Source organism: Mya arenaria, chromosome 16 (genome assembly GCF_026914265.1).
Source record: "Mya arenaria isolate MELC-2E11 chromosome 16, ASM2691426v1".
Lineage (NCBI taxonomy): Eukaryota > Metazoa > Mollusca > Bivalvia > Myida > Myidae > Mya > Mya arenaria.
Window position 1 is genome coordinate 12,306,528 of NC_069137.1, and position 114,949 is coordinate 12,421,476.

The 114,949-nt window shown below is 35.0% G+C and overlaps 3 protein-coding genes across 4 annotated transcripts; all 3 read left to right on the forward strand.

Moving 5' to 3' along the window:
- The first annotated feature begins 10,451 nt into the window (after nt 1-10,451).
- On the forward strand, nt 10,452-20,404 carry LOC128221405 (ficolin-1-like). Its single transcript, XM_052930017.1, has 4 exons — nt 10,452-10,496; nt 11,492-11,588; nt 11,930-12,094; nt 20,139-20,404. Exons 1-4 carry the CDS (start codon nt 10,470-10,472, stop codon nt 20,402-20,404), a joined length of 555 nt encoding a protein of 184 aa, XP_052785977.1. The 5' UTR covers nt 10,452-10,469.
- A 6,444-nt stretch (nt 20,405-26,848) lies between these two features.
- Nucleotides 26,849-43,560, forward strand: LOC128221406 (ficolin-2-like). Its single transcript, XM_052930018.1, has 8 exons — nt 26,849-26,906; nt 30,713-30,789; nt 33,306-33,366; nt 34,364-34,461; nt 37,666-37,704; nt 40,081-40,150; nt 42,771-42,935; nt 43,295-43,560. Exons 1-8 carry the CDS (start codon nt 26,849-26,851, stop codon nt 43,558-43,560), a joined length of 834 nt encoding a protein of 277 aa, XP_052785978.1.
- Nucleotides 43,561-52,548: 8,988 nt separating this feature from the next.
- On the forward strand, nt 52,549-113,359 carry LOC128222482 (trithorax group protein osa-like). Of its 2 annotated transcripts, XM_052931503.1 has the most exons (15): nt 52,551-52,816; nt 62,534-62,670; nt 66,169-66,289; nt 74,921-74,998; nt 93,779-93,994; nt 94,621-94,769; nt 95,377-95,881; nt 98,713-98,808; nt 100,010-100,171; nt 101,339-101,386; nt 102,258-103,028; nt 106,761-106,874; nt 107,697-107,814; nt 109,259-109,368; nt 110,196-113,359. In XM_052931503.1, the coding sequence occupies exons 1-15, from the start codon at nt 52,783-52,785 to the stop codon at nt 110,219-110,221; spliced, it is 2,685 nt and encodes an 894-aa protein (XP_052787463.1). In that variant the 5' UTR covers nt 52,551-52,782; the 3' UTR covers nt 110,222-113,359. The 2 variants fall into 2 exon arrangements, with proteins under 2 accessions (XP_052787464.1, XP_052787463.1); XM_052931504.1 differs by lacking the exons at nt 93,779-93,994; nt 94,621-94,769; nt 95,377-95,881; ... (6 more) ...; nt 109,259-109,368; nt 110,196-113,359 and adding an exon at nt 86,961-89,160 and having other exon boundaries at nt 52,549-52,816.
- The last annotated feature ends 1,590 nt before the right edge of the window (nt 113,360-114,949 follow it).

Consider the following 114,949-nt stretch of genomic DNA (forward strand, 5'->3'; position numbering starts at 1 on the left):
GTACGACCGTTATGGATTAACTGCAATCAGTTGAAATAATGTTTGCTTAGTTGACAACGATCGTTTAGTCCCGTAGGTAGGTAGGCTAATTGTACAACATGCATTGCGAGTCTCCCCTCTGACTAAAGTAGGTTTGCCAACCGTCGTTGTTTCCTACAATAGGACATCATTAGGGCTTTTATTTGTTCATCCGGCAATAAAAGTCTGCAGATGAACTTATTCAGGTTTGTTAGTGCACAGCCGTTATTATATAACTGTAATTTTCAACTGGAGGCGATTGGTGTCCACAGTTTGATATTAGCAGGTTTTTGAAATGACCAATCCCGTCGTTAAAAGACCATAATTTGACGTTAGGATCTTTGCTTATGTGTGTGGAGGAAAACTTTTTTTTCAAATTTATCACATTTAAGAATTGAATATTTATTTCTAAAATATGTTAAGTTATGAAAGAACTACCCTCTAAAAAGTGGTAATGAGTATCACGTCTGTTCTTCAAACAAAACAAAAGAGGTACGGTCGTACTATTGGTGTCGTTTCGTGTTCGTCGATTTTCCAAAAAACTTAAAACTTGTCCCTTATGTAAAAAAACCGACATGCCATGTTCGTAAATGAAACTTGGAACGTTGGTTACATCAGATGAAAATAGTTTGGCTTCCAAATTTAACTTTTTCAGATAATTCGTCACCGTCTAGTTTCTAGAAGATTTTATTGTTTTCAGGTATGTTACGTTGACCGATCTGTAAATGACATAGGAGAGACTAGTTATATCCTAGGATGTTCACCTGAAAATGTAAGTACTGTTCGACATTTGAGGGACGTGCTTTCCTCACTAATGAAAACTCTTTGTATATCCAAAATCGCAAAAGTTTGATATTTCTTTTCAATAAACAAGAAATGTAAGTCAATTAAATTGCCTGCTGTCTAGTTATTGGCAAGACAATTATATTGTAAACAATAAATTAACTTTACTATCTACATGGAATTAACTTGCCGTAATAACCTGTTGTTTAACAAATAACTTGTTCGAAGTATTGCGTATTTCAGTAAAAGAAGATGTATTATGAGCACATTTTACCGCAATTTCTAATCATAATTTCAATCATAGTGATATTTTCCGAAACCTCATTAAGTATTATCATATATCGTTAAGTTAATTCCATTCAATTGCGTGCTGACTCGGGGTATATTGACCAGACAATTTTCTTTAAGAGAAGAATATTATATAAATTTTAACAACAGAGACTATGGAGCTTTGCTTAATCATGCCACAAGGGATTTTAAAAATTAAGCCAATTACCGGTATTCATTATCATCTGAAGTTATTTTAAACAAAGGTAAAACAAGTGTCCCTAACACGTGTCCGTAACACGTGTCTCTATTACGTGTCTCTAACACGTGTCTCTAACACTAAAATGTGAATATTCAGAAACAATCAAGAGTGTTTCAGATCAAATTAATTCCAGATTTGCACCAACATTACCTCAACTTCCCAGTCCAGCAGATGTACAAATTGTTGTGGATCAAATTTATGTAACCATCAGGCGTGTGGAGAACCGGGTAAGACCTTATCACAGATGGTAATGATGGTATCGATGGGTAAGATTTTAGGTCACATGGTAGCAATGGATAAGATTGTTATACACATGGTACCGATGGGAAAGATTTTAAGTCATAGGCACCGATGTGTCAAAATTTACTACGTATGGTACCAATAGGTATCATTTTAATACAAGGTACCGATGGGTAATATTTTTAAGTCGAATGGTACCGATGGGTCAGATTTTAGTTCACATGGTACCGATGTTTTTGGTGAACTGGGTAAGTTTCAGACCGCGTGACCAAGGCTCGTAGTGAACTAGGGTTCGATAGTAGCCCATGTAATACAAATCATATGATATTGAAGTACCAGTGGGTATTACTTAAGCTTCTTGTGATTCAGAAGAAGCTCTTTTGTTATGAACCGGGAAAGTTTAAGCTCATGTGATTCAGAATATTCAGGGTACACTTGAACATGATATACATTTATGATGTTGTTCACAGCACAGTTGAGTATATATATGTGATTCAGTAGTCGGTGTTTAGAACGGGTTCTTTTTAGCTCGTGTAAAAAAGTAGTTGTTGAGTAACAATATAATAAGGCTGATAAGCAAATGGATTTTATGAATAATTAAATCCAACGCAAAGCAGTATTTTAGTGAACCGGGTAATCGCTATGAAGTATGTTTGCCACCTGGCATGTATTCTATACAAGATACAAGATACAAGATACAAGATACAAAACACAAAAATCTTTATTTAAGTCGGGCATGTGTTAACAAGAAACATAAGCTAAATGAGCTATTTTCCGACATGAATACCAGACATACATAACATATCAAATAAAAATAGCAATGAGCTTGTGACCTCGAAATAAAAGTATATATGTTAAAATGAAAACATATTTGAGCATGCATACAAGTACAAATAGAAAAATTGGGTTAGAGCATAGAGAAAAGTGATAACATCAACAAGTTTTCCAGGCTGTACGACCAGTCCACACGCGCACGATTCCACAAGTTGATATACCACTGTAAAATGGTTAGTTGTTTCAATAATATAACTTAAAGGGTAATCATATACATTAAAATAGCAACATTGTTAGAAGCAAAGTATACAAGGGAATAACAGCTTTGTACATTGATGTGTAGTTTGTAAAAAGTTAGTCTTGCTTGATAGTAAAATTCTTTGGAAAGAATTGTTTAGAAGAAGTATGATATTTATCATGCTATTTTATTATTGCACCTATCGCTGTGAAAGAATGTCAATTGAAAAAGTAGTCGTAACACCTAAACAAAATACTTGCCGAAAGAAAAACAAAAGTAGTTGTATGTGTTCGACAGATGTTATATAAATTTAAAACAATCATAATTAGATATCAGCCCATGTAATTTATTTAAATAAGTTGTTAAAAAAAGTCCGCTGAAATCCTTTCTGGTATTTGAATGCCATATCTTGTCCAGAGGTTGTAGCCACCCAAATGAAAACAAAACTCCTTTTCCGATAGAATATTCAGTGAAACACCTTATAGTTCCCAATGTATTCTATGTATTTAAGCGTAAAAGAATTATATTCACATTGAACAATTACAAAAGTGACCTATCCAGGTGCGGATCAGCCTTCTAAATTCCAGGTAGTTTTGGGAGCTCCTTAGTTCCTTAGGGAGGCTTTTCCATACCTGACAGGCCTCAAATCGGAAAAAGTTTTTCCCATATTTAGTTGTTCTTACTGATGGAACGTCTACACAGTTTTTTGTATCTCGGATTAAAATTGCATGTCTCAATGTTACAAGGGTTTGAATATAATATTTTCAGACTATCCTGTCGACAGGGGCCCTATTTGCTACAGCTGCCATGATCCAGTACCAGCCGGCAGATGTCACAATATTGAATTTTGTAGAAGTGGAGAAGTAAATACTATATTATAGTTTATTTGTTTCCGGTACAGATGTATAAACTGCTTTCAAAATTTACAAATACTCATAACAAATATGATTGACCTACAAAACGATACATGTTATTCTTTAGTAAAACGATAATTTATATGACATACTTTGCAGGAATGTAGCGTCACTGGGAAACAATTATTCGGAACCATGGTTTTCACGTCCAAGTGCCAAAAGACCTTTGTAAGTGTGTTTATTTTGAATTCGTATGCAAATACGTAAATTATTCAAAATGGAAGTAAGTTCTCCTTTCTGCTGAACTAGGTAGTGCCTGGAAGTTCAATGGTTCTACTACTTGATTTCTTTGTACACTAAAACGGCGTCATATATTCTCGCCAGAAAAGACCGAAGGAGTCGTAACGGTTGCCTTTTAAAAGTAACCCTAGATTGACGTATGTTTATTTAAGGAATGAATTGCGGGGTTGATGTCATTATCGGGGTATGGACGCAATGTGTGTGGAGTCCGAAGGACTCCACGCGTACTTTGACCAACCCAATTGCGTTCATATCACCGATAATTACATCAACCCCGCAATTCATTCCTTATATTTACACCAAAAGTTCATTATTTCATTCAAGAATTGTTAAAAAAATTCTTCATTTCATTTAAGAAAACCTTTCAGTAATCCGTTCTTACCCATTCTGTAAATAGAACGACCCGACTATAACCGGAAACATTTTTTTCAAATGACGTCACAATAACGCGGGAAAAGATCAATCACTTGAAATCACTTTAAAACGTAAAATTAAAACACTTCTGGTACCAATATATTTAAAATATAATAAACTAACACTTTTAAAAATGTTTATCTATATTTTACGGGACCTGCAGACACAATAAAACCAATAACAAGATCAATAGCTTTCATGTATATTGTTATGCAATGAATTACGATCCGAACATATCCGAAGATGTTGCGTTCATCGATTGATGAACGCAATTGCAGAAAGGCAGTTCATTTAAGGAATGGAACGTGAGGTGTAAATATACAGATGTTAAGGAAGTAACTTGCTCGGCTTGTAAAATCCTTCTTTGAGAACAAGTTTTCTGTTCTGGTGACAATTCAAGGAAATATCCCCAATACATATTTTAGGTTTCCTTGTGTTATTGGTTATCACTGCAGTTTTGTGGGTGCCGTGTGGTGGCAATAAAAAGTCGCCCCGAACTCACTTTTATCTTTTATGTTGTTATAATTCCGAGCCTTACAATAACCAAGTACAGTAATATTTAATCTAAATCACCCTAAATATTATAATCATTAAGGCCAGGGATTGTCCCTGCTGTTTTATTGTATTATCAATAAAGAGTGTTGATGCATGGGTAGTATCTGAAAGTGGTATTAGTTAATAAGCTATCATAATTGTTGTCACATTACACATGTTCGTTTGGAGTATTTATCTTTCGGGTAATTTCAATTACAATCTGCTACTATAAAATATGCATTCAATTTTTTACATTTTTTCGATATAAGACTTACCAATAATCGTTCATTAAAGGCTTGTGAACCTCACAATTCCGATGGTGTACTGGTCGGAAAGCGAGACGAACTCAATGAGCGATCCTACGATGACCAAGGCTGCGACTCGTGCTGTAACGCCGACCTTTGCAATCAGCAATGCTTCACACATTGTTAGTTTAAGATGTTAAAACGTTGTTTGCCAACGATTGTTTAGACAATTATAAAAGCTTAGGCTAAGTCACTCTCATTGGTACTATTGATTCGCGAGTGTGTGGTTTTGCGTTTTGTGAAAACCGAAGAAAACGAAAACACACTTGTCCGGCTTAGTGACCACCAATCAAACTAAAATGCACCTGAAATCAAACACGTAAATGTTACATTAAAATTCCAAAAAAGGGACTAGACATCACATGGTCCCAAAATCGGCAAATACAGTTTGTTTTTTCTCCTGAAAACAAGCTTACACCTGTCAATGTCAGCTAGTATGAGGCCGATACATATTGTATATGATCAGAACAATAAATTGAACACTCATGTCGATGTCTCTGATAAGTTGTAGCTTGTTTTTCACGTGGTAGACAAATCCAGTAAATTTCGCATTGAAAACTAGATAAAAACTGCTAAAGATGCATATGTTTTTAGATATGATTGTTGTTGTTGTTTGTTTTTTTCAAAAATATAGTAAAATGCCGAATTTATTAGTATCAAACTTTAACCATTTAAGTGTATAATGACTGTGTTTATGTACAAAGACTGGCATATTAACGATTGTATTACAATTAATAAAACCAATACAGTTTTACAGTTGTCTTGAGACAAAATGATAAATTTGCAAGGAGCTTCTAAAATGCGATGCTTTGTGATATTAGGAAATTTGCAAAACAGATTTGAAGCCTATCTTGGATTTTAAATGTGTCAGTGTACACATACTTATCACACATAGAAATTGACAGGATTGACAATGTCAATTTTGAAAATAAGTAATTGCGAACATAACATGTACTTAAACATTTGTTTTGCTTGAAGGTTATCTATAAACACATGTCAAAATAAGATATATACCACGATTTAAGCGCCATTTTCCAGATATGTATAACACTATGGAACTTTCTAATACACAAAACAATGGTAATTAAAACTATTTAATTATAGAATCAAATGAGCAATATGAACTGGATTTGTTTGCCGTCATAACTGTTGTACCAATTCAACGTCCATAATTAGGGTGCTACACAAAAGCTATAAAATAAGGCAAATTCGGTAAACTCGTTCCTCAGCTTATTGTTTCGCTTGAAATATTTTCAACCTCCTACTTAAGGTTTTACGTTCATATTGTAATAACAAATTTAAAATAAGAGAAGTGCAATATTTTATTTAAAAGTTATGGAATTAAAAAGTCAACAACGGCGCCTGTGTGCATTCTATCAATAATGTCACACCTGCATCGTTATGTACCTCGGGCAATTACAAATCTAGTGTGCCTTTATAAACAGAGGGCACTGCAGTGCCATACATTATTTAGAGATTAATATGTGGCCGCGCGGGGTCAATGAGTGATAATAGCCCCGGCATGTTGATAAAGCCCGAGGGCCATTATCGATATACCGGGGCTATTATCACTTATTGGTCCCGCGCGGCCATAAATTGAACTGTTTAATACACATGTTTTGACTCAATTATTCAGTAGTCTGTCGATATGCCGATATCTTGCTGGTAAATTTTCTTTTGGGTAATTTTCGTGACGTTTATCAAAATGGCAACAACTTCTCTACTTTTAATTTAACTGAGTTTCAAACGGATAAATGAGAAAGAACGTGTTTGTTGTGAATAACTCAGATGATATCGATATAGGAAATTTCAGATTTAAACAGTTAATGAGGTGTAGAGTTAAATGGAAATTTTATCCAGAACTTTTAATCTTTTGAGATTCTTGCACTTGAACTGTTGGAATCAGGAATTCTAGACATGCTAGACTAGGTTGTGACATTTTTTGAACAACTAAGGTGAGCTTAATTCACATAATCGTACTATTCATATTGTGTTACTACTGTTACCAGTTTCATGTTTGAATGCATGTATAGTACACTGATGTACTTTTACCTGTTAAAATAAAATACAGTACTTGGTAAACAGAACTAGGTACATTTGTCCTTGTTCAGTACTGTTTAGTCTTTTTGGCCAAGACCGTTGCTTCATCTCGAGAACAAGGGCAATATTTCTGGAAACTTATGAAGCGTAACTACACATTCTTGAAATTAAAACTACAGTTAGTCAGGAAATAAACAAAATAACTTAAAACTATTACATAATTAATTTAGATATTTCGAGAAACTGTGACCACAACTTTTAAGAAATGGAATAAATCGTTGATTTCAATGCTGTTTGAAACTACTTTATAGGTTTCTTTGTAAGACTTATTATACAATGGGACTGGAAAAGCAAATTGCCAAAAAATACATGTAGCACACATTTATTTCACAGGAAGTGAAGATAAAAGAACATTTTTCAACACAAACAAGGAAAATAAAAACAATATAATAATAACAGTGGATGAATGGAATAAAAGCCCACATGTACATGAATGTACAGTCAGAATAATTTTGTTCACTCATTGCAGTGCCTACAAGTTGAGGAGGCAGTTCCAGTTAAGCATGCATATTGTATGGTCCCTAATTTCTCAAATTAAGGCTGATAGGCCCATTAAAGGAGCAGCCATTAACAAGTGACTGAGTGTAGTTCATAAATGTTTGCAGGGTCAGTGTTCCACCTTGGCTTTGTTTAATGGGAAGGTCTAAAACTTGTTCAGCTTCATCATGTGTTGGTTTTCTTACAGGAATCTCATATGTTTTGATGGAGGATAGCGCTTGCTCAATTTCCTGGGATGCTGCTACAAGTTCCTGATTGTCATCATCCTCAAATTCCTCCATGCTAGTAACTGGTTCTGGTTCTGGATTGGTCACTGGTTCTTTTCATTAACATATGTGAAGAATATTAGACATGTTGTGCTGTTTTTCTATATTATATGTATGGTTATGATTTAGAGACATCAGATTGTTGTGTCCAGTCAGCTGTGCCACCTCAGTGGGGAAACAACTAGCATCCAGCAAATTTGTAATGCATGTTTTTCTTGCAGAGTGATTACCATGCCTAGCCTGAAATCCAGCCTGTTCACTCATGGTCTTGGCCAGTTGTCCCAATCTATTTTTTCCCAGGTTCTGGTTGATAAACCAGAGATCATTTGATTTTGTTCCCTTTCCAAATTTGGATTCAGGGCTACATAAAACCTTGATTCTGGGGGCGGACATCTCAGGTGGTCTCATTTCCTTGTAAAGCTGATACAACCTTACAGGACAGTTTGGGTCTCCTGCAAATAATTTTAAAACACATTTAGAGTAATCAATCGCATATTGAATTTTTTTTTACAAAATCAACATTTGAATTCATATTTTAATTGGATTTTAGTTTTAAACGTTTTGCTAATAACTGCAATAAATGAACATCATCTGTTAACAATAGAAAAAATAACCTTTTTATAACAATACTATTTTTACTTGGTTACCTGGCTGTTCAAAGAGCTTAGGCACATATTGCCTGTGGTCACCAGCAACTCCGTTTCTTGTTTGTGTCGCCCACTCCGTGAAGGCCAAGTAACTCACACCATCGGAGGTCTGGCTTAATTCCAAGTCCCCCACAACATGGTCAAGTGCTCCTGTCTTCCTCGCAATCCAAGGTACATGGTGTTGTTAAGCCAAATGGTATTTGTGAGGGAAATTGGGGAGGCTGTAATTAATTCGAAATTTATACCATTTGAAACAATTACACAGTTAAAATGTGCTTGATTATTATGTTGTATAATGTACTCTACTGTTTAACAATGTACTGCACTGTAAACTCACTCTAAATGCATATAGATTTCATTTTTCTACCTTAATTATAGTAATAAATGTTTATAAAATATATATTAGGTTAAAGAAATATAAAATAACAGACATGAAATCCATGAATTTCGTCATACATTAACCTTTACCCATTATTCATTATTATTACCACGCAATATATATTATAAAGGTAGGCTTTTTGAATACCGGGGACCGGCTTATATCGATCTCATTATACTTTAGTTGTCTCCCTTGTCTTTGTTGCTTAGTGATATGTAAAGAATCAATTAACTGTCAAAATTACCGGCCCCAAGAAGTTCCTTTTGGTAGAGTTGAATCTCTGAGGAAGTGAATCGATCGTCTCTCTGTTTTTTGTTGCCAAGTCCCTTTTCTTTCAAGTCCACGCATTTCGCTTTCAGCATGTCCCGTGTGAGTTTGAATTCATATCCGCCCATGACATCGCCTTTGTACTCTGCAAAACGAGTTGATCATGATTAAAATAATCAAAGTCTGTGCATAAAATTACAGGCAACTATAACATACATAACTATTAAGGTGTTTATATATTAACTTTAGTTGTTTTGGATAAGAATAACAAACAGAAAAATGCCTACCATTCTCGGACAGGTGTCTCTTTACACTTGATAAGATGCCACGCAGGGTAGATGGCCCGAAGTTGGTTGCAGCGGGGCCATTCGCCTCTGCCGAACGCTTGGTATTCTTGACACTTGACACTGAGCAGGAATCTGGATAGAAGAATATCTAGCTCCTTTGGTGGAATGTTTTTTGATCTGGAGGGTCTCGCCGTCATTCCTCAGCAAATCGTTCACCTTTTCACGTCACTCCCTGTTTCTGTTACCGTAGCCTTGTTTTTCTTTGCTTCAATGAATGTCGGGCTTGTGCCTCTGTGAAAAGTTCATGTTTTTCGATGGCAGAATCCAGTTAAAGTAGCCTGTTGGCTAAATTTTCGAGCGTACGTTCACCCATGTCTACTCTGGCAGCCATCTTCAACAACGTGAAATTGCGTCATGTTGCACGTGCGGACAATCGCAGGGCCATTATCGGTCACGTGACTGATAATAACCCCGGGGATATTATCAATTTTGATGATTATGGTCCCGCCGCGCCGATAATGACTATTCTGACAACGTTAAAATGTTACAATATATAGTAAAATGTGTATTAAGGAAATGCGATGATCCAACTCCTCAATTCGGAGGTCAGAACTGTAATGGAAACGCGACCGACACTGCATTGAGCACAGAAAATGTGTGCACATGTACGACATTTAACTTTTGTCTAAACTAAATTGATGACAGCATCTGCATTTCAGTCATAACACCAACAAGATAGTCAAGTAACATAATACGGATACACTCAATAAATTACATAAAATAAGTTTTATAATATTTGGGCCTACTCTTTTTAAACATATACATCTTCCTTATATCGAAGGTCGGATCATGAATTTTGACAGCTTATCATCTCTATATGTTTTTGTTGTTCCTGTTATTATTAAATTGTGTCCGTATATGAATTGCAGCGTATGCCGATTGCTCTGAGGTACACAAAGCTCACCCAGATTTCCCTTCTTCAATCTATACCATCACATTGTGGAACACAAGTAGTCGAGCGGAGGTGGTCTGTGATATGGATACGGACGGGGGTGGATGGACGGTAATGTATATGATTTCATGTCTAGCTAGGAAATTGTGTTTTCAAGTGAAATGAGTTTGAATAATATTTCTTTCAAACAGTTGAAAGCGTTTGACTCCAATTACATGGCAATACATTAGCCTGTGCCTGTTCAAAAATCCCAGTTGGAGGCCTCCGTAAACAATAATGTTAGTTATTTTTCAAATATAATTTAAAGGACAATACTATTCTAATAAGGAACTTTTTAATTTGTTTTGCAGTCATTTTATACGTGAAACTTGTTGGTGTATGTAACAAGTGCCTTCGTAGGACATAACACTATACATTATAATCATATATAATAAAATATTTAAAATATATATCACTATACGCTGCTCTATGGTTGATATATATAACCGATTATCTTGCCTTATTGATTAAGTATGTGCATGGCAAAAACATCGATTAAGACTTGTTTTGAGTATTATTTTGAGTAAACTGACATTGCGTAAAGTCCTTGGTCCCATGTGCCTAGCATAAACGATTCTTTTAGGTATGAGTAATACCCCGAACGTGCCTCATCCCTTGGATTTAACTTTATTATGCCCTAAAAATCTACCTTTCTGTAGCAATCGAGGATCATACATTGTATATAGGGTCATGCAGAAGTGTCTTACACATTTTATCGAATGACTCTGAACAACAATTGAGCTGAAATTCAAATATCTGAGATAAGACAAATCTCAATTTAGAAGTATTTTCTCCAACTTATACAAGATATAGTTAGCAAGCCGAAAGTTCGAGTTCATTACTTAATACATCGAGAAAGAAGTAGAAATATCGAGTTCTGAAGTCGAATTTCCAGTATTTGTGTCGAAATTTCGACAAACCTTCATCGATAATTTTAACTGCCATTTATGCGCTCCCGAATTATATAGATTTATATGTTTAACTTCGTTGTGGCGTGGATTGATATTTAGATTCTGACATTTTATATTTATTCAGTTCAATGTTTCATATACCCAATATTTTTTCAGGTTTTTCAGCACCGCGTCAATGGAAGTGTCGATTTCTACCGGAACTTCTCTTCTTATGAGAACGGGTTTGGATCCCTGCATGGGGAGTTCTGGCTTGGTAAGATGTTAGTGGATGATTATAAGACCGAGCACAATATCAAAGCCTGAATGATTGCCCGTTATTAATTTCAGTATGTCTTAAAATAGTAAATGAGGGTACATATTCGTTTCTGACGGCAGACCATATACGGTTTACGGAAATATGTTACACAGACTAATGGTACATACATAACGAACGAATCCTATTATCAACCCCCAGATAGATTCCACATGTCGGCTATAAATTCGGTAATTGTATATACATCATCCGGTATTAAAACTTATATTGTAGTACTAAGGTTATATCCCTTGAATTTGTCATTAATCAATTTACGTATATGAAAGTGTTTCACATATAAGGGCTGTCCCTGATGCATGAGATGACGTCGCATACCACAAACGAGTTACGAATCGACATACAAAGAGCTAATGGAAGCCTCGGATATGTAGTTTACCCAAAGTTCAGAATAGAAGCTGCCCCAACATACATTTTGCGCATTGGAAACAAAACAGACTACGGCGGAAGTAAGTCATTTGAAGTGTTTATTGTCAGATTGATACACAGACAAAACACACCAATACATTCAATCTTATGTCAGCGACACGAACTCTCATAGTACAATTAGATGGTGATTTATTGTGATTGAAATCGTTGGTAGTTACTCCCAAACATAATATTTAAAATATGGGAATATGATCATTCTGGCACAAAAATGACATTTTAAGATATTGTAACATTTATAATGCCAAGTATTTCTGGAACAAAAATCCAAATTTCATGTCAAAATTTTCAAAACTTAAAAAATATAGTACTTTTCGTAACACAGGTGTAAATATAAAAATGAACAAAATGTTTGGTCAAATGTGTTTATTAAAGCGACAGTCCGCAAAAGTAACCGTATTTCAAAAGTTTTTAATAAGTTCCACATTGTTTCAGACCGACTGAACCGCAATTATTTTTTAAAAAATCGCTTTAATAACTTAGATTTAACAAATTGAAAATTGCCGAAAGTTGCTATTTTTAGACGGCAAAAGAGAAAGTAGGTCTACGGTTTTTCCGACTACTCTTGGGGGCGATACTATATCCCGGTCCCGGTCTCATCCGGTCCCGGTCTCCTCCGGTCTCTGTTTTATAGTAGCTATCGGGCGTGATCAAAAAGGTGTTAATGACCGCGGGGGGTAATAGGATTACAAAAGATTACAGTTGATTAAAACATTAGATATTTGATGATAATTATGTCACTATTTATTTCAAATTTTATATCAATAAAACATAAAATAAATTTAGGCAAAGATAAAAACATGAAATATGCACATGTACTGAAATTAATGTCATGAATAACAAACACATTGAGTGTGTGTTTTTTTCATATTAAATTCAGTTATAAGTATACTATTGATAATAGTAATACAAAAAATAACAATGCTTGACTACATGTAAATCAAATTTGTATGAGACCGGATGAGACCGGATTTTACGAGGAGAGACCGGGAAATAGTATCGCCCTGCGCATGCGCAAGAACTTTGGAATCCCACTGTTTTTTCTATTTATATAACCGTTAACTCTCGGGGGCCGATAGTTAAGGAGAGATATTGAAAATGACACGAAAAACTCATTTCTAGGTCGATTTGAACCAAAAGATTTTTGGATTCGTCAGTCAGGAATGCTTATCAACACATAGATGAATTTTATTTTTTTTTCATGGCTAATTTGCCCGATTTGCGGACTGTCGCTTTAAGTATGAAATATCCATGTCAGATTAGTACCATATCAAGAGTTATTTGTATGTAACATATAAGTTTTAGCATAAAAAAATAAGAACTCATCGTTTGATTACAAAACGTTAATGAAAAGTTTATAACAGCATTTGGTTGCTATGGTTACTATTGATAATGCCATTTTCACTCATTCTCTGCATGTTTCTCACAAAATAATGTTATTCATAAACTTTTGTTTTAAGTTATTGACATTTTAAGCAATTGCAAACATAATATCTGTAAGTCAAATCTTAAAAAAGCACAATGGATATGGAACATTTTGTAATCGAGGGCTTAAACACAATTTGAACTAAATGTTCGCTAAATCGGTTCTTATTTTGAATAAAGAATACATGTCGAAGTATTAAAATATAAAACTATCTTTACTAGTATCACATAAACTACAAAAAGAAAATAACAAGTACATATCGCTATTGTCCATAATGATAAAGAAACTTACAACAAAGGTCAAACAACATTCGGTTGCTTGGGTTACTTATGAAAATGTTTTTACTAATCATTTTTAAAGTCTGTATAAAAAAAAATATCTTAGTAAAATTGTTTTTTTAAGTTATTGACATCTTCATGATATTTTCAAAATTTAAATCTGAAGTGTCACGGCAAATTTCACAAAGTTAAAAAAATAGGAAACAATTTGAAACACAGGGCTATTTTTTTTTTGAACAAAAGTGTTCTTATTTTGAATTCAATATCCATGTCAACATATTTAAATATTTAACTTATCTTTACTAGTGTGACATACACTTCAAAATACAAACAGGTCAAAGCAAAAAACGGTTGCCATGGTTACTAATGAAAATGCTATTTTGCTATTCTTAATTGTGTTAGTGTTTAGATGTAGAGGATATTACTCAAGTTGTTCAAAGTTTATTTCTTCAATACAAAGTTGATAAAACAAGTGTTTTCTTTCCAATTAATATAAACGGGACTTGGCATGTCTATAACAATCTAAGTTAACAATTTCAATAAGTTGTTTTGCATTTCCTCTCGTGTGATATAATATTCATATCAAACCTACTAGTGTGAGTATTTACAGTGCTAAACACATTAATCGTTTCTACAAAGCGTTTACATTTTCAACACCATTCAGTATGATGATTTCATGTTACAATTTAAAACACTATCTTAAATGCCATTTATGACATAATAATACTTCCAGACTGGTTTACATGAAGTTGACAAATAGATATATGGAGCACTACATTTAACCAGTCCACTTTAAAATAACACAGAAGGCTAGTTTACAGCCTTTCGGTGTGTCATTTTTGTCAATATCAACTTTGACTTTACACAGAGTTGGGTTAGGGCATACTGCAGATCTTTATGACTAAAATCTAAAGAATGGACCAATAGCATCGTGAAGGTACCATTGACGTGCGGCACGGTGCATGCTTTAGTTCAGGCAAAACATCACATTCTGGACTCATCCTCATAAGATTAACTTCAATTTCTGAGGAATTTAAACTATTTGCATACTAAAACTCCTGGTTTATGTTTTTAAAACACAGAAATGTTGATATTTGGTAATATTCTTAAGAGTTTTGAAATGTGTATCTAGGAATGATTTCCGATTGTAAAATGTGACTGGCTGCCGAGGGTCATTAACCAGTTGTGGAATGTTGTGGCCGGACTTCGAAGAGGCGGATACAGTGTGGGCTATTTCCTGAAGATTCTCGGCATTATAGCATCGCTACGTGTAAAGCGTTACACTCTCATGCAGTCCTGAAAATTGTTGGAAGATCTGTTTAGTGTAAATAAATCTTATTTTAATTCACAAAAAATAAAAGTAAGCAAATGATTTTAACTAAGTAATAAAATGTTCAAGACATATAAAACTTATAAAATCGGAGTGTTTACATATATGGTTATTTAGTTACTGCCAACTACGCTTAAACTTCATCCAGTTATGCATCCGATTAAATTAGAGAACCAATCGCACGTATCAATAATTTCTAAGGACAGCTCAATGCATTTGTCTTTAAAAAACAGACAAACGATTATTAACAGAATAGAATACTTATATGTCATTACATGCCACATGGCACACCAAAGAACAGTGTGGTTCTTGTTTGGCCGACGGCACTATAAAAATAAACCTGGAAAATTTGATACATTCTTTTATAAAATGTAAGCTATTTGCGGTTCATGAAGAAAGTAATGTCATAATGAAGGACACATTTCATAAGCCATAATTGAATCTAAATATCAAACCGTAAACAATTATCAAATGTGAATAGGAAACAGAATATGATAGTAAGAATGTGTTTCATGGTGTAATCTATGTTAAGTTTCATCATCTTTTATATTCACTATTTATTCTCATAATCTCTTCTCAGCAATAAGGTCAAAGTTTGCATAGGCTGTTAGAACCTATCATCCATATTATATAGATAATTTAAATGGTTAAACCTTTTGAAGCACTAAAAACATCAGCATTTTTTTTCAACGACACCATAGTGCTGAAAGTAGTGGTGGGCCATGTTTACGCCACTGTCACTTCCTTAGCCCGGGAGTTCGGCCTCGTCCACCAGATAAAATGTCTGCATTCCTGTATAAATAAATGTTAACTTTTGTTAAAGGGACTATACACCAGAAAAAGTGTTTTTCTGTAACGAATCTCATGACAATTATTTAATAAAATGTTCAATAAAATGTTTTAGTCTTTGATATCATAATTGTGAAAAAAATATTTAAAACAAAATCGAGTCGGAGACCGGGTTCTATCCGGTATCGCCAAATTTGCAGTCCAGTGTTGTATCCACAGTGCTACAAAGGCATACCCTAAACCTTTGGAATACTTAAGCTATATACCTTAGTTGGTAATATCACGTGATAAAATCGACTGGTCAATCACGCATAAAAATGAATTATACTAGGTATACATACCTAGTAATCTTTTTTAATGGAAAAATATGAAAAGACTGCGAAAAAATTTTTTTTTTAAACAATGAGGTACTTGAGTTAGTTATTTTCAATGCACTGTACACATCGATACCAAGTTTATGTCAGTTTGACAGTTTTCTTCTTTTTGGTCGCTATTTTATCATACGGTGTATAGCCCCCTTAAATGATTTTACAAATAATCATAACTTTTTACTGAAATAGTAAGCAAGAAGATAATGTAGACAACCCAAAATGACACTACTAGATAGCTGTAGAACTATTACAGATCTATATTTTCAATTAAAATTCATTTTTAAAATCAAAGCTTTTGAAAGGATTTCGAATTATGTCCAAGGTATAAGTTTTTGAACAACAATGCAAAGCTGACAACATTAAAAACATCCAAGCTAAAAATTTAAACCCTGACTTGGAAATATAATTTTTACATATACATATGGTAAAAGATCTGTCTTATTCTGTTACTCCATGTTTAATTCAGAGTGACATATAACCATTAACATATACCTGAATCTTATGCACACATGCCAAACACTTGACACTTCCGTTGGGTGACGCGAACTATATCGGCCCAACTTGTTGCGCATGATGTGGATAGTGAACTTGCTGGTCAAAATCCCATGAGTGATGGTAGTGGACATCTTAGCTACATGGTACAGCACCTTCAAAGACAATAATGATAGTATTTAAAAAAATCAAATAATATTGTATTTTATGAAAACAGGTGATCCGAACCGTTATTCAGTCACATTCAAATGATAATAATATACAATGTATCAGTGTACTCGGATTACATATTTTTGATCGATATATTGACATATAAATCTTATCTTGGTTTTGGCATGGATCTAACCTTGTGACAGAATTCCATTGCTAAAAACATCTTTGCTTGCAAGTGTTTACTCCTTGTACAGCTCTTTGTTTTTTGGCAGTGCTTAGATGAGCCTCGTACATGTTACATGTTCATTTTTATCTTCATTACTTAGCTGAGCAGACTTTCCCTATTTTACAACAAAGTCTTGGCATTTAAAACAAAGGTCTGTCTCTGGCTTTGCCAAGGCTATGTGAGGGCAAAATTCATTCCAAATGTTTCAAAATAATTATTGTCTATAGCTAGTCTCAACAGTACTTTCCTGATATATTTCATGAGTTTCAGAAATGTTAGCATCATAATGCAATACAAGAAGAGTCTGATTTGGGCAATTAGGAAGTCGACCTGGCAATGCCAAAGCATTGTTCGTTGCATTATTTTCAATAAAGGTTTTCAACCTGCTTCGGTCTGTAAAGCTAAGGGCGTTAGCTGGAACCTTGTGCTTATTCCCATGAATTCTGGGCTTTATCCCCTCTGAATCCAGGGATTTACCATTCTTTGCAAACTGCAGTGATATGTTGCATATTCAAAGATAAATGTGGTTTTACAGATTAACAGTGTCCCATAAAATAATACATCTGCGATGGTTTCACACAAGTCTTTTGTGATTTCTTATTTGACAATTTGTTCCCAGTGGTAGCTCTACGGGCAAGCAGTATACTCTTTATAGCAAGTTCTCTTTCATCCTTTGAAAGGTCCATGTAGTCTTGTCTGTAAGCTAACAGTTTCTTAAAATCAACTACTGACGAGCATGGTTTCGCATTATATAATCCTTACATCCACATGTTTCTGCTCGCAGTTTGTTTACATTTCCAATCTCCTTGATATCTTCAGGTTTTGATGAACCATCATAATCATTTGACAAAGTAAGTGCATCATTGCTTAAATTAGTTTCAGAAACATCATGTACACTTTCAGACTCTTGTTCATTGTTTATTTCACGATCAGAGTCATCACTATTCATAAAGCATGATAAAATTTATCTTTTATCTGAATCTTTTATATTTTGACTTTGAGAAGACTGCACAAATTCATTAAAATTTAAATTGTCAAGTTTAAGGAGTACATTTGCAAAATCTGGATCATGATTTTGAATAGAATCCATTTCATAAGTTACCGTCGAGGTCTGTGATAACGTTAATTGACTCATAGTGTATTTAACATTTTACTTTGGCGGTCATTATCGGTTGCTAACAACAAAAACCTTTTTATAGGTGTCGCAGAATTCACTTCCGGGTTTTGTCAATTTATTCGATCGTCATGTGAAAATAACTGCATTATCAAGCTTGTAGATTGTGTTATACTGATTATATATTATCATTTGATGATTAAATAACATTTTGCTTGCAATAACCACTTGTAATTCCACAATTGGAACCCAGAAACGTTGAAATTTAAAACCGGATGCTCCTTGTGATAAACCGGGAAGCGGTGTCTCCGTTACTGCGCTGTTCGTCAAAATGTGAAGAAATATCAGTTATAAACACCCATTTCATGATCAAGCATATTCTGATCAATATCCTTTCAAAAGATAAAAAGATAATACTGTTTTTATTTCAAAAACGCCTCACATTATCGGCCAGAAATGTTTGCACCTTACCGCCGTACAAACGTAGTCACCAACGTCAAAAAGCCGAACAGCTGACCAACGTTTTCGGTAAATTAAACACACTTAAAAAGGTTATGATCAAGTTAACGTCAACGAATATTGTTGCAGAGGGTTTATTGCCGTATTTGATGTGTGTTTTTTAATGCTGACAACAAATAATTTAGTTTTAGGCTCGAAAATAACATGAAACATTAAGGGGAAAAAATTGCGCGATTTTATTCTCGCTTTTTCTAGTTATTAACGTTAGCGCTACAATACTCAAAATAGCGTTCCTATTCACAAATGTATTATAAGAAAATCACTTTTTTGATAGTTCAACATTTTTGTAATGACTTTGTTTTAATTATATAGATATACATGGTTGACCATGCATAAATCCCTTCGGCAATTATTCTTCCTACTTGGCAATTATCAACCAAACGCCATGGTCAACCATATCCTATCTTGTATAATACAAAAGGTTTTGACATTTTTCAATAATTTGAACCGGTTGTTTTTAATGCTTTTAACCATTTATATTGAGATGAAATTGCTAATTAACAAGCAAACCTTTTCTCACGTGTTTTCGGAATAAAACAATAAGCAATAATATTTAACAATATTTCCATTTTTACATCGGGTGATCAGGATATGACGTTCATTTCAGTATCTGAACAAAGCTAGGGTCAATCAAGCCTAGAAGCAGTTTACATTTCCCAGCTACTATCCAACAAAACACTTCATTCTCTCACTGGTTTTTGACCTTCAAAGAATGTAAACTTCCGGTTCCCGGGGTACTCGTTTCTGAAACAAAAAAGTAATAACAGTATACACATTTCACTTTCATTCCACCGATAAGTCCGCTTAAATCCCATAAAAAGATAAGCTCGTGATTACATTTGCCTTCCAAATATCAGTCGGCAATATCTATGTCGAGAAAATGGCGTCATAGTACAGGTTCTCCTATTCGTCGGGCAATACTGCTATAATCGCCCTCATGTGCCGTTATAATCTCACGGTTGGTAACGATAATCAATTTTGCGAGAACGAATTACTAAAGAAAAATTTAAATTTATATAGTGATATGCTTCCTTTTTTTTAAACGGTATAATTTGTTCGAAAGTTTAACCAACTTGTAATGACGTTGAAATAAAGACTGTTTCTGAAACCATGATATATTTATAATGGATGGGGCCATCTCATCAAAGGGCGTGCGGCACAAAATATTTTTCGTTGACATAAGTCTTCAATCTTCTGATTTAATTCGAAATATATATCATTACTTATCAGGGATACTGATAAGAAGAAGTCGTATTACGATATGATCGTTGATAATAAAACTAATATTATTGCTGAAGCATGATACTTCCCGTATCTATAATGGATACTTGAAATATGACAAATCATTATAATTACTTTATTGTTTCAGTTTCATCTACGTCGGTTGATTCCTTTACGGATACAGGCTATGGAGGAGCCGTCGATATGGCGTTCACGACCTTTGATAGGGACAATGACCTAATTGTCGAGAACTGTGCTTTACTTTATCACGGTGCGTGGTGGTACCATAGTTGCTACAAATACGCGAACTTGAACGGAGATTATGTGACGCCAGGGACAGATTCTAACAATGCAATAAAGTTTGATAGTATGACTTCTTTAAAAACCAGTAGACTGATGTTCAGAACAGCGTAACGTTTTTGAAAAAAAGTCTTATTTTTTAATTTAAGATTTGTCCTCAAGAATGAAACACGTATTTCATTGTTCAATGCTACTTCTAAAAATAACTGTAAAAAACGCTGTATGTGTAAATAGTCGAGACTCAGATTTTATTACACATCATTAAAACTAAAGATTGGCATTTGTTGATTTTTGAAACATTTACAAAGTCATTTCTAAATGTCAGTATTAAACATAGATGGTTTCTTAAATAAAATGAATACTGATGCTGTTGAAAATGTATTTTATGACGTTATGTTAAACAAATAGCAGTCTAGAGCTTAATTAAAAAAAAAATCTGTAATATAAATATCAATGATTTGTTTTCATCGTATATTGTTCAGTTGTAACACTGAAAATGCGCTTTATTAGTACACTAAAAACTACTGGACCAAGCAAATACGTAAACTATCATTCCTCTATAAGGAAAATACAGACCCTGTAAAGAAGCACAATGTAGGGGTCTTAGGTTTGCCGTGCCTTGTCGAATTGGTTGTTATTGCTGTAGACAAAATACAAGTATCATTGTTACTCATCAGGTTGATAAACAATGTTTTTTTATTGGTGAGGGGCATGCATTGTTACCTCTCCCAATATGGGTTATGCATCAATACGTCACAAAGGGCAATGCATTATTGCCTCTCCCGATACGGGTTTTGCATCAATATCTCAATAAGGGACATGCATTGTAACCTCTCCCGATATGGATTATGCATCAATACCTCGCTAAGGGCAATGCATTGTTATCTCTCTCGATATGATTTATACATCAATATCTTGCAAAGGGCAATGCATTGTTGCCTCTCCCGATATGGATTATGCATCAATACCTCGCTAAGGGCAATGCATTGTTATCTCTACCGATATGAGTTATACATCAATATTTCGCAAAGTACAATGCATTGTTGCCTCTCCCGATATGAGTTATGCATCAATATCTCGCAAATGGCAATGTATTGGTACCTTGTTGCCTCTCCCGATTTGGGTAATTCGTCAATTTCTCGCAAAGGGCAATACATCGTTGCCTCTCCCGATATGGATTATGCATTTATATCTCGCAAAGGGCAATGCATTTTCGCCTCTCCAGGTATTAGTTATTCATTAATATCTTGCTAAGGGGCATGCATATTTGCCTTTCCCAATAAGTGTTATGCATCAATATCTCGCAAAGGGAAATATATTGTTACCTCTCCTGATATGGGTTATGCATCAATATCTTGCAAAGGCCAATGCATTTTTGCATCTCCCGATATAGGTTATGCATCAATATCTAGCAAAGGGCAAAGCATTGTTACCTCTCTTAATATGGGTTATGCATCAATATCTCGCAAAGGGCAATGCATTGTTGCCCCTCCCGATATGGGTTAAGCATCAATATCTCGCAAAGGGCAATGCTTTGTTATCTCTCCCGATATGCGTTATGCATCAATATTTCGAAAAGAGCAATGCATTGTTACCTCTCCCGGTGTGGGTCATGCATCAATATCTCGCAAAGAGCAAAGTATTGTTACATCTCCAGACATGTGCTATACATCAATATTTCACAAAAGGCAATGCATTGTGACCCCTCCCGATATAGGTTATGCATCAATATCTCGCAAAGGGCAATATATTGTCACTTCTCCAGATACGGGTTATACTTCAATATCTCGCTAAGGGCAATGCATTGCTACCTCTCCCGGTATGAGTTATACATCAATATCTTGCAAAGTGCAATGCATTGTTAACTCTCCCGATATGATGTATGCATCAATATCTCGCCATCTCGCAAAAGGCGATGCATTCTTGCCTCTCCCGGTATGGGATATGCATCAATATCTCGCAAAGGGCAATGTATTGTTGCCTTGTTTCCTCTCCCGATATGGGTTATGCATTAATACCTCGCAAAGAGCAATGCATTGTTACCTCTCCTGATATGGGTTATGCATCAATATCTTGCAAAGGGCAATGCAATTTTTCTTCTCCCTATATGGGTTATGCATTAATATCTTGCAAAGGGCAATGCATTGTTTCCTCTCCCGATATGGGTAATGCATCAGCATCTCGCAAAGGGCAATGCATTGTTTTTCTCCCGATATGAGTTATACATCAATATCTTGCAAAGTGTAATGCATTGTTGCCTCTCCCGATATGGGTTATGCATCAATACCTCGCTAAGGGCAATGCATTGTTTTTCTCCCGATATGAGTTATACATCAATATCTTGCAAAGTGTAATGCATTGTTGCCTCTCCCGATATGGGTAATGCATCAATACCTCGCTAAGGGCAATGCATTGTTATCTCTCCCGATATGAGTTATACATCAATTTCTTGCAAAGGGCAATGCAATTTTTCTTCTCCCTATATGGGTTATGCATTAATATCTTGCAAAGGGCAATGTATTGTTTCCTCTCCCGATATGGGTAATGCATCAGTATCTCGCAAAAGGCAATGCATTGTTCCTCTTCCGATATGGGTTGTGCATTAATATCTCACAAAATTCAACGCATTTTACCACTTAATATTTAAGAAGGTGTTTATGTATTAATTCGGTGTTATTTTCCGACACTTCATAAATCAATGAGATGCAGAAAAATAATGTTCAATACTTAAAATTACAACTATAAAAAATTGAAAGATCGTTTTTATTTTGCTATAATCCACGAACCGCAATTTATCACTCGATTATGCCAAGTAGTTTGTAGCTTTCCCACGCATATGTATACATCATCTCCTTGGAGACACGTGGAGCTAAATTTAGTAACAATGAGACCAGTAATGGCTGCCGACTCCTCATTTATCCCATTTCGAAGCGGATTAACAGCACTTCTCAGGTAAGATATTTACGTAAAAGCGACTTGTTTAAACTCTGAAATGTATATTTCATTATTCCTTGCCTAAGACATTTTTTTACCATTAAACCTACTGCCCTGTTGTTTATATTCATGAATTGTCTGCATGTCATTACTTACATTAAGCTGTTGACCTAGATATTAACTTTCATTTTCAAATGAAATGTTTGTAAGTTCTTCAATTTCTGGAGAAATCAAAGCAGCAGCGGCAACAGCAGTTTCCCCACTCAATTCAGGCACAAACATCTCAATACTAGCAAAAAGATCTTTAAACAAGTCGAAATCTGACAGATCATTCCTCATGTTTCCACTACATACACTGATATACTTTTGGTCTCTTTGGATTAAGCCTTCTGCCCTTGATTAGAGTCTTTGTTTCTAATACTTGATACTGTATAATGTATTATGGAAGTGACTTGAGTTTAAATGTCTGTGTATACATATACAACATATAATTGCCAGCCTTACATAATAAAACATTGGTACCATGTTTGAGAGTCTCCTTTTGTTTTTGTCTGCACATAAGCTCCCATCTCAGAACTAAAACAAGTAAAATTGGGCGTTACCATTTTGTATTTATTACAACACTATTCACTTATTATATGCGCCATATATTGAACGCTGTCCGTGACAACATGATACAAAACAGTTACGTCACCCGCAACTCTTGTGATTGAAATCACTTAAACAACGGATACTACAAGTTATTAATAGTAATTCACAACAGTGAACGACAGCTTATAAATGACGAATACAATATCAATTAGTATGACATTTACACTGCTACCTAAAGAAATCGCGTCATTACATCATTTTAAAACTGTCAAAAGTCACACAACAATTAAAGAATTTTAAAACGAATCTTTTGATACTATAAACAGTTAAGCTATGGACAACCCGTTAATATGAACACTGAAAAACTGACAAATGATTGCGCAATAAATAATTTATTTTGATATAAGCACCTCATTTCTCATGTAAACAGTAAAAACAATTGAGAAGATAGGCTTATATAACCTATAAATGACCTACTGATAGTCGTGGTAGTGAATAGTTGTCAACATCCATGCCTGTGTTCGTGTTATTAAACACCATGGACAACTCCGGACAATATTTTACTAGAGCTTATTTACTGATGTGATAGTCGTAGTCGTGTTAAATAACATCCTATGCCATAAGATGAAATTCAACTAAACCATTTACAAAACATTGTCCCCTCTCTAACATTGTGCTTGAATATCTCTTATCCAATAATTAGTAAATCTGGCTTATGCAAACAGGGATAATATCACATTTGTTTTTCATAAACCGGATTGCTTTTTTATTCCAGATTTGTGCCCAAAGAATTGTCAAATTTTGACGATAAAAAACAACACTTTGCCTCTCTCTTTTGCAATATGCTTGAGCATCTCTTATCCTATACTAAGTAAATCAGGGCTATTGATAATTGATATAATATCATATTTGGTTTTGATCAAACGGATCTTAGAATTCATCTCAGAGTTATGGCGCATGAATTTATTGGGCCATGAATTTTAAAAACCTTATCAAATTTAAGACCATTTCTTATCAAGTCCTTTCCAAAGCAGCTATTTTATAGTGTTATATGGATTATTTGTTGACTGATTACTAAGATATCGCTTATCGCACTCTTCATTCTTGTAGAAATACCTACACCATTTTACAAATTAAATGTAAACATCTTTACTCAATAATTCCTATCAAATTTCACCCACTTGTACTGATGTGGTGCCTAGTATGAACTACCAAATAGAAGCAGTTATCGATCTTGAAATTTCAAAGTGGACTATCTTTGCAAATACTACAGTATATGTTTTAAATTATTTCATTTAATTCCAATTGGAACACCTCGGACATTTTCCTTCGAAAACAACCACTGATGAATATGCACGATTTACACTGTCAGAATTTCAAGTAGATCGCATAGTAATTTCAGTTAAGAAGTAAGGCTTAGGATGTTACGTTTAGGAATCTTAATGATTTATGCAATAATACATTTCACTGAGAAACCATTTGAGCTTTGGCATTGTCGACTTTCACATATATTTCTCAGCCTATGAGGCCGGATTTAGTTCCCTGAATGGGGAGTTCTGGCTTAGTAAATATTCTAGAAAATATAAAGGGGATATTATAATAGGAAGCTTTTCTGGTGACCTGTATTACGTCGAGTTCGGTGTGTAACCACGTTTCCGTTGAGAACGCCTATCTAATTATTCATTTTTATTTTTTGGTTTCAATTCGATTTAAATTTACCACCATCTGTCAAATGCGCGTATGAATTTGAATGTGTTACGTACTTTAATGTAATGAAGTTAAGGGAGGCTATTACAGTGAAACGAAGTCAGAAATTTCAGAATTCACTTAATTGAGCAAAATAACAACACAATATTTTGTGTTATAGCAAAATTAACAAATTGCTAATACGAAAACTATTATCAAATGTCACGGCACATATAAAACAAATAAAATGGTACTCATTTTACGAGTATAGACTAATCGTCATATCCTGTAGACGTAACGCGGCCATTTTTAACAAAGTAAATACTCGTGGGATTTTTGGACGATTATATTGTGTGGAATTGAGGGAAGTTCGTGAGTCAATATCTATTTATATCGCTGACGCGAATTCGCCTTCTTCTTTGTATCAGCGAGCTTCATGCAATATGTCTCATACAAAACTAGTTAAATAATTTTCTCAGCTCTCCGGTAAACAAATGGTTGAAAAGGCTGGGCTCAATCCAAACAAACTTCTCCTATTTTACAGCTCAAAACAATATCTCGTCCATAAATTGAATGAACCGAATTATGCAAATATCGGCACACAAGAGCATTGCCTCTATAAACAACTATAGCCACATATATCCAAATAAACACAAGAAAATATCCAACCTATTGTACCCCAGTGAGAAGACTCCGTCAACTTCCATGCAAAAGACCTCGTCTACTTTCATGCAAATAGCTCGATCTACGTCTAGGCATTCCATCAGCAATGCTCAGATACACACAATGACTGATTATTCATCATATCAGATGTATTAACATTCAATAAGACACAAAACATTTAAAGAAAGATCGTCGCGGACAAAAAACAATTATATCGCGTAGAATTACACACGAGTGACACTCGAACAAGTTGCATATGTGTTCATTGACGAAATATTTCAACAGTTTTAAACTGAACATTTATTTTGTGTTTACTCTTTTTCGTAGTGAATATTTAGTCAGAAATCATTTGGTATTTACGGTATTTACTCGGTGGTGAATTCATGGCGCTATGGAGGACGTTTTGTGGTTTTGTGGTTGAAATAAGAATAAATTGCAGATTTATTGAAGATGAATGTCATACTGAACTAGTCAAATTCCATAGGAAATGCCGAGGATTGGCCCAATGATGATTGTAAAAGGATACAGTGCAAACTGCGGGAGACTTCTGTGACAACAAGATATCAGATATCACCATGACCTTGTTGTTATGCAATCTGCTGCCGAAGAAAATGCCTTGTTTGGGCCCGAAGAAGGCTTATTAAAGGATGAATGGCAAACCGAGGAAGCCCTTTTAACGACAAGATGTCGGAAATCGCCATGGTCTGGTTGTTATGCAACCTGCGGCCGGAGAAAATGCCTTGTATGGAGTTTGGAATACATTTTGGTCTAAGGTGTTGTGTTTTATGGGGTTGTGGGTTTCCCCCCAAAAGAAAGTTTAACAATTTCTAGTCCGAAATGTTGCATGTTTAGGGTATTTTATTACTTTTTTCTATGATACTGACATAAAAAGCAAACTAAGACGATTTCATGGGGCGCACTCCGAGTGTCCCCTCCACAAGCGCCCCCCCCCCCCTTGGATCCTCTAGTTATACTACTTGCCACTGACAAACGTATTCATTTATCTCTGTGATTGGATTGAATTGACTTATTCTACAATCTATTTTTCTTATCACACTTCAATAACATATTGTGTTAAAAGGTTTGTTCTCTTCTGTGCAGTGTGTTTTTCTTAATGTTATATGAAAGAAAGTGGTCCACATCTAGGGGTATTGATCCTTAATTTCTCTTATTCATGTTGTTGTTTCGTTTACCATGCGTTTCAATTGTAATCATTCACATCATTAATATCATCATTGTGCATAAACATCTCTTAAAAGTCTGCGTTTGAAACAATTCTGCATTTATCTTAGCAAAATCCCGTACATACGCCGATTCGGCCATTGTGTCCATTGCTGCAGTGCAGACGACAGCAAACGTGTATACTGTATATGTATAATACAAGTTAAGGGAAGCAAATCTTTCAGTGAAAAAAATAAATAGTCCCGTGGTGTCTGTAATGAAATCAGTACTCACCAATATTCTCCATTCCTTCACCGATATGCATGAAATACTATGGTATCTCATTAGCAGATGATAACGTTGGTCAATTGTCTGCCGCCGATCTGTTGTGCTATAATACATGTTGTTTCGGTTCAATATAAACAGGTTTTGTCATCGCTGTTTGTTAAGATATGGAATTTGAGTAAAGAGACATCTGCTTTCCATTTTGCATGTTTTAAACCGTAATAGACACACGCCTGTTTATGGAGAACAAGGCTTAAATTTTGTGACTGTAGCCCTGTTATATATAAATTTGTATATGCATATGGTGCGATAAGATCAATTGATTGACTATATTAATGCTGTTATTTTTTAAAGACCATGGAAACGATGATTCATTTTCATTCATTAAAATATACGTGCACAAAGATTTCATTCTTATCTTGTTTGAGTTGACATTCTGTAGATATGATATTTGAAGCGGCACAAGAGGTTTATACTTGAAAGATGCAAACAAAAATACAATGCATTATCATGTTTAAGTCATTTGACTTAAATTTGCCGACTGTGCTGTGACGAAAAAATTGCATACTACTGACTTTAATGATCAAAACAGATCAAAAACGTTTGATTTGTGTACAGATACAAATAAGCCGATATAAAAGGGTTTTTCACGTAGCTACGTGGCCACAAATTCCCTAGTTAAATTTGCGCATGAATATCGCTTATATCATTATAAAGGTAATACAGCTTCCATTCAAATGGTCTTATTTTCCCAACCAGCTTAAACCATCCACGGAAACATTTTGATTTTCAACAACTATGTACGGATATATTTTCAAATTTAGAACAGCTTTACAGTTTTTGTATATGATTGTGGAGAATTCAATTTATCCTTTTAATTGTTCATTCCCAATTACCTTTTTTGGTGAAAGAAATATCCAGTTAGTTATTTAAAGCTGCACTCTCACAGATATAACTTTTGCGGAAATATCTGCAAACCAATAATAAAAGATTGCTGACAAAATATCAAATCACAGATCTTCATATTTCCGTTCGAAAATAATGTTTTATGGCTTAAACCGTTACCAACGGTTTAAGAAAAATGCATTAAACATCAGTTGTTGAACTTAAATATTAAAATCTGCGATCTAATATGTTTTCGGCAGTCTTATACAACTGGTTTCCAAGACAAAAAATAAACAAAGTTGTCAAAACGTTCAATCTGTGAGAATGCAGCTTTTAAACACTAAGACAAAGGCAGATGGGAGGTCAAGCTATAATGCATGCATGAATATACTAACCAAGTTTTTATTTATATATGCTACTACAGACGGGACGATTATCCTAGAATTCTAATTCCCATTTAGAAATAAGGCCGATGAGATTAATTCAGTTCATTATCTCAAAAATGCCTGCACAAAGTCATCTGTTGAGTTAGTTACAAGATCAACCACTGAACACGTGAATAAATGTACAATGACAGTTTAAACCTTTTATACTAGTGCAAGTCATTTAAAAGGCAAAGGAACCCGAAGGTATTTGGCACATCAAGGCTTAAAATAATACATTTGGTTCGAGTAACCCGTTCCTACCTACGGAATAGGCGCCGACTTTACCGTTCAGTTTAAAAAATAATTGAAAAACTAAAACAAATGTTTTTTTAACACATAGCTTTAAACCTTCAATGGTTATACAGAAGATAACTTAAACACCATTCCGCTATGATAAAAATGACATTCTGATATAAACCTAACAAAAAAAAACTAACTACACTACCTATTTTTGAAAAGGATGTTACCCTAACCAAACAATTTTTTTCTTGGCCAAATAAAGAAAATAACTTTTACAATGAAAATATGCAAAATTAAATAATAATTGAACAGCCTTAAAGGGGCTTCACTCCGTATGAAAAAAAAGAAAATTGTCGAAACTGACATAAACTTGATATCGATGTGTATAAATGCATTGAAACTTACTATCTGAAGTACCACATAGTATACAACTAATTTATTTTTCGCAGTTTTTTCGATCATTTCCATTAAAAAAAAAGGTATGTGTCTACCAAGTAGAAATCATCCCTTATGCGTGATTGGCTAGTCGATGTTATCACGTGATATGCCAAGTAAAGTATGTATCTTTAATATTCAAACTTGGTATGGTAAGCCTTCGTAGCCAAGTGAATACAACTTTGGCGAACCCGGTCACCGACAAAAATATAATTTTACACTTTTTTTTACAAGTATGATATCAAAGAGTTAAACCTTTGTTTAAATAATTATCCTGAGATTCGTTACAGAAAATAAAATTGGTTCCAATCTGGTGTATAGTCCCTTTAAGCCATCATTTTCATATTCGTAATGTTGGTGAAAAACTGTACGCGTGGCTTATATCTAGTGCAGGCAGGGCAGGGAGAATTTTTTAACCTCGCATTATCTATTTGGAAATTCTGCAATGTATGTAATTCACGAGGTTATAAATTTGGAAATTAAGATAAGATAAGATAAGGCAAAATTAATTTTATGTTTATCGTCATCTGACCGCTTGTTTTGGGCGCTCAAGCCGAGGAAACACAGCCAACTCAACTGCCTACATATATCAAAGAACATTTGTAATAATTAGCATTATTGATAATCAGGGAAATTTAAAACACTGTCCTGTTTGGTTGTTAAAATATAAAAGATGGCTCAACGCTAAACATAAAATCACTTTAGTTTGGCCGCAACCGAACAAACTGATCGACCGAGGTTTACATTTAGAACATTGTAGATAATATAAAGCAAAAAAATATTCACAGAAGCCTTACTCGACGTCAAAGGACATGCTGTTCATTGCTATAGTAGTAAGCCTACTTATGGGCGGTTCTGAGCTTTTTTTCACAGATTGTCTGTCATTATTAATAGCAGAATCGTTTCGGAATGCTGTCATTTAATGAGCATATACACCTTGTTCGGTGTGCTTGATAATGGCTGAGAATAAATTATAATATATTTCAAAAATATCAACTCGGTAAAAAGTATGTTGTCAAGTATATAATCTTGTATATAACGGTTGTTGGGATACAAAATAAGTCACATCCAAATGTGTTCACTCATGCAAGTTGAATAAAACTGTATCAACATACAGGTTTGTTGTGCCTGAAATGCAACGATGTTGCCCAGCCGAGGCATTGTACGACAGTCGTTGAATATCCGCAGTTTCAGGTAAGTTAGTTTTCTATCATAACAATCTTCATTGGATGTCCGTAGTCCAACGTTCGGATATCTGCAATCTAATGTAAGAAGATTTTATCATCGTACAACTGTCGGTAAATGTCTGCAATCTGTTTTAAGTAGATTTGCTGAACGTATAACAGGCGCTAAATGTCTTTAATATGTTGTAAGTAGATTTTCTGAACGTATAACCGTCGCTAAATGTCTGCAATCTGTTGTAAGTAGATTTGCTGAACGTATAACCGTCGCTAAATGTCTGTAATATGTTGTAAGTAGATTTTCTGAACGTACAACCGTCGCTAAATGTCTTTAATATGTTGTAAGTAGATTTGCTGAACGTACAACCGTCGCTAAATGTCTTTAATATGTTGTAAGTAGATTTGCTGAACGTACAACCGTCGCTAAATATCTTTAATATGTTGTAAGTAGATTTGCTGAACGTATAACCGTCGCTAAATAACTTTAATATGTTGTAAGTAGATTTTCTGAACATATAACCGTCGCTTAATGTCTGCAATATGTCGTAAATAAGTTTTCTATTCGTACAATCATCTTAAAATGTATGCAATATATCTTCGACGTAAGTAAGTGATCTTATCTTAGAGCAGTCATACACAAATAGATTAACGTAAAACCGCTTAATGTTTGGAATCTTACCAAAGCAGAATTGATTAATTTACAAATATTCCAAAATGTTTGCAATCTGATCTAAGTGGATTTGCTAATCGTAAAACCGTTACTAAATGTCTTCTATTCGATGTTAGAAGATTTGCTATTCGTCCAACCGTCGCTGAATATCTGCAATCAGACGTAAGTAGATTTGCTAATCATCCAAACGTCGCTAACTGTCCGCAATCTGATATTAGGAGAGTGTCCTTATCGTTCAATTGTCGTTAAATTCCGTAGTTTAGTGTAATCCGTTCTGTCAATTGTTCAACCGTCGCTTAATATGCAGTATGACGTAATTAGGTTCGATAATTCCAAGAATATTGTTGAATGTCTGCAGTTGGACGAACGTTGGTTTACTTAATGCACGGCCACTGTTATATGTCCGTAGTTTGACGAACGTAGTTTTACGTACTCATCGACAAACGTTGAATGTCCGCAGTCAGACATACGTTATTCTGCTCATTATACAACCGTCGATGAATGTCCATTATTTAAAATGAGTTGATTTACTAATCACTGACTGTCAATAGTATGCCGTTATGAGATTTGCTAATCGTACAACGGTCGTAGCTTGTTCGCAATCTGAAGTAAGAAGTTTTCTTATCGTACAACTGTCCTTTTATGTCCACTGTGTGACGTCATCAGGAATACCTATTGTACAACGGTCATAGCATGTTTGAAGTTTTGCAAATCGTACAGTGTTTGAATGTACACAGTATGACGTAAGTAGGTTGACCAATTGTACACAGTATGACGTAAGTAGGTTGACCAATTGTACACAGTATGACGTAAGTAGGTTGACCAATTGTACACAGTATGACGTAAGTAGGTTGACCAATTGTACACAGTATGACGTAAGTAGGTTGACCAATTGTACAAAGTATGACGAAAGTAGGTTGACCAATTAAACACATTATGACGTAAGTATGTTTACCAATTGTACATAGTAAGACGCAAGTAGGTTGATCAATTGTACACAGTTTGACGTAAGCATGTTGACCAATTGTACAACCGTTGCTGAATGTCTTAAATGATAACATGGCTTAAAAAAATCTCATCTGTTCATCGAGCAAGACAATCCACGTATTTTTGGTGTCGTATCATGTTTGCCGATTTGCAAATTCTTTTCCAAAACAAACTGCCTTGTGTTTGCTTTTAATCCGGTTTAGATTGTTAATGTCATAAGTTAAATAAATTTTAGCTTTAAAATTATATCGCTTTTTGTGATCATTCATCATAGTTTAGTATCTCTTTAAGATTGTTTTTTTTTTCAGATATGTTACACTGAGCGATATGTGAACGATTTAATAGAAGCAAGTTATATATTAGGCTGTTCACCTGGAAATGTAAGTACCATTATACTTGATATAGACGTATTTCCTTGAGAGTCTCACGACCTACACGTTCCATTAGCGCCCCTCCAACACTTACCTGTTACACCTATAGATCATTTTCTTCATTCACTGTGACCTTTTCAAATCGCTGTATTTTGAAAGTTATCTTAAATAGACAAACAATTATTAAGCCCAGTATTTTTTTGAGTTGGGTAAATGTTAATGCTAATTAAATCAAGGTCGGTATTGAAAAAAACATCTTAAGACATTTCCGACTTAAATTATCAATCTTCTATCGTATTTTTGTTTTATGAGTATCTTGTTTCGGTCTTAAAGCCACTTTTAAATGATGTCTGCCAGTTTATAAAGGGTAAGCTATAAGTACTCATTAAGACAAGGGTAGATTCTAAATAAAATGAAATGTAAAATGTATGACGTCAATTTCCGGAAGTAGTTATTTAATATCCATTTCAGACTTGCACCAACATTACCTCAACTTCCCAGTTCAGCCGATGTACTCACTGCTGCGATTCAAAGTTATGTAACAATCAAGCATGTGGTGAACCGGGAAAGGTTTCAGCACACATTGTATATATTGTTACGGTGAACCGGGTAAAGTTTCGGCACACATTGTATAGATTGTTTCTGTGAACCTGTTGAGGTTTCAGCACACATTGTATAGATTGTTTCTGTGAACCTGTTAAGGTTTCAGCACACTTTGTATAGATTGTTTCGGTGAACCGGGTATGGTTTCAGCACACATTGTATAGATTGTTTCGGTGAACCGGGTAAGGTTTCAGCACACATTGCACAAATTGTTTCAGTGAACCGGGCAAGGTTTCAGCACACATTGTACAGATTATTTTGGTGAACCGGGCAAGGTTTCAATACTCATCGAATCGATTAATTTAGTAAACCGGGGAAGTTTTTAATCATTGGCCTCATCCATGGTACTTTTTCCGTTACACTGCATTTAAAATTTGACTGACAAAATCTTGTTTAAATGTGTATGTATGAGGCAGGGGAGACAATTCTTCTTCCAACTATATTGCATGTTAAAATTGAATACTCTTCTTTAGCCCAAATCTGTCATGTTCGCCACAGGCGAAGGGTCTAATTAGCTTAATTTTGAAAGTTGACCTGATACGGAGGATCGAGTTCAATTCGAGCTTTCACCGGAATACTTTTTTAACAGGAAAACAAGTAAAAACGTATGTGCATAACTTGCGCAACCAATGAAACCTGCTCATCGATTTTACATGATTACTATATTTTACTAGCCAATGTGTTTTACGCTAATGTATTTTAATACACATGGTATCGATTGCTTTGTTGAACGGAGCAGGATTTTAAAACACATTTTCTCGCTTTTTATTGGTGAACCGGGATAAAATTTTGATATTCGTTGTTATACCGAAGTAATGTTAAGTAGGCAATTTTTTACCCATGTTATTTGGGTGATAAGCAATTAGTGTTTGAGAAAAGAATCCCGGTTGTTTACACAGCATTTTGTTACCAAGGTGTTAGGTTTGAAAATGTGCTTTAATTTTATATAACGTTTTCAGGATATCCATCAGATAGGGGGCCTATTTGCTATAGCTGCCATAAATCGGTACCAGCGGGCAGATGTCACAATATTGACTTTTGTAGAAAGGGGGAGGTAAATAAAATATTATTATAAATTTTCAAACATGGCAGGGAATGTCCGGCCCTAATATCGAGTTTACACTAAGTTAAGACTTTTTCCGTCTCTTCAGGATACACAATTTTGATAATTATAATTATTGCATACTATATTTTTTAATCGTCATGAATTTGAAAATCTCATATGCAAATCGTACATGTTTGTCTCATTTTTAAGAATTATAGGTCAAGTATTAAACAACACGCTGTTATTCATTTTTTTTCAACTGGCATATTGTTGCGCGTGACTGCTAATCCCTGGCGATGGTAATTTACTTTTCTTACACATGCCACCCGACCGGACTTTTTAACCTAGAGATATGTGCTAAAAGATAATAAAGTTTCTTTGTAGCGATTCACAAAACTGTTACGTGTAATAATGCTGGATTGAGACCTGTTATTTACGACTGTTATTGTTGTCATATTCCCTGTGTTTAATTAAGTCTTGTTTTATCTGTGTCCATGTAAATCGTATTCCGAAATTAGTAAATCTCATAAATCTTTAAACCCAATGCATGTAAGTCCATAAAACGATGCTAACATGTTTTCTGCAGGAATGTAGCGTTATAGGAAAACACCTGTTTGGAACGACCGTTTTCACCTCCCAGTGCCAAAATACTTTTTAGTGTGCTTATTTAATATTTGTATACAAATGCATGCAATTTTTTAAAATGATTTTAAGATGATTTTGCTGCTGAACTCGTGTCTGGAAGTTCCATGGTTTTATAATAAGAAAACTTAGTACAATAAATATTCAGCGTTTAGTCATTAATACAATGTAAAGCACAGGGACAAGGCATATCAAACAATCAAATACTAACGATGTTTTGAGGCAAAAGGTATGGGCTTTAACGATGCTCCTGGCATAGACGCCACGTGTTTTCGTGAACTTAGATAACTCAGTAAGCGGCATAAAGCATAATAAGCGGTTAATGAAATTGGAATGTGTTTAAACATAAGTTGAACCGTTTTGTGGCTATCTAAAGACTGTTATCCATATATGAATTGTAGTTATCAGTGTATTTTTGATTTTCACAGCAATTTCGTAGATGCTGTGTGAAGGACATAAAATGTCGACCAGTGTTCACGCATTGCTTTTGTTAAAGTTCCAAACATTTCAGACATTATCCAAACCAATAATGGTCAGAGTCAGAGTATTTTTTTTAGATGTATCATCCTTAATATTTGATTCTTGTATTCACCGTGTAATCAGTTTCATGAGAGACAGTGTTTCAAAAATCGTCCGATTATCTTGACTGCCAACTACGAGGCACACAATAGTGCGTTTTGAACCAGAATGTAGAAATGCTGTATAAACGAGCATGTGCATCAGTACAACTGCACAATACATATTAACCATCATGTATATTTGCTTTTAGTGGATTGTAGGATGTCGTTAAATACTTAGGAATATAAATTTAAATCCTTGTGAGCAAGGGTAAACTGAATATTAAGTGGTTCTGATGCAAACTGTTGGATATGCTTCTGCGTGAACAAATTCTGGTGCAAAACCCACCTCGTGTCACATTGCTAAGCAATACATAGTAGTTCCTATTTTACTAATTGTACTGCGATGTTGTGCGTTATATGTGCAAAACTTTCGTATTGGCCATGGGTAAACAGATGTTTGTTATAGCGCACATAAAAACTAGTTTAACATGTACACGACCATGTTGATCACTGCAGCTGCCAATTTATAATACAAGACGAATGCAATGACGTCTCATTCTGCAAATTCACCAAGCAGTTAGTACATCCGTGAATGCAGTGCTATGATTGACAACTGGGCTTGTCCATGTAGTTTTTGTTGTATTATAAGTAAAGTTTGCCATGAATGGGTAGTACACCATAGCTGTTTGTATGCTGTTTTGTTTCTAATGTGGTATATTTTGGACCTTAAAACAGGATTGTGTTTTAAATGTTTGACTATAAGTCCAGTACCTTTATTTTCTATTGCAGTATTAAACATATGTTAGTGTTGCTGAAATAATTTTGTTTTGATATAATAGACAGTTGTTGTCCGTGTAAAACCGTTCGGGAATTTCAGGAAAACTCTTTCAATAAACGATCAAGACATTTTCACAATTTCTCGATTTTGATACTATCAATAAACATTCATTTAAGGCTTGTGGGGCTCACCATTCTGGTGGTCTATTGGTCTGAAAGCGAGATATTCTCAAAGAACGATCCTACAACGTCCATGACTGCGACTCGTGCTGTAACACTGATCTTTGCAATCAGCAATGCTTCGCACTGGGTAAGTTGCCATTAGTTAAAGGTTTGTTTTCTTCTCAACGATTGTGAGGAAAGTCTTATACGCTTTTTTTGCGGAACTCGGTAAACCTCGTTTCCGCAAAACACCCTACGCTCGGGTCGGAATGAACCTGTCTTACACGGCCATGGAATATACTTATAATATTTCTAACTGTGTGTCTTCTTTACCTCATAACAGACATGAATCGTTATATTCCTCCGTCAACTACAAGTCTGGGGCGCAACAGAAGGCACTGTGGTGCCATTTGTTTACCCCTTAATAAACTACCCAGGTTATATTGTTTATACATTTATTAATGTATATTATTGAATGAAAATGTACTTGCAAAGATTCGTGTTTTGTTCGTTCTGTTCGGATAACAGTTAATGGTGGCTGGGGCCAATGGTTTGACTGGTCTATTGGTTGTGGAAGTCAAACGAGGACAAGGGCATGCGATAATCCAACTCCTGATTTTGGAGGTCAGAACTGTACTGGGAACACGATCAACATTATAAATAGCACATACAATGTGTGCACATGTAAGAGATTCAAACTTTCTTTAAACTAAAATGATGACAGCATCTGCATTACAGTCATAACATTAACGACATAGTCAAGTTGAATACAGATAAACTCAATAAAATACTTTTTTTCACATTTGGACCTACTCTCTTGAAAAAAGTACATCTACTGATATCGTAAGTTGGATCATAAATATCAAAAGCACACCAGCTCCGATTTTTATTGTTGTTCAATATATTGTCAAAGCGTTTTTGTTGTATAAATTGCAGCGTATTGCTGTTATTACAGCGTATCCGTATATAAATTGCAGCGTATTCCGATTGCTCTGAGATACACAAAGTTCACCCAGACCTCCCTTCTTCAATCTATCTCATCACAACCTGGAACACAAGTAATCAAGCATAGGTGGTCTGTGATATGGATACGGACGGAGGGGGATGGACGGTAATGTTAATGATTTCATGTAAAGCTAGGAAATTTTGCTTTGAAGTCACATGCTGTGTGTTAAATGTCCTTAGTTACTGTTAAGACTAGTTTGTTTGTGTATATGTGAGTTTGCGCTTCCGTTTGTGATATTTTGTTACACGTTCGTATGGTGACTTCCAGAATAAAAATAATTCTTGGCAAATGTTGTATGCTTTCTTTCCCTACTATTCTGAGCTCAAGCGGTTATGTTTGGGTTTCTTGGCGCATATCGTATGCTTTCATTCTCTACTATTCTGGATCGTCTGTGTTCAATGGCCCATGTTTGGTTTTGTTGGTTTATATATTTTACGTTCAGGTCCAATGTCATTTGCATTCATGCAATAAAGTTTTGGTTTCTTGGTGTATATATTATGCTTAGTCTCATGCTTCTTTAGCATTCACGCGGTCTTGTCTGGGTGACCTGGTGTACATTGTATGCTACCATTCTAGTTCATCTGCATTCATGCAGTCATGTTTGTTTTGTGGGAGTATATAGAATGCTTATCTCCTAGTCCATATGAGTTCATGACGTCATGTTTTAGGTTTCTTGATGTACATTGTATTCCTACTCCCCTTGCTCTTCTGCGTTCATGCAGTCATGTTTGTGTTAGAAGTGTATAAAGTATGCTTTCTCTCCCGAATCGTCTCTGTTCATGTGGTCATGTTTGCGTTTTAAGTGTATAAAGTGTGCTTACTCTCCCGAATAGTCTCCGTTCATGCTGTAATGTTTGGACCTCTTGGTGTATATTGTAGGCTTAATCTTGGTTCGTTTGCGTTCATGCAGTTTTGTTTGGGTTTCTTGGTGTATAATGTATGCTTACTCTCCTGAATCGTCTGCGGTTATGCAGTCATGTCTGGGTTTTCTTGGTGCAAATTATTGCCTTCTTTCCCTTATCATACTGTTCATTTTGGACGTGTTCAGGTTTTTAGAATTGATGACAATACTCTGCATAAGCTGAATAAACAAAAGACACGACCATTGAAGCCTTTTTTAAAGTATTTCGCCTTAAAGGTACTATGGAGTAGTTTTCAATGAGCAAATATTACTTGAAGGATTGGTTTAAAAATGAACTTGGTCGATTTGAAGTTCAACAATAGCCTACATAGCCCAAATAGACCACAGTATGACATATTTGGTAGACTTATACATAGCAGCGGAGGGGGTCAAACTGGGTATGTTTTCAAAACAAATTAAACACACTTATAGTCCTATTTTTGCACATTTCAAATTCTATCAATTTCTATGTCAACAACGAGTTTTGTACATTTAATGTCCGCGCGTTTTTGTGACCTGGTCTCTTGATGCGCAATTAGTCGTAAAACACATTGGACCTCAATGGTTCTAAATCGCATCGTGTTTTACAGAGTTTTGATAATATTTTTTCAAACAGTTATTTATTTGTTTCGTGTACACTATAACTACATCAAATATTCATACATACTTGTACATATACCTGTTGGCGCGATTAAGCCTTTGACTCCTCTAACCTGCGGATTTAATATCAGGCAATTCAGTCCCCTGTGACTGTTCAAATTCCCGCTCCTGGAGGTTTCCCGTAAACAAAACTGTTAGTTATTTTTCAAAAAGCATACAAAGGACAATAGTATTCTTAAACGGATAATTTAGTTTGTTTCGGTGTCACTTAAATAATAACTTTGTAGTGAACAGAATGAAAAACAAGTGGTCTCGTATGACAGTACGTTTGAGAATACGCTGCTATATCGATGAGATATATAACCGTATAGTATATTTTATAGAAACAATAAGTACATGACAAAAACAGGGTTGTGTCTTGTTTTATGGTCAGTTTGAGTTAACAAACATAACAATTATACTTGCCATGAATCCTTAGTCAAATGTGTGAAGCATTGTGTCCATTCCATAAACTTTTTATAAGATATGATTAATAGCCTTAACGTAACCTTAAACTTTAACTCAACTTTTTTGTCAGTCAGAGGTTATTTAGGATCATACTCCGTTGTCTTACACAATTGTCGAATGACTCTGAACAACAATTGAACTAATTTTTAATTATCTGTTATAATATTTCTCAAAGTTTCAAGCGGTACAAGTCCAAGTTTCGACCTGTTTTCTTAAAATTATTCAAGATACCGTTCGCATGACGCAATTTCGAGTTCATCAGAAGAAATATCGAGTGACAAAGTTTAAATTTTGACATAATTGTTATGAGTTTTATATCTGGTATTTATGCAACCCGAATTATATAGATTGTGTTTGATCTCGTTCTAATTTAGATAAATATTGCGGTATATACGTTATATGTTTTCATCTATACCTATTTGTTTATAAAAATAGATTTGGTTCAGAGTGACATAAATCCAATCTGTTTCCAGGTTTTTCAGAATCGTTTTAACGGAAGTGTCGACTTCTACCGTAACTTCTCCTCCTACGAGGATGGGAATGGTTTCCGTGATGGGTAGTTCTGGCTATGTAAGATATCTGTGAATGATTTCTAGACTGACCGCAATATCAAACCCTGAGTGATTGTTCATTATAAAGATCAGTTTAGTCCAGATGATGGCAAATATGCGTACATTTACACTAGTGTTACTCGATAGGAGAATGAAACTTGTGGCTTAAGGAAATATGTTATACAGATTTATGTAAAATAATTCAAATAACCAATGCAATAATGTTTATTGAAGACCAAAAAATATATGTGTTGTCGCGGTTTCAAAGTCACTAAACCGCGGGATCTGCTTTTTCACATAATAAACCGGAACTCGTTGTAATATACTCGTTCACATTTATTCCATACAATCAAAAAGTCAATCAGTCAGCATAACAGAACGCAATTGAACGCTAAGGGATATTGGAACGTATGAACGTATGAACGTATGAACGGTTATCTGAAATAACCCAAACACAATAATCAAGACACATACATCATATACATAATAATAATCTAAATAATGCAATTAACATAGCAAATAGATGTTCACAGAGTATTGTCAGGACATTCAAAAATACTTAAAGTTACGAAAATGCTCTGAAGTTTTGTAGCTATCAAAAATTGCCTTAACTAACCTTTCCGTTATATATTGTAGATTAACTTCATTTATAAAAAAAAAATGTTACAAAATATAACTTACTAAACATTGGTACGTATTCCGATTTATTTAACAAAGCCCAAACATCCATTCATGTCTTTTCACTCGCACCTCTCTTACTGACCAAATTTACTTTCACCCAGACCCCTCGCAGCTGCCAGCCAATCAAAAAACAAAACGTTCCCATGGTAACCATGCTAAATATATTTTGTATACGTATCTTGCTTATCCCAAGCAAATAATCTAAACAATGGGTCTGATTAATTTGTTCTATTATTACTACAATGAATCATACTCGTTAGCGACCTACAAAGCTGATGAATTTAATAAACATATTCCTAGCTGCGGCACATGTGTGGTTAGGTTTACATCATGTAGTTCAGAAACAAGACGTATAACATGATTTGATATTGTAAGTTTTAGTTTTTAAAGTTGGACAATAAAACGTGAGGGTTTGATGCTTTTTCATATGTAGAGTCGGATAACACCAGCCAAAAATAGTTTTAAGGTCTTACTAACCTATAAAAATTATCATTATTACAGATTAAGTGCGTTTGCGAAAAGGTAATAGTGTCGACCAAATCAACGTCTCAATCATTGATCAGTTTTCTATATAAGCTATTTAAAGGTCGAAAGGAATACGCTGTTTAAAAGAGACTCGCTCATGTTTTTGCAAAATGCACTTTTTGTAAGACAAAGTTAAGCCCGGCAAATCATTTCAAGTCAAAATTATCATAGTAAAAGCATGAACCCGTGTACTTTTAATGCCAACAAGCAAATTAAAACAAACGTCTTAGAAATGACACCAGAGGCTTACATTGATGTGTGACCAATCAGCATGGAAATTTACCTCTTCATGTGGTGAACATTTATGCTACGTTTTTAATACCACGCACAGATAAATTGGTGTCACCATAGTAACCATACCTTCAGGAGAAGAATGTTTCCACAATAGAAGAAGGGTGGTTCCGAAATTATGTACACATAACCAAAGTTACATGTAGATGCTTTCGTATTGCCAAATGCCAATTTACGTTGTTCTGTGCCCTTGAATTTTTACTGTACCCATTTGCGTCACTTTGACCTTCCGAAATGTGTCTTTTCGTGGTGAACATTTTTACTTAGATATTTTAAAAACAAACACAACCAACAGCCAAGTTACATTCCGAAAAATCCAAAATAGTCTGAGGGACAGACGCTTGCTTTTACTAGTATATTGAAACCCGTACAACCCAAACTAGTTTGAGGGACAGACGCTTGCTTTTACTAGTTTATAGAATTCCGTACAAGTCAAACTCGTCTGAGGGACAGACGCTTGCTTTTACTAGTATATCGAATCGCCATTGTGTCATTTATATCAATCACACAGTAAGAAGAGTAGGACCATAAAACAGGTTATTCTACATTACTACACACTTGTTATAATCGATTATTAGTCTGCATCCAAGAGTAGGACCATTAAACCGGTTATTCTACATTACTACACAATTGGTATAATCGATTATGAGTCTACATCCAAGAGTAGGGCCATTAAACCGGTTGTTCTACTTTACTTTACAATTGTTTTTATCGATTATTAGCCTACATCCAAGAGTTGGACCATTTAACGGGTTATTCTACATTACTACACAATTGTTATTATCGATTATTAGCCTACATCAAAAAGTAGGACCATTTAAAAGGTTATTCTACATTAAAACACAATTGTTTTCATCGATTATTAGTCTACATCCAAGAGTAGGACCATAAAACCGGTCATTCTACATTACTACACAATTGTTATTATCGATTATAAGTGTACATCAAGAGTAGGACCATTAAACCGGTTATTCTACATTACTACACAATTGTTGTAATCGATTTTTTGTCTACATCAAAGAGTATGACCATTAAACTACTTACTTATACTGATAATGTTATAGTCTTGAAGTTCTTATTTATCAGCATATATTTATGAGTTGTTCACCTATTAGGATTGACCCTGATGCATGAGATGATGTCACAGACCACACACGAGTTACGAATCGATATAGAGAGAGCTAATGGAACCCTCGCATATGTGGTTTACCCAGAGTTCATGATAGATGCCGCCCCAACATATATAATGCGCATTGAAAACAGCACAGACTACGACGGAAGTTAGTCAAATTAAATGTCTGTTGTCAGATTAATACACATCGACATTGCAAAACTCATGTCAGCAATATGAACTCAAGTACTTTTAGTAAATTAGTTATTCTTTTTAAATCGCAGGGAGTTACTCACCAACAATGCTTATAAATATAGATATATATCGATACAATATCATGAGATCGGGAATTTTGCTTTGATGTTATGGTAGTATTCAAATTTAATTGAGGGTTTTACTTGAAAAAATATTTGACTTTCGACTCTGATCGTGGTCGTGCGATACGATCTTTAATTAAATATTTAAACTCTTACTTTCTAATGATATCTTAATAAATGCCAACTCATTATAGCTATTACATTGTTTCAGTTTCATCTACGGAGGCTGATTATCTCACGGATATAGACTATGGGGGAGCTGTAAATATGTCGTTCTCGACCTTTGATAGGGACAATGACCTATATGGCGGTAACTGTGCTTCCACATATCACGGGGCGTGGTGGTACAATATGTGCTACACTTACGCGAACTTGAACGTAGATTATCTGACACCTGGAAATAGTTCAAACCGTGCAATGTCCTTTGACAGTCATGAATCTTTAGAAACCAGTAGAATGATGTTTAGAACCATGTGACGGTGTCTAAAGAATCACCATATGATTGTATTTATTTGAAGTATCGACTTGAGTTATATATTTCTAGATCGATGTTCGCCAGTACGTGTATTCCATGTGATAAATTACGTTTTAAATGCTATGAACGAAGGCAATATTTTGCTTAAAATGAATACTTTAAACAAAAAAAAGTTTACTATATTTGCATCATATTTAATGCAAGGCGCAGTCTACCCCTCTTATATAGCGCTGTTTTCAGTCTTTTACTTGAGGTTGATTTAGAGTTTAGTCTCCTAAAACACATCGACAAACCTTTTTCACAAAACCGCCGCCTGATGTAGCACTGTCAAGACATTATTTTGGGAAAAGGTTTGTCGATGTGTTTGAGGACAACAATCACCTAATCAAATTCCGGTTATAAAACGAAGACGAGGCTCTTTGAGCGGCATAGACTGCGCTTCGTTTCATTTAAAACAGTGCAGAAATGTTGCCTCCTGAAGCAGCATTGGTGACGTAAGCTTTTGATGTCGTTTGATAATCATTAGTCTTTAAAACAAAGCTGTAGACTGATGTTCATAACCACGCGACGTTATGAAAAAAGAAAAATTACCAGATCATATTATGCACCAGGCAATTGTAACCACGATTCCCCCCAGGTCCGGAGTAGAACGGGGACCTTTTCTTTCGGTCCAGCCAAGCTCGGGTTAATCCCCATCCTGCCGGGACGAAATGCTGGTAAAATTCCCGCCAACTGCCCCCGCACCACATGGACCCTAGGTAAGGCCAATTCCTCGCTATTTTTGGCGCGAGCACAAACCCACCACAGTCACCCGGCACTGTCGGCCACCTCGAAGGTAAAAACACGGCCTATTTCCCCGGCTATCCCCGGTATACCCCCGGATCTGGTTACAATTGACTGGTGCATTACTAAAGAGATTATTACTCGAGCTCAAGACTCAAGATTGAAACACGTAAATAATTGTTGAATGTTACACTTAAAATATTATTTATTACACGTATAAGTTTGCTGTACATGTTGCTTATCTACATATCGTTTAAACCGAAAACGACATAACTTGATTGTTAATGCATCTAAAAAAGCCTTTCTAGATATCAGTCTCAATTATAGACTTATAATTCAAAACATTTTTGATTTATTAAATATATTGATATCGATTTTTTCATTGTATATTGTTAACCTGCAACACTTCAACACAGCTTATATAATGAAAACCACAGGACATGACCAGAAGCCCACAAATCGAATACAAACCCTGTTCAGAAGCACAAGATAAGTGACTAAGGTGTTCCGTGCCTTTTTAAATTGCTTGTTGTTGACAAACCAAATGCAAGCGCCATAAAATCGAAGGATGCTAAAGAATAGTTTGAGATTTTTCTTGTCGTATCTTAACAAATATTGAATATGACGTTTAGCTAAAATATAAATACAGCTTTATAAAATATATTAAATAAATGTTTGATATGTTAGTAATTTAAAAAAATTGTGAACATCTTGTAACAATTTATAGAAAAAATGTGTTATAAATGGGACTGACTGAATAAGTGATTGGGATAATTACAGTAGAAAAATAACGAAAACATTTATTGGCGCCAACAAAAGGCAATGCATCGATATCTCTTCCGATTCGGAAAATGCATCAATATCTTGCAAAGAGCAATGAATTTGTTTCACTAAATTTACACAATTATCCAAGAAATCGACTCGAAATTATATTAGCAAAAAGCTACGTTATATATGTTTTCTGCAATAATATCATTTAATGGCAAAATTTTAAGATGAATAGGCAATTGCATTGTCAGAAAAAAAAAATTTTACAACATGCATTGCTATAGCTTTGGTCTGTTAAAATTAGGCCTTCTGCTTTTGATCAGTCTTTGTATTTTCCACTGGATAATGTGATTGTCCTCGTAGTTTTGGATGTATTATTGGACGTGACTTATTATTTTTTGTATTGTCTGTGTATGGATATGAAATATGTATGAGTGTATAATATACATAATAAAACAGGTGTACCATGTTTGAGTGTCTTCTTTTTGACTGAATATAAATTCCAATCCAAGAACCAAAAAACAAGTAGACCTGGGTGTTACCTTTCTGTATGTATTACAACGTTATTCATTTATAAGGCTTGTTTATTATTGAACGTTTTTCGTGACAACATAATACAAAACAGTTACGTGATTCTCTTGATTGACTTTACTCAACAACGGTTAATAAAGGTTTATTCAAGGCTTTAGAGTAAGGTTGTGCACAAAAACCGGTTACATTTTACTGACCGTTCCAGGGCGGTACTTAACAACCCTTAATTAACACACCAAGTTTTTACCTAGTACTCGTTTATATGCACTGTGTTGTTTGCGATGTTTTGTGCTGTTGTTCAATGTTACCTATGTGTGATTATTTTGTGTGTGTTCCCTGTGCCACTAAACGGGGTTTATGTTTAAACATTTGGCTACTGTGTTTGTTTCCGTAGTTTTTGCATAGAAATACTATACAGAAAAAAACATTGACGAAAACTTTCGAAACTTTTAAACTTTCAAAACAGTTACACAGCTTTCATACATTCATTTCGGGCTATGGATATATCGGGCTGATATGAAGCATGTTGATATTCGTTGTCGTGAAAAGATGTCAACATCCGGTCGTGTATTCGAGATATATAACAACATGGATATGATCAGACACTCTATTACTAGAACGTATTTACTTTTGAGACAATCGTGGTCGACTGTCAACGTTAGCGCCGGTATTTATATATTATATAACAACATGAAATTTATAAGACAAGCTACAACTAGAATAAATTTACAGGTGTAACTGTCCTGAATAATCAACACCCGAGCAAAATTATTCATGTTATATAACATCCTGTACTGAATCGGACAACCTATGCTTACACGGTTACATTAACGAGGATGTAATACGTTCTGGTACGCTTGTGACCTCGTTCCGTGCACTACGCAATCAAGGTACAGGTATAGTGTTCATCCTTAGAGCTGCACATGTGAAAGCACGAAGTATTGAAATATAAGTGAACAGCGTCTTTAAAAGTAATTGTTGCAAACTACTTTAAAACTCAGCTGTAACTTTTATCCGTACGTGTGGCTAAACGCAAAAGTATACTTACAAGTCGTATTTCACAACCTCTCTATCAGTTATATAGATCCGTGCATAATCAACAAACGTAATATGTACTACTTTAATAACAAATAAGTGTTGTTGCTTCGTGGTATTGTGTGTCTCTTGTTTGGTTTCATATTCATCAGACAAGCTACAACTAGGGAAAATTTACCGGTGTGACAGTCCTGAATACAAACCTATATTCACATTCTATAGTATCCTTGACTTTATGTGACAACACATGCTAGGGTTCACTGGGTTATCTTGGTTATGAACGACCGATTGTTTTTACTATGATGATGTTCATATTAAATGCAATCGGAAGGCTCGATTTCACCATGGGCGGATTTCCGCAAGGCTCGAAGTCATCTTTGTGGTCCCAGGTACGAATATCACAAGTTGTTTTGTTTGCTAAGCTCAAAGTTGATAAAATGGTGATTATCGTTCTTTTTAATCGAAATGTAACAATTTTCGTATTTGTTTCAAATCAAGATTCTTAGATTGTTTGATTTATTTTCCTTTTAATTTAAAAACACATTTCTTCCCAGTAACTATCATGGGACATCGAACATAAACAAACAAGAGCACAATATTTTACTACAGCGATTAACTTGAACGCTAACTTTAACTGAAGCGTTTGACTAGAGCGCTAGATCAAATCAAGCGCTTTTCATAAAAGCATGAAACATCTCTTACAGCAAGCAACTACCGAAAACATGTACCAAAACGAAGAAAATGAACAGTGAGGTAACAAATGTCCGATGGCAAGAACATATCGATGTCGGACGGAAACTATAAAGTAGGTCGGGAAGCCATAAACTTTTTGTGTGACACTCTCATGTTCATAGTTTGTTTTATGTCCTGGTGGCTGTGCAATATATTTGTGTGACTTTTTTATCAGTACTTACGTGATTTGTTCTTATAGCACCACATGAACTTGTTCACATTGCGCGCAAAACATTGTCCATTTCTAGTTGGTTTAGGTGACCAGATAGATGAGGCGTATGCAACAGAATAACGTACGTTCGATTTGGCACTTTGGGGGTTAAATCGCATGTTTTGCCTGAAGAAGGACAAGGTAAATTTGGCTACATTGGTGATATTATAATTGGATTGTTTTTTTTCCAAACATAGGTCTGAAGAAATGGTAACACTAAGGTATTTGGCATGATACAATGCACGCATGGACTCAGTTTATTTAAGACTAAAAACTTCTAAAACAGGGTTTCAGATATTATAATTTAAGGAAAACTTTCTCAAAATTTGTTAATGGTCATTATAATCTTACATCAGAGTACAAAAGTAGTCTTTAAGCGCTGATTGCTTATAGTATTGCTCAACCCGATTTTTATGGTGATGTTTTAAAGAAATTTCTTAAAATCAAAATGTTTCCAGCAGGTATTTTGGCAGTTAGACTCAATGAATAACTTGGATTTATTTAACCTTGGATATAAAGGCAACACTTTGAAGAGTACTTGTTGTCTATTTTTTAAAGATGAATTTCTGAAACAAAATATAAAGGTGAGATAAAGCATCCTTACACAACTAAGCTTTCAGTCCTTTCATTTTATGAAAGTTTTGCTAATGCATTTAATCTTTAAAATCGTCTGAGGCTGGCTCTACTATTCTATCAGTCCTTTGATATGTGTGATCTTTAAACCGATTTGGGCTTACTCGGAATGTTTTGGCATGTGACGTCATTTTTAAAAATATTTTTCATAGGTTATCATTATGAAGAAAATATTATCTCATATATGTCGCTTTTATTTTTAATACTGTATTCTTTATTTGTTCCCAGTTTTAGTACAATGCTGCTTTTTTTTATTTTGGAACTCTATGATCGCACATTTTTAAACCTTTTATTTTATAAGGCAGACTGTGTGTGATGCTCATAGTTTCAAACAATGACTGCATCGTATCGTTATTTTTTTTTAATTAGGTTCTCTGAATTGTATTCCTCCGTCTGCAGATAGAGTTGGGTCTCTAATCCTTGAAGTACTTAAGGATTACCTATTAGTTTATTATCATTTGTTTAATTATTACGATTCATCAAGTTAATGCATACCTTCATATTATTTACCTTTTACGTTTGTTTTTTTTTTTTTTTTTTTTTTAGGATTGTTAAGATAAGAATATGGCTTTGCGGTAATACTGGTTTAAACCCACAATAAACTAACATTTTAATGACCGTTCCAAGGCGGTACCTTACAAACTATGATAAACATACCTAGTTTGTTATATAGTATATATGCACAACGCTGTTTGTGGAGTATGTGCTGTTATGCCATGTTTCGTTGTGATTTGTGTTTGTGTGTTATATGTCTGTGGTATTTACCCTGGGCCATAAAATGCGGTAATTGTTTAAACCTTTGGCTACTGAGCTTGTTTCTGTAGTTTTTCACATAGATATTGGTTGATCTGTGTAATCCTGGTGGACGATGACACAGCAAAATAGGCTGGAGGAGAAGTTGAGGATACCACAAGAAAGACAGATCAAGCTCATATTACTGTCAGACTTACTTCAAGGGATGAAAAGAGCATTTTTTCTGTAAACACTTGGCATGATACCGTTTTTCACATTCATCATAGCAGGTGTCAAATGACCGTAAAATTAGTAGAAAAATTGGGTAGCGAGGGTGTTGTTTTATTTTGAAGAAGATACCCCGGCCGCATATAGATTTCAACGCATGGAGCGAGGGAATTGATTCTGTGTTGCAAACCCTATCTGCAATCCATTGCAGGTTGATTTAACATACAGGGTTGAGTGAGTTATGTGATGTGCCAAAGATTGTTAAAATATGGGTTTAGTGATAAGCATCAGTTTAACGTATTACTGAAGCATGATAAATTATTTCTAACTTTTTTATGCAAAAATTGCCAAATGTTCACAATTCGGCGGCGTATATGTCTTTGAATGTGCCAAAACAGTTCTAAAACTTGTTCAAATTAACTTAATACGTGTAAAGTAAATGCATTTTAACAGTTTAATATCAATTCAAAACAGAAAAGCCTTTAAAACTGCATAAATGAGTAACACAGTCACCAAACAATTGTCTATTCATGTAACAATATTCCGCAAGTCAGGATCATGGTTAAACTTCACGAATGTGTTCACAAACAATCGCGACTTGTTTAATGGGTCATGTTGAATTTAAGTTTTGAATGTTCAAAACAGCACAATCAAATATTGTTCATGTCTGTTGTAAGTGAGACTTGATACTCACATCGGAAATGTATTTAACAGTCGTCGAATGCTGCACGTTATCCAGCAATTGCGGATAGGGTAAGTGTACATGTAGACGTTCTGACCGATTTTCGTTGCCATGCCATCATCATGCAGTATGATGGAACTTTCTGGGTGAGTGACTGTATAGATCGGCTGTGGTCAACTATCCTAATAAAAACAAATGACACGACATCTTGTTAACGGATAAATGTGAATGCATGTGGCATTATAGCCACTGATCGGCCCAGGCGGTAAGCCAATCATTATAGGTTAAGTTTTTTTTATGCACGTATGGTATGTTTGCTGTTATTGTATTTGAGAATGAAGTGTTTATATGTTATTGTCGTATAGTCTTGTTTGGGCCATTGCATCTTCATAGGTTACTGTTTTGACCAATAGATTTTTACCTGAAGTTTTCATTTTATTATTTATCTCATGATAATAGTTTGTCGATAAACTCTGAATAAGTTTAATCAACGTTTATTAAATAGAAAATATAAAGACGCTTAAAGAAGTAGAAGTTATCAGTTTACGATGGCTGTAAAACTGACATTGATCATAACATGTTAATAACATGCTAATTTATTTTCAAGGGAACTAACAATTTCTTGATAAGTCGAATAAGTCCAATCGGGTTAATTAACCTATTTTTCTATCTTTTTAAAAATATCATGCGTTAACACCAAACAATACACTATAAGATACTCATTTGAATATGACTATCCAACCCCAAAATATCAACGCCCAACAACAAACTAGAACATGTCATATTGTTCTATGCTTAATAACAATAGAACTGAAATGTTTATCATTTAATCAAGCAAATTCTTTAGATTTCACACGAAATGAAATGCCTGCCCATACGAAATGTGAACGAGTCCCTTCAACATCCCTTCAACATCAACAATATATGTCTCAACGGAGAGCACGTGGTTATTTGGCTCTGTTTCTTTCAGTGTATGGTTATAAATCTGTTATGGTTGATTGTAGGCTTCTTACGTCTCAATGGAGAGCACGTGGATTTTATGGCTCCGTTTCTTTCATTGTATGGTTATAAATCTATTATGGTTGATTGTAGGCTTCTTACGTCTCAATGGAGAGCACATGGATTTTATGGCTCTGTTTTGTGTCGTGTGTGGTTATAAATAGGTTTGGTTTTGGTAAAGACCTTTGCTTCTTACCATATGGATTGCAATTTCATGTCTAGGCAATGTATGTAACATCCTGTGCGAGGATTAAGATTGTGTTGTGGGACATGAAAATAATACTCATTACCTACTTTTGTTTTTCACGTTTATAGAAATGATAATGAAGGTTAATGAAACATTTCAAAGGAGTTAGTTAGGGTATTCTTTAGTTATCCTTATTATTATACGCCGATGGTTTTGTATATATTTCTGAATCAGAGGCATAATTAGTACTACCAAGCAAATTTTGCAGTTGATGGAAGTTGAGTGTTAATTCTGTACTAACGAAAGTTATTGCTTTCATTAAGGAATGAATAAGAAACGTTCTGTGTAATGACCAGAAAACAATACATAAATTTACAAATCTTGGATATGTGTTTACACCATGTGGATCTTTCTGGGCCTTATTCATATAGTATTAAGACCAGTCCTTAGGGTATTATTTAAGTTTAAACTTATGAGTTGTTTAATTGAGTATCCCATTTCGTCAATTAAGAATATACAAGACATGGTTGAAAAAACAATCTTTTATATTTATATTTTGATATCTCCCATCTCAATGAAGCCTCGTTTCCGCAAAATACCCTATGCTCGTGTCGGAATTAACCTATCTCACATTCTCGGTCATGGAAGATACTTATAATCTTGTATCAGTCGCTGTAACCTTCTTTATTATTATTATGTGATTCTTCGATTTCTTTACGCAATTAATATAGCACCTGGAATATAATTTAAAATGTTTTGTCATCATTTTATGGGTAATCATTCGCATTGTGCCTTGATATATTTGTAAAAAAAAAAACTCTAAACACTTTGTATTTTCCCTCTGCCAATAATCATCTTTAGGAACCCAATTTGCGTTGCATTAGAGCTGTGGAAAGATTGACATCTCGTTTCGATAATTATTAAGTTGGTAGGGGAAAACACTCTTTTTCAAATAAATACTTTTCTAACTTTGAAGATTAAGCATGACGTCATACAGGGATTTTGCTGCTAAATATAGAAAGGAATGAGCGACGAAATTAAATTAGCTTAGTTTCCGAGAAGTTCCCTTTCGGTACTAATAAGACTGCCTCATTAAATGTTCATGATAACGACACTTTCCCAGCGAAATGTCCCACGACGAAGTAAAACGTAGTACTGGGATATTGACGATGCCGGAATGTAACTTAAATGTATCTAAAAAGTGTCATATGGCTTTGTCTTGAATGTCATTTGCAATTATGCAATTGTATTTGACTTATTAAACAAAATGTAAAGGCTAATGATCAATTTCATTAAAAGTGACGTAGTTTGAATTCTTAACATCACTGAGTCCTTAGATGCGTACAAATATTGAGATAAAATGAATTAGTATAAGGTTAACAATGTAAATCATTTAAACAATGGCGAATATAGGTTACATATCATCATCATGCTGACAGTCGTGTTGGGCTGTCAACATCCCGACCAGGCTTCTTGTTATATAACATCCTAGACCGCATCTGACAAGCTACGACTCACGTACCAATGTGCTAGGGAATATTGCATTCATTTAACACTCTTTTTGGGGATACTTTGGTATACATGGATTAGTGACATTGGTGGTTGTTTCGTTGCATTATTTCATTTAGATGGTACTACAACTGCTGTTTTAACACGACTAGTGATATACAATAACACTGTGAATTCTTACTGACAAATGAACTATGGATAAAGTGGTTTTTCTTTTAGCGTTAATTGGTAAGTAATTAGAAGTTTGCGTTTTACCTCTTCCGTCTGTGATATATGTAGCCTTACTTACAATGTATATATATCTTAAAAGCTGGACCACGTGCCAATTTCTTTCATGACGGGCAAGATTCAAATGATAGTATACCCTTTTTAGCTGTCAATTGGTTCTTCTGTAAAAAATTTATATAAATATTGGGAAAGTTTGGGATTAAAAAAATGCTCTTAATAAAATTGAGAACGATCATGCGAGTCAACACTTCTTATTCTATCGCATTTTCAGCTCACAGTTTAGAAATTAAAATGTAGATAATTCTGGTATTGTCATGAATTAAGTTGTGTTCTAACCGAAATGTATAAGTGGATAAATATTACTTTAGGTCATTGTAGTAAATACCGAACCTTTCTATTAAAGGACTTGGAAAATATAATATGGCCTAATTTAATTAAGTAAAAAAATGTAGTATTATTTACCATTTCTAACGACTAATAAAATAATGAAGTAAAGTTTTCTATATCATAATATGGACAAAATGTAACTTTTAACTAATGTTATGTTAGGCTATTCACAGGAAGACTATTATTGGTCTATTTTCATATCGCAATGTCAAAGATGTGAAATCATTAACATTTTTTGTCAATAAAGCAGTTTCCTGTACCTAACTTCTTAATATTCAACTGAGCACATAACAAATGTGAGGTTGAATCTCATACACTACTTTAAACCCCAAGTAAGCTTCTGGTTTGATGACCTTTTCAAAGCGATGAAATGTTATAAGGTATTTGGTGCACTAACGATCCTGTTTTATGAATAAAAGACTTCATGTGTCCGCATAAAATGACAATTTCAATATCTTATTTGCTATAATAAATCGTAATGTTTGCTATAAAAAGAATGCAAATTTAGTAACAGAAAAAAACACAACGCATGCATTTTATATCAAAATTATGAAAACTTTTAATCCAACTCAACTTTATGAGTTATTACAATGGAACCTCAGGGTGACTTTTAGTTGCGAACAATTTAAAATGGCATTAGTATTTAAAATAAACACATACACATGTATAACAAACATTTATTTGAGTGATAAAGCCTTTCTTTCTGAATAATTCATTTATGTAAAATATTAATAACTGATAACACGATTGTAACAGTGTATGTAATAGCTGAACACGCACAAATGTTTAATGACTTGTGAATGCTAAAACATTTACAGTGATAAACTATCGTCTCCTTAGGTAGAAATACCGTGTTTTCTGCACCTTTAATAATATATTTTAAATTCAACTCGATATCCTTAATAAGAACCATTGTTTTCGATATTTATTTATTCATAGTCGGTAAATTAAAACAATTGTATTTATTGTGGTATAACTTATTTAGGAGTATGAGTGCATCTGTAAACAATGATTTGTTTAGTATTAATGTTCGAGCAAAATGCTGTAGGCCTAACAGACACTCAACGGGAGATATAAATATTACACTGGAAATATGAGGAACAAAACTGCAGTTGCCAACAAATTTAACAATGATTTGTTTAGAAGCAAATGTCCAAGGTCTAAGCGACACTCTTCGAGAGACATTAGAATTACACTGGAAATATGATGGACTAAACTGCAGTTGCAAACAAATTAAACAATGATTTGTTTAGAAGCAAATGTCCAAGGTCTTACAGACACTCATAAACGAGAGACATTAATATTACACTGGAAATATGAGGGACAAAACTGCAGCTGCCAACAAATTAAACAATGATTTGTTTAGAAATAAATGTCCAAGGCCTAAAAGATATTCATTAACGAGATTCATTGGTATGCCACTGGAAATATGAGGGACTAAGCTGCAGTTGCCAACAAATTAAACAATGATTTGTTTAGAGGCAAATTTTCAAGGCCTTACAAACACTCATCAACGAGAGACAGATAACGTCACATTCTAATTTCTTACTGACAGTTGTTTATTTTATAGCGGTTTTGTGTCTTTACGGAAGCTGCTTTGTTGTTGTACGTAACCTATTAACAATGACTTTTTTATTTGCATTCAAGTTGAAATTAAGCTAGATATATGCATTTATAGTAATAAAAGGAACTGAAATTTGAAACATATTTTGTTTCACTTGTTTTCTATAACGGAATAAGCTATTATGGTGGAAGTGTGGTATGTAAGTGGTGATTGTCCGGTTTTTCTCTCATTCTCGTTTGTTTTTATACTTTAATAGCTTTTTTTCTGCAATTTTAGTATCAAAAGCAAATTAATCATAATCAGGTGCAATAACGGGAAATTGTTTTTGTGCAAAACATGAGCGAGTCCATTAAGAAACAAAATAATTAAATTGCTATACAATTAAATACATTTTTTAATTGCCAACGTTTAATGTATCATGTAAAACTAGCGTCATTAATATGTTATTCAAAAATATAATCCATGCAATAATAACGGTTAATCAATATAAATTAAGCATAAGCATAATACCGATATCTTAAATACACTTACACATCTTTGCATCCTTATGATGGATGGCTTACCTTAAATGTTAATTCCTTGTAACCGCATGCCATTGTAGTATCCGTTGAAAGTGTAGTTTATGCTGGTAACACATATCTTAAATATTTGGTCAAATTTAAAAGATACATTGCTTTGTGTTAGTGATTTGTTTGTTTGTTCATCAAACCAAAACAATGAATGAGCACAGTTTATTCCTGTGTTAAGGGACTGAAACGTGATCGAGAAACTGGAGTTTTTTACAGGGACAGCATCATCAAGTTAAGGGGTCTCCTTGGAGTAATATATTGTAAGACATAAAAGCCCACTGATATTTTGTTGATCTGACTGAATGTACCTGAAAATCATATATAATTAAACAGTTTAGACACACACACAATATATCCAGCCAAAAGAATGCAGACAATTTGCTATGCATTTGAAAGTAATGTGAAAATGAGTAAGACGTCTTATTCCTGAGATATTAATATTGCAAAACTTAATGTAATTTATTAATACCGGAAATAATTTATTTCAGAACTGTCAAACTCTCAATGTTTGTGAATGATTGTCACCATGTTACACTTAGCTTATTGTCAACTTTGCACGCTTAATATGGAATAAAAAACATGAATGAATAAAGAAGCCTTTATCAAATGCTTATATGTGGATATTGAAATACATCATTTTAAGATATAACGTCTCTTTGTACTTAATATTTTGAAAGGTAAAAACGTTTAAGGTGTCACGTATTATTCTATTTTCGCTGTCTGTTTCACATGATCATAATTATGGATGATGGTATTCGTTACCGGGTTAGTAGGTGACCCGATATGGGTTACAGGGGCAAAGGAAACAATACCTGATGAGAGCAAAACTTATGCTTATGGTTCGTATATCCCATATACCCCGTAACGTGTTCATCACAGACACAACCTCTTAACATTGATCAATTTATTCGAAATAATTCATTTTTGATCGAAATCGTAAATTAAGACGCCATTTTAGTACGGTAAAATTAGTGGGCCAATATGGAAATATGTTGCGTCAGAGCGTGACCAGCTCTGGACTATGGCGTTGGGTCATTCATGTTTGAGGAGTGATACAGTTGATTATATGCTTACCGGAGGTTTGTAGTGGTTTGTCAGTGAAAGAATGATCATTCGGAGCTCCTCGGCCATTTTATCGAAAACAACCAAGATGTATTTGGACGGTTTACATAGTCAGACATTGGTACACTTTAAAAGTGCTAAAAGTAGAGCGCTTAGTAATTTAAATCGGCAGTTAAGCTTAATGATTTAACTCTTGGGAATCTTAATTATGTTTGCAATAATAAACTTCGATCAATAAAGACAAGCTAAAACACAACATTTGATTTATGTTATAATTCAAAAGTTTACGAACTATTTCTACTGATGTACCGGCATACATCCGAGGTTGTTTTCGATAAAAATGGCCGAAGAGTTCCGAATGAAAACTTATCATTCAGTACTGCATTTAACACTATTGACAAATTGTGATTCATGTAAAAAGAAATTCAGATGATTATTAGATTATTGTAACGTTTATTTCAATTTAATGAGTGCTCTTTTGTCAGTCTTCCAATGACGAAGCACAGTGAATGTTTGTAAAATGTACAGAAACTACTTTCACTTCAATAGGGTTGAAAATAATTTTAAGCGTCAATCTTCATGGATTATTAGATTTCAAAATGCAGTGAAAATTATAATGAGAAGTCCAGTAATAATCAGAGAAGTATAAACACTGTTTACCGTTTGCCCTACATATTCATCCAATCAGGGGCGCTAGGTTTTGAAAATACTTGTTTCTTGTTTTTCAAGAATCGCTACTCATTGTTGAATTCAACTCACCATGAGGGAGTAAATTGCTTTAACAGCGCATGCGCATATAGCAATGGCTACTGTTTTCATACACAAAGGGCAGTGTCAACGCTTATTTACGTGACGTCACCATATAATGGGCTGGTCATGCAATGATTGACAGGTCTTCCTGACTAGTGCACGGAATAATATTAGAGCTAGATGCAATTCTTGAGAGGCTAACATGGTCGGTTAGAATTCACTTAGGTTACTTATTCACGAACACATTTCTTATAACACTTTAACCTATTGTAAACGTGTGACGCCAAACACGGCCAACAGATCCCTTCAGAGAAAAGGGATCCGCTGGTCCTTATATGCAGTAAATTCTCAAACAACACAGAGCCCGGGCTTTGCTAATTTGCATATTACCAACCAAGTGAACATATGTACTATGAACGTACTTCCGTCTATAACGGAATGTTTTACTATGAACGCACATCCGCCGCATACAGCAGACCGTTAAACTATACTTAGAAACACAAAACTAGGGACAAATGGTGGTATTACCGCCTTGTAACGCCTTGTAACGGCCATTGACAAACGGGCTCATTGACATACGAGTTAACTTGGTGTCTAGTTTGGTGTATGTGTGTCTTAACACAACCTCACACTTTATTTCTTAAATAATTCAATAGTTAAAAATAAAAAATAAATGTTAGCTTTACACATTAATTGTTGACGTAACCTAAAAGCTTGAAAGAGAAATATTCACGTTAATACACCGACTGTAGTATAATCACGAAAACACATAACCTTAACTACGGGAAAATATCACTTCTTGGTTCAGGAGATATTCCAGAAAAATACATGACGTTATCAAATGTTGAATCTCTTTATCATTTATTTGTTTCTATATGAATCATATTTTCATATTCGATAATGATTTTGCTCATAATCTATTTACTGTCTAAACCTAATGTTCCGAAAATATATAAAAACTAAATTTTATTGCGTATAATAACATACAATGGCAACCTGACAGGCATCAATCAAACGTATTGAAATATTCGTGTCATGTGTTAACCTATTATTCTTTTAAATACATCTTACAATTTCCTGAATGATAGGCATACTTGGAAATCCCTGCACAGACTGCATATGTATCGTGGTCAAATCTTTCAGTTGAATCATGCATCTAATACGTTTGATAAAGTATTTCATCATGGAAAACAAGCAATCTGTTTTCAAACGCACGCGAGAATGATATTAAAATGTCATAGTTGACATTACAGAATGAAGACTATAGGTATGAAGCATACTAATTTCACCTATAAATATATAGACCTGAATTCAGTTTATGCTAAAGGTCATCCGCGTTAGCTCGTGTATACTTGTTGCATAGCAGCGCGTACACAGCGAGCGGGGAACCATAGCGGGAATAAATTTAACTGATAAACCTTTAACTACTTACTTAATCATGCCTTTATGGAAAATATTAACTGATTATAAGATTGTAACCGTTTACTTGATAAATGAAAACGCACAAATATTAAATGATTGGTGAGTGCTAACATATTTACAGTGATCAACGGTCGTCTAATAAGGTTTTGTGCATCTTTCTTTTAATTTTAACACCGTATTCTTCACAAGAACTCGATATTTATTCATCCTTTTTCGTAAATTGAATAAATTTATCAATTGTGGTGCATTTTATTTGAAAGTAAGAGTGCATCTTAAGTACCAAACTCGGGGAAGGGGTTTTAACATTATAAACATCCTTATACTTTACAAATACGCGCACTCTGCCGATTTTTAATCAATAAGGTTTAACATAGGCTTTTAACTATAACTTGTAAATATAGAAAAGGGAATAGTTACTTGGTTTTGACAAAACGCCGCAACGCTTAGCCCAACGCTTTCCAATAGTGATGTTTTGATAGCTGTGCAATGCTATTTTTGTTCAGCACCGCAAATCGAAATCAGGTAAATGTCAATGCGTCGGGTAACAAAATGGGACATGTGGTGTTATGCAGTCTACATAAGTACGCTTTAACAGAACTCTATCTTTCAATACATTTATAAAATGACATATTGTTAGGAAGTGACAGGTACTAATCGGCTACAGTCTGGGGCCTATCGAAATATATTTTTGATTCGCATTCTCTTTGCCAGTGTAAAGAACTGGAAAAAAAACTAAAATCAAACGTATCGCGCCTACAGTCTTTCAACGCTGTCAGCGCTTTTATTCTTATGCAGTTATAGGTTTCCTTGTTAGGTGTTTGTTTCAGCTACATATCTGTTCGGGCTTTTTCCTGAAGTTTCATTTGTGTCACTGTGTCCATACAGCAGAAAATTAGCAAAACAAAAAGCAGATTCAAGAACAGTTAGCGAAGGAAATTTTGAACTATGCGGAAACATTATTTCTTCCGCCTTAAAGATATAAGTCACCCACAAAAAACACAATTCACATGTCAAAGCCTTTCTGAATTTAATCCAGCATGAAGATGTTCGCTACCTCCTTTTTTTTTACCTGTCAACTTACAAGGAAGTGTTCATACAGAAAAACAAAATAGGATACTAAAGAACACGGAAAAACACGGAAAAACACGAATATCTACGGGAATGTACGGGAAAAAACGAAAGACAAAGATAAAACCAATAAGATTTTTTTGCCATAAAGGAGTTCGATTAGCATAAAAATGTTATAATTGTATGATTTAAAATCACGCAGTATAATTCTGTGTCCCATTTCAATTAGATATCTTAATCGCAAAACGTACTCTGCTGACCGATCGAAAACTCTCTTTTAGGTAAGGAAAGTAATTTATTCGATAAAGGTCCTTACGATGTTGTTTTTTCTGAATCGCAGTTTGGGAATTAACGATTTTTCGCCTACCGCTCTTATTTGCAACTAGGCCAATAAAGTAATATAGATGTAAAACATCTTGTAATTAAACGTAGCGCGAAATTCCAAATGAAATCTTTTTAAAAAATGTATTTCAATAATGTATGGAATAATAATATTTTATTCACAACTTTATTAAATAGCAAGCACTATATTCGTGAGTTGTTTATTATTTTAAAGTGTTGTTCTTTTTTCGGCTTCACTGTGATTTGCGAATCGGAACGTTAACATGCATACTGGTAACCGTCGCTATACAAACAACTACTATGCGGATACATTGCAAAGGTATGCACGCATTCCGCGCTCAAGTTATTGAACGTTACCCTTAACTACACGATACAGAACATAAACGTTACACGCATTCCTCGGTATTGCAAGTACAGACTTGGACTTAAGCGTTCAAGTATAATGCTAATAAATCAGTTCCAGGGTGTCCTAACTATTATATATAATATATGTATGAATGTATGTATATATGGATTAATAATATATTATTACCACACTTAAATGACAATCCTAATTAATCACACCACTTGTATGACAATCCTCAAATTGAAAAGCCATCGTGATTGTCAAAGTTGAAATGCAACAGCGACAAAGAAGCGCATTGTAGAAGACAGAACATTAAAACAAATCACCATCTGACAGGTTTTGAGCGCAATTGATTAAGCGGTTAATTTGCATTGAACACAGTATAAATTTAATAAAAAGGGCAGGAATTTCAGCTATTATTATGTATCTTAGTCACGCATTTCTGAATGACTTACCCTTTGTCTGTCTTTGAAATTAAAAGATGACATGAAGTAAAATCGAAATGATTAAGAAAGGGCGGAATGAGCGTAGCGAAAGAGCCCTTCTTAATAATTAAGTTATTACTTCAGGTCATCTAACTGACTTACAGTTGCATTGGCTTACACATTGACAACGCAAAATCTGAAGCACGGAGTGTGTTTCAGATGAGTGGCAGTAGGCGGACCTGTGAAAGTTGGCCTTTATGATTAAGCCTAATACAAAATGATTGCCTATAATTATGCAATTGTATAAAATTTAGGTTGTATTCTAACTCCTGTTAACTTGTATATATTTGTGTTCCTATCCGTATGTCTTGTTTGCCTATCCGTCTACATTCTTGTTCCTCCATCTGTATGTCTGAAAGTCTGGCCATTGGCTTATCAGTCAGTGTACGCATGGACTTCTTACACATATTGAATATATCAGCACATCATAACATAGTCGATCTTTAAAGTTAACAACGAAGCAGTTAAAAACGCTGTTAACTTTAGTTAACAATATTGCCTAGCTATTTCTGGATTCGATTATGCTTTTACGATTGAAATAGTTATTATGTTTTGGGTGCATTCGTTAGAGTTGATCTACGTTAAATGATTGAATATAAAATTTGAGAAATCCTCGATAATCATTGAACCACACAAAAATATAAACATCACTAATAATTGTTCAGACAAGTGTTAGGTTACGTACAATGATAATGAACTGTATTTTCGGATTTTATTGTTTTAATATAAATATTATAACTGCAATAAACATTGTAAATTAAAGGGTATTTGCTCAAAAGACCGTAGTCCCTTAAGGGAAACACTTCATCATACCCTGGTAAAGCTAACATAACATCACAACATAAAAATGGCAAATGTGATCAACACATTACTGCCAAATAAGTTGAAATTATACAATCTCGACAGTTTTTTACACGATCCCATGTATTTCGCACGAATCCACTTCCCCAAAAATACATTTCAGACCATTCACTTAGCAGTAACACTCTAAGTCAAAATAAAACATACACATGTATAACAAACATCAATTTATAAAACTTACATAATAATGCATTTATGCATTTGAGAAAAACATTAATTACTGATAACAATATTTTAACCGTGTATTTAAAAGCAGAAATCGCAAATCACATATTAAAAGATTGGTAAATGCTAAAATATTTACTGTGGTCTATAGTCTCATATGCTAAAAATACCGTGTTTAATGCTCATTTCAAACTAAACTCGGTATCTATCATAAGATCCATTGTTTTCTACATTAATTCAACCTTTTTGAAATCTCAAAAAAATATTATAATTTGTGCTTAATCTTATTTGGGAGTGAGAGTGCATCTTAAACCTTTCTTGATTGTTGGATCCAACCTGCGAGTATAGTCACCTGCATCGCACGTTACCCTCCTTTATTAACAAATAAAACTCAATAACTTGACAGATTTGACAGAATAAACCGAGACGGCACATTTAAACAGCATTAAGCAGAAACAATGTCTTAGAAAAAGTGACATTACTGAAGAGTGTGACGTCATTCTTTTCTTAATACACTGTTCTTTAAATCGCGCTGTACATTGTCGAAAACGCTAAATTTATGGCGATCCACTTTGTTTTTGATGTTAAGTTTATGTGATATGACTTTACAAACAAAAACCAACAAATAAAACAATCAACAATATTTATCGGATCATTTTTTTTAGTTTTATTGTATTATCCTTTTTTCTTCAACAGCCCTTGTTCGATGTCAAGTGCCACCAAGTACTTCCGAGGCCCCATTGCCAGTATCAGGAAATGCATCGGATAATGCAGCAGGAAGTGTTGTGTCGACACCGCAGACCCCTATTCCCGATCCACCTCTGCCATCTCCGGTATGATCCGCATTTACTCGGGAATTTCCATGTTTCTTAAACTGTAATCATCGTTACCCGCCGTATGAATTGTATTAGAATATATACATAAGTATTAAAACTGTGGTCATAATTGCTATCCATGCAAAATTAACGTGGTCAGAGAAGGATATGGAGGCATCTCCGTTCCCATTTTTTTCTAAAAAAAACTATATTACGTATTGTAAATATAAAAAATAGTTATTTAGATGTGTTACCGAACATCAAATTCAGTCTGATATTCCACGGGGCTTTATAAACCCACCGCATTCATGTATATTTGTATTTTACTGTTATATCCGTTCGCGCTTCAATTTAGTCATTGATTATTACAGAATATATCAGCTAAACACACTTCAATTTTTGATTCATTGATAGAGGTTTCTCTCTTCGACAGGCCGACCTCTTAGTCCGGCAGAATGTACGCTATCATATTTGATTTCCATTTTATTCATATAAATATTAATTGAAAACGTCCGTTTAAGGCACCGTTGTGGGGATGGTTTAATTTTGCTTCTGTTCGGGAATAACTTGATCGCGTTTGAGCTGTTGGTCCCACGATTGATGGGCCGGCAAAATTATATACGGTCCCACAAAGCTACTATGTAATCCAACAATCCAATCATCAAGGACAACCGCAGTAAAAAACGCCCTGACAGTTACCAATGCCTTAACATCAGCTAAACATTAGACAGACATGCGTAAGACCACATACTGTTTAAGGCGTATTTCTTTTTATGTGTTTCCGGTTTACCGCCCTCACATTTGTATTTTGCCCCGACCCTTTTTTGTCTTGAACAATATTTTTTATCATTTGTTTTGACTGTTTTTCTTTTTTTCTCTTAAAACATGAAGTATGTTTGGTTTTTAAATTACTAGTGAGGTTAAAACTGATTGTATGGATTTCCTTAAGCATAACATTTTCATGTTTTAAGGGAACAGAAAAAAAACAAGAATCAAATTGCCTTATCTGAAAATTAAACTATAGAAAAGAGATTAACCGATCAGCACACTCTATAGTTTTATGACATGAAAGTGGAAACAAACAATTTATTATCTTCATATGCCTTGATAGACGTTTGAGTATCACATTCCCAATTTTAACATGTATCTGCCGCCATGCCATTTATGTATATTGTATATAGCTGATTTGACATACATTATGGTATGAGAGAATAAACACTGTTTGACTTGACTTGACTTGAGAAACCGCCTTAAGACGATCAGCGAGTTCACTCAGTGTTTCAACCAGTTAACATGTACTCAATCTCACTCGTCCAACATCCATCAAAGCTAGCAAACTAATTAAGGTTATCAACTTAGAACTCATATTTTCAATTAACGTGCAGGAAATGAAGACACGAACATGGGTAAATAATAATTACTTTGTTCATATGTTAAGTTAATTAACGCAGTCCCTTGTTACTTAAAGAATAAAAGCTCAGTTAATTGCGACATCAAATCATACTTAGTCAGTACTTGTTAACATGAAGTGTGATCTTTTGACATGGACAGCATGTTTAACTTGCGGCAACAAAGCTCTTTTAACTTGACAGGAGGCTGGACGAGGCTGAACAAATAAATAATAAGTATAGTACTGACCTTGGATCGACCAAATGCACTGACAAATGATATATAGATATAGTCAAAAAAGCTAATAAGGTGTCACCTGTATAATAGTCGAAATACTATTATATAAAACAGCTGACGTCTGACAATTGATATCCGACATGTATACTCAACAAAGTTAATTAGCCGTCACCTATACATTTGTTGAAATATTGATATACCTAAATCATTTGTCATCTGACAATCGCTAAGTTGTTATTTTATCGAAAGAGAATATTCATTTTTAGTACAAAGCTTGACGTAAGAGTGGTATGAATGTTTTCGGCTTTATTATATTCTAATTTAAATTTGATATTAAAAATCCATGGTAAATCAAAAGAGGTGTTGTAGGAACATGAACAAGTTAACCCCCCCCCCTGCCCAAGTGACCCCTTGTATCGCTAATAATTCCAAGAAGTTAACCTTAGTTTAAACATATTTTATTCATCAATACATGTCAAATACAATGTAAATCAAATACAAGTACAAATGTTATGAAACGGATGAGAACGAAAGATAAATAAATCTTATAATGTTCTTCTCCAAGAAGGTAACCTTGACTTATGTTGTTGTTGTTGTTGAAAATGATGTTGTTTTTGTTACTGTTGTTGTTGCAAACATACCACACACGCATTAAGATAGCTGATGTGTTGATGCATGTTTGGTATGTCTGTGTTGTTTTATACATGGTGTAACTCTCGTTTAAGTGAATATTGGGCCTTAGCCTTTTGTATTAAGACAGATCCTTCGTATAATTTAGCTACTGGAGACACAAACGTATAAACAACACATACAACTTCAAGCAACACAAAACTACAACACACCTATCAACAGTGCTGATATGTTGATGCATGTGTAGTTTGTTTAAGATTGTTTGTATAGTGTCTATATCTCATTTGACCTGTCTGTTTAGCCATGGCCTTGTGCATTAAAACAGGGCATTCGTAGATTTGAGGTAACTGCGCTGTCCCTGTAGTTTGAATTGTATTGTTAATGAGCTCGGGACGTCTTGAAAACATGTTTTATTAGTTGACCTTTGTTTGAGTGTTTTTGAAAGTGTTTACTCTTTACGAATATGTAAAACATAAGCAAGTGTTTATTCTCATGGTGTATGCAAATGATAAATAGCATTGTTTAACTCCGTTGCAACCCTATAAAATATTTACATATCTATTCCACCGACCTAATTAAGATGACATATATTAGGATTAAAGTTGTGTTTCTTTATTGCCAAAGCTCTGATCGCTTAAAAACGTATAGACGTCCGTTAATACACCCACTATTCAGTTAAATGGAATTATACATAATTTGCGCTTGATGTGAATAATTTTAAGAATTCAAGTAGACCCAAAGGTTAAGCTCGCCATTAGCTCTTTGTATAAGACTAAATACGAGGGTTGTCCGAAAAGTCCGTGCACACGATCTATTAATATGCTCGCTATAGAAAATGTGAAACATTATCTACATAGTTAAAGACAACAAATATATTTGCACCAATCAAGAAAATTTTACTTATTTTCGTTGATATGTATAGAAATGACACTATTTTAAAGTTTCCATAAACACATGGACGCCACACTTTGATCATAACGTTGACTTCACGCGACGTGAAGAATGCGTTTCATATAAAACTAGCGTTCATTTCTCCTCGAAATATTCGCCCCTGTGTGAGAAACATTTCGTATGCCTCTCAACCCACTTGCTGAAAGTGCGCTTCACTGCCTGACCTACTGCGTTCACTCCTTCTTGAAATATAAGACTCTGTGTGAGATACAGTTCGTATGCCTCTTAACCCTCATGCTGAAAATACCCGATACCTCGTATGGTGTGCTTCACAGCCTGACCTACTGCGATGTTTGCTTCGTATTTCAGACTCCCGTCGTTGACCCTTCACCACCAAAGAGCCCAGAAATTGCGGCCAGGACTGCTGCAGATCTCGCAGCACTTGGACTTGGTGGAACCAACCAGCCATGGAACCTGTTCAATAAACAAGGTAAATACAACCTCATAAGTCCTTTCGTAATGTAGATCTGTATTAAGGTCTCTGTTTCCACTAACATCGCCAAAACCAATAGGGTTGGTAGCTTGACATAACTGTTTTATCTTTATTCTGTGGTTTTGTGTTGTTGTTTTTTTACAGGGATTCTGTACTAAATCGACCTATATCAGGGTATATCACTATCTTTATTAAGTTCTCTGTTTCCACTAACATCGCCAAAACCAATAGGGTTGGTAGCTTGACATAACTGTTTTATCTTTATTCTGTGGTTTTGTGTTGTTGTTTTTTTATAGGGATTCTGTACTAAATCGACCTATATCAGGGTATATCACTATCTTTATTAAGTTCTCTGTTTCTACTAACATCTCTAAAACCAATAGGGTAAGTAGCTAGACATAACTGTTTTTTCTCCCACCTCAGATAAGTAGATCCAATAATTTAACCATGCTAGTTATTCTTATTTTGCCCCGTATGGAACTCCTTTTTTAATGGTCACAACATTGTAATTACCTCCCTTGTTGAAGACTGTCGTCAGTAGCATCAAGGAAATCTTGTCTTATGGTAATATTTAGAACGCTAATTAATTATTTCTCGCTTCAAATGTCACCATAAAACAGTTTTCAAGCACCATTCAAGAAATAATGCTTCATTCTCCTTAGAACTATTTAAAAAGACCGATTTGACTATAAACATTAACTGGATCCTTACGCGCATATCCATGACAACCACGTGCTATCGCATATCCGTACGCAATTATTTTCACTAAGCACAAAAGAGTTCCAGCAAAAAAATACATTTTTACTTAATTTTGTTTAACTGAGGTGGGAGAAAAAGCATCTACCGTAGCCGCTCGTGTAAGATAGGTTCATCCCGACCCTCGCGCAGGGTGTTTTGCGGAAACTCGGTAAACCTCGTTTCCGCAAAACACCCTACGCTCGGGTCGGAATGAACCTATCTTATACTCTCGGCCATGGGAGATACTTATAATCTTTATGATGTTGTTTTGAGTACCGGGATACTGTACAAAATCGACCTATATCAGGGTATATCGCTATAATTGTAGAAATATAAAATAAATACACACTTCGGCAACAAAGTGAAATATCAGAAGGACAAGACGTTCGGCCGGGTTAGTGGAAACACAAATGTGTTAAAGCTGCTCTTTCACAGATTGAACGTTTTGACAACTTTTTTTTATTTTTTGTCTTGCAACGAGCCAATTTTTGCAAAAATTCATGGAAACCAGTAATATAAGACTGCTGAAAAAAAAGATCGCAAATTTTTATATTAAGTTCAAGAATTTGATGTTTTATGCATTTTTTTCTTAAACCGTTAGAAAGGTTTAAGCAAAAAAAAAAACATTAATTTTCGAACGGAAATATGAAAATCTGCGATCTGATCTTTTGTCAGCAATCTTTTATTATTGGTTTGCAAATATTTAGGCAAATATTTGCTCTTTCCCAGACCAAAAAAAAAGTTGTAAAAATGGTATATCTGTGAGAGTGCAGCTTTAACAACTAATCACAAAATAATGTTCATATTTTAGACCTGCATGGTTTATTTTATTTTTAAACCGCATCCTGTTGGCTTTATAAAAATTAGTCATGCATCTATGCTTTTTTCATTTCAATACATCTCTTGTTAGGTTTACATATTCAAACCGCATACGCCGTTTTAAACATTTTTAACTTGTGCAAAAGCAAGCTGATTACAGAATCATAACGCCGTTTATATATTCCTTATTCGGTGATTTTATATCGTGGTTTCAATGTTTGTAATCGGAAACGAAATTACGCCGTGTAAAATGCGGAAACAAGCTGTTTTAGCGATATTGCGTTATATTATTCTTACAAAAGAATGGGCGAGCACATTGCGTTAATGCGTCTGACCAGGCAAATCACAAGAGTGTGGTTTTATTCCAGCAATTTTCCGCGTTATAAAATCGGCAAGTAAATGAAATACATAAATTGTGTAGAACTCTTGGAATAGCTGATGAATGTCAAAGAAAAAATATTTGGCCATGTTATCAACAATTGTAACTTGTGTATCGCTTCTGTAGTTCAAATGCTTATTTACTTTATTCAATATTTTCTGCAATACGTAAATACTGGTTAATGATCCTACGATATTTTGCCGCAAAGTCGTTGATAAAATAATCATGTGTAAATGTGAAGTATAATCTTATAGCCATAGTATGTCAAGACGAATTTGCTATTTTATTATATTTCATTTTATTTTATTTTTAGTTATACTTTCTATTTGCGATTTTAATTGTTATATTTGGCCAAAAATAGTATGTTTTTTCTGTTTTTCATCATATAGTAATTCATTTTGCAAAACGTATTCAAAGCTATCCTTTAACTGCCTCAATGTCCAATGTCAGTTAAAACACGTTACTTTTAACAAGACAAACTACTGAACATGAACAATTTTTAATAACCTAAATGAATAATGAAAATGATGCGGTGATTTCTTTTTAAAAAAAAAGGAAAACACCTAAAACCTGTAATACATTCACTTTGGACAAACCACGTAGACCCAAATAAGATCATTAATTATTTTATTTTTTTATATATTTCGGTTAATTAATAATTCATGTAACTATTAAAATACTCATAACTGCTTTAACATTCTTGTATGACACATGCAAGTCAATTCCTGAATGACTATAACATAAATAGAATATTAATGACAAACAGACGGTGACGCTCAAATACCGAAATAGCAATTCGATTGCTGAGCGCGAGTCGGACGTAACTCTATATGAAAATCGAATGAGTTAGGTCCGTTTGACAATGGGCCCTCGCTTTCATCAGCATCAGCGTTGCAATCGTTACGGTGCTGAATACTAATTATCACATGCTTTTGATAAAAGTCAACAATAAAGGAAGTGTTTGAGTCCACAATACGACACCATGTTATGACATTTACTTGCATTCAGTCGTTTTTGGCGTCAACACGGGATCTCATTTTTATTTATTGTTAAAGGTTGTTAATATGTCGTATAATTATTTGTATAAGTGCATACTAACAACCTTTAACTTTTTTAAGCTGTACATATCTGCTTATGTACACTATCTACTAACACTTTTTATATGTATCGCTTTACCTGGGCTGGTATTCAATATTAGTGTTGGATCTAAGAACGATGTAGCTAATCGGATTACTTGTTATTAATAACTGACCATTAGAGTAAATGGAGACAATGATGTATGACCCTTCGATTAACTTACGTTGCATATTGAATAACAATTTTAGGTTTAAATTGATGATTTACTGAAATAAATGTATTGGAAAACTTGAAGAATACTTCATTCGCATTGGACAAAAGGAAATATTGACCACTAACTTGCCTCACACAATTATTACAATGGTACCCCACAATACAAGACCACACTTTCGCGTTACATCGTGCAAACGAGAGGGTTTAATATAATGTTGTAATATCTTGTTTCACAATCGTTGTAAAATAAATGAGTTTAATCTAAACTTATACAATTCTGGTAAATGGACGGAATATAATAAGTTATACGACTACGAAACCTACGTTTAACGGAGTAAATCACTTTTCCAATTTCAAATGGATTGTAACGTCAGCTTTAACAGTTTATGATATAACTGTCAAAATATCTGACGTTATGTAAAAGAATTAATGTACTTATTGAAATATTTTTAAACCACCGCCATTAATTTTCACTGACAGTTACACATGCGTCGATGACTTGTTTAAAGTTTGCGGTGTATTTTTTTCATTTTTTTATTTGAAGCTGCACTCCCACAGATTGAACGTTTTGGCATTTTTTTTATTTTTTTTTTTTTTTATTTTTTTTTTTTTGTCTTGGAACGAGCCAATTTATTCGTAAATGTAAGGAAACTATTCTAATAAGACGGCTGACAAAATTTTAGATCGCGGTTTTTTTTCTTAATGTTTAAAAACTAATGTGTTATGCATGTTTCTTGAACCGTAAGTAACTCTTTAATTCTTGAAACTAATCAGTTTTTGAACTGAAATATTAAAATATTCGATCTAATATTTTGTCAGCAGTCTTTTATCACTGATTTGCAGATATCTACGCAAAAATTTGCCCATTCCAAAACAAAAAATAAAAAAAAGATGTAAACACTGTAAATCTGTGACAGTGCAGCTTTGATAAATCCTACTATTTCATACATACTCAAAAATAGAAAAATATAGGTTGCAATTTAAACAAATATTATGAACGAATTATTTAAGATTATTCTATGTTATTTAGCTACGCTCACTCCGCCCACTCTTAATCATTTAAATTTTACTTCATGATATTTTGCAACGATTGTGAAACAAGTTTATAACAACGTTATATAAATCATTCTCGTTAGTACGATGTTTCGTGCGAGAATGGAGTTGTGTTTTGGGGGAAACCAGAGAACCCGGATGAAACCCACTTGTCAAGCTTAGTGACCACCACCAATTGATCATAAGCAATGGACGGGAATCGATTCCGGGTCGCCTTTGTGTGAAGCGAGTGCGCTAACCACTGAGTTATACATGTTTATATTTGAAATATTTTATAAGGGGATATAGAGAACAGTTTAGTGTATTTTATCAAAAGAAAGCACGTCAAATTATAAACAGGTTAAACGTCACGTTACCAGCCCTGTGTGCGCTGACGTCTGATTCGGACGTATAAGCAGGCTATTATTATTATTTTTTAAAAATGCAAGATCGATATTTTCACTATCGAACACACGTATTACATTGATAAATCTCTAAAACCAGCCAGAAAGCATGCATATTGCAATAGTTTGCACCTTAACAACAATTAATATTAGTTTCAGACGCTGTGAAGTTTCGTTAAGCCATGTTCCCTGTGAGGAAATGAGCATTATCACAATACGTTTAAACATCCGCACTGTTTTACTAATGCTATCAGAAGATTGTAGGTCGACTTAACCACAAATCGATCACACGCGGCTTCTTAACCCTAGCCAATTCATACTACACAGTTTTGCTGAAGGTTCGAAGGCGTCGCCCTAACATTCATTTTTTAACATAATTTTAAAATAAATCACTTGAAACATTACCTTGATATCTAGGAATTTTGAGCACTCTATTTGTTTTCATTGGTGCACATGACTAAGTCGATTTATATAGGCTTACATGAACTTTACCAACAAGCTATAAGTTTGTTTAAGTACACAAAGAAACTATAACAAACTAAAAGTCTAATTTATATGGTCGCTGATCCGTTTATATAAAGAAAAACATACACACCAGACTCACGGGAAGCGATCCCTGGTCGCCTTGGTACGAAGCGAGTGCGCTAACCACTGAATTAAACATGTTTCATTTTTTACTCTATTTACCCTATTCCTATAAGGGCTGTAAATAACCGTTAAGTGTTTTCGTTTTAAACAAAAGCACGTCAATCCAAAAAAAGGGTTAAACGTCACGTTACCAGCCCTGTGTGAGCTTACGTCTGATTCGGACGTGAGAGCAGGTTAATATTGAAAAAAAAGTGCATAATCGATATTTTCATCATCGAAAACATGTATTTCATTGATAAATCTCTTAAAAAACATCCTGAAAGCATGTCTACTGCAACAAATGCGTTTTAACATCTAAACAACAATTTATTTTAGTTTCAGACGCTGCGAAGTTCCATGTAAAATTGAGCTTAGAAACAATACGTTTAAATTATCGGTACTGTTTTACAAATGATATCAAACGGTTGTAGGTCGACTTAACCACAAATTGATCACACGCGGCTTCTAAACCCTAGCCAATTAATTCTATACAGTTTTGCTGAAGGATTGAAGGCGTCGCCCTAACATTCATTTTTTAACATAATTTTAAAATAAATCACTTGAAACACTACCATGATATCTAGGAATTTCGAGCACTCTATTTCAACATCGATGCATATGACTAAGTGGATTTAAACAGGCTTACATGTATTTCAACTGCAAATTATAAGTTGTTTTAAGTACACATAAAGTACACTAAAACAAACTTGTCAATCTTATCCATTTGGTCGCTGCTGCTCCCTTTAAAACAATCCGGGTTTTATTTAAATAAACAAAAACAAAAACTATCGTAGTAATTTGTGTTTTATTTTGTGTCCATTTGAATGGTTTGTTATGCACCAGTCAATTGTAACCACTCCCCCCGGGGGTAAAGCGGGGACTTTGACTTTCGGTCCAGCCAAGCCCGGGGGAAATCCCCGCCCTGCGGGGACGAACTGATGGTAAAATCCCCGCCAAATGCCCCCGCACCCAAGGGACCCTAGGTAATGCCCATTCCCCGCTATAATTTGCGCGGCGACAAAACCACCGCATTCGCCCTGCACTGCGGGGCCACCTGAAATGTAAAATCACTGGTGTATTAATGTCATAGAACTCGTTTGCATTGTTTGTCGGCTAGCGCAGTGATTTAACAGTAAGCGCAATCGCTTTTCACCAATTTGATGACAATCCGGGTTCAAAGAACCCGGGTATCCGGTCTGGGCGTATGTGCGCTTGATTGGTCACCAACCCGACCACGTTGGATCTACTCTTTATTTTCTTACGACACAATTTCACACTCTCGCAACATTGTGCCAACGAGAGTGACCCAATATATGTTTTAATAACCTTTATCGCAATCGTTGTAAAATAAATAAACGTATAATAAGTTAATAACCCTAAACTCGATCATGTATAAAATTGCACAACAATGGGAACGTCATCTACATCCGTCGATTTACATATTTAAATATCATTATTTTAATTCACAAATGATAAGCGGCATGCATTTTGAAATTAACATAAACTAATATGCTAATTGACTTAAAATGAATTAATTTTAGTAAGGTCGTTGACAGTTTTAATTGAGAATATGTCGTTGCATAAGATTACTCAATGAAATTTTTTAGAACTTAAGAATAGTAAACCATTTTTCTTCCAGATTAAGGGCCTTTCACAGTGCCAAAAAAATAAATACAGTTTAACTAAACCACTTTGAATGAAACAAAGGGCAGTCTATGCCGCTTAAAGATGCCCGTCTTCGTTTTATTACCGGGAGTTTGATAAGGTGATTAGTTTCATCAAACACTTCAACAAACCTATTTCCAAAATAATGTTTAGACGGTGCTCCGCAATACGGCTGTATTGTGAAAATGTTTGTCAAAAACTTTAAAGAAACTAACCTCTCAATTAAACTCAGGTAAAACATATGACACATAAAACTTAATCACACAGTATTTTATTGCAGTTAAAGGACTATTATTTTGTCATGAAAATCTATCTTGAGTCATAATTTAAATTTGGCGTTTTTAAACGGAACCGTGCTCTTTTTGTCATGATTTTCATGACATAAACCAACGCATTTCCTAAAGCATGACAAAAAGAGCACAGTTCGGTTTAAAACGCCAAACTTAAAACATCACTCAAGATAAGTTTTTATGACAGCTTATATGTCCTTAAAGCGCATTAAAATATACGAGTATTGTGTGATTTCTCCTAGATAATTCAGCTCTCGATTCAAAACAATGCATTATTCATGTTTGTGTGGGACAGCAAGGGCGTCAGTCGGTAGTTTCTTGGTAATGCGTACGCAGTTGTCCTGTGTGTCAGAGTGAATCAATTTCTGTCTTTTCGTATTTGTTGCTCAGTTTGTAATAAATTCAACAATATAGTTAGTAACTTTTGCATATACCATAAACGAGGTTAGTTGCGTAGTGAAAACGCTTTTTGATAAGACCACAAAAAATAAGGAACTTTTCGGTCATTTTCCATCGAAAACAACCTGGGATGTATATGGACGATTTACAATGCCAGAAAATTTATAGTTTTATTGAGCTGCAAGTAGATTGTGTAGTATTTTCAATTTAGCATCTAAATTTAATGACTTTACTGTTAGGAATTTGAAGTATTTATGAAAAAATACACTTCACTGGCAATCAATTTAAACTTAGTAGTATCAAATACACTTTGAAACACTACTGTAATTTAATATTATTTTTATAAAAATAACGAACTACCTCTACTAATGTACCGGCATACATTCGAGGTTGTTTTCGGTGGAAAATGATCGAAGAGTTCCGAGAGGACCACAAAGAAAGATAGATAGATAGATAATTTTTATTTCCTCCTTTGAAGAAGAAATTGAACATGGCATTACATAATATACATATGCATAGACATATTTATAAGAGTGATCGATTATGTACATATATACATGGAACATAGTTGTATGACTTAATTACATGTGATTTATAAGACAATGATAATATAATTCCAATGTCATAGATTAAAGGAAAATAATTGCGAAAGTTAATTCGTGTTGCCATTATTACTATATATGGAATAACTCAAGTGCAAATTATGATTTTGTAAAATTATAATTATTTTTAATGCCAATAGCCTAATGCCTAATTCAGCCAAACCGAAAATGATTAGACAGTGTATTATTATTTTTATTTTCATTTTCACAAAGAAAACGTGCCAATTTCATGTCGTTTATTTTGCACATGCATTTCATTGGTCAGCAGTAACTACTTGGTAGTTATTGACCAATCAATGAACATTTTGACTAACTTTAACCACGTGGTAAATACACCGAAAAATCCCAATTATAAATAAAGAGTTTTTTTTTCATTTTTACAGCTCCCTATGACCTGACTCAAATCACAAGAAATCTACCGCCAACACCTCAAGTTAACATGTTCGGTCTTCCATCTGGAGGTAGGTGCTAACATGTTCTTGTTTATTTCCCAGAAACAATGTATGTGTATATCATATTGTTGCTATATAAAGGTGGTTTCTATTAACACAAACACTATCATGTGTTTAAGTGAATACTTGGTTGGTCAACAACATAGTAATTTTGCTATGAACTTAATCATGGTATTAAATATGGAAAAAGAGTTACATACGTGTAAACTGTAATATGGAAGTGTAATACACAAGACTGGTCGTAACAGAAGAACAGGCCCCGATTTCTCGAAACTTCTTAATGTTGACAGGCTTAAGTAGCTTTTTGAACTTATTTAAATTCCAACTTATACATAATTAAATTTGATTTTGATTTATAATTTTTTTTTGATTTTATCATAAAAATAATTACTATTTGAAGTCTAAAATTCTTAAAGACGTAAAAAATGCAAATTATGGAAAAACAAAAGTAATGAGCTTAGTTTCATCCTGTAAAGACTTTCGAAGTCTCGAGAAATCGGGGCCAGATTATTTTTAGTTCGTTGGAAACTAGCTTGCCTGATCGACGTGTTAAAATACTGACTTTTAACATACGTTGCAATACTGACTACTGTCGCTTTCCGCTTATATACAGCTTGCTTTAATCAAAGCACTGAGAGTACTGGTGGACGGTGATTCTAGTGGAACATGTGTTTTGTGTTTTACCAAAATGTACCGGCGTATTTTCGATTTCAATGAAGGACAGAAAGTTGTTATAAGTAATGAAGAACATAACTGTGTTAATATTCTATTCCCCTTGAAATGTAAGATACGTGTGTCTATATAGTTACATGTTAACATCATTTGAGCTACTATATAAACTGACATTGTTTATGTGTGCATGTAGAAAACCATTTAATATAATTGCTGTCATGATTCACAGGAGGCTTTGACCTGGGCTCAGGATTTGATCCATTCGGTTCCATGTTCTCAACACCTAATTTTGACTCTTTATTTGGAGGATTCGGAGGTTATTTTCTACGTTTTATACATGTATACATGTACGGGATATAGCTCATGTTCAAAACCGTTGAAAATAGATTTAACTAACTATAAGCATTAGGCTAATATACTTTAAATAATGCATCGTGCATGCCTTTAGAAATAGTCATAACCTGAATGACCCCAAAGGAATTCGTGAAATGGTGTGATTTTCAAAACAGCATACTTTTTCATTTACATATTTTATGTCTTACAGAATAATGTGATATACTATTATATATCTTAATCCACTCGTTCGTACAGTAACAACATAACGTTCAATGTCCCGCTCTGATTTTGTCAGTACAACGTCAGTGGTCCAACGAAGTATCAACACAAGAGCCTTCAAAATTTGTTAGATGTATTGGCCAACGTGCCCTCCTGATTTTTTTATGAAACATAAACACACGACCACATGAACAACGCAAAAAAATCAATCCTAAAAAGGAAATGTACGTGTACATACTTATTAATAGCACAAATAACTCTGCGAAATACACTATCAAATATATACTCATGAGGTAGTATACAAAATTGGATTTAAGATTGATGTAGCGATTTGGATTGCGTGGTATAAATAGATCACCAATAAAACGAGTAATGTCAATTATGTCAATAATATATGACTTTTATATTGAATACCATCCCTAGTCAATGAGTAAACGTCGACAAGCTGAAATAAGTATGCATATGATAACAGGGCAGACACGAGTTAGTTTAACGCGAGTGTGTGGTCTAGTGTAGGGGGAGGTGGGTGAATACCCGATGGACACCCGATTGTCAGGCTTGGTGACCGCTTACTTAACTCACTTACTCCCAGGCCGGATATAACAACTCTTACGACTTGATGATGGTGACATGCGGGGTGAATAGTAAATTCTGAATTATCAGTTTCGGCGTCATATCAAAGATGTTCTTCAGAAAAAAACGTACCAATGACCTTCAGTGCATACCACTTAATTTCGCATCCTCTATTAGCTGTGTGCTCTGTGACACCATGACAACCATAGTCATATGTATTGGAAAAAGTTTAAGTACTATGTAACTACCATTCTTCCAGGTTGTTGTTTAATATGATTGTGTCGTAGTGTTATATTTTTAAAAGTTTTCTGAACGTTGCTGCTTCCTAGTGTTCCATCTTTTATATCCTGTTGTACTTTATAGCAATCACTAACCTGACATTAACAACTTACATATGAATGCATCTAACGAATGTGGCATGCATCACGTATATACAGACGATATTTCGATGTTTCCAAGGAAACAGATTGTTCAAAAGCGAAGGAAGAAAACCTAAATTGAATTTAAAAAAAAATCCTTTCTTTTTCAAAATGAAACCTTAATTCTAGTCAAACGTTTATTTTACTAAAGGCGAATAAATGTATGGAACTTTTACGATGCTTATGATGGATAATTATTTTATTCCCGCGATATGGATTGGAAGGCAAAACGCTGTAATATTTTTCGATTTTACCATTCAAAATTTCCGCGTTTTTACGCCGAATCTATTTGAGCGATAATACAGCAATACATGAATGCTGAAACAACAACGATGGATGCCTTGTGGAACTATGTAAGTTTTTGTTCATATATTCTTCTCAAGGGGCTAATTCACATATTTTATGTTGGCAACACATTATTTAAAGTATGTTCAAATTAAATTATTGTACTTACTTTAATGAACCGAAAAGCAATTTGCAAATATGCGTGTGAATCAGAATTGTGCATTTTGAAGCCGTACGATTTTTGACAAAAGAGCGCATTTTTGTTTCAAATAAGAATTACAAAAATGAATAAATTTATTTATATATCTATTCAAGCAATTCGTTCACATTTAACCCGAAACTGATTTGCTCGATGTCTGACCAAATAAAATGTGGACAAGTCCCTTTAACGCCTATTTTTACTTTATAACAAACATTTCATACACAGTAAATATTTGCTGCATATTGATTTAACATGTATATTTATAACTTTTATTTAAGATGGTTCGGTGTTTTTACTTGAGGTTTCTGACCTACAATTAAGTTAGGGGTATGATAACGCATTTTAATTTTTATGTCCGGTTACCCCAAATAATTTTAATATACTTTGAAAGGTTTATGATTGGCGATTACTAATATGATATGTCCCTGTAGTTCTAAATGTATCATTGATTACTAATATATCAATCATTAACAAAAAGACATTAACCTAAATATAATTACGTTTTTTATGTATTTGTTTCATGTTTGCTCTTTGTTTCAACTGAATTTAGGAGTAAAAATGATATATACTTACGGGATACTTATTAAAAAGCCAAATTTGTTTAATTAATTTGTTTCGGTTTGATTTTTACATTTTCTGTTTTTATAAGTGAAACCCCTTTTCACATGCTATCAAAATAATATGTGGTCACCAGCGATCGAACATTCACATAATGTATTTTAGAATTGGATTATGTATTCTTGCACACCGGATAGGCATTTCCGGTAGATATGATGTTGGTAAATTCCCCCAAACCCACCACATGCCAGACAATATTCCTCTTTTTTTAGTTACTTATGGAAAGTAATGAAAGGCGTTTGAATTGAGCGCGAACAAATCGATATTTCTACAAGAAATTTAATCACAAATAGAAAATTAATCATATTTATGAACACAATTTTAGAGGAACTACTTTGCAAAAACATTCGACTGAAATACGCCTTATGATGTCAGTAAGCAACGTCGCCTGAGATATTTGGTGCAATACACAAAGCTAAGCTTATTGCACCTTTTTAGTTTACACAATGAATTCTTTTATGTTTTAACAAAACATATTCATAAGAGTTTCCGGTTCGGATAAAAAAATTCGAACCCTCGCTCACGACAGCCTCGTTTCTAGCTTACACTGCCACTGGGTCGGTTTTTACAACCTGGGCCAAAAGCACATTATAGTTAATGCTGATTTCCTTTAATGATTTTGTTCGACCTTTGTTAGAATTATTGCAATAATTAAACCGTTTTTATTTTATTACGGACATGTTTTGTTTTGTTCGTTGATATACATCTATATCTCTTTCAAATAAAACCATGTAGCGTCGCATTTGTTTTCAGAGAATTAATACGGAAAAAATGACAAAAAACACTCGAAATTTTATCGTCAACTAATAGAAAAAAACTAACATTCTAATTAATTCAATATCTATAAATAGCTAATGTTATTAATAACGCTTGCATGACGACATATTGCCCTGTAGCACGTGACCTAATCAATATGCGCATAAATCAATTACATGTGTACAACTAATACATGGCTGTTCTGAACTAGAAACGTATATTTAATGGTCAAAGACCACTTAATAAAGTTCCCATATATTCTAGAGAGCTGCATGCAAGATAAAACTGATTTCTACTATGGGGAGAAAGCTCCACTAGCCTACTAAAAATTAAACGACGTTAGAAAAAGAAATTGGTTGAATAAGAAGAATACAGTCGGTTGACCGTAACCACTTTGATTCGGTTAAATGATTATAGCCAGTGTATGAGGAAAAACACTTGCGGTGAAAATGTGACAAATAAAAAGTAGCTCAAGTAGACCCAGCATGTTCAGTCTGTTTTTGAAATCATAAACCATTTAGCTTCAAAGCAAATAAATACGTAAGGTAGCCAATGGTCTGAGATGGTATAACCATGCCTTGAATCACTGTCATGTGTCGATTAGAACCAAAAAGGCATGTGCCAATGAGTCGGCACTTTCAAATTGGTGTAATATGCACTTCTAGCACATCCCTAGGCATTTCCAATGAAACTGGGCGTCCTGGAAAGTACATCTGGCCAGATGAGTCACTCGCAGCAAGCAACGCAGCACATCATTTTTTTTACTATATGATTTATTATTCGGAACTCCTCGACCATTTTCCATCGAAAACAACCTCCGATGTATATGGACGGTTTACAATGTCAGAAATCTTTAAAATGAACTACGCCGCATCGCGTAGTAATTTTACTTTAGAAGTTAATCTTAATTACTTTGCTCTTTGGATTTTTTTATGCAATAATACATTTTACTGGTGATCAATTTAAACATTTACAGAGTACGGCTACTGATGTACCGACACACATTGTTGAGGATGTTTTCGATGGAAAATGGCCGAGATGTTCCGAATGTATGGTTTAGAAAACTAGTATTATGATATAAAAAAGGCATTGAAGGAAAAGATGGAGTTTTCAAGAACAACCAATTTCATTCGGAGCACCTCGGCCATTTTTATCGAAACAATCTCGGATGTATGCCGGTACATCAGTAGAAGTGGTTCGTAGTTTTTTTAATTATATCATCAACTGAATGAAGTGTTTTAGCTTGTATTTGTTGATCTTAATTAAAATTGATTGCCAGTGAAGAGTTTTATTGCATACATAATTAAGATTCCCAAGAGTAAAGTCATAAAGTTTAACTGCTAGATAAAATTATTACGCAATCTACTTGCAGCGGACACACACCGATTTCTGAGTATGTAAAACGGCCAAATACATCCGAGGTTGTTTTCGATAAAAATGATCTCCGAATGACCCGATATTTTCGATTTACAATATCGGCAATCCTCGTTTCCTGCTTACGTGCATTCACTCGGGTCAGATTGTCCGATTCAAACCGGAAACACATGATATATATTAATAACCTCAGTAAAAACAGATCAGTATATATCAATGTCTTTTAATTGATGTTTTCATGCCATTCTTAACCACAAAGTGAATTGATTGGTATATTCGTATAGATCATATTTCCGCATAAATTAATTGCAATTAATACAATGCTGTTTTGAAATATTTACGTATAATCTCAGATTAATTGACAAATTTATTTCATTGCTTTTTGAAGTGACGTTTTAATACTATTCAAAACCTCAAAGTAAATTGAACGGCAATTTTGCATTTATAATATGTCCGCATATTAATCAAATCAAATGCAATTAATACATGGCTGTTTTGAAATATTTACGTATAATCTCAGATTAATTAACAAGTAAGTTTTAATACTATTCAAAATCTCAGAGAGAATTGAAAGGCAATTTCCTGTATATGATATTCCCGCATAAATTAATTTTAATAAAAACAAGACTGTTTTAAAAATATATACGTATGTTCTCAGATTAATTGACAAGTATATTTCATTGCTTTTTGAAGTGACGTTTTAATACCATTCAAAACCACAAAGGGAACGGATAGACATATTCGCATTTATAATATTTCCGCATATTAAATCTAATGCAATTAATACATAGCTGTTATGAACTAATTACGTATAATCTCATACTAATTGACAAATATGCGTCATTGTTTTTTTAAGTGACATGCTGATACCATTCAAAACCACAAAGTGAATTGATAGGCATATTTGAACACTTCCTTATCATCTTTAGTCATGTAATTTAGGAAATTTCATGTTAATTAAATTTAACAGAATCTTGTATAAAATGTAATGAGATATCCATTGGTGCATTAACACAGTGGGTGACAATATTCAGCTAATTACCGTTAAAGCTGCACTCTCACAGATTGAACGTTTTGACAACTTTTTTATTGTAAGTCTCGGAACGAGCCAGTTTTTGCGAAAATGCATGTAAACCATTTATATAAGACTGCTGACAAAAAAAAAAATCTCAGATTTTAATATTTAAGTTCAAAAGTTGATGTTTTATGATTTTTTCTTAAACCGTTACTAACGGTTTAAGCGATTAAACATTAATTTTCGAAAGGAAATATAAACATTTGCGATCTGATCTTTTGTCAGCAATCTTTTATCATTGGTTTGCAGATATTTGCGCAAAGAAAAAGTTATAAAAACGGTATATCTGTAAGAGTGCAGCTTTAATACCTGATATGCTTATTAGAAGCTATATTTAGTTTGCAGTCTCCAGTATTTCTCCTGCTTTAGCAATTGTATATTTCTTTGGTATCTACTTATTTCAAACTATCGTACACGCTGATACTTAGGACATGCCAAAACATGGCAAATAATTAAGACTTTGTCAGTGAATTTGTTTATAGTCACGCAAAAGAGAATAAAAACTGGTTGAATTTAACATCTATCATGCTTCCTAGTACCCCTTTGACCGGATTGCAAAGCAAGCAACAAATGGGCAGACATAGTAGCTGTGTCATGAAGTAGGTTCAACATTTAATAGAGAAAGTACAATGCTGGTAAAGTGAAAAAAAATATCATTATACTGCTTTCCTTTCAATTTGATTTATGTGTTAACATCGGAAATTGATATGGTTATTTGTATGTTTTTTTATGTTTCAAAAATAATATCTTCAAGCTGCACTCTCACAGATTTACCTTTTTTACAACTTTTTTTATTTTTTGTCGTGGAAAGGGCAAATTTTTGCGTAAATATCTGCACTCCAATAATATAAGACTGCTGACAAAAGATCAGGTCGCAGATTTTTATATTTCCGTTCGAAAATTAATATTTTATGGCTTAAACCGTTACTAACGGTTTAAGAAAATGCATAAAAAATCATTTCTTGAACTTAAATATAAAAATCTGCGATCTATTATTTGTCAGCAATCTTATATAACTGGTTTCCATGGATTTCCACAAAAATTGGCTCGTTCCAAGACAAAAAGTAAAAAAGTTGTCAAAATGTTCAATCTGTGAGAGTGCAGCTTTTAGTGGGATTTCATCGAAACAGTCAAATGGCTTCTTAAGGAATGTTTACATGTACATTTAAAAGTAGCATACTGTATATATAGATTGAAAACAACAACAACTATGTATTGATTTGTTAATTTATTGATACAAAATGTGAAAACAACCAGTACCATTGTTATGTCATGTATTGGTTTCCTTACAAATCCACAAACTAAATCAAACATAATGTTTCAATTTATTAAGCTAATTTAAAGCTTCTTAACTGCTGTACACGCCTGGCTAGATATGGTCTGTCAACAATACAGCCAGAAAAAAACATTTGTTGTATTTTTCATAATTTATTTTCCTTATCTTGACAGGCGGGCTGTCATATTTGTACACCAGCATCTCAATTAGGCCACACAAAAATAATTCTATGTCATTGGGCGGGAACGTTTTCAGTCTTCAAAATGAAAATTAAAAATAATTAAGCCCAAAAATCGTTTGACCTTTTGTTCAAAACTTTGTTAAATTGATAACGATAAGTTTGTTTTTGTTTGTTATATACATTCGTTGTAAATATAGTATTTTATTCCACCCCGGATAAGTATGTTGATCCAAATATTTGGCCATTTCTTACCATGTCGCGTAACTTCAACAGGTTCTGCAAAACACCCTACGCCCGGGTATGGATGACCTGTCTTACACGAACGGCCATGGAAGATACTTATTATCTTCGTATTTTCTATGGAAATTCGTTTGCTTGTTGTTGTTTTCCTAACACAGATATATATCAATTTAAATCAGAACCTGACACTAAGCAAAGCATAACTTCGGTATGGCCTGACCACTTGCATGAGTTATAACCTTAATACTGCTACTTCGTGTTTACAACAATAATTGATAACAACATTAGTTGGACATATGAATACACAACAACTTAATGAATATTTAACACATTTCTTAATGTAAACACAAATGGGTGACTTGAAACGCAAAGTTCTAAATGTTATATCATAAACCATGGCCCATAAGCTGATGTATTATTTAATGAAAATATAGCTTTGTTTTGATAAATATGGTAAGAATAACCACGGTGATAACTTATGAAATTCAATTAATTTTAGACAATTAATGATTAAAAATAATATTCAAAGTAGGGGGTACCAGGGACCAACCCGCATTTTTCTCTCAGTTAGCAATCGGCGACCATATCCATTACACCATGTTAGATAGATATTTTTGGTGTTTTTGTATATCAACAAAAGTTGCAATTGTAATATAATGTGACAGCAATGAAGCAAAATTTGTAATAACAGTTGTCAACATTTGAATATTCATAGTTATTATTAAGGTTTAAATGTTCATTTTAAGGTTAAAGACCACTAAATAAACATTCCAATATTCATTGACCAATTTGCACGCGATGTTATACTGATTTATACGTATCACTTCTGTACTAAACGTGAAACAACCTTAGAAAAGAGGTTACGCTTCTTATTAGAAAAAAAATAAAAATGGTAGAACATAACCACGGCGTATGTTTTCGATTAAGTGATATGGTCTGTAGAAGTACAAAAAGTGCGGGGAAAAAATAATCAAGAAAGAAGATCAAATGAATCCAGCATGTTCAGCACGTATTTTTAAATCACAAATAACGCAGCTTCAAATCTTAGCAGACAGAAAGTAGCATATGAATTAACATGGTGTAATCATGCTTTGATCAAGTGCCATTTGCTTACAAAAAACAACAACATCTGTAATGCACCAGTCAATTGAAACCACGCCCCCCCCCCCATGTCCGGGGAATAGCGGGGACTTTAACTTTCGGTTTAGCCAATCCCAAGTAAAATCCCTGCCCTGCGGGAACAAACTGCTGGTAAAATTCCCGCTAAATACCCTCGAACCGCGGGATGCATAGGTAAGGCCCATTCCCCTCTATTTTCGGCGCGAAAACAAAACCAATGCATTCACTCGGCACTGCGGGGCCACCTGGAAGGTAATCACACGGCCCTTAACCCCCGCTGTCCCCGTTATACCCCCGGACCTTGGGTGTGGGGGGGGGGGGGAGCGTGGTTACAATTGACTGGTGAATAACACTGAGTGGTCACTTCTGAATGGCTGTAATTTTCACTTTTTGGACAGTGTAATTAACCAGGTAGTAGAATAATTAGATGCTTCCAATAGGCCTTAGTCAACCTGCTATTTAGTAATATTAGCTAAAAGGCAGGCCAAAACAGAGCGCATGGCTTAAACTTCGCCATATTACTTAACCATCGTTATCACATTCGTGAATATAACTTATGTAAACCAAGCAATTGGATGAACCTAGATGTAGTAATGGAAATGTTTACGTATTTGTAGAAGGTATATCTCATACCTTTGCAATAACTTAATCACTTCAGTCATTTATTTAAACATTCGGAAAGCACTGTTAATGCACACTCGGAACTCCTCGGCCATTTTCATCGAAAGCAACCTCGGGTGTATGTTGGCGCATTAGAACAAGTAGTTCATACAATTTATAATGATACTTTAATGTAGCTTCAGTGTTAAAACATGTAATTTGTAATTATTTCAAGATGATTTCCAATGAAATATATACTTGCATAAATAATATAGAATTAATTGCTTAATTGAAATTAATACGCATTTTGTTGAAGCGTAGTTAAATGCAAACAATTTTGACATTGTAAACCGTCCATATACATCCAAGCTCGTTTACGATGACGTGTTCCGATTGACATATTGCTTGCACCAATATTGAAGATGGATGCAAGTCTATGTAGAAGTTAAATGACATGAAGTAATATCTTTATGATTAAGAATTGGCGAAGTGAGCGAAGTCTAACATACTTAGAATACAACCTCATTGGCTGACACATTGTAAACGCAGCATATGATGCAGAGTGTGCCTATCGGATAGCTGGCAGTAGGCTGAAAGAACATCTTATTAAGAATCTCAACCTTTGCAGGTGTTTAAAGGTCCGCCTATTGCAACTCATCCGATACACATCAGATACAAAAATCCGCTTCGCTCACTCCGCCCATTCTTAATCATTAAAATGTTACTTCATGTCAATTAACTTGAAACATAACGAGTAAGCTTTTAATTAATAGCAAGGGGGAGCGAGTGAAGCGATCGAGCATTTTCTAGTTATTAAGAGCTCACCCAATATTTTCTAATTGACATTGATTATTACATATATTCTTCATGCAGGAAACGAAAGTATGACGTCATGTCCGTTAAGTGGTACAATTTCAATTACTTACTAAAAAGTGCAGCACTTATTGGAGGCCGATAGAAGATTTTATTGGATAGAAATACAGGTTATAATCTAATCCTAGTAATGTTTTACAAGCCATGATGTTTTATCACAAGGCGTTTAGATATGTGGTCAATAAATGTTTAAGTAGTAAAAACGTGCCACACGAAATGCTTTTCAAACAGATATCTGTGACAAGGGAGTTAACTGCATTTGAGTCAAATTGTTTTCATTGCCTCAGTTATTTTCGATTTTTATTTTCTAATATTTCAATTTATATAATTCAATAAATTTGATATCTAACCTATTCAGCTTGTTATGTTTTAACATTTCTTTTTATATTTTTGTACATGAAAAAGCGATAATGCCTCTTTTAATTTGGTATGACGTTTACAAAAATGGCGTGACGGTTTAACGGTTATAGAAATGTTACTATAGTTATTTTAATATGGGACATGAATTGTATACTTTATGCAATCGGATTGCATCGTAAATTATCTAAAATGTAAGCCGGTGTATAAGTTAAATAAATTCATAAAATTAATAATCATTTCTTAATAAATTAATAATAATATAATAAAATTAATAATTATTGATAATAATAATAAATTTGATACTACTACTACTACTAATAATAATAATAATTAATAATAATGATGATTAAAAACCGCAACCCACAACACTTAGTTAATGTTATTCGTAAAATTAATAATAATAATTACAATAAATATAATAATAATAATAATAATAATAATAATAATAATAATAATAATAATAATAATAATTAATTCATTATAATAATAATAATAATAATAATAATAATAATAATAATAATAATAATAATAATAATAATAATAAACACTTTATCAAATCTTTAATATGTATTAACAAATGATGAAAAATGATGATGATGAAAAATGATGATGATGATGATGATGATGATGATGATGATGATGATGATGATGATGATGAGATCATGATGTTCCTTTTTTAAAACACCACTTAAATTTACATAAATGGTTTTAAAGCAATTTATGACAGTCCGATAGTAAAGCGTTAATTTTAAACGTTTTAGCTTTTTCAATCATTTTTCATTTTAATTTGCAGGGGCATTCGGTGGCCAACAGTCCAGCCCAAATATGTTTGGACTTGGAACCGGAAGTGGTTCAGGAAATAACATGCTGCAGATGATGATGCTGCTGCAAAGGCTCGGAGCAGGCGCTGCCGCCGCTGCCGACGCTCCTGACCCTCCGAATCCTACCTTCCCACCTACGGGAAACATACGGGGGTTTCGCGGTGGGTTTCCGGGCGCTTTTCAAGGGGCGTTTCCGGGTGTTCAGAAAAGGTTTCATCCCCGTGGCGCTGCACCGCCAGTACGTGGCCGGCAAGCGGGTGCAGGGACTGGTGTTGAGGCAGGAGAGGCCGCAGAAGGTGTTACACCAGCAGCAGGAGCAGGCGGCAGCGAGTTCAACGCTATTGACAATTTGATAGCAATGGAGGAACAGCGTCAGAGGAGAAATCGTATGAAGGCACAAGCCCGCATGAGCCTGCCGATGCACAGACGCCCAGGAGGTGGTAACCCATTCGCTGTTCAACCCTCAGGTGGACCATACCCCAATTATCCAAACAACGCAGGTCCGAATCCCTATCAAAATCAAGGTCCGTATCGCGACACGCAAGGTCCGTACGCCGGTGGTCAGTGGCAGTATCAGTCTTCATCAAGCCAAGGTTCTCAACCAAACGCCTACACCTACCCTACCGAACCGCCCATGGCGAGACGCCCACCGCCACCACCTAGGGGAGAACCAGCCAATATACCATATCCTCAACTCTCAAGTCCAGCTGCTAAAACACAGACATCATGGAACTATCCCCCATCACAAGGATCCCCTCAAATGAAACACCCTGGAGTCTTAGATCGTAGGAATTCGGCTTATACCACAGCAAAACCACTATCAGCCAATCAGGGGCAAGTTCCAGAACCGGTTGAGGTTGAGCGTCAAGGCCAGAGAAAACAAGCGGGCGGCACGTCTCCTAAACCGACCCCGATGATACCGAAAAGTAAACCAACGTCTGAATTGTCAAATATTCCGCCAATTCCGGACCCAAACGTGCCAAACTTGCCCTCCCCGAAAACTACACCAATACCTTCGCAAACGGATACATGGTCACAGAGTCCAGACCCGAATGCCCAAACAGCGATAGGAACTTCAGTGGACAGTTGGCCACAGAGCCCAAATCCATCTCGGGATCAACCGTATAGAGACGCATGGGCTCAGGCTTCCAGTCAAAGTTGGGGCGCAGACCCTTCAGGTTTGATGCCTCAATCTGACCGAGCTCGCGGTCGATCAAACACAGATCCTTGGACGCAGGGTCCTGATGGTCGCTGGGGTTCAGCCACGCGTCAAGACGTACCTCCCAGAGACCAAGGGTGGGGCCGCGGATCCAGTGCGCCTCAACAATCCTGGCAAGATCAACAATGGTCACAATTCAACTCACAACAATATCCGCAAGATTTAGGCCGCTCTTCTTCATCATATCCACCGAGTTCACAGCCACTAAACAGATTCCCCTCGCCTCCCCGTCGACCGACGCCAAACTATCCAAACCTAGGTCAGCTACGTAATCAAATTCAAAGCAACTTTCACAAAATGTTCCTGGGTGCTGGCGCTGACCCGGTCGCGGCAAGGAATATGCGCATCAAACGGCCGACTCCTAGCGCCAACACGGCTACCAGCACTGAGGCCGCCAATGCAGCCGATCTTCAAGCGGACCAGGCGGACATGATGGCTGACCAGTTGGATAACATGCAGAGCGTAAATCCAATGCAAACTATGATGCAGGGCGTCGCTGACCCGAGTTTAATGGGTGGATTTAGTGGTATGGGTGGAAATGCCTTCGGTGGAGCTAACGCCGGTATTGGGATGCAGGGAGCGGCTTCCGGCGGAGGAATGGGAGACTCGATGATGAATATGGCGTTGTTGTCAAGGCTTCTTGGTGGCGGAACCAGTGATCTAGGGGGCGGGGCTGGAGCCACTTCCGGCTTCGGAATGAATCCCATGTTGGCGATGATGGCAGGCGGGGCAGGGATGTGATTTGTGCATTAACATTTGTGCGTGCGTCTGTGTGTATGTGCGTGTATGCGTGTGTGTGTAAGATATATTGTATCCATTAATCAGATTTATACTTTTTCTATTTCAGAGCATTTTATTTTTTATTAGCGGCGATATGTATTTGTATGAATGACAATGAGTTTAAATATAATTAGTAAGAGAGGGGAAAAGATGTAATACAAAAATAAAACTGAAAAACGTTTTGTGTTTTGTACATCCATTCAGCCATTCATCGAATGATTGAGTCAGCTTATGGATACATTACAATGACGTCATTTCCGGAATTTAAAATCAATGACACTTTTCGCAACATGAATGCAATGGGTTGAGTCATTCTGTCATATCATCTAGGATTATCACGAGTAAAATACTTGTAACTCTTTGTATTTGTATGATTCTGTATAGTGTAAGAAATATGTGAACATCTGTGTAGAAATTCAGGATTTCAAAAAATTTCAAACTACGTCACGTGATGATAGCGATATGGTACAGATAATACAAAAGGTTACAATAATTATAAATAAAGATTAATGTCTTAAGGTGATTTATTCTAAACATGAGCACAGGTATTAGAACTAATTAAGAGGTGGTGGGATGTAAGCTTATTTATACTCGCACTCGGGCCTTGCTCATTCGGCGAGTGCTCCGATAAGATTGCTAGTCATTTTAGGTTTTTGGAGCCTAGTGCACAGACAGCATGTAACCCTGGTTATAGATATTCTGGTTCTTTACCGTGCACCAGTGTATAGCACTGTCACACGTGACCCCCATTTAAAGTCTCTCCCGGAAGACGATTAGAATATTTTAGTGGTGTGGCGGGGATCGAATCTGCCACCCCTGGATTTACAGTCAAGTGTATTACCAATACCACGGATTCGCCGCTTATGATATGGACACAATATAGTTTTAATTTTAATGTGACAAGTTGAAGTTGCTCCGACAACTCATTGAGTCACTGCAATTAAAACGAGCTGGGATCGCGAGTTGTATAATTAAAATCTAAATTCTTATGGGTGCAGTTACTGTCATCATAACAACCATTCAAATACTATTTATATGTAAATTTTGTAATGTGCCGGGCGGGACTAAATTTCGTTTTTTTCTGTGTCGGAAAGGTAAACAATGTCTACATTTCCAAAATATGATTGATAGACAATTTTAAGTTCATTAGCCATATTAGGTTTAAAAACTGGTATCTAATGGTACTTGCTGACAACCGGTTGCAGTTGGCTGCACATGAGTTTGTTTGTTTAATTAATTAAACGATAAGCTTATAAATGAACTTAAAATTACGTCCGAACTTCAGTATGTGTTGACATTTTACATTTTCGCCATTTTGACCTCCAGTTCAAATTTATTTCGCACTTTTAGCAATGGAAAACTATCAGTGTTCGGTAATGTGTTTATTCCCATGATGGTTTGCATGTTTACATATGAAAGCATGTACTTACCTCCGTGTTATACCATCAATTCTGCCATTTTATCTTTTTTAAGTCACTAAACTCGAGTAAGCCTTTTTAACTAAATGTTTATCTACTAAAAAAAATAGGTCATGAGCAATCTAAAACAAAGGGAGACAACAGCAACGAAGTGCAAAGTCAAGGGAAATAATTTGTTTAAACCTTAAACAAAAAGGTCAAATACAACTATTTATGATATATAAATGACCGACCAATTCAGCAACAGGCAGGGAACGACTGATTGCAATTTGTTATGTTCACGATCGAAATAAATGATGTTTTATGCCGATAAACTCATTTTCTTCTTAAACCGTTAGTAACGCGTTCAGCCATAAATATAAATTTTTGAACGTAAATATTAAAAGCTGCGATCTGATATTTTGTCTCCAGTCTTATATCTCTGTTTTCCAGATATTTACGCAAAGATTGGTCCATTCCAAGACACAAAAAATATTTTGTGAAAGCGGTCAATCTGTTAGAGTACAGCTTAAAGAATGCTAGGATCTGTTTGCGAATATATAAACATCCAAAACCTTTTGTGTATCGTTTTGTTGAATAAATATCATGTTTTTCATTGAAAACTTTGAAACTAGCTTGTGTTTATACGTGACGATGTAAACTAATATCATATTTTGCGTGAATAAAATGAAAATTTAGACTATTTTACTCTGAAAATGAACGTCTGGAAATATTTCATTTACGGCCTAAATCAAATATTTTGCGTAGATTGTCAAGTAAATGTCATTATATCATTTTTAATGTAAAACAAGCATACAATAAATAACACATAACTTATTGAAGTATAAGGTTGTAACCTATTTCAACACGTGAAATCATACACAAAAATAAGAATACATGTTCAACGGTGCATTAAGATGACATTGATCAAACATATCTACCAGACGCTTTAAACTTGCGCAAATTGTGTGCACATTAATTGATGACGTATCAAGCATGCATTAGTCAACATGTGCAACCGCTTTTTTGAGAATAAGGTTTGCCCGGTTAGCGCAGAGGTTAGCTCACTCGCTTCTTTAAAAGGCGACCCGGGTTCGATACCCAACCTTGGCGAATGTGAGTTTGATAAATGGTGACCAAGCCGGACAAGTGGGTTTTAAACGGGTACTCAGTTTCACCCACAACCAAAGACCACACCCTTACGCAACATCGTGCCAACTAGAGTGACTTAGTATATGAAATCATAACTTTCTTTACAATCGTAATAAAATATATGTAACGTTTTAACTAGGGGTTGTCCAATCCAGCAATCTCGCAGATCTATAAAGCACTTTTTGATATTTGGTCTTCTGTTTTCATTGCAGCAAACAGTTTTGTTCTAATTAATTTTAAAATTGGCACAAAAAGTAATAAGTATGAAAGATTACATGTCCCGAATGGAAATTGAATCGCACACACAAACGGGTATATATTATCTTCTTATCCACTCATTCCTTATAGAAGATATAACCTTTATGTTAGGTAGCGCTTGTTGGTTAGGGTTTGTAGGGCATTCGTGGGTATATCTTTATAAATGGAGCAAAGAAAACGTACCTAACAAAGGTTGATACGTGAGATCGTCTGTATAACTCCGCTTTGTCCATCTGTTTAGGACTTAGGACTTAATCCAGTACGTTTTGTTCCGAAACCTCGGCGCTAAACAGGCAGCAATATCCATACGGCCGACACTATATCACACGCATGTCCGTGTCCTTGATAAAAATATAGTGATATAGTATATTTTGAGAGATAAGGAGAACCTACCACAGGAGAAACTACCACAGCTGGGGTTTAACTCACAGGGGTTTCTCTCGAAAAAAAAAATCTTATATATATTATATAGACAAGGGGTTGAACTCAAATTTTGCAATCCTCCAAAAAATGATGTAAACAATGTAATACAGTTAAATTAATGTTTTTGTTATAAATAAAGTGACTAATGTCAGTATACAAATGACTTTTAAAAGACCGAAATCAACAGAGTATTAAATTATCCATAAAAATCCATATATCATCGCATTTGGACACACGTTCGCAAAAATCTAATATATGAAATTACCTCAGTAAATATCACGATGCGTGTAAAGTTGTGCGATTACATCCAGTTCGATGAAGTACCATAAATTTGAACACCAACCACTTTGTTCGTTGTAATTGAATAATTTACACCACTATAATTGGCGAAAAACAAACATCGAGTTTATTTTTGTCTTTCCTCGGCCATTTTGATTTCCCACACTCCAGTTGTATCCAGCGATATCATTGGCTGATGACTGGCTCCGTCACGGCGGTGGTTTTTACAATAGCCAATAAATTAATTCGTAACAAAGTTTAACGCACGCGCAGAAAATGGCGATTTTGACAGATTAACTATGCTGAGGGAATTTTCGGTGTTTTGTGCTCTTCTTAGGAATGCATTGGTAAAAATTGCGCATTTAATATGATTATTTTTTGTTATTTTAATAAATTATAGCGTTTAATATTCGTCATTTCCTAGAAAAAGGTACATTTACCTACGTTGTTTCCGTTTGCGAACCTGTGTCAGGATTGCAAAATTTGAGTTCAACCCCTTGTCTATATAATATATATATGATTTTTTTTTCGAGAGAAACCCCTGTGGTTTAACTCTCAAAGATTGACAGTTTTAATTTTTGTTTAGTTTTTGTCTCAGAATCAACTTATTTTGGTATAAATGCCTTCAATATGGTGATGTAAGACAATTAACAATAGAAGGCATCTCAATTGTTTTGAAATCTGCCGAAAATATCATTTTTTTCTTAAAACGTTAGTAACGCTTTTAGCCATTATTAAACATCATTTTTCGAACGTTAATATGACAAAGTATGATCTGATCTTTAGTCAGCAGTCTTGTCTCATTGGTTTTAAGTCATTTTAAAAATGGCTCATTCAAAAATAAAAAAAATATAAAGGCTAATCTGTAAGAGTGCAGTTTTACGCATACAACATGTTTGGTGAAAATCAGGCCCCAATTTCTCGAAACTTCTTAAGCTTAACAGGCTGATGTCGCTTATATCAATTAGCCAAAATACATACTGAAAATAGATTTTGATGAATGAAAAATGGTTTATTCTGATAATCATACAGATTATATTCCTACATAATTTCTAAAAAATCTCGAAGAAGTTAATATAACACATTTTTAGAACAACAAAAATAGTGAGATTAGCTTAATCCTGTTCTAAGGGACTAAAGAAGTTTCCAGAAATTGGGACCAGAGTTATATAGTACCAGATCACGCGCTTCATTCTTACAGCAACAAACATTTTTTTTTTCATTTTAATTAGTTCGGGTTTACAATCCTGGTTAAGGTATTTCATTGCGTTGACATTTCCAGCGAACAGCTTCATTCCCAAACAAAGAAGAAGACCGTCTCTCCCCGAACACCCAGTTCTTGATAATGGTGTCGAATTGCTAATTTCACAACTACCAAAGATACGTAAACACCGTTTCCGGCGAGCTGACCTTTACCATGGCAACGACCCAGCAGTCCCACATGGAAACAAAGGTCATTGGCATCCACCGAAACCACCTTCAGAAGAAAAGATATCAGGTAACAGAGACAAATAATCAGTAACAAGTGCCAAAATAATCAGTAGCATGCGCCAAAACTATCAGTAACATGTGCCAAAATAATCAGTAACATGTGCCAAAATGATCAGTAACATGTGCCAAAATTATCAATAACATGTGTCAAAGTTATCAGTAACATGTGCCAAAATTATCAGTAACTTGTGTCAAAATTATCAGTAACATGTGTCAAAATTATCGGTAACATGTGCCAAAATTATCCGTAACTTGTGTCAAAATTATCAGTAACATGTTTCAAAATAATCAGTAACATGTGCCAACATGATCAGTAACATGTGCCAAAATTATCAGTAACTTGTGCCAAAATATTTAGTAACATGAGTGAACTTCAATAAGACCTATTTTTGTCACATATTTCAATTTGGCTACTCAACAACTGATTTAGTTTAGTCTTTTGTTTACAAACAAACCATCAAGTGACATATATTGAATGTATAAAATGCTTCTAAAAATGCAAGTGCATCTTTAATGATGCCTGTCTGCAAATTTATTCATATTTTCTTATATTGAAATTTGCAAAATGTCCTCTGCTTGAATTGATTACCATTTATTATTGTTACTTGTGTCAATGTTGTTCTCAATTAACAGCCGCCAGATCTCGACCACCACCACCATCGTCCCTCTTTACGACCGGATCTAGGACCGGAAGTAGCCATTACTCCATGCCTCCGAAGTCCGTCCTTGTGCAGAAACAGACTGAGTTACGGGGCTTTACTTCTAAACCTGCTCGACTCGAGGTAAGTTGCAGTGTGTCAGATAAACGTACAATGCAAACTAGAGGGTCAATATCAGTTATAGACACTCAATACCAGGCTCGGAACAACACTGAATTAGAAGTACAAAACGTACAAAAACACAGACATACCATACATAACTAAATCAATACATGGCGAAAGTACTGTGTAGGGGCGGTCAGTAAAAGTTGACACAATTGGTGAAACGGCTTCTTACGTCTGTAATAGGACATATTTGAAGGTGAACTACTGTATCTATTACTCAATGAATAAGCTTATTGCGGGTGTTCAAATGGCGGAGGAAATTGATTGTGACGTCACGTCAGTTTAATTATAAAACATTAATTCTTAACGATCATAAGTAGTAATTATTTGAGGCCGGTTCACGATTTCAATGGATGGAAGAGAAGGTACGCATCTAATATTTTATATATTGGATCCAGGAAGATATCACTTCGGAAATGCAAAAATGTTTTAATAAATCGAAAATAATAGAAAACATATGCATGTAGTTTACAAAACAAATATTTCTCTTATTCGCAATTGAAATAAAACTAGTGTTACATTTTGTTTGAGAAATTATAATGTCGCCCAACTCTGTTTCTTGCAGAATACGCTACAACGAGTGAGCCAAGCAGAATCTAGAAACAGATTCCCCAGTCATTTCTCGTCACATACAAAAAAGCAAGACCTTAAACAACAACAACAACCTCAACAGCCAAAACAGCCGGGTGTAATCGCAGAACCAAATGTCCCGGCCCCGAATAGTCCCCATCCATTTAGTATATACTCAGAGCCGATGGTTGATACACAAAAATCCGCGAAAACAAATCCAACTTCTGAAAATCATTCGGAACAAACGCATGCGCATGCGCACGGACATGGCGTTGCACCTCATCCACATGAACCGGAAGTTGGACCTCAAGCGCATGCGCTAAATTCACACAATCAGCCTTATATTCCATCACCTGTTAGCCAATCAAAACCGCCGTACCAAGAAGTGCAACAAAGCGGCAAACCTCATCGACAACAAGTATATGAGCAGCAGCAACAGCATCAGCAACAAGCAACTACACCAGCACCACCTGCAAATGGAAATAATGATGTGGTAGAAGGTACGTAGAACCATTAAAAATACCCTTCCAGTTTAATCATTTTCGTGTAGTGACTTTGATTTTGATGTCTTATATTATTAAAATAAAAACTCGATTCATCAAAATGTATCCCTTAAAACGTTTTTGATCAATATGAAATATTAATTGTTATTCGAGTCATTACAATATGTTTCATATGGCGGCATTAATCAGTATGAATATTTAAGAAATATTACACAACACTGAGGGTTATATGCCATTATTAGGACCGGCAAGTCAGCCACCGAAAGTCAATATTGACCGAGGCGTTAGCCGTGGTCAATTCATCTTCGGGGGCTGACTGGCTGGCCCAGGGGGCTGACTGGCTGACCCTTATATGCCATATGGCCCGAGGCGTTAGCCGTGGTCATTTCACCTACGGGGGCTGACTGGCTGGCCCTTATATGCCATATGGCCCGAGGCGTTAGCCGTGGTCAATTTACCTTCGGGGGCTGACTGACTGGCCCTTATATGCCATATGTCCCGAGACGTTAGCCGTGGTCAATTCACCTTCGGGGGCTGACTGGCTGGCCCTTATATGCCATATGGCCCGAGACGTTAGCCGTGGTCAATACACCTTCGGGGGCTGACTGGCTGGCCCTTATATGCCATATGGCCCGAGACGTTAGCCGTGGTCAATTCATCTTCGGGGCTGACTGGCCGGCCCTTATATGCCATATGGCCCGAGGCGTTAGCCGTGGTCAATTCATCTTCGGGGGCTGACTGGCCGGCCCTTATATGCCATATGGCCCGAAATTGTCTGTAAATATTTCATATGTTATACAGAACAATTTGTATTACCATTCAATATTTTTAAAGCACTATATATGTGGTTTTTTTAACAAAGCTAATAATGTTTACACATTTTCGCCGTTGTAAAAATGGGCAAACTAAACTTTCCAGTTGTATAACGTCAGCGATCCATATTACATTTTGGCGAGGTCCGGACCGGCTTAAATATGATATAGACCGCTGACGTCATAAAAGTGTATTCTTATCAAAATAAACTGAAATACGATCGACTTCATATATACGAAGAAGAGACACATGTAATGTATAATATTTGTTGTTATTCGAATCATCACAATGAATATCATATTATGCACCAGTAAATAATAATCACGCCCTCCCCCCCCCCCCCAGTCCGGGGGAATAACAGGGACTTTGACTTTCAGTACAACCAGGCCAGGGTAAAAATCTCGGATGATGGTAAACTCCCCGCCAAATGCGCCCCGCACTCCAGGGACTCTAGATAAGGCCCATTCCCGCTAAATTTGGGGCGAAGACAAAACCCAAAACCACCGCAGTCACCCGGCGCTGCGGGGCCACCTGGAAATAAAAAGACGGTCCATTTTCCCCGACTATTCCCGGTATACCCCAGGACCTTGTGGGGAGGGCGTGGTTACAATTGACTGGTGCATAGCCCTATGTATAAACATGGATATTCATTGTTGCCTGCTTCATCACAATGTGTCTTTTAAACGCTATGTATTACTTTGGCTATTTCTTTTTAATGTATCCGTGGCCTAGTGGTTAAGGCGTCCGCCTACGGAGCGGGAGGTCGTGAGTTCAATCCCGGGCCGCGTCATACCGAAAGAATTTAAAAGTTGTACAAGTAGCTCTCTTGCCTGGCGCTCGGCATTTAAAGGGTAGCGCTTGAAAAAGTGGTGTATTCAGGAAAATGTTATCCCGTGTATCGGTGCTTTGTAAGACCTTATTTTTCCCAGATCATATTCTTTCCACCTGAGAAAAATAGGATCCTATTCTTCACAGCTGGAAAAAAATAAGATCTCATTTGTCACACATTTCGAACATATATGTCACAGCTCCTTGGAAATTTGTGATCGATGCCGGTTTATTATGTACCATGAAATCACAATCCTCACAGGTCAAAAATTGCATAATTACAAAAAAAGTAAATTTTACAAATGAGTCGCATTTGTCACAGATTGCTATTTTATGAAGAATCGTTGATTTCTGTTGTTGTTGATGCAGTAACTTGGCTGCAGTTGTAGGCGTAGTGGCGGTTGTTGTAGAGATAGTTATTTTTATATTGTTGCTGTACGGGTATTGGTGGTACAAGTAGGTAAAGTATTGTTTCTTGTTGGCACCGTAATAGTTTATTCCTAGTAAAGGTAGATGGCATTGTGTTTGTTATCGTGAGTTGTGTTTTCATAGACAGATGTACTGGAAAAGTATTTCCACTTCTTCGTCTTCTTCTTCCTTTTCTTCTTCATCTCATTATTATTATTATTATTATTATTATTATTATTGTTATTGTTATTGTTATTATTATTATTATTATTATTATTATTATTATTTTATTTTCATTATTTTTTATTTATTTTATTATTACATTTTTAATATCAAATTAATCAAACAGCAATGTCATCGACAAAATCTGTGAAGAATATGATTATCTCGCTTACAACCATTTTGATCAATCATATATGTCACAGTTTGAAGTTGTGAAGAATAGGATCCTATTTTTCCCAGACCTGTGAAGAATATGATCTGGGAATAATAAGGTCCTATAGGAACCAAGAGGTCTCTTCGCAAAGAGGTAGGAAAACGCACCCGGATCTCTTGTAACTTACTCTGTTTCTTCAAGTCTTCAAATGTCTGGATTTGACTGCGATTTGCTGTCACTTCTATCTCATGTCATTTATGGCATTTAAACATAATTTAAGTCGTGATGGCGTCACGGCGGGGTCAAGCCATAATGCAGTCACGGCGGTGTCCAACCAAATGCAGCCAATGGGCGCAGGCAGACCTTAATAAACTCAGATTAAACAAATGGCAATCTATTTCAGCACGATTCATCACGATGTTCGACTCCTGGTTTCAAGAACGGTTCGGTAACACACCTCAGACCACGACAGCAGCCCCTCCAACAATACTGATTTTGAGTAAGGGAAATAGTATGACTTTGTATTGAGTACAATTAATTGACAATTGAAATGCATAACATTATGACCATAAATAACTTATCTTAACATAATATTATTCCAGATTGCAATTTAACGCTTATGTTTTGTTTTTAAAGCTTGTGTATACGTATACCTCAATATATGAGAATCTTGTTCAAAAGTATTTAAGGAAACCAACAGAACACAATCGCGTAATATTTCGATAGGTTGTCCGCATGTTATTTTAGGCTAGTAACGGCAAATTTGAACAATTTTGTTGATAATTTTATTTTCTGTATAAACATTGACTAATCGATGATCGTCTAGGTTGTCTTTTACCAAACACAAACATATTCCAGTTTTATTCATGTGGCTGCATAGTAACAATACGAAGACGATGTACCTTTGGTAAACAATTAAACTGATATCTGTTAAACCCAGCAATATTAGTTGTCGCTAAAATACGGAAACGAGCACAATAATATAGCATGTCGACCTGTTTCGGGCAAGCAATTACAGTTGAACCAGCCATACGGAGCAACATAATTTCTCGCCATGCTTACTTAAGACAATCGGCTGCATCCAGTCATATAAGACTGGATAAGTTTGCAATTAAAAGTAAGATGATTGTGCTATGGTAGTTATTGAGCAGCCATCAATAAACATTTTGACTTACTTCTACCCAAACCACAGAAACAACCAGCAGCCAATTCAATGAAACTTAATTCGTTTTAGTGGTTATTTTTCTTTGGCTTGTTGACTCATGTAAACGATGTGATTGGTTAGAAGTAATATTAGGATAAATATTGACCAATCAATTAACGTGTTGGATAACTTTGGCAAAATAGAAAACTTAAGCGGTTTTATATAATTATCTGCTGGTCCCAATTTCTCGAAACTTCTTTAAGTTAACAGGCTTAAGTTGCCTATTTCAATTAGCCAAAATGCAATATATATAAATGAAAAATTGTTTATTGTGATCGTAACTATAATTCCTATCTTAAGTATTAAAACATTTAAAGGATTATATAAAACGCAAATCATTGAAAGACAAAAATAGTGGGTCTAGCTTAATCACGTTATAAGACACTTAATAAGTTTCGAGAAATTGGGGCCAGCGGGTATTAAGTGAGTAACGACGCGCCTCAGGTAGACAATTTAACTCCTGCGACAGCACACATTATCACCATGTTTACTCCAGGAAATGGACAGACCAATAAAGAAGTTGTGACACGACTAGGGCCAAGTTTTCAACTGAAACCAGTTATCCCCAACCCGAACGCGGCCGTCAAGCCCATGTTTGATATCCGAGACAGAATTCTTCAATCTCAAGGTCAAATGCCACCGAAACTTGGAAATGTTGGTAAGTATCGATTTTTAGGCCATAATAAATATGACGTGCTTGCGGGACGAATGTTAAGGTTTTACACATAGTTTACGTTTAGTTACATATCAAATCTTAATTAGATGTATTAATCGTAATACTGTGTTAGATACTTTTGCGTACAAAGTTTTGCAGTGGTCGACAAATTTAAGTATGATATGATGATAATGGCCTGGTACTGTCGGAATGAAACAGTTAAAAACAAACAATACCAAAAACCTTTATTGCATCGTACAATGTTACATTTAGTTGTTCCGACTGTTTTTTTACTGGTGACGTACTATGACGTAACAGATACGTCATCAACTTACCTTATGACATCATCAACAGAACATTAACTTACTTCATGTTTACTGCATCGTCGGCAACCACGGGACTTTCTTCCGTTACACCCCATACATACACAACGAAGCATAGCGCAGTGTGTATCGGGGGTTTCCGACGATGTGTTTACTGATGACTCGGGCCGATTTTTCAGAACTTAGTTAAAGCCAACAATGTGATAAACGACCTGGTTGTATACTTTTTAAAGCTGCACTCTCACAGATTAAACGTTTTAACAACTTTTTTTTTTGTCTTGGCACGAGCCAATGTTTGCGACAATCCATGGAAACCAGTTATATAAGACTGCTGACAAAAGATTAGATCGCAGATTTTTATATTTAAGTTTAAAACTTAATGTTTCATGCATTTGTTTTAACCGTTAACGGTTTAAGCTATAAAACATTAATTTTCAAATGGAAATATGAAAATCTACGATCTGATTTTTTGTCAACAATCTTACATCATTGGGTTGTAGATATTTACGCAAAAATTTGCTCTTTCAAAGACAAAAAAATAAAAAAAAGTTGTAAAAATGGTAAATCTGTGAGAGTGCAGCTTAAACGTAAAATAATTAATGATGTGCGCACATAGTTATTTATAAACATGTGCAGCCGGGACAGTATTTAATCTTGTCATAAACACAGTAGATCACAAGTGAATACAGCAGACCACAAGTGCATCAATTAAATGTCCAGAGCGGTAGCAATTTGAAAGTTATCAACGATGACGTTTACAACAATGTTAACTTTTACAAAGTTCTGAGCAATCGTCCCATTGTCTGTTTTATTTCGAGCCATAATTGCAGTTTTTGTTTACTTGCAGACAAGGCCCAAGCGCCCGCAGGAGTCGACAAAAAAGCGTTGTTTAAAGGTAGGTGTCCTAACACATGTGTTTTAAAGGAAGGTGTCATAAATTATTTTGTTTAAGAAAGGTGTCCTAAACTATGTTGTTTAAAGGAAGGTGTCCTGAACTATGTTGTTTTAAGTAAGTTGTCCTAAACTATGTTGTTTAAAGGAAGGTGTCCTAACACATGTGTTTTAAAGGAAGGTGTCCTAAACTATGTTGTTTAAAGAAAGGTGTCCTAAACTATGTTGTTTAAAGGAAGGTGTCTTAAAATATGTTGTTTAAAGGAAGGTGTCCTAAACTATGTTGTTTAAAGGAAGGTGTCTTAAAATATGTTGTTTAAAGGAAGGCGTCCAAAACTATGTTGTTTAAAGGAAGGTGTCCTAAACTATGTTGTTTAAAGGAAGGTGTCCTAAACTATGTTGTTTAAAGGAAGGTGCCCTAAACTATGTTGTTTAAAGGAAGGTGTCCAAAACTATGTTGTTTAAAGGAAGGTGTCCTAAACTATGTTGTTTAAAGGGAGGTGTCCTAAACTATGTTGTTTAAAGGTAGGTGTCACAACAAAATGCTTTAATAATTTTTACTTAAAAAACTTGTTCCTTAATTTGAGGAGGTATTAAAATATCCATCTTGTAAGTGAGCTAATAAAAGAGGACACAAAAGTGCATTAACGGCGTCAAATTTATTTCCATGTGTATTGCTTATTGTTATACAAATATTTATGTTTTATGTATATAAATTATTGTAATATATATAAACATGTACTTTTCCTGTTTACGGATATCCAATAGCTGGAACAAATCAGCGTATTTGATGTTTTAAAATTAACCTTTGTTACAAACATATGTGTAAGAATAAACTGTTTAGCAATTTGTTAAAGATTCATTTTTTTTTGTAGATTTTATGTCGATGTTCAAAAACGAGCTTGGCGGTACGAATCAAGCACAACCTTCATCAAGTCAAAGTCAAGGACAATACAAACAGCAAACAAAACCCCCGGAGGTGATATCGCGTTCGAATAGAGGAGGGAAACCAGTCAAGCTTCAAGCAGATTCGAGACCAGACGCTGGAAACGCCGGTGAAGGTCAAGGTCCGGACCGGCTTGGACCAGGTCACGCGAACGAGCCGGGTGTGGAACAAAACGTCGAACCGGGTGTAGGCGGGCCAAGACACGAACCACATTCAGAAGGTGGTCCACATGGCGGCCATAGGCACGAGCCGATATCAGAAGCAGGTGTCGGAAAGTATCCGAATGAGGCGAATCCCACTGAACGGATTTCGGAAGTACCCAATCGGGGCCCTGAAGCTGCGCCGTCCCCTAGACACGCTAGACGTCGACCAAGGCCGAACAAACGTCCACAAACCCCGGCAGAGGCGTACTTTTCGGGGGATCCTGCATTCCAGCCTGACCCCTATCCTCCTACTCCAGACGCTCATATCCCAAAATCGAAACCGGCATCACAACCACCTCAACCGGACCCCTCCACACCAACCCCGGAAGTTTCCTCATACACCCCGCCACCTATAACGACAACAACCTCAGCCCCCGGGAAGAGGGGCCGGTCACGTCCTACCACCCCCGTACCCAAGGTGACTGCACCACCGACCGAACCAACGCCTCGGCCTGGTATCGACCCGGATACACTTGCTGACATCAATGAAGCCAGAAGTAAGTGCATTTACGTTTAAAGCTTGAGACCAACCAGACGCAATAAGAACAAATCTGTATCTGATCGTTGATTTGTTATTGGTATGTTTTCCTTTATGCATCACATCTGGTATGTTATTCATAAACAAACTCGTAAACCAGTATCTGAAATACATACCATGGTCCTTTATGATACGTCACAACTTGGGCGACGCAACTTTAAGTTTGTTCACTGGAAACTATAAAGTAATATTGCCGCTGATGTAAAATTAACCGTAAGACACGTTTCGGTTTGTCGCGGTTGAAATATAATTTCTAGATGTTATTTCCGATATGCATATGGTCGGAAGACTGTATTGATGAATGCTAACTTCATCATATAACTTTGGCTTAAAGCTGCACTATCACAGATTAAATGTTTTGACAACTTTTTTTTTTTTATTTGTCTTGGAACGAGCCAATTTTTGCGAAAATCCATGGAAACCAGTTATATAAGACGGCTGACAAAAATATATCGCAGATTTACATATAAGTTCAAAAATATTGTTTTATGCATTTTTCTTACACTGTTAGTAACGGTTTAATTCATAAAACATAAATTTTCAAATGGAAATATGTAAATCTACGATCTGATCTTTTGTCAGCAATCTTATATCATTGGTTTGCAGATGTTTACGCAAAAATTTGCTCTTTCCATGACAACAAAAATTTAAAGTTATAAAAATGGTATATCTATGGGAGTGCAGCTTTAAGTGCAATGAGAATATTTTATCATATTCAATCTAGCTTGAGAATAAAATTATACAGGTCGGTGTTGAACTTGCAGTTTACATTGATCTGGGTGTTAAAATTGTTAAGACATGTTGATAAAACCCATTCAAATACCTCTAAGTAATAGTTAGATGACATGAAGTAACATTTAAATGATAAAGAAAAGGCGGGGTGAGTGAAGCGAATGACCCCTTTTTAGTCAGGGTGAGTGAAGCGAATGACCCCTTTTTAGTCGGGGTGAGTGAAGCGAATGACCCCTTTTTAGTCGGGGTGAGTGAAGCGAATGACCCCTTTTTAGTCGGGGTGAGTGAAGCGAATGACCCCTTTTTAGTCAGGGTGAGTGAAGCGAATGACCCCTTTTTAGTCAGGGTGAGTGAAGCGAATGACCCCTTTTTAGTCAGGGTGAGTGAAGCGAATGACCCCTTTTTAGTCATTAATATGTTGTTGTTTTTTCAGGTTATCTAACTATTACGTAGATATTATAAGTTACGGGGTTAGTAGGTGACCCGATATGGGATATACGGGGCAAAGGAAACCATATCGGGTGAGAGCGAATATTGTTCCCTGCGCCCCGTATATCCCATATCGGGTCACCTACTAACCCCGTAACGTATATATCACGTCGACAATCTGTTTACATGTTTAAATGTTTCATTTATTCATCGGAATCGGAAAATGGACGCCATTTTGGAACGATATAAATTTGATGACCCAATATGGAGAACTATGAGGTCGATGCGTCATTTATGTTGGAGGCGTGATATTTATATATTTGAATGGGGTTTATAAACTTTGTGAGGAGTAACGATGGCGTTAACAACGTTGGTAATATTATAATAGTTATGAAATATTAGCTGATAATCCTATTAATTATGTTAATCAATTAGACCAGGTAACCTGTTTATTAATCGACTCTGACCGATGTTGGTACCAGTGCGTTGCACTCTCACAGATTGACCTATTTGACAATGTTTTTATTTTTTACAAATAATAATAGAACAGATCTCAATTATTTGGAAAATTGCCGAAAATTTCATTTTTCTTAAAACGTTAGTTATGCTTATAGCCATAAAACATCAATTTTCGAGCGTAAATATTAAAAACTGCGATCTGATCTTTTATCAGCAGTCTTAAATCACCGCTTTCAGACATTCACCCAAAATTTGGCTTATTTCAAGACAAGAACATTAACGGTCAATCTCTGTGAGTGCAGCTTTAAATTGAAGTTGGCGTTCATGTCTGGTTTTGGTCTGCTATTGGCTTAGAAATCCGAGCTCGAAAATTCAGTTTGTCAATATGAATGCACACCTTCGCAACGCAGATGGACAAAAGCACCGTCACCGGTTGACATGTGCGTCGAGCGGTTGTGAATACAATCATTCATAGATAATTATAGAATATGCTAATTTATGCTTACTTGATGATGACGTCAGCTAAGATCTGCTCAAAACGAGGCTTGTACTAAAAATACCTGCAAGAGCATAACATGTCAATTTTTAATCTGCACTCACGTTTTTACAACTTTTTTTATTTTTTGTCTCGGAAAGAGCAATATTTTGCGTACATATCTGCAAACCAGTGATCAAAGATTGATGACAAAAGGTTAGAGCGCAGATTTGCGTATTTCAGTTCGAAAATTAATGTTTTGTGGCTTAAACCGTTACTAATGGTTTTAGAAAAAATGCAAAAAAAAAAAATTAAGAAAAAAATCTGCGTTCAAATGTTTGGTCTTATATGACTTGTTTCCATGGATTTTCGCAAAAATTGGGTCGTTCCAAGACAAAAAAAAAATACAAAAATTTGTCAAAACGTTCAATCTGTGAGAGTGCAGCTCTAAATAACCGCGATGATCGTTAAAGTGTCAGCATTTTTACCGGGAAGAGTTTATGCAGGTTTCATGATCCAAGCATACGAAATTAACTTCATAGATAGTTAATAATTTATGTTAAATATAATGAAATTGTTATTGAACGATGTGATAAATGTTCCCTGTTGTAAAAAAATTATTTATGCACGTGCGCGCGTTTTTAAAAATGCTCAGGTTAATGAACCATTTACACCTTGAAAGATAGGAGTTTAATCGTTGTATATTTCTTGTATAACTGTTTTTAAATATAATCCCTGAATAATATTTAATAAGTGGTCAACTTTTTTTGTCCAATAAGAAGGCAGTACTTCTTAAGTTTTGCAATACATTCATTTCAGTAAATAAGTAGTCAGCTGTCATTGATTTTAATCAGTTGATGCGGTTGAAAAAAAAACAATGGCTGACCAAGTTAGTTGCTAGTTTACATAAGATAATGTAGACCACTAAAAAGATTAAATATAATTAGAATGTTCTGCGTAACATCTAACCAAGTATTTTTGTCAGTATATTCTAACAAGCATTTACAATTACTTAGAATATGTAAGTAAGGAAGCGTATTTGTGCTATTTTTATCATTTTTCTCGGATTCGAATGCAAGGGGCATATGTGATAACATTAAGAGAAGTGTTAGTGAGAGCAAATTAATAATATGATATATTTAGAAGCCTCGAGCAATTATAGACCTACGGACATGGTTATTATTTATAAAATAATCATCGATAAAAAGTAAAAAAAAAATTTTTTTCATTGTGTTTAAATTTCTATAAAACCTATTTCTTTAAAATGATATTATTGGCGCATCGTTTCTTTACGAACTATGAGAATAACTTTACTCATGTTTCCATAGCCACCGGGACCTTCCTCCTTTTTTCGACTGCATTCATTGCGTCTCTTTCCAACATCCCAAATCTGAAAATACTAAAATGCTAAAATTTCATTTACTAAAAAAGTATTTGTTTCATAACGATTCTGTGTGAAGATTAAAACTAAAATGATACTTTATCTGTAATGTCGATACGATAGTTATGACGCCGAACCCTATCGAGAGGATCCACATCAACGCTGAAAATGAACCTTATAAACAAAGGGAAATAACACATTGAGTTTTGTTGCAGGTTATCAGGGATTACCTCCCTTGGCACCACACCAAGTTGATATGGCGGGAAATATAAAGCCGAAGTTTCGTCGTAATCAGGGACTTTTTCCAAACAGACCACATCCACTTAGAGGTATGCTTTCTATACTTTATAAGCATCAAACGGCATATTGCTGTCACAGTTTCTTCATATGGCCATTTAGTTGATAGCTGTAAGGTTTTGACTCCCTAGTATCGAACTATTAATTTATTTAATACTATTTTGTTGTATGAATGTAAATACACTGTAACAATCAAACCAACATGAAGAGGTTTACATAGAATTTGAGACAAATAATTAAAATTAGGCAACGAGTTATACCAACGTCAGTAACGGCCATCTCCCATCGAACTATAGTAATGTATCGCAAAAGTGTGTTGGTGTTTAAATTTTGTCATTTATTATTTTGAACAAAATCGGAATCATTTTAGAGAACAGATTTAAAGTCAAAGGGATTTGACTACTTCCAGTGTAGAATACATTTAGCTAACAACTGCTCTGTTTTCGATTGTAGTTTAGTTTCAAGTTTATTGGCAATATCGGCAATACATAAGCCTTTGGCCATGAACATACACATAGGATGAGATGTACACAAATTACAAGATGACAAATACAAAATAAACTAAAAAAAACAACACACGTACATAATATAGAGAACACAATCATAGTTTACTTTATTGTACTATCTAACTATGAAGCAACTGCATCAATGCTGGCAGAACGTCGTTGAAAAGCATTGTAAATGTATTCATATTTTATAAACAATTCTTATATTGTTTGGGATTTTTGAAGACATTAAAATCTCTAAATTTATTCAAGGTATTCCATGAATTGGAAATATTTAATTATAAAGCACTTATATCATCGCGGACTTCTTTTGCCTGTTATAACCTAAAACAAATGTGTTATTTTCAGCGCGGAGGCCTCAGGGTGGTAGGCGGATTACACGGCAACATCAGCACCTCCACAGGGAGCTACAGGGTCAACTGAACCCCGAGCTTCACAGAGTTATTCATTCATTACTCAGAACAAAGTAAGATAATCCCTCGGTTCATGGCTGGTATTCAATATTACCCCTCGGTCCATGGCTGGTATTCAATATTACCCCTCGGTCCATGGCTGGTATTTAATATTACCTCTCGGTCCATGGCTGGTATTCAATATTACCCCTCGGTCCATGGCTGGTATTCAATATTACCCCTCGGTCCATGGCTGGTATTTAATATTACCCCTCGGTCCATGGCTGGTATTTAATATTACCCCTCGGTCCATGGCTGGTATTCAATATTACCCCTCGGTCCATGGCTGGTATTCAATATTACCCCTCGGTCCATGGCTGGTATCCAATATTACCCCTCGGTCCATGGCTGGTATTCAATATTACCCCTCGGTCCATGGCTGGTATTTAATATTGGTCTTATTTGGATCTAAGACTGGTGTAGCTAATCGGATTTCGTGTAATTAATAAATGACTTGAGTACAGTAAATGGAGTCAATGATGTATGACCATAAGAATGACTTAAGTCGCATAATGAATATCACTCCTTATACAATTTCGGCGGCTGACTGGCCTGTCCTTATCATAATGACATATGACCCTCAGAGGTGTGTAATATTTCTTAATTTACTACAGCGAAACTCAATAATGTGTGTTATTACTTTGAGTATGTAAAGCGGCTTGTTTGTCCTTACTGAGAAAAAAGGCAGCCTTGTGCTTTCCGTTTCCATTGAATTAGAATACCTACCACAAGCGCCTCTCCACCATTTTAATTCCATGAAAACAGCCGTAAATGATAATAAATTTTAACCAATCTCCATTTCCTCCCTAAAATAACTGCTGTAAATAGATTCGATAACGCGTTCATGATGGCACCCAATCCTGCAATATCTCATATCTGTTATTGGAATACAACCTACATTTTCAGCCAATAAAATTGCAGACAGTCACAAAGTACTAGACTTAATCATAATAATTTCAACTTTCCCGGGTGTTTAAAGGTCCGCCCACTGCCACTCATCCCATACACACTCCCTGCGTCAGAGTTTGCGCTGACAATGTATCAGCCAATTAGGATGTATTCTAAGTCAGTTAGATGTCCTGAAGTAATTTCTTTATGATTCAAAAGGGCTCGTTCGCTACTCACACTCCGCCATTCTTTATCATTAAACAGTTAATGCATGCCATCTTACTATTACTTAACTGGCATACTCGCTAGAGCATATTCGGTAATGCCACGTAAATGATGAGGCTGATGTCCTGAACTATCGTCAAATCCTATACTTTCTTACATTATTTAAATGACTAGTGGTCACAACCTTTTCGACAACGTACTAATGCCGACCATATGTCCTAGTCTATCTCACTTTTCTATCCTTATGTTCTAATTATTTTCAGGAATAACGGCCACATCCTATTTGGTAACGTATTTATGACGGTCTTTTCCACTTTCTCATCATTTTTATCTAATTATTTTCAGGAATAATAGACGCAATAACATGTTTGGTAACGTATATATGACGACACACAACCCTCAATTGGCGTTTAACCCTGCTTTGGATCCGGACTTGATGGCAGATCTAATGGAAGGTTAGTTTTGTTTAAATATGTATTTATATTTAAAGCTGCAATCTCACGGATTGAACGTTTTGAAAACTTTTTTATTTTATTTTTTGTCTTGGAACAGGCCAATTTGTGCGAACATGTAAACCAGTTATATAAGACTGCTGACAAAAATATACCGCAGAGTTTTATATTTAAGCTCAAAAATTGATGTTTTAAACAATTTTCTTAAACCGTTAGTAACGCTTTTAGCCACAAAACATTAATTATCGAACGAAAATGTGGAAATTTCAGATCTTATCTTTTGTCCGCAGTCTTTTGTCACTGCTTTGCAGATATTTACGCAAAACTTGGTTCATGCCAAGACAAAAAAATAATTTATAATGCAAGGGTTGTTTATTCTATAGATTAAAATGGAATGTTAGTTTATACTATAGATTTATTGCAAAGACATTAACTAGGTTTTTTGAGTCGAACTTCATCCGAACTTTTTCTTGGAGAGGCCAAAGTCGTTTAGGTTGTATTAACACGCAACATTATTTTTTACCGTTTTATTGGAAGCATCCAGAATGCTTCATAATGTTGTGTGTTTTTTTAACTCTATTTATTTTTTAAGTTTCCACACAGCAGGGGACCCTTTAAGCTCCCACCTTCACATATAACATTTTCAGACCACACCAATTAATACCTCTAATTGACTCGCCAGGTTTACGAGACTACGGCACAATTGATAAGGTTTTGGTACGCCCCTGGCGGAGATCTTCTGCCAATTAGCCTGCTGAATACTTCCCCATGGCATACACATATCTTATCTCGTATTATCTCATCTAATGCTATCATATCTTATCTTTCAGCCCGCGGTGCCACATGGTCAGGTTGAAACGTGACGTCACATACGATGTCACATGATCCAATCAAATGACGTCATATTATCATGACGTAGTGATTAACCTTGGGTGCTTGGTATTGATGATGTTGATGACTGAATTCTTGAAATAAATGTTAATAATGTTGCGAGTTCACCGAATGCTTCTTAAAGGAGCAAAATGTAGTTTAATGTTTAAAAAAAACATATGATGACTGTACAAATAAACAATATTAGCGTTATTTTGGCGCTTCTTTTACTTAGGAATGAATGGCCACGTAGCTATTAATCGAAGAAAAAAACCCACATTAATACATACTAATGTTTTATTTATTTGGACACAAATCATTTTGTTTTGTTTTGTTTTCATTAAAGTTATTTTTGTTAATCATGATATAAAATTAAGTTCAAAACAAATATTTTTGCATCAACTTATATTGTGATCCTTTAAATATTTTGCCATACAAGTTTGTCAAAAAAGGTAAATATGCATATACACATTTTTTAAGACTTTAAACTGTTTTTCAAAAAAAATATTACAAAAATATACCTATGCCACGAAACAGTATGATGGATCACAAGAACATAAAAAATAAATTAAATATCGGCCATTTCAAGCACATCAAAAAGGTTATATACGAAATTAGAGCTTTTCATTCCTGCCGAAGATTAAACTGATCTATTTTTAGATATTTTTGTACATGTGCATACATGTTTTCCATTCTTAATATAAAACTGTGCATTCTATATTTAAAATTGTTGTCAACTTTAGCATTGAATATGTAACCAAGCAGTATAAGATGGGATTCATTACCAGTGTATGTATACCACGTGATAAATTGCGTCATAAATGCTATATCGGATGGCAACTTTTCGCTTCGAATAAAGACTTTAAACAAAGATTACTTCTATATTTCTTCACCATTTTAAATGAAACATAACGCAGTCTACGCCGCTTTCTGAGCCCCGCCTTCTGTCTTTTACCAGAGTTTGATAGAGAGAGTTTTATAAAACACTTCGACAAACCTTTTCACAAAACGGCCGCCTGACGGAGTGTTTGATGAAACTAATCACTTTATCAAAATTCGATAATAAAACGAAGGCGGGTCTCTTTAAGCGGCATAGACTGCCCTTTGTTTCATTTAAAATGGTGGAGTAAAAGATAAATTATCTTTGCCTTAAGTCTTCATTTTAAGTAAAAGTGTTGCCTTCCGATGTAGCATTTATGACGTAATTTATCACGTGGTACACACACACTGACTACGTTGTATTAATTGTTTGGTTTATGGAAGCATTTGCGGCTGGTTGCCTTCAATCATTTATTGATTTATTTATTGAATTTATTTAATATATGTTATATGATGCGTCCAAACAAAACATAAAGACTGAAATAGTTATATAATTGAACTATTCGTGGGGTCACACACTGAAAAAACTCTCAGGCGAATGAATACGGTGAGTTATAATAAATCAGAACTATCATTTTAGCGAATACGTTTTGTAGGGAAAATGGTTTTACCATCGATCGCTATTCTTTTTAAACAAAATGGAAACATTTTTACGTATTTCTAGGTCGCTTGCTTTCTACATTTTCCTTCGACCAAGTCCGTTTGACAAAAATAAAAATAAAATAGCTTGAGATTTTTTTCTGGCAGACAAGTTTTAATTCAGTTCCAAGAATTGACGCCTTTTACGCGAATACACGAAAGAAATACAACTTAGATTACTTTTATTCTTCGTTTTAATCGTTTTATTTTATTAATAGTTTGCTCAGTTTAACTGTGATACACAGGGAAATAGTATGTGTTGATTTTTAAAATTGTTCAGACTTTAATATTTCCTTTATTTTATTTAATTTCAACATATTTTGAACTTGATTTTCAATTAATTTGGTTTAAATATTTCGTTGGCATTTTAACGTAGTTGATCAACTTTCTTATATAAGTAATATGATTATTTATGCATTATGTTATGTTTATTTTTATGAACAAAATCTATCCCTTACAATGGATTTTAAAACAAACATTTCACAAATTCTTCTTTTTTTGGCATAATACTTTTTCACTTTTTTCTTTTGGATTTAATATTGAGAATGTCTCAAATCTTACGAATCTATCTTTATATTATAATGTCTTTCGGCCGAGTCTGTAGAAAAAGAAGGTTTATATTAATTTTGAACAATTGAAAAGTGTTTTATGAATAGAGAACTTAATTACATAAAATGAACCGAATACAAAATTACACACTGTCAATTTTATGAAATGTACATTTTGTCATGTGTTTTTAATACATTTGCTTTAAACTGCACTCTCGCAGATTTACCGTTTTTACAACTTTTTATTTGTTTCTGTAAATGGGCCAACTTTTGCGTAATTATCTGCAAACCAGTGATAAAAGACTGCTGACAAAAAATCAGATGGCAGATTTTTATATTTCCGCTCAAAAGTTCATGTTTTATGGCTAAAAGCGTTACTAACGGTACGAAAAAACAACCTGAATAACTTTATGTATACTACATTTTCCTTAATTTATAATAAGTAAATAGCAGACAATACCACCTATAATGGGGTTAATAGACGATAACATTTATCACTAAGCTTAATAAAAACATTTGATGATCATTTCACTTAAAGCTGCACTCTCAATGATTGACCGTTTTGACAACTTTTTAATATTTTGTTAGGAATGAGCTAATTGTTGCGGTAATGTCTGGAAACCAGTCATAAGTAACTGCTGACTCAACGTCAGACTGCAATGTACGCATAAATATTAACTCATAAATTGATGTTTTATGGCTATGAACGTTACTAATGTTTTTAAGAAAAATGAGCATTTTGGCAGTTTTCCAAGCAATGGAGATATGTTCTTTCGTGAGCTATCTTATATGACTACAGTGAAGGCTTTTGTTTCAAAATTAGCTGATTCTGAGACAAAAAATAAAATAAAAGTTAAATCTGCCAATCTGTGAGAGAGCAGCTTTAAGACAAAACCTTTTAGCTAATGCATCCATGTTCATACGGTGCAAAGAGACATTTGTATAAAGAGGTTAGATAGGAATGTTGAATATGCGTGTGTATGTACTGATGAAAGTATCATTACAAAATAGTGTTGTTAAAGTATGGCGTTGTTACGGAAATAAAGAATAAAACTGTATAGTGTGTGTGTGTAAGCTTATTTATACTCGCATTCGGCGAGTGCTCCGATAAGATTTTTAGTCATTTTAGGTTTTTGGAGCATAGTGCGCAGACAGAATGTAACCCTGGTTAGATATACCCTTGTTCTCTAGCGTGCACCAGTGTATAGCACTGTCACACGGGACCCTCATTTAACGTCCCTTCAGGAAGACGCTAGGTACTTTTAGTGTTGCGACGGGGAATCGAACCTGCGATCCCTGGATTGACGGTCAAGTGTGGTCCCACTAGACCTCGGATCCGCCAAATTGTTTACCTTGTTAAAGTGTCATATATAGTTGCCACGAAATTGTAACTTTAAGATAACATTAAAATATTATTGTCAGTTTTAAGAACAATTGTACACTGTTAATGACATAGACTTTAACAACAGCCGAATTATAACTACGGACTTTTATGGTGTTAAAATGTACGGACTTTAAGTGATTTAAGGAGACGATGTCAGTATCCGGTCGTATTTATCCAGGTTTTTTTTTTATTCCAAGTGATAAATTACGTCATAAATGCTACGTCGGAAGGGAACATTTTGGAATGAAGATCTTAAACAAAGATAACTTTCTTATTTCTTCACCATTTTAAATGAAACATGGCGCAGTCTACGCCACTTATATAGCCCCACCTTCGGTCTTTACCAGACTTTGATTTAGGGTTCAGTTTCATTAATGACTTTGAAAAACCTTTTCACAAGACCACGACCAGATGGAGCGCGGTCAAATCATTATTTTGGAAACAAGCTAATCGTGTTTTCTAAGGAACTTATTCTACTTATCAAACGCCGGTATTAAAACAAAGACGGGGCTCTTTTAGCTGCAAAGACTGCCCTTTGATTCATTTAAAATGGTGAAGGAAACAAATTGACCACACAGTCTGACTACACAATCCGACTACACGGTCAGACAACAAGGTCTGACTACACGGTCAGACTACAAGGTCTGACTACACCGTCTGACTACACGGTCTGACAACACGGTCTGCCAACACGATCTAACAACACGGTCTGACTACACGGTCTGACTACACTGTATGACTACACGGTCTGACTACACGGTTTGTCTACACGGTCTGACTACACGGTCTGACTACACGGTTTGTCTACACGGTCTGACTACACGGTCACTACATGGTCTGTCTACACGGCCATACTACACGGTCTGAGTACACGGTTTGTCTACACGGTCAGACTACACGGTCTGACTACACAATCTGACTACATGGTATGACTACACGGTCTGACTTTTCCTAACTCTGTGACATTATCATGGCATCCATTTTTGAACCGCAACAAGCACAAATGGTTCTCAAATTATTTGTTTTTATGATATGTTCTGGACTTTATAAATCCCTTTAAATCACAATAATTGACCTTCGCAAAACTTGCGTCACTTCTATTTTGTTCGTCTCATGTAACAATGATGTTTTCTATTACGTCATAATAATCATTTGAATAACTTCTATTGGTTAATTTAAATGAAATTATGACGTCATGTGTTTTTGCATACGTAATAATTACCATGAGACCTGTTTCTGCTTTTCAGGGCTATTATGTGGTCGA

Coding starts and splice junctions, on each gene's coding strand:
- LOC128221406 (XM_052930018.1), top strand. CDS start 26,849: ATGTCGGAAATCGCCATGGTCTGGTTGTTATGCAACCTGCGGCCGGAG. Junction 30,790..33,305: donor TTGAATATCCGCAGTTTCAG/GTAAGTTAGTTT, acceptor TCAACTTCCCAG/TTCAGCCGATGTACTCACTG. Junction 40,151..42,770: donor CTCCTACGAGGATGGGAATG/GTTTCCGTGATG, acceptor TTCACCTATTAG/GATTGACCCTGATGCATGAG.
- LOC128221405 (XM_052930017.1), top strand. CDS start 10,470: ATGGATACGGACGGGGGTGGATGGACG. Junction 11,589..11,929: donor GCATGGGGAGTTCTGGCTTG/GTAAGATGTTAG, acceptor TTCACATATAAG/GGCTGTCCCTGATGCATGAG. Junction 12,095..20,138: donor CAAAACAGACTACGGCGGAA/GTAAGTCATTTG, acceptor TTATTGTTTCAG/TTTCATCTACGTCGGTTGAT.
- LOC128222482 (XM_052931503.1), top strand. CDS start 52,783: ATGGATAAAGTGGTTTTTCTTTTAGCGTTAATTG. Junction 94,770..95,376: donor CTAAACCTGCTCGACTCGAG/GTAAGTTGCAGT, acceptor TGTTTCTTGCAG/AATACGCTACAACGAGTGAG. Junction 101,387..102,257: donor CAAAAAAGCGTTGTTTAAAG/GTAGGTGTCCTA, acceptor TTTTTTTTGTAG/ATTTTATGTCGATGTTCAAA.